The 111818-nt window shown below is 34.8% G+C and overlaps 9 protein-coding genes and 1 non-coding gene across 15 annotated transcripts; 7 read left to right on the top strand and 3 right to left on the bottom strand.

Moving 5' to 3' along the window:
- Positions 1–9178: 9178 nt before the first annotated feature.
- On the top strand, positions 9179–12899 carry LOC109015870 (PGR5-like protein 1A, chloroplastic). Of its 4 annotated transcripts, none has more exons than XM_018998315.2 (11): positions 9179–9579; positions 9694–9809; positions 9996–10092; positions 10209–10309; positions 10665–10721; positions 11135–11211; positions 11456–11507; positions 11957–12067; positions 12156–12253; positions 12411–12512; positions 12611–12899. In XM_018998315.2, exons 1-10 carry the CDS (start codon positions 9378–9380, stop codon positions 12478–12480), a joined length of 981 nt encoding a protein of 326 aa, XP_018853860.1. In that variant the 5' UTR covers positions 9179–9377; the 3' UTR covers positions 12481–12512; positions 12611–12899. The 4 variants fall into 4 exon arrangements, 3 of the variants coding, with proteins under 3 accessions (XP_018853860.1, XP_018853861.1, XP_035543616.1); XR_002000004.2 differs by having other exon boundaries at positions 9186–9579; positions 12411–12533; positions 12611–12839; XM_018998316.2 differs by having other exon boundaries at positions 9186–9579; positions 12411–12523; positions 12611–12839.
- Positions 12900–14397: 1498 nt separating this feature from the next.
- LOC108990678 (expansin-A7-like) lies at positions 14398–16174 on the top strand. The gene is made up of 3 exons (XM_018964709.2): positions 14398–14578; positions 14807–15122; positions 15862–16174. The coding sequence occupies exons 1-3, from the start codon at positions 14398–14400 to the stop codon at positions 16172–16174; spliced, it is 810 nt and encodes a 269-aa protein (XP_018820254.1).
- A 4071-nt stretch (positions 16175–20245) lies between these two features.
- LOC108990679 (expansin-A7-like) lies at positions 20246–21771 on the top strand. Its single transcript, XM_018964710.2, has 3 exons — positions 20246–20384; positions 20826–21141; positions 21356–21771. The coding sequence occupies exons 1-3, from the start codon at positions 20246–20248 to the stop codon at positions 21666–21668; spliced, it is 768 nt and encodes a 255-aa protein (XP_018820255.1). The 3' UTR covers positions 21669–21771.
- Positions 21772–22427: 656 nt separating this feature from the next.
- LOC108990680 lies at positions 22428–23987 on the top strand. Its single transcript, XM_035687740.1, has one exon. The coding sequence runs from the start codon at positions 22944–22946 to the stop codon at positions 23985–23987; it is 1044 nt and encodes a 347-aa protein (XP_035543633.1). The 5' UTR covers positions 22428–22943.
- A 3007-nt stretch (positions 23988–26994) lies between these two features.
- On the top strand, positions 26995–32055 carry LOC108990685 (protein FIZZY-RELATED 2-like). Of its 2 annotated transcripts, XM_018964717.2 has the most exons (10): positions 26995–27805; positions 27905–28027; positions 28139–28243; positions 28784–28963; positions 29229–29291; positions 29392–29586; positions 30606–30707; positions 30806–30868; positions 31077–31145; positions 31518–32055. In XM_018964717.2, the coding sequence occupies exons 1-10, from the start codon at positions 27275–27277 to the stop codon at positions 31569–31571; spliced, it is 1485 nt and encodes a 494-aa protein (XP_018820262.1). In that variant the 5' UTR covers positions 26995–27274; the 3' UTR covers positions 31572–32055. The 2 variants fall into 2 exon arrangements, 1 of the variants encoding a protein (XP_018820262.1); XR_001996036.2 differs by lacking the exon at positions 31518–32055 and having other exon boundaries at positions 29453–29586; positions 31077–31110.
- A 94-nt stretch (positions 32056–32149) lies between these two features.
- On the bottom strand, positions 32150–34198 carry LOC108990686 (protein STAY-GREEN, chloroplastic-like). The gene is made up of 4 exons (XM_018964718.2): positions 33766–34198; positions 33487–33660; positions 32876–33043; positions 32150–32786 (listed from the first exon to the last, which is right to left on the bottom strand). Exons 1-4 carry the CDS (start codon positions 33889–33891, stop codon positions 32439–32441), a joined length of 816 nt encoding a protein of 271 aa, XP_018820263.1. The 5' UTR covers positions 33892–34198; the 3' UTR covers positions 32150–32438.
- Positions 34199–40002: 5804 nt separating this feature from the next.
- Positions 40003–46304, bottom strand: LOC108990687 (agamous-like MADS-box protein AGL19). 2 transcript variants are annotated; one of them, XM_018964721.2, is made up of 7 exons: positions 45618–46304; positions 41562–41640; positions 41297–41358; positions 41087–41186; positions 40821–40862; positions 40685–40726; positions 40003–40514 (listed from the first exon to the last, which is right to left on the bottom strand). In XM_018964721.2, exons 1-7 carry the CDS (start codon positions 45797–45799, stop codon positions 40404–40406), a joined length of 618 nt encoding a protein of 205 aa, XP_018820266.1. In that variant the 5' UTR covers positions 45800–46304; the 3' UTR covers positions 40003–40403. The 2 variants fall into 2 exon arrangements, with proteins under 2 accessions (XP_018820266.1, XP_035541803.1); XM_035685910.1 differs by lacking the exons at positions 40003–40514; positions 40685–40726 and having other exon boundaries at positions 40822–40909; positions 45618–46297.
- A 20238-nt stretch (positions 46305–66542) lies between these two features.
- On the top strand, positions 66543–84475 carry LOC108990681 (ubiquitin carboxyl-terminal hydrolase MINDY-2-like). Its single transcript, XM_035687589.1, has 10 exons — positions 66543–66809; positions 73688–73806; positions 73891–73997; positions 74082–74169; positions 76375–76477; positions 76604–76658; positions 76761–76842; positions 77028–77108; positions 83352–83434; positions 83842–84475. The coding sequence occupies exons 1-10, from the start codon at positions 66656–66658 to the stop codon at positions 84275–84277; spliced, it is 1308 nt and encodes a 435-aa protein (XP_035543482.1). The 5' UTR covers positions 66543–66655; the 3' UTR covers positions 84278–84475.
- A 3345-nt stretch (positions 84476–87820) lies between these two features.
- Positions 87821–87900, bottom strand: LOC118347837. Its single transcript, XR_004800983.1, has one exon. It is a non-coding gene; the product is annotated as a small nucleolar RNA R21 (small nucleolar RNA).
- A 4843-nt stretch (positions 87901–92743) lies between these two features.
- Positions 92744–106839, top strand: LOC108990688 (ubiquitin carboxyl-terminal hydrolase MINDY-2-like). The gene is made up of 12 exons (XM_018964722.2): positions 92744–93008; positions 98781–98899; positions 98984–99090; positions 99175–99262; positions 100038–101118; positions 101245–101299; positions 101454–101535; positions 101720–101800; positions 102413–102517; positions 102597–102646; positions 103057–103174; positions 106548–106839. The coding sequence occupies exons 1-12, from the start codon at positions 92855–92857 to the stop codon at positions 106632–106634; spliced, it is 2127 nt and encodes a 708-aa protein (XP_018820267.2). The 5' UTR covers positions 92744–92854; the 3' UTR covers positions 106635–106839.
- The last annotated feature ends 4979 nt before the right edge of the window (positions 106840–111818 follow it).

Genomic DNA, 111818 nt, shown 5'->3' with positions numbered 1-111818 from the left:
TTTAGAGTGGATTGAGTTGTTTCCCAATGCATACATCACAACTCTCACTCGTGATTCCTCTGATCATGCTCCAATTTTGTTGGACACTTCAAACAATCACAAATCCAACAAATCCTTCAAATTTGAGGAATTTTGGCTTAGAGACCCTTCTATTTTCAGTACTATAAAAAAAGCCTGGTCTCAATGTTATATTGGCACTCCTTCCTTTATTTTATCAAAGAAGCTAAAGAATACCAAAAAAGCCCTTCGGGATTGGAATTTCAAAAATTTTGGTCACATTCAAACTCAAATAAAAAATATTTCTGGTATTCTTTCCTCTTTACAAGGTCAAGATCTTCCTCATTCCCCCTTGTCTTTGGAAACGGATCTTCAAACAAATCTTCATGAGCTCCTCATTAGGGAAGAAATTCTTTGGCGACAAAAATCCAGAGTGACTTGGCTTACCACTACGGATTTAAATACCAAATTTTTCCATGCATCTACTGTGATTAGACGTAGAAGGAATACTATTGACTGTTTGAAGACGGGAAGAAATCAATGGACCACTGACCCGTCTATCATCTCAACAACCATTCAAGACCATTTCCAAAAAATTTTCACCACTTCCAATCCTTCTCCGTCAGTCAACATGGATCATCTTTTTCAAAGGAAAATTACTGATGTTGAAAATGAATATCTTTGCCACATCCCTACTGATGAAGAAATTTTCCTTGTTGTAAAAGCTCTTCCCTCCTCAAAAGCCCCAGGTCCCGATGGATTTACAGGACTCTTCTATAAAAAATTCTGGGAAATTATCAAATCTGATGTCCTGGCCACTGTAAAAAATTTCTTCATTCAAGGCAATCTCTTAAAGGAACTCAATCACACAAATTTAGTTCTGATCCCCAAGGTTGAAAATCCAAATGATATCAATCAATTTAGACCTATTAGCTTATCTAATGTTTGCTATAAAATTATAGCAAAACTTTTAGCCAATAGGTTTAAATCTATTTTGCCTAGTATTATCTCTCATTTTCAATCTGCTTTCCTGCCAAATCGACTCATTCAAGAAAATACAATTTTGGCTCAAGAAATTTTCCATCTTATGAAAAAAAGGAGAACCAGAACTCGCTCTGTGGCTATCAAAATAGACATGGCAAAAGCTTTTGACTCAATGGAATGGTCATTCCTTTTGGATATTCTTCATCATCTTGGATTTCATCAAAAGTGGATTCATTGGATTAAAGAATGCATCTCTACTGTCTCTTATTCTATCATCATTAACAGAATTCCACAAGGTTTTTTTCAACCTTCTAGAGGCCTAAGACAGGGAGACCCACTTTCTCCCTTCTTATTCATTCTTGGCACTGAAGTTCTTTCGAGACTTATTATCCTTAAAGAAAATAGTGGCTGCCTTAAAGGTATAAAAATGTCTAGAGATGGACCCTTAATATCCCATCTGCTTTTCGCTGATGATCTTTTTCTTTTTGGAACATCAAACTCCCAAACTGTTCAAGCCTTTGCAGATTGTATTTCCACTTATAATTCTTGGTCTGGTCAAAACATCAATCATAGGAAATCCTCTCTTCATTTCAGTGCTAATAGTGGTCCCGACTTCATCACTGATGTTAAAAGCCACTTTGATTTTAGAATTTCACCTCCAAACACCAAATACTTGGGGTTACCCCTTGTAAATGGTGCTGAAAAAAAACAGTTCCTCAATGACCTTATTGAAAAAATCAATACTAAACTCCAAGGTTGGAAGACAAAAACTCTTTCTCAGGCGTCTAAAACTGTTCTCATTAGATCAGTGGCAAGTTCTCTTCCTTCATATGTTATGGCCACTTGCCTTTTATCTAAAAATATGGCCAGCAAAATTGATTCTCAACTAAGGAGGTTCTGGTGGGGTTTTGAAGAAAACCAAAAAAAGAAATTCATCCCTAAATCCTGGAATTCCATTTGTATACCAAAATCCATGGGCGGACTGGGATTAAAACAATCTTTCATGTTCAATTCTGCCCTTATTTCTAAGCTTGCCTGGATTTTCATAAATGGAACCTCCAGTCTTTGGAAAGAAGTTCTTTCTAAGAAATATCTGAGATCAAACTCTTTTTTTGAGATAGCCCCCAAATCAACAGACTCAAGATTTTGGCGAAGTCTTCTTCTTCAAAGAGACTTCCTAAAATCTAGCTCTTGTTACCAAATCAACAATGGAACCTCCATCAGAGTGTGGGCTGATCCTTGGATCCCCTCCCTTCCAAGCAAGAGTCCTCAAATTCACCCTCACAACACTCTTGAAAATCATTCTCTGACTGTATCGGAACTCATCCTAGAAGAGCCAAGGCGTTGGAACATCCTTCTCCTAAATACTCTCTTTTCTGAAAATACTAGCAGAGAAATCCAAAAAATTCCCTTAGCCAATCACAATTTCCATCATATCCCTGACAAGATCATCTGGATCCATCATGCCTCTGGAAAATTCTCAGTTAAATCTGCGTATGCAGCCTTGGTTAATCAGACTAATCTCCTTTCTAACAGCTCTCAGTCCATCAATTGGAAATCTCTCTGGAAAATGCAGATTCAAGATCGATTAAAACTTTTCCTTTGGAAAATCAGTCATGACATCCTCCCCACAAAAGTCAAGATTAACAATGTCATTCCACTTGATGAAGATCAAATTTGTTGCCCTCTCTGTAAAACTGAACCTGAGAACATTTCCCATCTGTTTCTTAATTGCTCTTTCTCTAGAATAATGTGGAGACATTCTAAATGGCCAATTGACTCATCCATGTTTGCAAATCATCCAATTTCTAACTGGATTAGTACAATTATTAATCCAGTGTCCAGCCTAAAAATTCCCGCAGATGAGGAACATGAATTCCAGATTTTTGCCTCTGTAGCAATGGATCAACTTTGGTTCACAAGGAATAAGTTAGAACATGAAAAGGTCTTTCCTTCAGTTTCAGAATACATGCATACTGTTCTTAAAATCTCTCAACAACATTTAAGAGCATGGTCAGAAAGAAAACAACAGACTGAGGAAAATGAAGAAAGACAAGCAGCAGATTATCATCTCATCAATTTTGATGTCGCCACAAGAAATGAAGGTTCTATTCTTGCTGCACTCTGTTGGGCAGAAAATGGTGAGCTGCTCTTTGCATTAACTGATAAAATAAGCAAGGTTAGTTCAAATGTTGGAGAAGCATCAGCAGCTTTAATGGCTGTTAAGGAAGCAGAAAAGTTGCAGTTGGAAAAAATAATCTTAGAAGGAGATTCCAAAGTCACTATTCAAGCAATCTCCAATGCATCAGAAACACAAGATTGGATCATGAGCCCTCTTATCAATGACATCAGGCACAAACTCGAGTCATTCAAAGATTGGAAGGCCAGAAAAATTCATCGATCCCAAAATCGATGTGCGCATAATCTAGCGCAATGGGCAGCAGAAGTGCAAGCCTTTGGAAATATCCCCCTAATCAAAATTCCTCCATCATTGTTACAATTTCACAGTGGGAAGGATCCTCCTAAATAGTTTGTATTTTATAATTTCCTGTTTTCTTAAGACTATTATGTATGTTTCCCTTTTCGGTTAATGAAGACTTGCTTTTAAAAAAAAAAAAAAAAAAAAAAAAAGAAAAAAAAAAAAGGTAGATTAGTCCACATTGGACTAGCTATCTTGAAGTTCAAATAATAATAAAATATTATATATATAATTTTTTTTTTTTTACAAATACAGTTGATATATTAATTAATAACTTTATTAATAAAAAAGATTATTATTTTTCAAATATTTTTTCTTTCAACCTAATTATTGAATAAATATATTTTGTCAACCATTCACCCAACAATCACATATATAAACATACAAACATTTCTTCTACTCAACATTTACATTTAGAATTGTAGTTGAATCTAACAAACATGCCAACAACTTCAAATGAACATCTCAAACTCACAAATAAAGTTGGAAAAAAAAAAAAACATGTAAGCCAAAAGGCTCACAGCAAATTTTCTGCATGGTTAACCAAAAGCAGTCACTTGAAATGTCAAATGCAAGACAAGAAACATATTATTTTGTGAAAATCTTGACACTGAAGAAGCCTAATACATATATAACCAAATTATATATGAGCTAAAATAGAAGAAAATTATCCCAAAAACAGTTTAGAAATAGAAGAAAGTTATCCCAAAAACAGCTAAAATAGAAGAATCTTCATCCCAATGCCATCTGTATGACAGTCCACAATTATCCAAAAAACAGTTCACAAATACCCAATACAGTCCACAATTCATCCCAATACAGTCCATAAATGAGCTAAAATAGTCCACAAATTATCCCAAAAACAATTAAGAAATAGCCAAAGCAGTCCACAAAGCAGTCCACAAAACAGTCCACAAATTTCCAAAGCAGTCCACAAAACAGTCCACAAAGCAGTCCACAAATTTCCAAAGCAGTCCACAAAACAGTCCACAAAGCAGTCCACAAATTTCCAAAGCAGTCCACAAAACAGTCCACAAAGCAGTCCACAAATTTCCAAAGCAGCAGTCCACAAACAGTCCACAAAGCAGTCCACAAATTTCCAAACCAATCCACTAAATACCTCAAAACAGTTCAACAATACCTCAAAACAGTCCAACAATTATCCAAAGCATCTCACAAATACCCAATACAGTCCACAATTCATCCCAATACATTGCATAAATGAGCTAAAACAGTCCACAAATTTGTACAAAAACAGTTCAGTCCACAAAACAGTCCATTAATTTGTACAAATGAGCTAAAACAGTCCACATTAGATCACTAACAGTCCATATCAGATCACTATTAATTGTAGTTGCTACCCAGCCACATGTTATCTAGCCCACATGTGGCTGGGCAGCCACTAAAAGTTCAAAAATATTGAATACTAACAACATCAGAATTTAGACATCTCCATAAGCAGTTGAAGGAGATGTAGATGTACCTCCGGAATGGGATCTCCATTCCTAAAAAATCTTGAGTTGAATACTGCCGAAATACTGCTGCTGCATGGCATTCATGCCACTTAGATCTAGCAGCATCATCTTTGCCTCAAACTTCCTCTTCTTTAGGTCAAATACCAAAGATTTTTCTATTTCTGCCTTCAACACAGAATTTCTACGCTCTTGCATGGATGTCGCTCTATCCTCGGTCATTTTAGCTAAAGCAATCTTGATCTCACCATTGTTGCCTTCCATCGACTTCCGCTTCCTCTCCTTTTCTTTCTCAGCTTTTTTGCCTGGAGGTCTCTCAGCTAGAATCTCCACGTCATCCTCGGCTATGTCCACAGCAACTTCACCAAACACTTTTTCTGGTGACCTTCTCTTTTTACCAACGGTGGAGAGATGTGCTGCTGCCATTTTGGTTGGTTTCTCAGAAGACACCAACAGTGCTCCATTGTGAAATTGGAGCCTACCATCTCTTTGTACAACATCTTTGCCTTCTCAATCTACAAAAAGTGAAGAAATATTTGTTAATTCATAAGCAAGTCTATCACAAATTGCATGAATGGTGGAAAATGGTACATACCTTGCGTTGCTCCGTGATATAACATACCTTGTCTTGCTCCATTGCACCACTCGGGTGCAATGACTCTACTTGTGCTAGAAATGCACAAAATTTATTTGTCCATTTTTGAATCGTAGACCATCGATTCATCAAAGAACCCTCATAACGGTTGGCAATGTTGGATTTTTTATATTCATGATAAAATGAGGTAATTCTTTCCCACAATTGACTAGACTTTTGATCAGTACCCCTTATCGCATCAATGCTAATGTTGAGCCAAGCTGAGACGAGGAGGTTATCCTCTTCAACAGTGAACGATGCACCTCTTTGAACTTTTTTAGATGGATGCCTTTGTTCACCGTCGTTAGGGGTTACTTGGACAACAACATTACCATGTTGCGTTGGGGCGCTATTACAACCTCCTCCTCCACTTTGCAATAGTGTAGTGAAGAAGGGGTCATCATCAAAACGTGTGTCCATCCTTGAAAATGGTTAAATTTTCAAGGAGTCAGAACATTGGCCAATATTCAAGTCGAATATTAAATATTCAGCATCATATTGTTGTATGATATGGTATCTCATAATGGAATGTTGTAGTCATATTGGCAAAAATATATACCCCAAAAATATTTTCAGCATACAAATATATACCCCACTAAATGGTTGTTTGCTGTACATTCCCTAATATAATATCATATAAACAAAAAGGTGCATATATTTTCAGCACATAGTCCATATGTGCATATATTTTCAGCATACAAAAATATATGGGGTATATATTTTCAGCATACAAATATCAAAAATCTGCATTCTAGGTAGGTTGAAAAGAGTAGCAAAAAATAAGCAAAAAAAATCAATATGCTGTATGATTCATAAAACAAAAGCAGTGGATATCATGTGGTCCAAATTCAACCAAATTCCAACAATGTTTATCCTTAAAAATTCAAGACACCCACCTTCCCAAGTACATCAATGGCTCATTCTCATCTCCTTCCACTAGTCATATTGGCAAAAGATGCGGCAAAGTACAAAAAATTAAACTTTTTTTACAAGCAAAGTATTGGCAATAGCTAGGCAGAATAGAACTTAATTGAATACAAGCAAAGTTTAAAAAAATTAGAAGGAAAAGGAAACAAATGTGGTAAAATATGGTAGGATCTAAATAGCAGTCCAGCAAAACAATCATAAAACCGAGACCCTTATAGTTTAGGTAGGCTCAGACCCTTATAGTTTTCACACATTCCCACTAGCAACATTACTTTGATGAATTCCCAAACTTCGAAAATTTTAAAACAGAAAATACCAATAACAATTTCTAGGTAGTTTGAAAATTAGCTCACTGCCTTTTCAACAGTCCACTAAAATTATTCTTATCTCCCTCTTCTATTTTCAAAGAATGCACATAGAAGAGGGAGAGAAGAATGTGAACAAATACCAATAACAATTATTCAAATTTGATTAATCAAATACTCAACATGGCTAAACATAAAACAACCACTTTAGATAGTAAAATAACATGCAGTAGCAATTTCCTGGAAAAAAAATTCAGATAGTAGAGCATTCCTAGCAACTACTACTAGAACAATTAACATGCAGTAGCAATTTCTTGGAAAAACCAAACCTGTATTTACAAATTCATGACACAAAAAGCAAGTGGTTGCCATGGATAGCCCCTTAGGTTTTGCATTCTTTTAGTATTTGAAATCAGAAAAAAAGAAAAAAAAGAAGCTACTTTAAATCTGTAAAGGAAACTGGCATTGGAAATTTGCAGTTGTGTTTTAGTTACTTCTTGGTTTAGTATGCTGGAAGTACTTTTCTGATGTATACTCAAATCCATAATTTTATGTTAAACCAAACACATGCACGCAGGCACACATATATGGAAAACTTAGTACAAAAATAGTCTCTGTTACAACTCATGAGGCTCATTGTGATACTGCTTTCCAAGAATTTTTGAAGTACTGAAATAAACAAATCTGTGTGTGACATGGAAATTTCTAACTTCCAACACATTATCTCATGATGTAACTCATAATCTACTTTCATTTTTATTCATTTGTACTTATGAGATTCTATTACTAATTTTTGGTGTAAGGAAACATCAAGGATGCAGTGGTTCCTTGGATTTCCAGCAGTGATGACAATTAAAGAATGAAAAGTGAGGGGGATTGAAAAAGTTATATCATATTGGGTTGCATGGCATATATTTTCTTACTCATTTGGGGGTTGGAGGAAGAGCCCCTTAGGCTATTATATTTCACTATCCATGCGCACACACTCTTCAAACTATTGCCTCTCACACACTCTTAAACTACAGTCACTGTTTTTCATTTGTTGAGTTACCTATTGTTTTATGATTGCCAAACCCCTTGCATTTGATAGCACCACAAGTGAGGTATTGGATTATATGGTGGTTAATTTCTGTGTTTTGAAGTTATATGAACAATCTTGTTTTTCATTTGGCAAAGTACCAATATATGCAGGAATAGGTTGATCACAAAGTGGGTAAGACTAATCACAAAGTGGGATAAGACTAATCACAATCACAGATTTGCAATAACAGAATACCAATCACAGAATACCTATCAACGCATATCAATAACCAAGAACATTGCAGCATCTTTGAATCCAATTAATAAAACCCTCAACAATCTCTAGCTATCACGGCAATATATACATCCCCAAATAAATATTGCATAAAAAGTAGAGCAAACCAGAATTACCATACCTAAACCTGGAGTGGGGATCGATTGGTTTCACGAGCATGCACACGGTCCAGTGATCAAAATGGCCTCAAACTATGGTATTCTAAGACCTAAAAATTACCTCATGTCAAAGCAAAGAAATCAGGAACATGCTTATCTTAGTGTGTGTGCGTGTGCGTGTAAACAATCGGGGATGTGAGACCCCGTGAGTAAGACAGAGTGATTGAGAAAACTTACCCGACACTTCCAGTGAGGAGAAGGCGAAGAAGACCTGCCATGTTCGGGAGGAAGAAAGAAAAGGGCGAAGAAGAGAAGAAGAGAAGAAGGAAGGGATTTCCGGGAGAGAAAGAAAAGGGAGAGAAAGAAAATCCAAAGAACCGAAGGGAGTTTCGGGAGAGAAAGAAAAGGGAAGAAGAGAAGAGAGCTTCGGCGAGAAAGAAAAGGCCGAAGAAGAGAATCCGAAAATGGAGTTTCATAGAGAACTTTCTGGAGAAAGAGAGAGCAGGAAGAAGAAGAAAGGAAAGAAGAAGATTCGGGAGAAAGGCAGAGGAAATGAAGGGTCTCGACAAGAAGAGAGAGAAAAATCGAGGGAAATATTGAGCGGGAGACAAATAAACTGATAAAATATTAATTTGGTTGATATACAGTAGCTCGCCAAGTCTGGCGAGAGGTGAAGAAATACTATAGTTAAAATGTTAAACTTTACATGTATAGTCAGTCCATTATAGATGATTTTTTCCTTATTTGCTTTTAATTTAAATTTACATTGGCAAATGGCTAGCCCATTGCCAATGCTCTAAGAAACTGATGCGTGGGCTTTCCAGCACATTCGAAAAACAATCGCCCACGTGTAACATCCTAGAAGTACTGAAGTAGATTATCCACCAATGAAGGAACTACCAAACAATGACGTGGCAGATATTGTCCGACCAAAACAGTGAACACTTCAGAAACCGAGTGACGAAGGAGCAACTCCATTTCCCTTCCACACATTCCTACGTTGCCTTATCTCTGAGCTGTGCTGTCTTTGTTTCCCTACGAACACAAACTATCCCAATGCAATATCGAACTTCTTCCCTCCCACCCGATCATACACCGTCCTTGTCCATACCCACCATCCTCGTTGCAGCTGATCTTCAGTTCCATCCTTCGACGCTCGACCTCCAATGGCTAACAAGTTAGCCATTACTGTAACATCCCCTCCTTTTCACACGGCCACATTTAAAAGGCCCTTGATTCCTGTTTCTTCATCGTTGTTTTCGTTATCTTCTTCTACAAGGGTTCGGTCGGTTCACTTCAATGGAAGGCACGCATGCTTTCGGCGCCGGGTTTTGGTGCTTAACACCAGGGCCACTGCCGACAAACAAGGTATTGTTTCATCAATTACAAGTAGCCATAGGATTAGTGAGTGAAAAATCGATGGCATTCGATACGTATTAGATTAGTAAGCACACGGATTTTCTTCTTCTTTTAATTTTCCAGACCAGGTTGAAGACAGCGAGGTTGTCGACGGTAAAATTCTGCCATATTGTAGCATAGACCAAAAAGGGAAAAAGTCAATTGGCGAACTTGAACAAGAGTTTCTTCAAGCTCTGCAAGTATGCGTACAGAATCTACTCATTTATTTTTTTTCTCTAGTATTTTGCTACTTCATACGTAACATAAAACTTATGATTAGACCACCAGTATGCCTCTACTACATAAACAAGAAATCGCCCAGGTTTCCCTTCTGTTTTTGTAATTCCTGAAGCATGCACGCTTGTTTCTGTTTTCTTGATCTCCAGGCATTCTATTATGAGGGAAAAGCTATCATGTCAAATGAGGAATTTGATAATCTCAAGGAAGAGTTAATGTGGGAAGGAAGCAGCGTTGTTATGCTAAGTACGCATTGAGCTTTATAAATGGAGCCTCAACATATATGCGTTTTTCAACTAATCTATAACTTAATCTATGATGTTAAACCTTTGATTACTTTCTTGGTTTATTTTATCATCCAGGTTCGGATGAACAGAAATTTCTTGAAGCTTCAATGGCTTATGTTGCTGGGAAACCAATTCTGACCGATGAAGAGTATGATCAATTAAAGTTGCGGCTAAAGGTTTGTGCTTGTTTGTTCCATTGTCAAATATGTGCATTTCAATGAGTAATGCAGATACAAATTACGTAAAATGATCTTTGCAACTAAAATTCTGAGGAAGGGATCAATGTTCTTGATTGGTGCATCTTTAGGAGTTGGATTATGCTGTATGAGTAATCTAATTTTTACAGGTCACAGCATGATAAATGTATGTTAATAAACGAACATAGAGAAACTGATCATAATGTCATATAGATTGTTGTGACGGTAATAAGATTCTTGACTTACTCTCTAATTTCTAAGTAGTTTAAATTTTTGAAAATTCCTGATTTGGTAGTGTGAATGATATTTAACCACAACCATAATTGTTTTTCAGATTCAAGGGAGTGATATTGTTGTCGAGGGTCCACGATGCAGTCTCCGAAGTAGAAAGGTGCATGCTGCTCTAAATGTTTCTGAATGAGCTCTTGTCTTACTAGGTCCCCAGCTCCCCCATTTTTGTTTTGCACTTGTGCATACATATGTTGACTGTCAAGAAGGTTGGGATTTGCATTTTTAGGTTCTCCTAGAATCTTGATCACTGCAGTATTTTTCCCTGTACTAGCATCACAGGATCAAATACCATCCACTCAGATGCAGTGATGTACTTATTGTCACGCCTGAATTAGTGTGACAGTTTCCAGCCTTCTCTGCAAAAATGATTTACCCTGCCATGAGTGGTTAAAGGTTATCCACAAATGGATGACATAGCCATTAGATACTTCAATTTACTTTGGTTGTTTTGTGTTGCAAAATACGCACAGCAGATCTTGGCTTAATTTGTACTGACTGAGTTTCTTCCCATAGGTTTACAGTGACCTGTCCGTTGACTATTTGAAGATGCTTCTGTTAAACGTTCCGGCAACCGTTGTTGCATTAGGATTGTAAGTAGCATGTTTTTCTTCTAATAATTTAGGTTTTAAAATCTCTGTGATGATAACCATCTTCTGCTCTATTACATGCACTTGGACCACCTTTGGGAAAACGATAACATGGACCAAAATAAAAAAGAACAAGAACATAAAGCGATCACATAACTTAGATCAGATGCATAAACGTTCTACTTAATGGCGAAGTTGTCTTATACATGTATAATGATTATTATATTTGTACTGTGTGTCCTGACAGGTTTTTCTTCCTTGACGACCTTACTGGGTTTGAGATTACATATCTACTGGAGGTAGGTAGTTGAGGTTGTCTTCTTCTTGTTTGTTTTGATGAATCTTTAAGGTCAATGGACATGATCTGTTCTAGTACTAAATAGAAAAAGAAGGGGAAAAAGAAGTCACTCACACCTTCTCATAGTTCTTTAGCCATTCCTCAGCGACCATGACTTGATAAATTTTTGCACCTCTGTCCCAAATGCAGCTAGGCCAATCAGCCAAAATTAAGTTGCAGAATAACAACACTACCACGCCAAACTGACTCGTTTTATCATCCTAGTGATTAGTGAACCACAGACTGTAAATATCAGAAATTTGAAAGAGAAAAAGAGTGATCAGAACTTCTAGCGAACTTTGAAAAGTCATATACCTTCTCCAGTAAAAATATGTAGAACTAATCAGCAACTTAAAATTCTTGGGTAAACCCATTTTTAACATATGCACTTTTGTGAATGTTGAATCTCAGCTCCCCGAGCCATTCAGTTTCATATTCACGTGGTTTGCTGCTGTGCCCCTCTTAGTTTGGCTTGCTCTCTCACTCACAAATGTGATTGTGAAAGATTTCTTGATCTTAAAGGTAGAATATTCGTTGAAATCTCTTCCCAATTTTGAAAAACCACATGGTGTTGGGTATACATTGCAACTGATGCAGTACTCTGCTATAGGGTCCATGTCCTAATTGTGGTACTGAGAATGGCTCCTTCTTTGGCACCATACTATCAATTTCCAGTGGCGGTACTACCAACACTCTCAAATGCTCAAAGTAAGTACATACATCTTCATTGACTCAAGACCTAACCGATATAATGCATGTCTGTATGTGTGTATGTACACATTGCTCCAGTTTTTTAGATACCATTTATTGTAGGCAGGTTTATATCCCATGCTTTTTGACAGTTACAAGTTCAATTTTGCCTCAGTTGTGAAACTGCGTTGGTATATGACTCAAAGACACGCTTGATTACGTTGCCAGAAGGAAGTAATGCTTGATTGGAGGCACGCACGCACGCACCCTGTCAAAGGTGTTACGCATGTATTATAGAGTAGATTCTTCTTCCCTTTTTATTTATTTTCTTCATTGTGCATGCAATTATGACATGTCGAAAGCCACTCCCTGCAGGATCAGTCCAGTTTATGCGATCCGATAGTTACTGACCTATGAAGTTTGGAGATGAAGGGTTTCACGTTATGTATATATACCCATGGTCATCTTTGTGTAGAGCAAAAAAAAAAAAGAAAAAAAAAGAGCTGTTAAATGGGTGCTTATAAATTCATTTGTAGAGTATACATGCTTGTGATGTAGTCCTTATAAATCAGTGGAAGAGAATTTGCGTAATTTTAAAGGAACATCCTCTATAATAATAATAATAATAATAATAATAATAAACATGGGTGCAAACGTTTTATAACAGTTTCTCCCGCTTTGTATAATTGAAGTCAGGTTTTCACTGGTATTTCTGAAGTTCTGCGTATTGTACTAATGTGTCGATCACAGAATATCATGATTCAGTCACTTCTAAGTTTTAAAATGTCAATTTCTAAGGGGTAATCCATTAGATAGGAAAGCTACTTGCCTCTGTTTGCATCGTTCCTTTTTTCTCCTCTTTTGCCAAGCAAAAAACTGTTCTTCACAAATATGTTAAGGAAGCTGTAAACCCCATAATCTCAAATCTATAAATTCAAAAACAAAACAATTCAACTCAACCATATTGAACGTAATATCCATTATATGGCTATGGCTATGGCTATGGCTATGGCGGCTATTACCTGGAAGCTAAGTTCACCCAATGACTTGCTGTCCTCCACTCGTCTTCTGTTTCCATAAGAAAGTGTCATCCCCACCTATTAATCAACAAAAAAGAAAAATGTGTCATCCCCACTTTAGAGAGCAAGATATGTGAGAGTTTAAAGAACAAATTGCAGTAACATTTTTTCTATGCCGATGTATTAATTGTCACCAATGGCTCAATTACACCTCATTTTATCTAATATCCCGCTCATCACAGAAGGGTGTTATGTATGCCCAAAGGCTTAATCCATTTATGTCATGGGATACTCAATATCTCGCAAATATAAAAGGTGCTTACAAAATTATTTCAGGTAGCTTAACTAGAAAAGTGTCCTAAGGTTATACTTGAGTCCTAACACCTTCAAAGGGTCAATAATGGACAAATGTCAGTATCTAAGAACCAAGTTTAGTGTTTCTTCTCCTGGCCTCTGGAGCAACCTCTTTAACCTGAAAAACTAAAATCATCTACAGGACAAATAAAACATCTAATTCAATGAAACATTTAAGGATTGGATGGAGCGTACAACATACAACAAACCAAATGGCATTGTCCTTGACCAAGTTTCGTTATTCACTGGTTGTAAGAGAAATGGTGGCATTGAAAGTTCAACTTAACCAAATGAAAAATATATTTTGAACACGCAGATAATAATAATAATAATAATAATAATAATAATAATAAACAGATGCTCGCAAAGAAACAGAGAAATGGTTACCTAGTTTAATGGAAAAAAGTACAAGAGTTTAGTTCATCATGCTTGCACGTCCCCAAGTATTAAAAAACATGTAGCCAGCCATCACAAACCGACATTAGCGGGCATGTAATTAGTTTCCCTTGGCCACTTTATATTGCGGTACCAGGGAATATTAAAAAAAAAAAAAAACACAGACATATATATATCACGTCCAATCATTTTCAAACAAAAAATTAGTGAAACATTCCTTTATCATTATTATTGTTATTATTATTTTTAAAAAAATCTTCGTGAGGGCCACGAAGTCAATCTGTTGATGTCCAATAATGCCTGTGGTTGGACGTTATATATAAGTGAGCAGATGCATGTAGCAGTAGACAACATTATACGCATATATTGTAGTAATAATATAGAGATCAAGAGATGGATCAGGCATGCATGGCTGCGACTTCCCTTGGATCGGGGATGATGATGTTTAGGTTGGTGTTGATGGCATTTATTCTGACAATCAGCATTAAGGCGACGGACGCTGTCTTCCGACCAAGCCCATGGCACCTCGCCCATGCCACCTTTTACGGTGACGAGACTGCCTCCGAGACCATGGGTACGTATATATACGTGCTTCGATCCCCTGTCATTGTGTGTGTGTATATATATATATATATATATATGCGTTGTAATTAGTAGCCTTTTATTTTTATTATTTTTGTTTTTTTTTTTCTTCCCATTTTGTTAGGACTTATTACTCTTTATTTTGTCAATTATTATTAATATGCAAAGTTGCAAACTACATGGAGCATTAATATTTAGTATTCAATTTATGGTTAAATAGGGGGAGCTTGTGGGTACGGAAACTTGTTTACCAACGGCTACGGAACAGACACAGCAGCCTTAAGCTCAACTCTGTTCAACAATGGATATGCTTGTGGTAGTTGTTATCAGATAAAATGCTATCAATCCAAATGGTGCTTTGGATGGGTACCATTCACCACAGTCACAGCTACAAACCTCTGCCCACCAAACTGGTCTCAGGACTCCAACAATGGTGGGTGGTGCAACCCACCTCGAGTCCACTTCGACATGTCCAAGCCTGCTTTCATGAAGATTGCTCAGTGGAAGGCCGGCATTGTCCCGGTCATGTACCGCAGGTACTTTTAAAGCTGGCTTGTTAAAACATCACTTATGCTAAAAATTTAAGTTAACGAGAAAAAATAGATTACTCAGTGAGTAATTTTTAATTGTGAAATTAATATTTATTTAAACGAGTTAAAGTTTAGAATTAAGATTCAACTTCAAGAATTTTACTCGTATCATATTAAATCATTATTTGTTTCGAAAGTTTAAGTCCATAAGTACGTAATATTGAAAAACTTAATAATTTATATTATATCTTAACGAGGCTTATTACAGGTCAAATATATAATATCGATGTTATCTATCGCTTATAAAACTCATGTTACATCGATGAGTAATGTTAAATACAAGTTTAAAATAGACAAATTTCATACAAGTCATTGTTAATGGATTCCATTAATAAAGAATAATTTTTTTTTTTTTTTAAGATGGGGTCTACTTTTTTACAAAAGCTTGTATGAAGCTTGTCTATTTAGAGTTTGTACAAATCATTTCTCTACATCGATATGCATAATTAGGGTTGGTTTGATTACATAAAAATATCTCATCTCATCATTATAATTTTTTCAAACTCTCAAATAAAATATAATAAATAATTTAATATTTTTAAATTATATTAAAAAATTATATTATAATAATATTTTATTCAATTTTTAACAAAATATTTCATCTCCTCTCATCTAAATTGCATAACCAAACGAGTCTGAAAAATAGTACTCGTAATTTAATTGATCTTTCACATGATTCTTGCAGGGTACCATGCCAAAGGAGAGATGGGCTTCGATTCTCTTTTCAAGGAAATGGGTATTGGCTGTTGGTGTATGTGATGAACGTTGGAGGTGGGGGAGACATTTCACAGATGTGGGTGAAAGGAAGCAGAACAAGGTGGATAAAAATGAGCCATAACTGGGGAGCTTCGTACCAAGCATTTGCTACTCTGGGAGGCCAATCTCTTTCTTTCAGGATTACTTCTTACACAACAAAGGAGACCCTATTTGCATGGAACGTTGCTCCCAGTAACTGGAATGTAGGATTGACTTACAAGGCCAATGTCAACTTTCGTTGATGTAGGAACTCTCGTTTGTAATATACAAGACTATATATATGTACCATCTTCTTTTTTTTTTTTTCTTCTGAGATCGAACATGTTTTGCCTTTCCTATTTGCCAAGGAAAAAAGGTAAATTTCGTGATAACCTGCAGGGAAATACGTATTAGGTTGGTGATGGATGATCATTTGGTCTAAACCATCAAAGAATATAACGAGAGACATCTTTACCTCCAAAATTCCAAATCATGGTGTGTTAAATTTTTGATCTTGTTCATTCTATAACTGTATGTAGCATTACTCTTTTATTAATTTGATGACGAACCAAGACCTATCACTCTTGCATTCGTAATAACTATAAGGTTAGCTGCTACCATTTACATTAAATGAAAGAAATTTATGTAAAATAATTTACAAAAGTATTAACATTTTATAAAAATACTCTCATTTTAATATTTGGTTGGGTAAAAAATTGTGAAAAAGATTGCGTGTCTATCACTATTCTTATTTCAATATTACAAATAGAGTCTTGCTAGCATGACGGTCGGCTTTGACTGTTGGGCTTATTACATGCTAGCACAAAATTATTCTTTATTTTATTTTTATCTTCTTTTTTTTTATACATTTTTTAATATATTTAATATTTTAAAAAATAAAAAATATATTAATACACTAAAAATTACTTTCTTAATTATTAAATAAAAAAAATTAAAAAAAATTAAATATATGAGCAATCAAAATGAAGGGACAAACTCATGCGATATACTAACATTTTTTATTACGAAAATCCCATTGTAGAAACACAAATTAAACAAAAATGAAAAATGGAGGCAAGCAAGAAATCCGACCATATCAACTAAACTGAGTCGTTGTCATTCAATTATATATGAAAGGAAAATGATTTATATACGTGCATGAGTCATACGTAGTATTCCATTTGAAAATAAAGAAATAAATATAGGGTTCTTATAAAATAATTTATTATTTTAATAGTATCTTATTTTTTTTAAGAGAATACGCGAGACTTAACATCTTAAAATTATATCTATCGTTACTCTATATTACTCGACTTAATATAAACTATAAAAAAAAAATCTTCTTAAGCGAGTTCGTGCACTAAACTGCGTATCGATGCTGACATGTAAAGCATTCGTTTAATGAAACGGTGTGAATTGAGGCATAAATAATTTTCGTGAAATAGAAAATTTTCTTTTCTCTCAAATTTTTTCTTTTATTTTTCTTTTCAATTAAAAAAAATCATATCGATTGGTACACCAAACTGTTTGCAGCTAGCAACGCCCAAACTATAATTGTCATTAATTAGGTCGGTCGCATAAAAGGCTTTATCATTAATTTCAAATGTTATGACTATGAGCAATACGCGACTGTAAAATGGCAATAATTGATAATAAGACTTGATCTTTACTTCATTCTCAGTCCGTTTTGATACACCGGATATGGGAGATAGAGTCGGAGGCCGAATTATAAATCAAAGTTGAGTCAGATTTTGGGATGAGAAATGCTATGCTCACCGTTGGGACTGGGAGCTCCTGCTGGCAATATTTTTTTTTTTTAGTTTTTTTTTTTTTAATTTTATGATTAAGTAAATATTTTTTAATAGTATTATAAATTTTTTTATTTAAAAAAAAATATTTAAAGATATTAAAAAATTCATGTAAAAAAATGCAAAACAATAAAAAGACACAAAATGTATTAGCGGCAGCCCCAGCAGGAGCTCTCAGCGGTGGGCGTAGTTGGGGTTCCAGCTCCAACAAAGTCGGTACACACTCTTAGGGGTGTAACCGGTCCGGTCCGGTCCGGTTTTGGACAAAATCTAGGACCGAACCGGTATGTACCGGTTTTGTATTTTTCAAAACCGATTACGCCCCGATTACCCTCCTAAACCGGTACCTCCGGTTTTACCGGTTTCCGGTCCGGTCCGGTTTTCCAGTTTTTTTCAAATATAAAAAACATATAATAAAGTGTTAATTCTTATTATAAAATGTTATTAAAAATTTAATATATATATTATGCTTAAAGTATATGATCAATTAAATTTTCATCTTTAAGATTAAATTTTTATTTTATAAATTATAACAACATTATCTTATATATAATTATATTAATAATATATGATCAAATAAATTATAAATGTTCATATTTAAGATTAACATTTTATGTTATTATTTATAAATTATAATATGAAATTTTTTCATATATGATATATAATTATATATATTATATATAAAAATTTAACATATAATTATATATTATATATATATTTTTTGTATAATATATAAAATTAATTTTTATATATATTTTTTCAACCGGTCTGGTTCGGTCCGGTCCGGTCCCGAAAACTACGGAACCGGAACCGGACCGGAACCGGCCGGTTTTCATAAAATAGGAACCGGTTCCGGACCGGACCGGTTCAAAACCGGACCAACCGGTCCGGTTCGGTCCGGTCCGGACCGGTTTTTCGGTTTCCCGGTTTAAATTTACACCCCTACACACTCTTATTAGAATACTCTATTTTCCATTCAGCTTTAAAGAATTGAGGGGACTTTCTTCTAAATAATCCTTTTAAGATTGAACTTATTTATTTCAAGATATTCACTTCTCCAAGTTCAAAGTTATTGGCAGCATTAGATTTTTTTTTAATATATATATAATTTGATTAAGAGAAAAGATATTTGTAATTTTGAATTGTGTAATTGCTACATAATCGTTTTTAAAAAAATAAATAAAATATAAAATTTACATAAAAAATTAATTTTTTGATAATAAACTCTATTCTTTTGCAAAATGATTACGTGACATTTACGTACTTCACGATTATATATAAAATTATTGTTTGACTAAAGAGTACGCTACTTGTAATTTAAAAACATTGCACATTTTTAGAACGAAATCAAATCGTATCATCATTTTTATGGTGGGAAATTATTTGATATAGAGTCAAGGACGACAAAAACAAAATTATGACGACAAAACTTTATTAATTTCTTAAATAAATACAAAAAAAATAAATTTCTTCCCAACTTCATAGTTCATGGAACAATTATATATATATTTAGAGGCATGCTGTTATATACAATCTTTTTTATATTTTGTATTAATATGATTGGTTAAATCAATTATTTTATATTTAAAAAAATAATTCACTCAATCACATCAATTGAATGTATAAATAATATACAAAAATGATTATACAGGAAAGTTTTGATATACTTAAATTGTGGGGCATGGTATTAAGTTGAATACTTTATTAATCCACCGACACCGGCCATATGGCTTTTAAAATCAAACCATAAATTTGAAAAGGAGTTTATATTTACAGCAATGCTTCATTTTATTCTTTTAATTTGACTTACACAAATTTACTTAATATTTTTGGTGAAATTCTTCCATTTCACAATCATTGAAAATTAGATTGATTAATAAAAATAAAAGAAAATATTATTTGACTTTAATTTCAAACAAAGCTGTCCGCACGTCCCAAATTTATAAAATTTCAGGCAGTTATCTAACGGTTAGTAGAACCATCGTTGTCAATCTGTACCGACCGCCCAATTAGTTTGATGCCTTTTCAATTAGACGGTGCAAGAATTTTCTTTGCCGACCATATATAAATGGAGAGCTCAACATGATTTAAAAACTCTTTTTTTTTTTATCTTAAAAAAGGAGAGTAGCTTACTAATGAAAGTTTGTTTATAAAAAAAAAAAAACAGAGCGAGAGAGTAGAAAGAGTGGGATTAGATACACAAAACATATCATTTCATTATTACATCTTTTTTAAATTCTTATATAAAAATATAATAAATAATTCATCTTTTTTAAATCTAAAATAATATTAAAAAATAATATTTAATAATATTTTATTCAATTTTTAACAAAACATCTCATCTCATCTGAACTTTCTGTCAAAACCCACCCATTCTTCACGAGGTTCACGAAGGCAATGTTGTGGAGTGTTGGAGATTATAAAACAAAGCACGTACGTAGGAGTGATGGATATAGGTAAAATTGCACATTGTCGTTGTACGTACTTGAATAACGTAATATATAATATGGGTTATTGGCTTCATTCATGGAGGTTTGGTTTCTTCTTGATGCATCCATATTGGCAATAATCAGCAAACCAACACTTGCTGTAATCTTCCAACCAAGCCCTTGGCAGCTTTCTCATGCCACCTTCAATGGTGACGAGACTGCCTCCGAGACCATGGGTATACATGTCTTCCATTCTCCTCATAATATTTATGATTATATTTTCGTTTTATATTGAGTAAGAAGAGTGATAGAACATCTGAAAAAAATAAAAAATAAAAAATTACGAAAATAAGTTTATAAACTAATGTCATTCAATATGATATGTCATATTTACATTATATTAACGTTGGTTTTACAATCTATGCGTCGCTAAATAATTCATCTTTTTAATTTAGAAAATTATTTATTATTTTTTACTTATCTATTAATCATTTAATGGCACATAAAGGGTGATGAAATGATGATTATTATAAATATAATGAATAACATTTTCTTATCATTTCCAATTTGTTGAAAATCTATTCAGATATATACATACATATATATATTTTTTGGTCCCCCCAAAAAAAAAAAAAAAAAAAACTAATTGGTTGCCGTTACTTGAATTAGGTTTACAGGGGCAGCTTGTGGGTATGGAAATTTGTTTGTAAATGGATATGGAACAGATACAGTAGCCTTGAGCTCAACTCTGTTCGACAATGGGTACGCTTGTGGGAGCTGTTACCAGATAAAGTGCTATCAATCCAAGTGGTGCTTTAGTGGGGTCCCATTCACCACAGTCACAGCTACAAACCTCTGCCCTCCAAACTGGTCTCAGGACTCTAACAATGGTGGGTGGTGCAACCCACCTCGAGTCCACTTCGACATGTCCAAGCCTGCTTTCATGAAGATTGCTCAGTGGAAGGCCGGCATTGTCCCTGTTATGTACCGCAGGTAGTTAAAGAAATTTCCCACCAAAAGAATGGATTTCACTTCTGTTTTTTTTATGCGTCCTTGTGATTTAGTTAGCAAAAGGAATGTGGGTTAGATCTGAAAATACATTTTGAATTCAAATCTTTCCCGTTAAAAAGAATATTACTTTTATGGTATATGATTCTGAATAATAGCTAAAGAATCCCAGCTGATTGGGCAATGGCTTTCATGACAGGGTACCGTGCATAAGAAGTGGAGGGCTTCGATTTTATTTCCAAGGAAACGCGTATTGGTTGCTGGTGTATGTAATGAACGTGGGAGGTGGAGGAGATATAACTCAGATGTGGGTGAAAGGAAGCAAAACAGGGTGGATAAGCATGAGCCATAACTGGGGAGCTTCGTACCAAGCTTTTGCAACTCCGGGAAGCCAATCTCTTTCTTTCAAAATCATCTCCTACTCAACAAAGGAGACTATAATTGCCTGGAATGTTGCTCCTGCAAACTGGGCTGTGGGATTGACTTACAAAACCAATGTCAACTTCCATTGATGTAAATTCTTTCACAAATGGCTCTTCTTCTTCTTGTTCTCAATACACTACTACAGTATTTTGTTAATCACTTCGTTTATGGAGAATCTCACTGTCTCCTTATGTGACTGCTCCTTTGTGTTTACCAGAGGTAAATTTTCACCTGCTGCCATCAGATCAGATACTCATGAGACATGCCAATTGCCAAGAGTATTATTATGGCTTTCTTGTCAAGTTTATCAATATTACTCGAAATGCCAACTAATGTGGTTGGTAATTTCTTTGAGGTTGTATGAAGATAAACTATCTTTTAATTAAATCATTGATAGAACTGAATGATTTAAGAAGTGACAAGAGTCCGATTTCCACCTAACTTAAAGTAAACTCAAGAGGTTGGAAAAGGAGATGTTCTAATGCATACACAATATTTTTTTGCTATTTATGTATTAAAAAAAAAAACACGAACAATAACAGTATCACATATGCCCAATTAGATGACATATATGTCTTCAGCAATATTGATCTTGTGAAGTAAGAGTCAGAGGATGTAGTAAGTGCAATGAAGCATTGATTGGCATTAAAATTCCAGACATTTTTTTAGTACTTCTTGGTTGACCCCCCATGTGAATATTTCATGTTAGGGGCGCATTAAAGGGAAAACAGATGGAATGCCATGGTGGCTAACATGATACCCACAAAGTTGTTCCAAGTGGCAGACATGTTACCAAACACAATTAGGAGCACTGGAGCCCCTATACTAGGTGAAGAATGCCCTCAATTTCTTTCTCTAAGCACGCCAAGCCCCCTTTTTCATTCCCTTTTGCTATGAAGTATCATCATCATCATCAGCCCACGCTCCAAAATCATATCTCCCATCCTTTGTCATATGACCTTAGCCCTTCTGCCACCTAAAAACTCTCATTCAAAGACAGATCAACAGAAGTTATGCTGCATTCCCACAATACAAGATCCATTTTGCTAGTTCTTCTTAACCCCACCTCTTCTAAAACAACAGGCAGTCTATTTCTTATCGATTACTGTCACAGCCACCTAACGTATACTGTCTCCTGCTCTTGACATGATACAGACACAAAACAAGAACGTTTTTCACTTATTTTTCCCTGCTCTTTAATCCATCAAAGCTTTTCTGCCATGTAAATTACCGGAAACAGTCCAAACTGTCCTCTTTGCGACCTCACCCTTGTTACATCTGCAAGAAAATAAGCTAATCTAGATTTTGTTATTACACATTTCAAGCTCTTCTTTCAATCTGCCAGCTTCAGAAAATCAGGAAAAATGGCACTGCTATGCACATCGAAGCCCGAGAGTATCAGGAACAACCGTACAGGTATTACATGTTTACATCCAACGTCTTGTAAAACAAGTTCAGATTATCATATGGGCTCCCTCTTCTCTCTCACGTTCATAGTTCTTTCGTGGGCATCATCTGCATCAATAAAATCTGAAGCTCAAGAGATCAAATCAGCTCATCTTCTCGATCTTTACATTAGAGATTACACGTTTAAGGCCTACGACCAACACTTCGGGACTGGAATATTGCACACTGTACATTTACCGTCAAACTTCTCCGGCATCAGGGTCGACATGGTGAGATTCAGATGTGGTAGTCTCCGAAGATACGGTGCACAGGTTAAGGAATTTCATCTGGGTATTGGAGTGACTGTGCATCCATGCGTGGAGAGAGTCATGATAGTTAGACAAAACTTGGGGTATAACTGGTCTTCCACATTCTATGCTAAGTATGATATCTCTGGGTACCAACTTGTTTCCCCTGTTCTAGGTCTTCTAGCTTATAATGCTGGGTCCAACATGAACCTTAGCAACCCTTTTGAGCTTGGAATTCTTGCAGGAGAAAAGCCCATCACAGTAGATTTCAGCAACACCACAAAGTTAGCCAAGATACAGGGAAATAGCCCATATTGTGCTAGTTTTGAGAGTGATGGAAAAGTCACACTAGCAAATCAGGTATCACCATATGTGTGTGTTGCAAAGAGACATGGCCATTTTGGATTGGTCATTGAGACGCCACCAGAGCAGTTAAGAACAGAGATTAGCCGGTGGAAAGTGGTGGTTGGAAGTTCAGTAGGAGCTGCATTGGGTGCTTTTCTTTTGGGTTTACTTCTGTTGGCATTGTTTGTTAAGGTAAAGAAGAAATCAAGAATGGAAGAGATGGAAAGAAGGGCCTATGAAGAAGAAGCTTTACAAGTTTCTATGGTTGGACATGTGAGAGCTCCTACAGCAGCTGTCACTCGAACATTGCCTACAATTGAGCATGAGTATGTACATCCTAACCAAGGATTTGTTCATTTGCGTTTGTGATTATTCTTTTTGTAACATTAGATGAACAAAAATTATTTTTTCATTGGATAAGAAAGAAATTCAAAATGCTTTTGTAGGAAAGAGGGAAAAATCTGTTTCTCATCCCTGCCCATTGATTATTCTTTTTTCTTCAACTTTCAAAATCAATGTTTTCTCGAATGAATTCTGCTACATACAATCACTTTAGTGTATTATTTGCTTACTCTACTAATGTGATAGGCCAAATCAATTATTTTATATTAAAAAAAAATGGCACAGCCAATCACATTGATAGAGTGCACAAAGAATAAGTAAAAATGACTTGCACTTATAATTTTTGTTGTTGAATTGGTACAAGGTTTTTCCAATTTGTCTTGATTCAATCTTTTCCAGTTCTGGGTCAAGAGTTTTGCTAATGTTCTGCCATATTCAAGTGAAAAGGTCTTGGATCCAACCAAACAAAAAGAAACACAACAATAAAAGCTAATAATTGCAGAACATTGAATAAAAGGACTTGCTTCTTTTTCTACACAAAAGCAAAGTCACATCTCATATTTGAACACAAACTTTCGCTTTTCCTTTCTGTATTCCAAATCATGTCCAGGTCAAATTATAGAGACCAATGCTTGAAGATGCAGATAGGCATCATTGAGGTTGGAAGTCAAGGGAACTAATTCTTATAACATCCCATGGTATAGAAATCTTATAAACTCCCATAGCTTCAGATAGATCATCTGCTGGGTCATGAACACGCGTCCTATTTTTGTAACAAACAAAGCAAAAAAAAATAAATAAATTAAAATAAATTTTTAAAAATAACTCTTCCAAAAATATTATTCTCAAACATATTTTTAAGAGAAATGATATTTACAGTCATAAATGTGCAAGCACAGTATAATCATTTTGAGAAAATTAAAAAAATACGAAACTCATATGAAAATAATAATAACTTCGTAATAGTAGACTTCACTCTTTTTAAAAATGATTGTGTAGTACTTACGCACTCTACGACTGTATGTAGCATTACTCAATTTTTAATTAATACCGTTATTTATCCTAAGTTCAATCAAAACATCTCCCAAAAACGCTTTTAATGAAAATATATCTTTTGTTTAAAAAAAATTCGAATTTTTATCCGAATTTGAGGATCTCAAATGGGCTCTATAGTATTTATTAATATTTTGAATAGTAGTAAATGAATACTAAATATTGTAGAACTCGTTTAATGTATTTGTCTCTCTTTCATTCAAGACTCTCAAATTCAAACAATAATTTACAAAATTCTTAATCGAACAAATTAGACCAACCCGATTTTGTATTTCATTAAATATATCGGAGCCAACCCAAACCAAATTGCATCGCCTGACCATGTAATATGACACAATCAAACAAGTTTTCTATCTTTGATCTAATTGAATATTAAATATAAAGTGCTGCTATGGTGCGGCCCAGCAGTGACAGCCGGGCGTGCCTCTTAAGTAAAATTCATTTTTTTTAGTTTTTTATTCATATTTTTTTAACATTTTTTAAAAAATATAAAAAAATATATCTTAATCACTTCTTTAATCAGTAAGTAAGTGAAAGGCTTGACATATCCAACAACTCAAATAACTCTCCTTTTCCCTTTCTCAAAATTTTCTCCTAATTATTTGCATGCTTTCTGACCATATTAATTGATTATAATATACACAAATCTACTTGATCACATTAACTTGCAATTATATTTGGACTGAAATTATCTTAATTTAGCCTCAAAAGGGATTTTTTTCCCTACGGGTTTGGGCAAGTTTACCGTCTCTCCTTTTTTTTTTTTTGGATAAATGTTGTAACTTTTCTATATCTCAAATGTAAAGATTCTTTTGAGATAGACAATGCCGAATTTAATGCAGAGGATGCATCAATATATTCAAACGCATGAAAAGTAGACTACTTAATGAATTAATTATAAATAAAAAGTTTGAATTTAATCATACTAAACGAAGCCAATACCTACCTCTAATTTGAAAATCAGGAAAATATTTTAGTCACAAAAGATTACAGAAAAGTAAATTCATATGATTTAAAGTTTTGATGTAATACATTATAATGTAAAGTTATTTTTATTATAAAATAAATCTAACAAATCTCATGAAGACTAATCAATTTGTGAATTTATTTTATATAATTTTTTTATGTACGTAACAATTCTATTTTTATAATCATAAACAAAAATGTTTTTTTTTTTTCAATTTTTTGCATTTTCTTTAACTGAAATAACATTATGTTGATGTTTGTCAAATGAGAAATGATACTTGTAGTCGTGAGTGTGCAAGCGTCGTGCAGTCAGTTTGAAAAAAAGTGAATAAATAAGAGATCCATATGAAAAGAAATTAATTTTTTAATTATAGACTTCACTCTTTTTCAAAATAACTGCACAATACTTGCACATTCCACGACTGAACGTAACATTACTCTTATCAAATATAGTTGGAACAAAAAAAAATATTAATTTTTATTAGGATAATGTTAGGAGGATCGACAATAGTGCTCCTGCATTATACTGATAAGTATAAATACATTTTTTTTTCTTTTAATTATTTTTAAATATCTTTAATTTTTTTTTTAAAAAAAAATATCATTGTATTAGTAGTTACCTTCTCAACTATAATAATAAAAATAAAAATCAATTATTTTTGACTTTGTAAGTAGCATTTTCCTTTTTATGAAAAATAATTGTAAAATGATATGTTAAGGTTGTGTTTGGATGTTGAAGTAAGTTGAATTAAGTTGAGTTGAGATAATAAAATATTGTTAAAATATTATTATTATTTTGAGATTTGAAAAAGTTGAATTGTTTATTATATTTTATATTAAAATTTAAAAAAATTATAATGATGAATTGAGATAAATTGAGATGAATTTAATAATCAAACTCGCCCTTAAGCAGCTTGATCTTGTTTTCCCCCCAAAAGTAATAGTGTTCAGAAACATAATATTTGTTACAATTAACATTAAATTATTCCTAATTTCCCATTCGCAGTGACAGCATCGCAGGACGCTCTCCCAAGATTTGCCGGGAAAGTTAACCGCAACCTGTGTGGAGGGAAAACCAGCTTGTTGCTCTGACTGTCTTGTCCAGCTTCAAATCTCATTCTCTCTCATGCACCCGACGTTCTTGAATAATAATACCTTGTTCTCTCAAAAGAAAACTCTCAAATCTCAGGGTGACTGTCTTCACGCTTCACCGTCGCAAGTTTTCCTCGTCGAAACGCGCAAAATCTCACAACGGGTCTTCTCTCTCTCTCTCTCTGTGGGAAAAGGATATCTGTATGGAAGATCCCACGGTTCAAAGATTTCCCGCTCAATCAGCTCTCGGAACCCCCATCTCATCTTCTTCGTCTTCGGGGCTGAATCTCACCCCCACTATGTCCGACGAGGACTCGGTCCGTTCGCGCTACATCGAACGCCTAATCAACGCCAACTACCAGCCATCGCCGTCGAGGACGATCTACTCGGATAGGTTCATCCCCACCCGAACGGGCTCCAATTTTGGGCTCTTTCACCTCCCAGCCCCGCGGCAGCCCAGCTCTTCCGAGGGCCGAAAGGACAGCTCCACCAGCGTCTATTCCACGCTCCTACGCACGGTACTCTTAGGTCCCGAATCTGGCGTGGTCTCGCCGGTTACACCCGAGAAGAGGAGCGACTGGACGAACTCGCCCAGCCGTAATATCTTCCGGTATAAGACGGATACCAGCCAGCCTTTGCAATCACTTTTTCCATTTGGATCTGACGATGCAATGCCTGGGGTTAATCATAGCCCGGTAAAGAGTCCCCGGAAGATCCCACAGTCTCCTTATAAGGTAAGTTCCCGGGTTTATGCGTTTGGGTTGAACTGTATTTGGATTTTTTGAATTGAGTTTGCGGTGTTTTTAACTTTTTTAACATGACGGTATTTGTAGGTTTTGGATGCGCCAGCTTTGCAAGATGACTTTTATCTGAATCTGGTGGATTGGTCCGCGCATAATGTGTTAGCAGTGGGGTTGGGAAACTGTGTTTACTTGTGGAATGCTTGTAGTAGCAAGGTGCAAGCCATTTTTTGCGTTGTTCTAAGCAATAAATTGTACTGAAACGTCACAAGTTTGAGAATTTATATGGCTTTATTTGATACTATTCGGCATGCTACCCGCCCGCAGGTAACCAAATTATGTGATTTGGGCATTGACGAAAGTGTCTGTTCGGTCGGATGGGCTCAGAGCGGTACACATCTTGCTGTTGGAACTAGACATGGAAAAGTCCAGGTCAGAGGCATGTATTTTTTTTTTGGCACCGGATATCCGATAATTCAAGAGAAAAACTGCAGTCCGACGACCCTTAGGAATAAAATTCTTTTTTTTTAACCGATCATACCCACAAAATTATGAATTTATTGTTTTCGATCTCAATCGGGAAGACAGCCTAAAAGAGGGTTTGAATATGGAACCATGGTGAAGAACATATTGATCATCAATTCTTAGGATTAGAAATATTTTAGCGAACCTGAAAACCGCAAACAATTGTTGATGCAGATGTTGATTATTTAGGATTCACTTGGGTCATCAATAAAAATCTTGCGATCTCCTTTAAATTGACTCACTGGTATGGTAGCCATTCTCAACAGTGATCTCCTCACAGGGCTTCCTAGGCCAGCTGTTCTGTGAGGACGGTTTCATAAAGTGCACTTTGTTCATACCACTCCTGGTCAATTTAAACTCTTCGTACTTATGTTATGCTTTTTTTTTTTTTTGTGTCATAATATGTGTTACATATTTAGCTTATGTGTTCGACAACCTTCTATGTAGATTTGGGATGCATCTCGCTTGAAGAGGGTAAGAGCAATGGGGGGTCATCGATTACGTGTTGGGGCCTTAGCCTGGAGTTCATCGTTTTTGTCTTCTGGTGGCCGGGACAAGACTATTTTTCAACGAGATGTACGCGCCCAGGAAGATTTTGTCAGTAAACTCTCTGGACACAAGTCAGAGGTCAGATTCTTAAACACCTTGTTCAGGTTAATGTAATTTCCTGGTGAATCACTTACTCCCCTCCCTGGTGGGGCAGGACTTCTCTCAGAGTCTGCATAATTCCATCCTGCTTTCAGATACATATTCTTTAGTTCTGTGAATGCTAAAATTGCTAAATGTATATGCTGCTGTTTCTCCATTTTGTTTATTGTCTTTGGTTCATTGATTTTTCAATTATACTCAGATATCTTTTTCCCAGCCTGAATGTCAATATTTCATGCTTTAGGTTTGTGGACTAAAGTGGTCGTATGATGATCGTGAATTAGCATCTGGCGGCAATGATAACAGAGTATGTAATTTTTTTCTTAATTTCTGATTAATTGCATTCACAGTTATTTGGTCATTCTTCTTTGAATTCTCGACTGATAGTTTATCTCACATATGTGTAGCTTTTTGTTTGGAATCAAAATTCAACTCAACCTGTACTGAAATACTGTGAGCATACAGCAGCTGTTAAAGCTATTGCATGGTCTCCCCATGTTCATGGACTTCTTGCATCAGGTGGTGGAACTGCAGACCGATGTATTCGTTTCTGGAATACAACCACAAACTCACACTTCAGCTGCATGGACACTGGAAGCCAGGTAATCTGCTTGTCATTTTTTTGTTTTTACCGTAATTTGTGTTTTTTAATGGTTCTGGTATACTCATGAAAGAGGTTAACCTTAATTCTATTACTTATCTTCTTATCTTTTCACTTTATTGTCTCAAGGATAAAGTATTAGTAAGATGAGATTTCTTTTTCTCTTTCCTCTTCCTCCTCTCTTTTTGTGTTTTTTTTTTTTTTTGGGGGGGGGGGTAATTTTCCTTATTCTTAAGCGGTTTGTGAAGTCAAAAGATATAGAAATATCAATTCTTTTAAAGAACGCTGAAATTAAGTGGTACCATTAAACCATTCTAGTACTTTCATGGATGCATTAACATGATATTGACAGATAATTTCAGAAAGCTGCCTTGCAAGCTAATATGCCTGAAGAGGGTACCTCATTAGCTACCTCCTCTCTCGGCATTTGCCTGTATGTAATGTATGTATAAGTTTCCGTTAGTAGGTGATAAGCACGGCAGTTCGTGCATCGTAATTTCATCCATTAGAACCAGTTTCTGCTTGATAATTGCTACATATTGAAAACTTCCTTTGCTGTTTTGGTAGTTAATTTATGCATGGGAAGTGGGAACCACTATTATGAGGAGAGCATCTCTGGTACCGTATTGTTCTACAATTGGACTAGTCATCCAATATGAGTTCTTGAACTAAGTGTGTCCTAAAAAAACTACTAGCTTAGTACTAGATCCTTAATAGACGATCCACTGATTTTATCTTTTTACTGTAGTTGATGTTGCTTTCAATCATAATTCCTTGTCAAGTGATGAGACCGAAAAAAAGCAGGGTCGTGTGATTACATGCATTAATGATGCATCTATGCTAGTCAAATATTTCACTCTTGTCGGTCCTAAATAGTTGTTGGACTGTTGGCAGGGCACTATCAATTATTAAATATGATAATCATTTAGGTTTATTAGGGAATTTAGTAGATCCCCTCCCCTCCCCTCCCCTCTCTCTGTCAATACTGAGATGTACTGATCTCTATTGTACATATGGCAGGTGTGCAATCTTGTGTGGTCCAAGAATGTCAATGAACTTGTCAGCACCCATGGATACTCCCAAAATCAGATAATAGTTTGGAGATATCCTGCCATGTCAAAGGTACAAAGTTTATCTGATGTGATGCAAGTGTATCTTATGAATTAGTTTTTCTTTTTCTTTTTTCTTTTTTTGGTTTACATTTTTTTCTCCTAATGCAGTTGGCAACTCTTACGGGCCATACATATCGAGTTCTCTATCTTGCCATCTCGCCTGACGGACAGGTAGTTTGTCCTTTATTCTTTTTAATAATCATTGGGATTTTCTGTTGATATTTTATAATGGTAATTTTCTAACAATATTTAATTCAACTTTCAATTTTCATCTTAACTCATCTCATCTCAATCCACTATCCAAACGGGACCTAAAAGTAATTTACCATTTGTTTATGCCTGTCATTTTTATAAATTACAATAACGTTTATTGTTTCAGACCGTTGTCACTGGAGCTGGAGATGAAACACTTAGGTTTTGGAATGTGTTCCCTTCTGCTAAATCACAGGTAAATGATTCATAATATGAATCCAAAATTTTTGTAGTTTTGATTCTGTCATTTAGGTCCGAAGTTCTCTCTTCCTCCACATGATTCAACTGCAATTGATATACATATTAGTCATTCTCAACTCCAGTTAGATACCCCCTCCCTGTACAGTTTTTTTATGGATTTAGTTCACACTCTTTGGAGTGACTCGCCAGTTATTTTGTTTAGATAAAAGCATGGGCGAGTATGTTGGTTTAGATGTTTTGCTTTTCCAGTGGAAAATAGCTGGTGCACCTTCATGAGGTTCCAATGTGAGCTAACCAAATACATGCACGGGAGAATAAACGAAGATATAAGCATAAGCAACTCATATTAATGTAACTGTTAATGCAGAACACAGACAGCGAGATTGGAGCATCATTTCTTGGAAGAACAACAATTCGGTGATGATCGTAGGCCTTCGGCTTAATGTCATCTTTGTCATGGGAAATAGTATACATATGATACTTTATACCACGGTTTAAAAATTTATCATTCTAGGAGAGACTCAAAATTGGTCTGCTTGACCCTGCTCAATGTTTCAAGAGATACTCATCACTCAAGTTGATCAGACCCCAACACACATTGGGCAGAGAATTTGCGGGGACCTAACAATTGCTAAGATGCAAGGGGTAGTGGTGGAACAGTCCTGGTTTCTTGCAAGCTGACGATTTTGGACTTCTTATTCCCACTTCACCAGGTTTTTATCTGTAGAGGAGGAGGTGTTAACCAATTATTTTAACAGCTCCCTTGTATATTTGAGAAGGAAGAATACCAGCATGCTTTGACCATACTGGTGTGGCGTATATATACACCGAATCTCAAACATAACATTTTGTACAGAATCAGAGAAAGCTAAAACTGTTTCTACATTGTCCTTTTGATTTCAGCAGTCCATTTTGCTTTCAATTTGTATTTGGGGCATCATCCAACCCTCTGTACTATTTTATTTATTTTGATATAATCCGAGCATTTGCAAGAGGGGGAAAAAACAAAAACATAGAGAGATCTTACTTGTAAATGGGGTACCATTACACTTACATGCAGATTTTGCACATATTGATATATACAAGAACTGGGTAATCTAGATGACGACGTAATGTGCCAAGTCACATCCCCAGAAAAAGGTAAACCCACACAGCACCAAATACTAATCTTCCAGTGTTCCACGGAATTTTAAAGAAGGCGTGTCATTACATTGGAGCACATATTTTCTATAAAATAAATCGAATGAAAGTGGAAGTAAAGGAATGACTAAGGGACGTCGTATCGTATTCAGCTTTGTTGGGTTTGCTGCTGACAGCTCTGTTGGGTCCCAAAACTATTTTCACTTTCACAGGGAATTGCTTCTGACCACGCGATCAAGCTCATTGGTGGAAAGCAACACTCGCAATTTTCTTGGCATGGCTCGGGTATTTTCCTGATAAGCTCCGGGTTTGCTTGCATCATTTCGTCATTGTGCACGCTACTGGTGGGCGCTGCCGCCTCCCTGATGGGGCCCCAGCATTCCACTTTGTTGAATTCTGGAATGTTTGAGTGAAAGTAAACCCAGACCAAAGCTTCCTGCAATTCCGGATAGTTGTTGAACAAATTCCCATCTCCATGGAAAAAGGCCTTCAAAACCTGTTAATACAAATCTTGCTTTCATAAGAGACTGATTCAACAAAAAATTGGAAATAAAAATTAGAGGAAATTAATAAGAGACTTTTTACCACTGGTAGTTCTTTGCAGAAGATGAAGTATCTGAACCTAGCAAACAAATCCAAGAGAAAATGGCCTCCACTTATATGACAGTGAACATGAAGAGACATCTTTCCCTTCACTTTCTTCCACTCTGCTACTACTTCATCTCTTTGTAATCTGCTGTACCACCCTTGAAACTGCAATTTTAAATCCCAATTTCCCATATTTTAGATTCTGAAATATCCAAATAAAGGGTTCAAATTACTCTTTCTTTCCTAACTATTCATTTTGGAATCATTTCCATATTAATACTAAAATATAAACCTAGTAGTACAAAGAACACAATATACAATAACAGATTAAAAAATACTCTCTAATCCTCTGCTTTCCTCTGTTTTTTTACCCTTTAAAAATATGTAATCCCCTTTTTTCAAACTTCAATTTATTTAGCAACAGATACACATCAAGCCCCTCTTATCCTTGCTAAATGAGTGATTAAATGTGTAATTCAAACCATAAAAGATCCCTTGCTTTCTCTGTTCCCCTTTCCAATTTGGAGTATTATGCAATTAGTCAAAGAATGACAAGATATATTATTTTTAGCATATGGGGGGTGTCAGAGATCAGAGTTCAGGATTACTTGAGAGTTGTTTATTGTCTGTGAGATGGCCAAAGTGAGCTTCGAAGTTATATCACTATGCGTAAGCGTGTAGGTCCTTGGAAGGTTCCCCGGGTGCTTCTTTTCATCTACTCCCAAAAACAGTACCTTCAGCTTCGAAGCTTCAAATATCGCCGGCCCAAACAATCTTGCTACCTGAGCCAATCAAACCCAAATCTTCAAAAAATAACAATAAAAATACTAAATTGCCCAAACTAGTATCATTAAATTTACTTAAAAAAGGCATGAAAGGATAGTTACAGGAACGATAGCAAAGTTCTTCTTCTTGGGTCTTTTTCCACAAGGAAAGAGGGAGCTTTGTTGCTCTAAGAGTGAAGAGTGTTTGAGCCTTGATGGGAGCACAGGAGCTGCAGTCAAAGTTCCCATCTTTCTTTCTCTATTGAGCTGCAGTCAAAGCTTAGACCTCCTCCCTGAAGCTCCAACCTTCTCGGGCACCCAAATATAGAAACTTTCGTGCAATATCGTTTTATAAACACGATTCTTTTAGAAGGTAGGAACTCCCAAATCCCAGGAGCTCAAAACGTTTTTATTTCGCTTTTGCTTTTGCTTTTGCTTTTGCTTTTACTTTGGGATTCTTTAGCTTGGAGTTTTTGCTTTGCTTGTTAGCTCAGCATCTTTGAAAATTTGGGAACATTTTGTGGGGATTATAGGAGAAGGGAGAAGACGTGTCAGTTTGTTTTTGGAGCTTGGTTGTCACCTTCGCCTTCAGTTGAGGTTGGATCTGAAAAGACGTACACCGCGTGATAACCGCAGATGTCCCGGTTAGCCTCTAGCTCACTCCAACATTCTTAGGGACATGTTTCCAATATTCTTAAATGAATTGTCGTGTAATTAAATAAGGAATAATTTCTTTCCATTATTTTTTAGACAATTCTACTACAGGTACCCGTTGCGGAATCGTTGACGTGGCCACGTCAACTTTATTAAATTATTTAAAAAAAAAAAATCGATTTCAGACATTGTTTGCATCTCAGCTAACCCATATGCGCCACTGCGCAAAAGAAATTGCGACAACTTGTCGTCTTCGTGCTGTCGACTGAGCATTGGCCATCAACTTAATCTTCTTTGTGTCGTCGAACCCATTTGAGCATTGGCCATCAACTTGTCGTCTTCATGTCGTCGAAACTGTGCTAGAAGAAACTATGAGAACTTGTTGACTGAGCATTGGCCATCAACTTAATCCTCTTCATGCCGTCGAACCCATCTGAGCATTGGCCGTTGACGGAGAGGAAATTGCACCGAGTAGCATGTTTCTGGGAAAAAGAAGAGAGAAGATAAAATAGAAAACAAGAAAGGTACATCGCCCAAAAAATAAAATAAAAAATAAAAAAGTGCATTAGCCACTTCTGCCGAGAGCTCCAGCCACGGCCCACGATGTTTCCACTTTCTTCTTCTTCGTTCAATCAGCAAAAGCGGTCTATCCCCCCCGAGCTCAGCCTTCGCCACACCTCCTTCTCCAAAATCCCCATATCCATAGGTAATCCGAAACCCCACCAGGCTCATGGTCCCAACTATCTCTCATTTCTCTCTCCCTTTATTTATTTAATTCATTTTATACTTGTCCATTCCCTACATCATGATTCAATTCAATCTATCTACGAACCAAAAAAATCTGAAACCCAGTCAATTAGTCTCGCAATCGAAACATAAATTTCAGTACCTTTGAGATTTTCTTTCTAAATTTTTCTCTTGCTACTGGCCCTATTAATCTTTTGAAGTTCTAGGCGTCAAGATTTCTTGGGAAGCTTGCTGTATTTTGTGGCGTTCCACGGGTTCCATTGCTGTGTTCCTTGCGAGAAGAAAATGTGGGGTTCCATAAATTTCAGAAGCCAGAAATCAAAACGGTGTAAACGCACCGTTTCACTAGTGTCTACGTGGCATCTCGGGTACGCGGGGGTTCCCCCACCCCGGGTGCAAGTAGACTTTTTGTTTTTTAGACCTTTTGGCTTCTACGGAAACGCCGGAAACTTGCATGTTTGGACATAGTTTTTATAATTTTTTAAATTATAAAAGAATTTATAATTTTATTAACAAACATTATTTAAATATAAAATATTTTTTAATTTTTAATTTTTAACTTTTTCATTATCTAATCATTATTTAAACAAAAAAATCAATACAATTTTTACGAACTCTAAAGTAAAAATTATATTTAAATAATTTCTTAATTTTATAATATTTTTATTTAAATTTTTTTCTTATTTTTTAAAAACTTAACAAAATATTGTCATTCAAATTATTTAACAACTATGCATTAATCTTTGAGTTTTGCTACTTATCATCTAACACATCACACACTACACTTATTTTTATTTATTTTTATATTTTTGATTTTATTTCTCTTAAATTAATGAAATTATTCTACTCATCAACTATATATTATATATTTTATAAGAAAATAAAAAAATAAAAAAATTATGTGTGATATATGAGCAATGCTAGATACAGTCCCTATTTGGGGACTGCAATACAAGCCTAAGCAATTTTATCTTTAATTTTTTTAAAAATTACAAAACTATCCCTCCTGAAATGATGATTTTTCTTATTTAATAAAGGGCCTGCACATGCAGTCCTTAAGTGAGGACTGCAAATAGAATTTCTCGTGATATATATAGATATGATTATTAGAATTTTTCTTAATCTCGTAAATTTAAGTGTATTGATATATTTTTTATTTTTTTAAAATTTTTAATATATTAAAAAAATATTAAAAGAAAATTTAAAAAATATATAAAAAAAGTAATTAGCAATATAAACGAGCAGTGCTATTCAGGAGTCAGAGTAGCACCACTCTAGCATTTGAAAGGATTAGGATCAATGTTTTGAATACCGTACCGGTCAAGGCACTTAAATGAAATATTTCGATACCGATATCATTTCGAGATAGTCGATATATGAATAAATTATATATAAATTATATTTTAAGATAATAGTCTATATATGAATAAATTATATATAAATACATATATATAAATTATAAATAAACTAGTTTGAATTGAGAGTAAAAAAATAAGCTTGTAGTTTGAAAAAATGAAAAACAAAATGAAGGCCGAAATATAGGCCGGTACAGGCTGAGATTGAGGCCGGTACGACCTGTATCAGCTAGTATTTAGGCCGATACAAAACATATATGGTACCTGTACCGGCCTAGTGGCCGGTAAGAAAAATTTCGATCGTACCGGCCGGTACGGTACGAAATTGAAAACAGTGATTAGGATAGCAAAGTCCTCCTAACTCATCTTATATGATTATATTTTATTTTAATATTTAAACATCACAAATATAAATACTTTTTAATTTCAACTTTTTAATTTTTTCATCTAATCATTACTTAATTATTATAAATTTTCCAAACTTCCAAACAAAATAAAAAAAAAACAAATTTTTCAAATTTTAAAACAAAATAATATTTTAATTTTATAATATTTTTATTCAACTTTTTTCCTCTCATTTTGTAAAATCTCATAAAACATATTAATTCAAATCAATTTACTACTATTCACAGATCATCTCATCTCATCTCATCTTACTATTCAAATGTGGGGATGAAAAATGACAGATGCAGTGAAACTAAACCGACCACTTTTATTCATGTTTAAAGTCGGCCGGTTAAGGGGGAGAAAATCAGCGATGTCAATTTCGGCATGATTTCGATCAATCTTCAGTGTCCCGTCGACATCGCAATGAGAGAGAGATTGATGGCGCTATGTGAGAGAGGAGAGAGAGGGATGCACGGCAAACGGCGGAGCGCTGTGCTACTGCATGAGAGAGAAGAGAGAGAAGAGAGAGAGTTTAATAGATGAGAATCGGGAGAAGAAGAATAAGAATAAGGGATAGGGCTAATAACCATAAATCCAAATGACGTTGTTTGATGTATTAAACTAAATGACATCGTTTCATTTTTTTTTTTCCAAACGGTATGTGTAAAACGATACATAAGATATATATATATATATATATATTATATCGGTCAATTCAGTGATTTGAACCTGATTCAAATGGGACCGAATTGGCCGGCGTCAGTTTCATCAATTTCCTACCGTTGGCTGACCGGTTGTCCGTCAGTTTTAACCAGTTCCGGACTCCGACAATTAGTTCATGTCGGCAACGGCCGATTCCATCAGTTTATGTACAGCCCTATCCAAATGAGATCTTAGGCCTGGTTTGGATATTGAGATGCTTACATCTCATCCTATCTCATCTCAATATCCAAACACTACAAATACAAACAGTCTTCAATTTCAAATTTTTAATTTTTTTATCTAATCACTACCTAATTATTATAACTTTTCTAATTTTTCAAACAAAACAAGAAAAACATTTTAGGTTTTTCAAATCACAAAAAAAAATTATATTCTAACAATATTTAAACTTTATAATATTTTTATTTAACTTTTTCTCTCTCATTTTCTAAAATCCCTTAAAATATTTTAATTTAAGAGTCCTGCTAGCGTTTCGCCCAACTTTGACCGCTGGATGTGCCCGCTAGCACAAAATCATTTTTTATTTTATTTTTATCTTATTTTATTTTTTATATTTTTTAATACATTTAAATATTTTAAAAAAGTAAAAAATATACCAATATACTAAAAATCACTTTCTTAATTATTAAGCAAAAAAATTCACAGACCCATCGTTTAAGTCAAAAGTGATTTGACTTAAAACTACCAATAACTTTTCTGTTTTGTCTCATTCTCTTTTTCTCTAAAATTCACAAACCCATCGTTTTCACTAGGTGGAGGGGGTTCAGAGCTTAGGCTTCGACCACCTCCTCCCCTAGCCTGCCTTAGAAGCTTTTTAATTTTTATGCTTTCTTGTTTGTCTTTTTTTCCTAGTTTTTTCCTTAGTTTTCTCTCCTTAGCATCGATCATCGTCGATCTATTGCTTTCCCTAATTTTATTTATAAGTTACCGTGTAAAATATATGAGTTTTTATATTTTTAAGTCAGTGGGTAAATCATACATTTTATACTGTTGACATGGCAATACTTGATTTATAAGAGATTTAAATTTTTTATTTATCTTCTAAATCAAATCTTTTCATGGCAATAATATGAAGAATGTGCTTTATACACCCTTACAAATAAAAGTTTTCAAAATATATTATTTATATTGTGTATGAGATAAATTTATAAAATTCAAATTTATAATTGTTTTCTCACAATCAAATTATTAATTATTTACTATCATTCTTTCATCATTTCATTTCATGATGTGATATTAAATAATTAGAAATTATTTATTATATTTTACTTATATACATATTATTTAATGTCACATCAATAAATGTTGAGAGGATGATGATAAATAAATCTTTCCTTTTATTAATATCATAATTAGAGTCAGTTTTCCCTTTCTTTGAAGGCCATGTTTGGATAGCACCTTTTTTGTAAAAAAAAAAAAAAAAAAAAAACTTTTCCTGTTGTAAAATTGATATATGAATTTTAAAAAATTCACAATTAATAATTTTGTTAATCTTTGATTAGAAAATTAACTTCTTGTTTAAAATTTAGTAAAAAAATTATGAGATATAATCCGAATAAAGAATTTAGGTAAAGGGACGCTTGGACACATGGATGATATGCGTCGTACCAATCCACCTTGTATCGTCTTACCTTACGTATAAGGGTTTCTTTCCTAGCTGCATACATACAAATCTCTCCGCATCTTTAGGGCTGGTCGATGCAAAAGAACTCAAGATGTCACTATTAAGAGAGTTTGGTGAAAATATATGACCTCAAACCGGAGTTAGGCAGTTTGGAAGACTAATTTTTTCCCGCAAGACATGATTTTAGAAAATAGAAAGTGTGTACGTTGAAGTCTGAAAGAGTGAAAAGAAAACTCCAAAACCGTCTCTATGGTAACAGAGCAGTTAGATGCAAGAACAAGAATCTTTGCCTCCTACTACAACAAAAACAAGACTTACACGCTTTGAAATGTTGAATTATTGAATCATGCAAAATGTCAAGATCGTCAATTCTTTGATTATATATAAATTAAGACTTTTCAAAACAATTGTTGATCTCGCAAAATTAAGTTAATAAATTAATATTTATCAATCATCCAATTACCATTTTGAAAAGAAAAATTATATTCTCAAGTCGGTGAGTAGAACACACTAAGTAAAATACTTACATTTACGAATTATGTGCTCTATAAACCCGGCTTGAGAATAAAATATCTCTTTCGAACAAAAAAAAACCAGATCAAAGCAAATTGACAGGAGATGCATGCTCTTTTCGAACTAATTAATAATATACGCCTAGAAACTTATATATGGTGTTTATATGCTGTTAAAGTCATAGATATCATGAACAAATGGTTGGCTTGTTGTGGGGACTGAAAGAGATCATGTACAATTTTGGCCAAACAAGAAATACATGGTCAGAGCACGTAAATTAATTAAGAGAAATGTATATATATTGTAATGTTGATCCACAAGTAGCTAGCTACGTAGAGTAATGTCGATCATCAAAGCCTTATCAATTGGTGCAAGCAGCCATGTTTCATGTTTTTAACCAATCCAATATATGTAAGAATTTATGTATCTCCATTGCACTGGAAAGGAAGAAATACATCAACTTAGCGCAAACTGTAGAGTATTTAGGTCATTACACTTGAAAGAAGAATAATATAATTACACTTGTGAGACGAACGAATTAACTCGACAAGTAACATGTGGATACCGTCCATTCAAGCAGCAAAATGGATGAGGTACTTGCCGAAAACAGACATATTGTACTCTCATCTTATCATACGATCGATGTCATGTTAATTAAAATTACTACTTAGTAATTTTAATTAAATGACGTCATGATCCGTATTTCAGGAGTACCTAATAATTTTCCAACGATCTATACATGACTACAACATGATCGATCATTTGGGTGGTCCTATGAACAATTCTGTTTCCACATCCACATGACTTCTTCCGTGGAGAACTTCCGGCAGCAGCTGCTTGCTTGACAGGTTACGGGATGGCATGCCATACTGCACAAATTAAGTTTAAGTACTGGTCTTAGTTATTGTTGATAACCAAATCCTTATACGGCTTCTCAGAAATATTAATTGGAGCTAGAACTGCTAAAGATGCCCACAAAAAGTGAAGTTCTAGCTAGCAAGGGGAAATGGGAGGAAACAAAGGATCAATTAAATATTACCTTCTCACGTAACTTTGCATTCTCTTGCAGTTGGCGTCTCTCCTGAATAAAGCCAAAACAAGAAACGCGTCAAACATGACAATCAGCAATTCCTGGAGATCCAAACACACATGAGATATATAGTAGTTTTCTTTACCTCTTCCCTTAGCTTCTCAATCTGCTCCCTAAATAATTGATTCTGAGAATATTCGCAGGATTGCTTTATGGTGTTAGTAACGTACTCAGCTAGATGTAACAAAGCAAGTTTCAATAAGCTAAAAGACTGATCCGGACGTGAGCCAGGATAGTGTTAGATAATTTAACTTGAAATGATAAATTTACCCTTTCTTTCAAGTTTGACCTTTTGGGACAAACGAGGATTCGACAGTTATTAGTTAAAGCTATTCTTAGAATTAGATTTACCTTCCTTGCCCTAACTTTACTAAGGCTTCGCTCCAGCTGGTTTTCGACTTGCTGTAGTTCATCAATTGAACATAATTCCAAGCTATCTCCCAGAAGTCTTCTGCAGTATTCAAATTTCAAAAGCATATATAAACATGAGATGAACGGAACTGTGAACGAAAGAAACTAAAAAACGATCTTTAATGCTGATTATCAAATTAGGCCTCAAACCGCTTAGATGTTTCAAGAAGCTCAATTTTCTTTGTCAGGCTAGAACTGTCTTCCTTCAAATGCTGCATGCAAAACCAAACACTAAAACTTCGTTACTCTCTGAAAAGCTCAAGCAATTTAAAGAAGAGAGTAATATATATATGGACCTTTCTCAAAATTGGAAACAAGATTGTTTTTCACGATTATGAACAAGTACAAGGATTTATATATTGGGTCGGAAGCATGCACAATGCAGTAATTTCCTATAATTATCAAATGCACAAACCTGCAAATTTTCTTGAGCTTTGCTGCTAATCCCTTGGTCCTTGGTTCTCTTCTGATACCGCTCTATCGTCTTGCTTATGCTGAAGCGTCTCCAGTTCAGAAGAAGATGAGAATTCATGTAAAGCATGCATTTGAACAAGTTTCATCAGTAGATGACAATATTCCATATTCTAACTTTCAATTATATATGCACAGCTCTAATATCTTTCCACCCAGTAACACATGATGTCAGAAACACAAATAGACAAGTTTATAATCTTCCTCATGTCAATCTTAACGTTTGCATATGCTAGTTGAGAGGCATGCTTTCTTTTAGCCAAACTAATTCTTTTTTCAGTTAGTTAACACCATGTACAACTGCACAATTACTTATTCTCACCCAGCTGTCTTTAGCCTCTATGATGGCAAAGTATAATTTAGCCTTGATAATATATAAAATGAATCACATGCCGTGGCTAGCTACAATGTTGCTTAAAAGTACTGAAAGAGCACTAATACAAGAATTACAACTAACAAATAAGATCAGGCACTAAAATCAAATGTCCTAGAAATATATACTTATTCCAAAGTTTTGAGGTGAATAAATCCTAGTTTACTATCTCTATTATCATTATAAACATTGCACCAAATTGGGAGAAAGAATGAAAGGAATTGCACATAAGAGTAGAAATTAACATTGATGAATACAGGGAAAACAAGCATGAAACATCATTTATATATCATTCTAGAAAGTGCAGCATTACTTTTTATGTTAATATCGAAATCAAGTCAATAATCAGTAAAAACAATAAATTTACTTTCACAGTGATCTCACATGACCATTTCTTGAATTATTACCACGTGTGAACATTACAACGACATGTCAAACACAATGCTGGCTATTCCTTCTAATTAAGTAAAAGCAGCACTTAAGTTTGAGGGGGGCCAATATCTTCAAAACGCTTCTTTCTAATTAATGCTCTAGGACTAAATATCCATCTTGAAAATCTCCAAAGTTAGTCTTTTAATGCTTGACATGATGCTATCAATTTGCTTCTACAAGAACATGACCAACATGATGATGACAAATATCATCCCGCTGTTGGATGCAATTAGAACAAGCCCTAGTGGCGGTTTTAAAGTGCTAGCTATATGACATGACCTAGTGGATTCAACATTGGTAGAATTACTGTGAATCAATGCAATGTCATGATATTAAAGGTGTAATTAACCGAACCTTTAAGAATTGACTCGAGTGGTAAAGGTCTTGGTGCATGGTATGTTCTCTCCGGGTCTAAGGTTCGAATCCATTTGGGTGCAAATAATTCCTATGAGTTATCGGATTGAGAGATTTTTAACTTAAATTATCCGAGGTGTACTTGCAGGAAACTCCTTGTCAAGAGCTTGTGCATACCTGGGATTAGTCGGGACACGGTTCTCGGACACCCGATATCAATAAAAAAAACTAACCGACTGACTGATTACAGGAATGGCCATAATGAAATTCGTGGTGTTCCATGATAAGAAAACTAAAAATAAAACTAATTAAAGGAACTGATGCAACCAGCTGGTCACTTTGATCAAGGATTGCACAATTTAAACTTAAAACAGTCAATCTAGTTTCATGAACTGAAAGGAAATTTAACCATGAAGATTAGCTAATTCCCACATTAATGGTCAAGATTAAGTATTTTTTAATTAGGTAAATAAAACCTACATGCATGGTAATTAGTCTAGAAGGCTAAATTATGCAGAGAGGATGAATATGATAGCAAATATGAAATAAAGCAATGCTTAATGTTGAAATGAGATTATCTGTCATTGTTACTATATTAATACGATTCTCCTTTTCCACCATACTTGCAATATTGCTTGATTAGTTATAATGAAAGTTAATTCGAAAAAAAAAAGATAGGTAACACAAAAGATTATGATGATGGACAAGTTGAAAAACCCGTGGACAAGCTTGTTCAAACTCATGTCACAACCATCAAAAAAAATTTTTTTTTTTAATCATTGCGAAGGAAATTAGGCATTCTTCCAATTAACTTCTAGTTGTATCCATGGTTCATTCAGTTTGTACTTTTGTATAGCAGAAATTGTATGCTATAAATTAGTGTTTTCTTGTAAAGGGGGTGGCTTATGTTGCTCAAAATGCATTTTGACAACACTGTAAATGTAATTTGATGTAGATTAGGAAAGCTCAACGTTTCATGTAATATTGACACTATCATAAAGATTTTTTTTCAAAGCTCTCAACTTTTGAAATCCAGCTTTGCAAAAACTAGGTTGCATTCATGTGTTACATCCTAAAACTCCGGCCAATTTTCCTCCTTTCAAAACGAGACTCCAACAATAAAAGTTTTGCAACCATACACCTCATAACAGAAGAAAAGAGAATGAGGAAATAATAAATCAGCACCTCATGAGTATGAAGCAAGAAGCTAATGACATATATTTTACGCACAGCACTTTAGTCTCAGTCTCGACCTAGAATATTGGAAGTGAACATAGCTTTCCTTATATTTACAATGCATGAAGTGTCTAACCACAACGAATAACCAACCCGATCCTTGGGAAGTACTACTGAAAGGGCATTGAATTGAAGTGGAAGTGAGGTGTGTGAGCTGCTTGCTCGATCGTTTGCTAGTAGGGATTCCTCATAAAGGAGGATTATCATCTAGTTCCCATTAAATCCCAACCTAAATCTTCTCTTTCATAATCAAGCATGCAATTTCATGAAAAAACAAGCATAAGGTTAATTAGAAGTACAAAAGGCTTGAAATAAGGCGAGAGATTCTTATAATTAAGGCTTGAAATGAAGAAACCCACCAATTAAGTTTTTTTTTTTATGTCTAAATGTATTAATTACGCAACATAAAAATTGGAGATCACCCTTATGCCCACTTGTACCGAACAAAAATACGACCCCTTTTATTATAAATAGGATTTAATCACTAATCTTAACTAAAGTATTTAGACAATAATCAAACAAGTACATTAAAACACCGGCCGGCATAAAATTTACTTAAACGTAAAGGTATATTGTCGGAGAAAGCGGTCCAATACTTTTCAGAGATGATTTGATTTACATGAATAGAAGGGATGAAAATTACAAATAATAAAAGGTAATACTAGTGTAAGAACATGAAGTGGTAGATCGAATATCTTTTTCAGAAGTCAGAAGACCGGCCTCTCAAAAAATCAACAAGATTCCAAGTTTATTGTCGGTCATATAGTACCCATTTTCATGATTTATACAAACAAATTAATCAGATTAGCCACAGAATTGGCAGGCAGGACCCATGCCATTTTCATGATTTATATAAAATATATAATGAAAATAAAATATGCCATTACTAAGTACTGTTCCATAATACTGGCACTCATGACTTCATAACGATTTGGTACTGATAGCTAGATCATGATAAATTAGACGTTCATGATCAAGGGATCTCATGTATCTCATGAAAATAAACCGAAGCTTGAAAAAAAAAAAAAAAAAGGATCCTAATTTCTTGCCCACTTTAATTACATTTAATTAAAACAGAACTTTAGAGATGAAAGACTCTCGGGACATGGAATGTTAGAGGATGTATGAGATCGAAAGTTAGAGTACTACTACGTAATTTGGAAGATCGAGACAATGAACAAAACAGTAGGCAGTGTGGTACTACTCTCCGACTGATCCGGGAAAAGAAAAAGGAAAATTAGTACAAAGAGATCAGATATTTTAAAGTATAGAGCATGTGTTCATACGGTACTTAACCTCGTGGTATAAATAGACGTAGATGTGGGTACGTACAAACAGGTATTTATTTGTATTATTGCTGCCATAACTGTACCTTTATCCATCTAATCTATTTAATATTACTAAAACTGAAAATAAAAACATAAGACTTTTCAAAGAGCCTTGTTATTTGACACAAATAATGTAAGTTTTGAAGAACGGTTTGAGAGGATTCAATCGCTCGAGATGAAACATCCAGATCCATGGATTTATAATCTGCTTAATGTTGAAGATGAACAGAAATAAGCTATGGTTTTTCTTGCAAGCAACAATCAAAATTAAACATACCTAGCGCTCGAAAATTCATAGAGCTTTCCTCGCGGAGAGAAAACGATCAGTGCAACTTCAGCATCACATAAAACTGATAGCTCAAAGGCCTTCTTAAGCAGCCCATTTCTTCGCTTTGAGAAGGTTACTTGCCTGCTTGCTGCATTTTCTATGCGCTTCATTTGGGTTTTCCCCCTCACCATTTCCTGCCCCCCCAGACAGAAAGGCCAATTCCCAGGAGAAAAACCAGAAAACAAAAACAAAAACCCAGAAATTATGTGGTAGGATGTTATGGAAATCTGAACTGGGAATGAATCGACAGAGGATCTAAAATCAAAGATTACAAGCTACTATGCCAAAACCGGATACGGTTTCCAAAAATAGAAAGAGGTTGAGGAAATCTAGGCAAAAAAGGAACAAAAAAGACTATAAATCAGTGGAAGATCTCAAGGAGCCAAGAAAGAGCGAGAAAATCTCAGAAACCCTAGGAAATTTTTCAGAGGGCAAGAAATCATGAGACTGATTGATTGATTTGATCACCATGGTCCATACTTGTCTTTTATTCTGAACTACAAGGACCTGCTACAACCCTAGAATATATAAATAGATGGTATAGAAAGACTCGTAAGTCAAGAACCTGATCTCTTTCTTTTTTGGGTAAAACCCAAGGAAAGAAAATATAGATACCACCCAAAAAAAGGAAACAGGAATATATGTGAAAACATGTGAACCCCCTCCTCATCCAAAGAAGGAACTTCTTTTGGAGGCATGGAAATCTTGGTGCCATCCCATGCCTGGACGCAACGTGGACAGACTTGAACGACGACTTCTCGTTCCGGTGACAGATCCAGTGGCAGAGAGTTATGGAAAGGGAAGGACAGCGAACATTCTTGTCGGTTGCCAGTTAAAACCGGACAGGTTGGAACCAAAAGTTGCAGGTAAATTTGGAGCACTTGACTTTGGCCCTTGGGGGGTGGGGTGGTTCTGTTGTAATAAAGAAATGGTAAGTCGTTTGTCCGTACGAATTGTGGGGAAATTTTCCGTACAATGGGACAGGAACTGAACCAATACTGAGCTGCCAACTCATCAGGGTGGGTAAATGGCGCGATGTTATCAAACTTTGTCGCGTGGCTAAAAGCATTAGAATTGATTTATGCATATGCATATCCAAAATTACCTCTTTTACATATCTATTTTGTCATTTAAATAAAATTTTCACATTAATTTATGCATATTTGAAATAAAATAATAATAAAATATTATTATTTTATTATTATTACTTTTTTGTTAAAATCTATTTTTTTACATATATTTTACAATTAACATCCACTACATACATTTGACATTAATAATACAAATATAATAATAAAAAATATAATTTTTTAATAATAATATATTAAAAATATAATAAAATGAACAAATATATATATAATATATTATAATAATAAAATGAATGTGCAAGTGAATGTTTTTTTTGTTGTTGAAGGAGTGAGAAAATGAAAGGATTGTGTGAGAGGGAGTGGGAGGAGAGAGAATTAATTATTAAAATATAATTTGTAGGGTGAATAGTTGTTATCTAAATTTAGATAACTGTTCATAGGTAGCCAAATTTATAGATATGCATAAGTCAATGTGGATGATTTTAGGGTTATATTATCCAAATATGACTTTAGATATAGATATGCATAGACCAATACCAATGCTCTAACTCCTGCAATACTGGTCGAGGACTTCTGCAGTGGTATTAGTGCACTCGGATTATCGTTAAAAGGATTTTTTTCTTTCAATGAATTGAAGAGAAATTTAATTTTTTTATTATTTTATTTATATATATTTTTATATTAAAATAGTTATTTTTTTATTATATAATAATAAAATAATATAAGATAAATTTAATTTTAATTATTCACATTAAATCTTCACATTAAATTATATATTTATTCATTATTAATAATGAATAACTAATAATTTTAAAAATATTTAATTTTTTAATATATTCTTATTAAATTAATATATCACTAACTTAAATTAATATATCAATTGTGATAAAACATGTGATAGAAAGAAAGGGAGAAAAAATTAATTAATAAAATATATATTTGATATATGCACAATAACTTTTAAATTTAAAATTTTTTTTAAAAGTCATTGTAGCATATTTTGTTTTCTAATAATTAAATACTCAATAAATTTAATTTTTAATAAATCTAACGAGAGTGCTCTTAATGATATTTATGGCAATGCAAGTTTGATTCATGTTCTTGTCGCACTACATTTTAATTTTTTTAAATGATTCAAAAAGTGATTATTAATATATTTATATATATATTTAAAAATGTATAAAAGAAAAAGAAAAAAAATACAAATATATTAGAGATACGGCCAGCAGCTGCAACCGAGTAGCAGGATCCTTATTTTTTTTTTATGGTTTCCATGTTTTAATTTAATCTTTTCCAAGAATTTAAATATAATGAAAATTTTCAGTTATCAAATACTAATAAATAATCATTTAATTACCTTAACCATTAAGATAGGTAAAAATAGATGACAAAATTTAATCCTAAATAATATAGTTTTTTTTTTAAGAGAAATTGTCATCATTTATTCATAAAAAAAAATTTATATCCATGACTAGATATATTCTGGGATGTCCTCATATTAAATATGACATCATAAATCAAAATTATGTATTTGGAACTCCACTAATACACAATTTTCTTTTGTGATTGGTCTGATCTTTACTATTGCTAATACTATATACAAATGTCTAAGAGACAATACTCTCTGCCTAAATAAAGACTCAACATTACCCTTCATAGAAAGAGATGACTCAACCTCTACAGACAAACGTCCGAGAGATGAACTCTTTTTTTTTATTATTATTTTAATTAACAATAAGGAAATTAAAAAGGAAATCAGTGAAATAAATATGAAAAGAGCTGCCGGAATCGATTAGGTGCGTGTGTCAAGAAGAGCTGTCGGAAGAGGTGGCGGCGCGTGAGAACCACGCGCTATGATTTTCACAAAACTACCACTTTTCACCAAACGATTTTAGACCTGTAAATCTATTTGTGCCGCGCGTGTCTCTCGAGAGTTATCAAAAAGTTATAAATTTATTTTTTTCTTCGGTGAAGAAAGGAAAATAAAACTAAGTAAAAAAAATCTTAATAAATAAGATGAGTAAATGGAAGAAAGAGATGGAGGAGGAGGAAGCCGATGCCTCCTCTCCCTCTGGCAAAAATTAGATCTAGAACTTTTGATTCGCTAGGGGTTTTCAACACAATCCTAAAGAATAATTAGATCTTAATAGACGATGCTGGATTAGTATTTTATTATTATTAATGTTGTGTGCATTAGTAATTAAGAAAAGGAAACTGTCACTTTTTCAATTTTTAGTTGAAAAGAAAAATAATCTATCCATTTTTCCAATATAAGGTTTTTTTTTAAAGAATGATATCTCCATCTTATTAAATTTTTAATATAAAAATAATACATTAAATACAAAAAGAAACAATTTAGTCGCAAATTGAGGTGTAATCGGTCCGATTTTTCAGTAATTATATATATATATATATATTAGTATATAATACTATAGTAATAATATATAGTTATTTATATAGGATTTTTAAATTTAATGTTATATTAATTAGTAATTTAACATATAATGCAAAATTATTTTATATATAATTATATATAAAAATCATATAAAAATATTTTATATAATATAAAAAATTAAAAAATATATATATGAGCAAGTCTGATCCAATGCTAGAAAAAGGAAAATTAGAATCAGACCGATTTCGACCTGTTTTGAAAAAACTGAAACTATTACTGAAAGTATGGACCGAACCGATTTAGAACCAGACACCGGTTCATCGATTTTTTTTCACCCCCAATCAAGTTGCAAAAATATCCCACAAAAATAAATATACAAACTAACATAATTTAATTTGGTATATTAGATTGTAAAATTATTTTTATTGTAAAGTATATCTAACATATCATATGAAATCATGTTAGTTTATAAGTTTACTTTTGTAGAATCTTTTTGTTGGGTTGCATGTGTAGTCTAGTTTGTGAGTAGAAAATGCGCAAATAGAGAGTTCGCTCTATCTTGGCCTGAGCGAAGCTCAACTCGCAAGTTCGCTTGAGGTTCACTCGACAGTGGGCTCAAGTCAAGGTCAGACAGATTGTTCACTCAAGATTCGCGCGACAGTGGGCTCAAGCGAAGCATGAATCCTAATGTTCGCTCGAGCCAATGATCTATTGATTGTTCGCTCGAGGCTCGACACCCGCTCAAGCGAAAAACCTATTTCACAAATCACTTACTGGAGTTGTGGCAAGCCGGGCCATGTCAAGAGAGACTGTCGGAATCAAGAAAGTGCTGATGATGAGCGCGGTGGCTGAAGAAATACAGGACACTCTAATTCTTGCAGTGCAGAATCCGATTGACGATTGGTTGTTGGATTTACGGGTTTCATTCCATAGCACCTCACATCGAGAGGTCATGTAGAACTATGTTACTGGTGATTTTGGGAAGACATATATGGGTGATAGAGAGGCACTGGATGTAGTGAGAGTGAGCGATGTGCGCATCACACTTTCGAACAAGAGTGTGTGGATTTTACAGCAAGTCAAACATGTTCTCTATCTAAAGAAAAGCATGATTTCTATGAGACAACTTGATGACAATGATCATGCAGTAGCATTTTCTAAAAGAACATGGAAGATTACTAAGGGTGCGTTGGTCTTGGCAGGTGGAAAGAGATCTAATATTTTGTATTTGACATTAGGGTCTAGTGATGTGTACAAAAATACAGAAGTGCAAAAAAGTAGGCTTGGTCGTGTGAATAAGATGGGGAAGGAAAATAGAGTCAATTTTGTTGTTCCTTCTGTAAGCTTAGGGAAGTTGGCTAAGGTTACTAAGGTCTATTCGAGATCGGATACTCCCAATGTAGTGAGAGTTGTGAATTGCCCAATAGATGTGCTAACTAAGGGCAATGCACGTGAGAGACAGAAATCTGGTCCCACTTCAGTGCATCTTCTAGCTTGAAGACGATAACTGTGAGCTGTAGAGGTGATAGAGTTTGTGATAGAAACAATGACAGACATGTGAAAAACCAATCTCCAAGTGGGAGATTGTTGGGTTACATATAGAGCCTAGTTTGTGAGCAGAAAAGGAGCAGTCAAAGAGTTCGCTCGACTGTCGTTCGATCTTGACTCAAATGAAGCTCAACCTGTGAGTTCGTTTGAAGTACGTTCGACAGTGGGCTCGAGCAAAGGTCGGGCAGATTGTTCGCACAAGGTTCCCGAGACAGTGGGCTCGAGCAAAGCACTAACCCTAGTGTTCGCTTAAGCAACGCTTGACAGACCTCTCAAACAGCACTCGACAAACCGTTTGAGCCAATGTTCTATTGACTATTCGCTCGAGTCATGCTCGACACCTGCTCAAGTGAAGAATCCGAATTTTTTTGTTTATGGTTTTTAGCACCGTTTTCACTATATATTTGTAATATTTGTTCTTTTGTGAGTATGTTAAGCAAATTAGAGTGGAAAAAAATAATTGTGAGAGCATATTGAGAGAGTGAAAAAGTTATAGAAAGTGAGAGTTGAGATCATACGAGTATGAGTCGTATTCTTGTAACTCACAATGTGTGATTATAATCTCATTTAAAATAAAAAACATGTAGTTATGTGATCATAAACACATGTCAAACTATATTAATTTTCTATCGTGAAATTATTTGCTTTTAATTTCTTTCTTGTTGCGATCCACAACACTCTTTATAGTTATAATAATTCTCAAATATAAAAAAAAGAAAAAACCTCAGATTAAAAAAAAAAAATAGCGAAAGAGTAAAGAACTACGATTTCAAGCACAGTATCGCCCGAGAAAAGGAAAAAAGCTACGATAAAAATTAACTCTGATATTATTTATTTACGAATTCTAAAAAACCATGCAATGATCAGAAATATCCCGTGCGTACCTTTTTTGTACGGCTTTCGCATTCTTATGTTGAGATCACATGTATCCTAAATCATTAAGGCTTTCTTTTGGATTATCAATTCATCTCAATTTATCTCAACTCATCATTATAATTTTTTTAAATTTTAACATAAAATATAATAAATAATTTAATTTTTTCAAATTATAAAATAATAATAATATTAAAAAATAATATTCTAACAATATTTTATCATCTCAATTCAATTCAACTCAACTCACTTCAATATCCAAACTCAACCTAAATATAAATTCAATGGGTGGGACTACTATGCCGGCTCATCTTTACCGCGTACTGCATAGATGTTTTTTTTTAATATTTTTTTTTACATTTAAATATTTTTAAAAAATAAAAAAATATATTAATACATTTAAAATTATTTTTTAATTATTAAATAAAAAAAATTAACTAGCAGTCAAACAAAGTGAGTAAAGTAATGTTTTCCAAATTCAAGATCCTTGACCAAATTCAGGAGCATACTTGTTTGGATAAACACGACGTTTTATCCTTTCAAAGACCCTTTATTGGGAAATTGAAGATCTTATGAAGATTTGCTCTCTATTGATGGAGAAGGACCACCAGCAAGCAATATGGCCAACAGTTTCAGCACTGACTGTCAGTCCTTGACCAAATTCAAGTCACCCAAAATAGTGGTCCCTCATTCCTTTTCCTTGCATAGATCTAACCCAAAATGCCACATGAAACAAAGTGCCGCATTCAACATAGATGATAATTCTTACAAGGTAGGAGATATCTTTCCCAGTTCACAAGGGATCATGAAAGATACGTCAAGTCTATGTTCGTCTATAAATAACTTATGAGAGATAACAAACATTTTATTTTATCTTTATATATACTTATTTTCATATTGCGTTACTGACTTAAACATCGGAATTTTCCTAGAGCAATCAATGTCGTCTCTGTATTGTTGCATATCTAATGGTGGGATGGCAGTAAACATTTGCACTTTCCAAAGTTGCAGCAGGGATCCTTACAAGAAAAGATGCTAATTATTAATAAAGGAAAATTTTATACACCATACTACCATCTCATTGTCATCAAATTAAGTATGATGTGATATATTTATTATTATTAAATGATCATTTATTGTATATTTATTTATCATTTAATAGTGATAAATATGTCACATACTACTTAGTATGATCAAAATAAGATGAGAGTGTAGTGTATAGCATTACTCATTAATAAAACATTGAGTTCCATAGACTCATGAGAGGTAACAAATATTTCACTTCATCTTTACATACACTTATTCTCATATTGTGTTATTGACTTAAGTATCGGAGTCTCTTTAGGGCAATTAGTGCCGCCTCTGTATTGTTGCATATCTAATGGTGGGATGGCAGCAAACATCTACACTTTCCAAATTTGCAGCTGGGATTCTTACGGGCAAGATGCTAATTATTAATAAAACATTTGAGTTCCATAGACTTAGAGCAAGCTCAATAGTTTGTATAATAATTTATAAAAGTGGAACCTCCCAAAACGTACAGCCAATGGGGTAATGCTCCCAAATGAAACACGAGATAGATACAAAAGGCCACTTCCTATGATTTTATTAAATACTAAAAAGTTAGAAGGAGAATATTACCAAATTGATCTTATGTGATAATCCAAAAGGCTTGAAGATTCATTCAACCCTTTGAGCTCTTTTTGGAGCCCACTTGGCATTATATAAACGACAGAAAGATTAAAAAAAAAAAAAGAGAAGATTTTGATGAAATAAATAAACCCAATGAAACTTAATTGGAGTTATCGGTGGGTTTGGTAATGACTATAATATGTAACGCTGTGGATGCTGATGGAGATGTGCCATTAAAGTTCTTAATTCTAGGGTTTTCTTTTCTTTTATTTTTTATTTATTTTTTAGATGAACATGCAGTCATTGGAAATCTATCCATTGTATGTTTTAAATTATTCTTTATTTTCTTATAAAAAAAAATTATTCTTTATTTTATCATTGAGTTATACATGAGAAATACTAGATCTACACATAAATTTTATAAAAATAGTTTATAAATTAACATGATTTAATGTGATTTATCAAATTGTAAAATTATTTTTTTATTATAAAATAAATTTAACGTATTACATTAAACTATATCAATATCAGAGTGTAAACTTTTTGTGTAAAATTTATATATAGACTTAGGAAAATGATAGAATTACTACCCTCTTACTACTTATTTACTACTTTTCTTATATTTAATTTTTTTTATAATTTTTTATTTTACTTAATAATAGTTAAGGAAGTGATAATTAATAAATTTATATATTTTTTTAATTTTTTTCTTAATGATTAAGGATGTTAAAAAAATACTTAAAATAAAATAATAAAAAAATAAATACACTACAAGTAGTAGATGGGTAGTAGATAGATAGTAAGCCTATCACTACCCATAGACTTAACAGTTATTGTACTATATTTGATTGCATAAGCATAAAAGAACCATCTTACGGACGTTAAAGAACAAAGACATTACATTATTATAAATATTTTATACTGTATTTGACATTGCTATATGCATATTCGATAACTCATAGTTATATATTATACTCTAATCCCTTATTAATTAATATATATATATATATATTTCCTTATATTTAAAAGTATCTATCGTCCAATGAACAATAATGAACAATCCTATTATTTTACGCTTTTATTCTTCGTCCCTCTCTACATCCTCACATAAATATTCTTTCCAAAATACCACAAAATCAACACAATAGATCACAAAATCACCACAACATATCACAAAATTACAACAAGCACATACCAAATTCACCGTAAATCATCTCAAAATGACCGTAGGATGATCACAAACTCACCGTAAATCATCCTAATTCTACAAAATCACAAAATGTATAAATTTACAAAATCACAAAATGGGAGAGGTAAAGGTTAGGCGGGGCATGGAGGAGCAGGGGAGGTGCCGCGGAAGGCTGATGGTGGCGTTGTGGGCTGTAGGCGGCGGATCTAGGCTGTTGTGGTGGTGCAGTGGCTTGGGCTTGGCTAACGGCGGCGTTACGGGGAGAAACATGTGCGTGTAGAGGTGCTGCGTGGTGGGGCTAGGGAGGAGCTATGGGCGTTGCGTCTGGGAGTCGTGTTGTGGGGAAGAGGTGGCTGTCAAAGCTCGTGGTAGGAGTTGCTCGCGGTGGCTGAAGGGAAATCAAAGGGAGAGGAAGAGAGGACTGTAGGCTTTGGCCTGTTGCAGAGAGAGAGAGAGAGAGAGAGAGAGAGAGAGAGGTCTATAGGGAGAAGATCGGCGTGGGGAAGGTCGCCGGTGATTGGGCTTGGTGGTGACGCGGCAATGGAGGCTAGCGGTGTTGGCAGGAGCCGAGGAGAAGAGAGATCGAGAGGAAGAGGGAGAGGGGCATGTGGCTGGAGGGAGGGAGGGAGGAGGGAGCAAGAGGGAAGAGGGAAAAGTTAGGGTTTGAGCCTTTAAATCCTAACTCTTCATCTTGAGTCTCTAGATTTGATCTAGGTAGATCAAATCATACATTTAAATAAACTCACTTAAAATAGATAATTAAAAAATAAATATCATATCATACATTTAAAATCAATTTTAATTTATAAAATATTAATATTTTATCATTAAATAAATGATGAAGTTTTGCTAAATATTTTTAAGAAAATAAAACCATATGAATAATTAGAGTTTTTAAAATAATTTAAATCTCATAATATTTTTAATTAACTAAAATCATTTAGATAAAATAATTTTCTACAACTATAATATTTTTGGGGCTTCCAAAATATAAGAGGCTTACTTTAATGATGAAAGAACGCAGGGGCGGAACTAGGATTTGATATTTGGGGGGGCGATTGACAAAGTGTGGGATATGTGTGAGTATGAGTAATATGTATTTTTTACACGTGACTATATAAAAAATAATAATCATACGTCATAAAATTGCATACAAAAAATACATGTCTATAAATCATCTTATAAGATAATTTTCCTTAAGATTTTCATAGTTTGCTAGAGACCATTACAAAAGGAAAGGAAAATGAAATATCAATTTAGGATTTTCCCTTCAAATTAAGCTCGACGACGATCTTTCATGGAATAAAATTCATCCATTATCATCTCTGAAGTGAAATTCTTTGCAATTTCTTTCTCAATATAAACTAGCAAATGATCTGCAAGAAAATCATCTTCCATTCGAGTACGCAATCTAGTTTTGATAAGTTTTATGGCAGAAAATGCTCGCTCAGTAGTAGCAGTAGAAACATGAAGAGTTAATACTAGACGAATTAACCTGTTAATCAAATAATAAATATTTGACTTTTCTGAAATTGCTAGTCCTCTGCATAGCTCAGATAATGTAGACATATTTTGAAAATTTAGATGCGTCAGCACATCAAGCTCATAATGCTGCAATTGAATTCTCAAAAGGAATTTTTCTTGCTCAGTAAAATCCTGTGGATAAAACTTCTCAACTAATTTGCATATATCATCAATTTTAAATGATTTGTATGCACCTTTAGGGTTCAAAGCAGCACTAAGAATGAGAAGTTCCATTGTATGGTTGTTAAATCTATTATTCAATTCTTGTAACTAGAAGTCTATTATAGCAGTAAATATATCAATCCTAAAATGATGCTCCATTGACTTGTCAACTTGATGATGAGATTTGCCTCTTGCTCTTGTATATTGGCCATTCATATCAGGAATATCAATTTGGCATTTTTCACAAAATGATATAACATCAGTAAGCAAAGACTCCCGCACATTATCTCTCAGATTTTGAATGAGTACTTTTGTGGTTGAAACTAGGCTCATGGCAAATTTATTCGCGAATCACATTTCGCACTTTATTTGCAAATATATGCAAAATTTCCTTTTGAATTTTGGGTGATGTATATTTGGTATTTTGTGGAGCATTTTCCATGACAACTCCATTAACTTGATCATTATAACTTGCCAAAATTTTTATCAGTTCAATGAAGCTACCTTAATTTTTTGAGTCAGAGCTTTCATCATGACCTCTAAAGGCACAAGCTTGGAATGTAAGCCATCGAACACTTTCTATCGAAGTTTTGAGCCTCAACCGATTATTCTTCATATCTTGTGATACTTGTTTTTCAACTAACTTGTCAATATGTCTTGACTGATTCATTAGATCCTCACAATATTTTACAGCATTTTTATGTGGTGAATTTGGATCTCTCCACACATGTCATATTAAAGGACAATTCATTTTATCATTCACTTTTTTCCAATTGTCAAAACCTTTAATGGTAAATGCATCTAATCCTGGACGGCCTGTTGATTTCTTAGAAAAAATGTAGCATGGAAGACAAAATATAGCATTCTTCGATGGTGAGTACTCCAACCAATTTGAATATCTTTGAAACCAAGAAAATTGAAATCGACGACGTTGATTGCCTATTCCTGAAAATAGATATTCTGAAAGTTTAGGTTGATATGGACCAGCTTTAAGATAGGCACATCGAATCTCATCTTGTAGGTTAGTAGGAAATTCTCATATTTGTGGACGTAATCCTGGATCACGTTCCAAAGAGGTAGCATCCATCTTTTCAGGTTGGATTCTTGAAGTTTTAGAGGGACGCTCGTCAGTGATAGAAACATCACGCTTCGTTGTTACTGAGCTCTCTAAATGTATATTACTCTCCGAATTGTCCACGTCTTTCTTTTTAAAAAAGAATCAATTGTTCTTGGCTTGCTCATATTTTTCTATACTTTAAAAAAAATTTATAGATTAAGAATAAACCTGTGAAATACCTAATAAGTAATGATATAAAATTGTTAGATTTTTTTGTATAGTTAGTATTTATTAAAGTGAACAAAAAAAAAAAAAAACTAGATGCAAATGTTTTATCAGGCTATCAACAATAGAATAATCATCAAGCTGGTAGAATGGAAAAATTCATAAAGTACCTTTTAGAAGTCTGTGACGGCGTGACCCTCTCTCAAAGATCTTAAAGTACCTTTTATGAGCATTTGATCCCTGAAATAAACTCATAGAAAAGATGCCGACAAATTAGATAACACTACTTAAAAGTTTATGAGTAACCTACACGAAATAACAAACTTATTTTTTTTCAATTTTCAGCATTTCATACCAATCAAAATAAAAATTTCAATTATATATTTAAAAAAAAAAAGTACATAGAACACTCATGAGTTACTATTACTATTATTCACTAGAAAGATTATTATTTCTAGCAATTAAAAAAGTCAAATCCCAATTATTATTTAAAAAAAAAGCACCTGAAGTGTTTTTCTTTTCTTTTCTTTTACTGTGCTCTCCTCTTAAATTCTTCGGCTCCATGTTTAATCTCCAATCATTTTGGCTGAATACTCAACATTCAATGGGGAAGCTTTCCACATCAATTATAAATGATACACACAAGTTTATATATAGCAAAACCGATAGTCAATACTGCCTTTGTTTCGCAGAGGCATGGCAAAGGCAGCTTATTAATTTGTAAGATACAGAGAATACAGAGTAGAAACTTGCAACTTTTGTTTAGAAAATTGCATGCGTCTCGTAATGGCTTATATACAGGATCCTAATGAGTCTTTTAGCCTCTTAATATAATAATATTCAAAAGTCGAACTCGAAGGATTAATACTCGAAAGTCGAACTCGAAGGACAAACTATGAAGGGCCAAGGCACTGAGTTGCAAAACCCATTTTTCTAAAAAAAAAAAAAAACCAAACAAAACTGGATAGTTTGAACTTACTTCGGTGAAGTCAAGAACTAGAAGAGAAGCACTGCAGATGAAAGGTGAAGCACTCAAGAGGTGAAGCTCACAGTCACTGCAAATGCGGAAAAGTTGAGATTTGAGAGAAACTTTCCAAGTTCAACCTCACTGCAGATGCAGATGCGAAAAGGCGAAGCAACAAAGCTCACTAATATTTGATGGTCAAATAAACAAAAATGAAACTTGCAGGTCCGTAGGAAATGAGCCTTGATGAGAAAGTAAAAAGTTCCATATTTCCAAGATATGATCATGCATGCATGCCCAGACTTGACTCTTGAGTTGCCCGTTGGTATTTTCACCTCTCTCCTCTCTCTGTGATATGTTATCTGCTTGTAAGAATTCACTTCTCGAGATTTATGTTTTATCGATAAGCAGCAAAGATTTATGTGTAAGGTAAAATGAAGTGAAAAGTTATGTGAGTATTGGAATTTGGGAGGATAGTTTTAATAAAAATTTTGAAAGCCTGAGTATTGGGGGGCGATTTTAATTATATAAAGAAATATTATATTTATTTACATATGATATTAATGTTTTAAAAAATTTTTGGGAGGGGGGTAGCCCCCCAACCTTATAGCTAGTTCCGCCCCTAAAAGAACGTGAGGGTAGGAACATGGAGAGTGGATTTGCTTCATACGAGCTCGCTACATCTTCTTCATAGTTGGAGATAACATGATATGCATGCATTGATATCTATCGTCAAATATGGTTAATTTGTAGAGTTGAAACTTTCATGCAAAGCTTTTAACACGTGATTGTAATTGATCTTTCACATACAGATGATCAACCCAAAGGAAATGTAGAGAAATTCATAGAAATTCTGCGGTTGGAACAAACTCTTCTTATTAAAGTAGAGAAATATGAAAATTCATATATGCTTTCTTGTATTAGGTTTTTATGCTCCTGTGCATTAGGCTATTTACTAATCTATCTTATGTACTCTTTCAATCTTGATGATTGTGAACTAACAACTAAGTCAATTATTCAAAATTTTATACTGCATGTAAGGATCAGTCACACTTTATTTGCTGTTTGGACATATTATTTTTAAAAATTTTATTTTTTCTTCCAATCAAGTAAACGTGGAAAACGTGATTTGCACGTTAAACCGCTACTAGTATGTATGTGTGTGTGTATATATATATACATATACTAGTAAGGGCAACGTGCGTTGCACGTATGTCCTGATGAAAAATATAAGGAGAAAATAAAAATATTAAGAACTAGTAAATGGAAATGTGAGAAATGTAATATAAAGAAAAATTGAACAAAACGTAAAAAAAAAAAAAAAAAAAAAAAAGGTGAAGAAATAAAGATAAACTTTATATACAAGTCAATGTTATATTTACGTATATAATTACAACAGTGAAAACGTTAAGAAGAATAGATTTTCAATGTTTATGATATAGCTTGATACATAGGATGGGCGGAGAGCACGTTGAATTTATTCTGACGTAGCTTTCCATATTGATTCATTTCTGCACGCAAGTATATAATCTATTCTTTTTCTGAAACTATACTTGCGATATTTGCTAAATATGATTGGTGTTCATGTAATAATGAGAAAATATAAAAACATAATGCATTAAATTTTTTTAAATAAATTTATGATTATACATTTTACCTCGCCTGTGTGTTTGAATAGATCAACAGTTGTAGAATTCAATATTTCTCCTGTCATCAATCAGAAGACAACAACGATTATAAATCCAGTATCGTCCTTTACTTCCAGATAGACTCAACAGCTAAAATTAACGAGAATATTAATATTGTCTAAATTTAACAATCATTATACCATATTTATCATGTAAAAAACAATCACTTCAAATGATGAGATAAAATACTTACCGTGGTTGTGCAATGCTCATGCTTTTGTAATTATAGCACATAAATTTTTCATTATGATCATATCCAATGGCCTTATTACAATTTGCACAGGACATATAATAGAACTGCTAGTGCAAATTGATTAATGAAATTTTTTCTTTAACTGAGAATGTTGGTTTCTGCATCAAAAAGGCAAGAAGAAATATATAATATGAATGCAATAGTATATTAAATTTAAATAGAAATAAATAATTTTTATTGATATAAATAGGAAATAAAATGAAGAAAGTATTTTTTAGTAACAGATAGTTATGAATAAATCCAATCGCTCAATATTAAAATAGATGCAATTATGATGTCAGAACATAAATCTCTTTGACAAAGTGTTGAAGTTTCGGCAATATTGTTGAAAGTAGAAAGTGTTATATATTCACTAAAGAGGAAGGATCATTGTGAACTTTAGTTTGAGAAGAATTAACATTCGAAGATGATCCAATCTATCTTATACAAATGATTTCATCGTTGTTTGAATGAAAATAGAGAGTATGCTGAGACTGTGTTTGTGTTTGAATTTTAATATTTGGAGTTTTTTTGAACTTAGCATATCTCCTTTTTTTTTTCGGCGGATGTCTTCCTTCTTCTTTTCGGATTGAGCAGCATACCAATTTATTCTTGTTGGATATTCTTCACGTTCTTCAAGATTTATTTATAGAAGTAATTAGATAAAAATTAAAATAATTAGTGTTAATAATGTTTAAATCTATTTCTATTTTTAATAATATCGTCTTACCAATCGGCAAAAAGTTATAGAAGGTTATAACTTCTGTGTTGATTTCAGAATGCAATCTAAAAAAGATTTGAAAATATATCAAAGATGTAAGTAAATATGTATATACAAAGAGAGATGATATATAACAAATATTATAAGCATTTATAGCTAAAGTAGAAAAAGGAGTCAATTAATTCCAAATAATAATTTCATATAGATTATATTAAATGAACCAAATGAAATAGCACACTTTAGAATATGACAAATCTATTAAGACAAATTAATATGATCAGAAAAGGAAATATTCATATAAAACATATAATGTCAACAATTTATTTCAGCTACAAGTGCATTTATGTAAGGATAAAAAATTTGAATAACATTTTCTAATGATATAGAAGAGAACATACCAGAAAGTAGAGGACAAGTAAAATAACAGCGGGAATAAAGGAAATTGACAATAGCCAGCTTGAAGAATGGTAATTGAAGAACGCAAGAAGCAAATCTGTAAATTAAAAAAAAAATTACAAACATTAGATCTATATTAATAATTATAGTCAATTTCATATATCATATATTTATTAGTTCGAAATAAATATATAATGTGTTAAATTTAAACTTAGAAAGTACATTACTAAGTGTTAAATAATTTTATCATATAATTTTAATATAAATCTTCATCAGTTATAAATACAAGAAACAATTTGAACAAATTTTAATACATTACAAATTTTCAAAGTTCTCAAATGTTGTTATTAATTTTGGATTAGATATTAAAGTACGAATTAAAGGAAAAAATGTAGAAAATAAATAAAATTTATTTTTTTTAAGATTTTATTTTGTTATAACAATTTTATGGGCAGTTGATATATTAATTTAGAAAAACATTTATCAAACTATAAGGTAATAGTTAGGTTGGAAATTATTTTTAACACCTATGTATTTTTTGAAATAAGCCCAAATTCTCACGTGAAAAACCGAGTCCCTAACACTTAAGCCCCCACACGACGTCGTTTGAAGCAAGAGAAAATCCAAGTTTTTTTTTCGCTCCTTTATTTATTTCGTTCTCTATGCCGGCGCCCCCATTCTTTTCTACAAAACTCTCTCACCAATCTTCCAGAGTTTTCCTTCCTATTCTATCTATTTTTCGTTTTCACTCCTGTGTCGTAGTCTCACCATTAGACTACAAATTGTTACTTCTTCTCTCAACTAGATCAACACCAAGAAGGTCTCTCCTCACTTCTTCCTACATATCCGAGTCCATGTATATTTTTTTTAGGTCGGTTTATTTTTGATTTTTTTTTCTCTATAGATCTGAACAGATCTTCATATATTTATAGCCATTGTGTTCAAATCTGCTTACGGCTGCGAGTGAGAAAAGTAGGAGAGATTGAGATAGAGCTGCTACTACTTGAAGGAGGGCTTCTATCCGGCCTGGTCCATGACTACTAACGGTAGCAAATCGCGCGAGGCGAAGAGAGAGGACTTGTGTTGTGTGCAGTATAAAAGGAAACAAAATGTAATTTTGGAATACAAGTAAGGGCAAAATTGGAAATGAAATTGTTAGACGAAAAACTTTTCACCCAACATTCGCATTTAGATATATAATAATAATAAATAGGTAGATACATTCACATCGTTAAAAGCTGTAAAATAAGATTTCCACTTACACAAACATGCTTATATTTTACACCTCCACACTTTCAGGCTTAATAATCACATATAAAAAAAATTACAATCACAAACATGTAATTTGCAAACATCTCTTACCACCTCTAGAAGACGAAGAAATAAACCAAGCGATCTGAGACAAAAATTGTAACTCTGCAGAACAGATGAAATAGAAAGGAATCAGAGTTTATATACTAACAGATACCAGTCAAACTTCTTGAAATGTTGAATAAAATGTTTAGATATGTCAGAGTTCATAAATATGTGCAAGAAAAAAAGAATCTGGACCAAAACTTTACAGACGTAATAGAAAAAAAAAATTAGACTTGAAAAATAAAGGAAAGAAGAACAAATATATAGTGCATGAAGTTTGAATAAAAAAATTGAAAGATTTATAGTCACCGTCTACAGTTCCTCAGATCGGTAAGAACAAAACACGAGGAGGGTAAAAAATTAAAATCTAGAGCATGGCAAGGAATATATGCAGTATTCATCATTTCTGTTGGACGACAAAGACTATAAATACAAAAAAAAACAATTTCGATCAAAGAGGAACACTAAAGAAAAAAACGTCAGATATTAAAAAACATGCACAGAATAAAACAATAGCGACAAGAAATGTTCTTCTTGTAGCAATGAGAGAAGAGAAAAAGTGCAGACAAAAAGGAAAGAGAGGAGAGAGAGAGAGAGAGAGAGAGAGAGAGAGAGAGAGGTGAGAGAGGGGGAGAGAGAGAGAGAGAGAGAGAGAGAGGGAAGAATAATTTGGAAGGAGGCGGAATGCGGAAGGCAAATTCATAAGGATGTATTTATAAGGTTGGTTGTAGAGTTGGGGCTTTTTCCTTATGAAAACGGCAGCGTTTTGGGTCCGGATTGGGCTTCACATATGTGTCATTTATGTTAATAATAGTGTAATGAAAATACTATTTACCCATATGATTTATGATCAGGACCAAATAACACATGAGCTAAACTCACAAATATTCATGGGTCTGAGATCAATGCTAGCCAACTTATTAGACACAATTTACTCGAAGGAATAACTCCAACTTATTAGGCATGATTTACATTGATTCACTGAAGAAAACCAACAAAGGGTATCTAATGTTATACAAATCGAGAAGGGCTGGACGCGACGATGAGCTTGGGTGGATATTGATGACGGTGAGACTGGGGTCGATGGCCACGAATCCAGAGAGAGAGAGAGAGAGAGAGGAGGTGGTGGGAGAAAGAGAGAGACGGAAATCAGAGTGGATGAGTTCGGGGTGGCTTACCGAGAGGTGTCATTATGGTGGCAACTAAGGAAGAAGAAGAATCAATGCGTGGCATTGGTTGGATTGGAGGAGATGGGCAGCGTCGGCAACAGGAAAGAGGAAAAAAGTCCAAAATTGAAGGAAGAAGAATAAGGTCTCGTTTGTTTTCAGAAAACATCTCATCTCATCATTACAATTTTCTCAACTTCCAATACAAAATAAAATAAACAATTCAACTTTTTCAAATCCCAAAATAATAATAATATTAAAAAATATATTTTAATAATACTTTATTCAACTTTTTAACTTTAATCTCATCTCATATCATCTCATTTTTGAAAACAAATGAGCCCTAAAATGTCGTGCGGCGCATTCAGAGAAAAAAAGAAAGGGAAGAAAACTTAGGGTTTCCATTACACGTACATATGCTGGGCTCAATTCACGTACACTCAGCCCAATAAAATACACTCAAACCCCCAACTCACCAGCTAGGCCCACAGAAATTAATACACTACAAACCACTACAAAGGCTCATAGAAAGAGTAGGATATTTAACACTTAGTTAAATTATTATATGATTAAATTGTTATGATACTAATAAATTGTTATATTATAAAATTATAACAATTATAATCATAAGATTAAATTATTTAACACTTATTATAAAGAATTATATGATTAAATTATTTAACACTTATTTAACAATTATTATTATATGATTGAAAAGTATAGAAAATATATATATATATATATATATATAAAGAAACAAAAGAAAAAAAAAAGGATATTACGCAACTTTTATTTGCAATCTCACAAATTGTATTCTTATTATATAGTTATTTTTGTTGGTGACAGTTAGATAGCCACTTATTATAATTAAATTTAAATAATAAAAAATGTAACAGATTATATTCTAATATGTTAGTGTAGCTTTATTTAACAAACAACAATGTATTATTGAAATGATTATGTGATCTTATATAATATATTTCTTTACAACAGACGTTTTGGTTTTGTCACTTTGTGCTTGTCTTCGTGTTCTTGTCTTCGTGTTCATTGTTTGACTCTATTTTTACTGATCTTTTATTTGCCCCTATCTCCAGGTATATTTTATTATTGTTTATACAAATAGATGTTGTTATTTATATTTTATAATATTTAGTGCATTTATTTCTACAAGGCATCTTGCAAATATATGGAATTGTGATTATTAATTAGAATTGCTCAATATTTGTTGTATCTGTATTAAGATTTTTAATTGTGAATAGTTCAATATTATATTAAATAATTTGGTTTTAATATTAAGCATATTTTATTGATTAGATGATATTTATTTATGCTTTAAATATAGATAATTGTACTATTATTTATTGTTTAGAATCTTGTTTATGTGTTTTGTATGTTTGCGTGTTTGTATTTACTTTTATATACCTATGATATATGTGGTATGTTATTTGTTTACTTGTTAAGATTTTTCAAATTTTCACTGTAATAGTTTTCTCTACTATTTTCCATTTGGAAAGGTAAAAGTTATAACAGGATAACAAAATTCCAATGAAAAAATACAAAATGACAGCAACTCCTCCAGAAAGAATAGTGCCTAAGATGGTTATAAGGTCATCTAAGACCTCCATCTTGAAACACCTCGAGACAATTGACCAAACTATCACATAGATACTCGACAATATAGATAATTTCAAACGTCATCACAACCGAGATAATGATTGGAATCTAGAGAAAAGAGTGAAACTCAAAACTTAAGATATTTTGTCGTATTTACTTTTTGAAGAATAATGTTTTGATAAATCTTGTGTTTGTGTTTTAGATTTTAGACTATGCATATGCTTAAATTTTATTACATCAATCATTTTATTACATATTATGTAAAAATTGAAACAAAACAATTGAATATTAAAAAAATGAGAATGTTTTATGTTATAGTGGCAAAAAAATAAATACTTCACAATCAACGTAAACATTTTTTCTTATATTTTGGAGTTAAAATTTTTACATTATAATTAGAATATATTAATTGTTAATATCAAGAAATAATAATTTATTTACTATTTTTAAATATTAAGTTTATTTAGAAAGGTATACTAATAGCACATCAATTTCAATAGTTGGTTTTAGATTTGGAATAGAAAATTGTGTACCTGTAATTGTAATCGTGAAAATTCTTATGTTATAGTTATAGATATTCTGCAGATAATATATGTGATATTTTTTTTTTATCATCAATGAGAAAATCTGTAATTGTAATTGTGAAAATTCTTATGTTATAGTCATAGATATTCTGCAGATAATATATGTGATATTTTTTTTTATCATCAATGAGAAAATCTTAAAACATAGACAAAACTATTATATTTCATAATCATATACATTAATCTATTTTTTATTATTACATATTGTTACAAAAAAATTCTTATTTTAAAAAATATGTTTTATATTTTTGTAACTGTGCACACGTGCAATGCACGTGTTTGCCCTTTACTAATATGTGTGTGTATATATATATATGAGTAATGCTGGACATCAGCCTACATCCGCAGCACACTCTTTAAAATTTTTTTTTTTTCTTCAACTCAATACGGTGTATTGAGGATGTTAAGCTGCAGCAAATATTTTTCCTATATATTCTGAGAAAAAAAAAAGGAAATTAAAAAACGCTTGGGGCGTCACACAAATTCATTGTTCTTTTACGGAGCAGAAAGTGAAACCGAGACCGTGAACTGAGGTTCTTGAACGACTCCGTAGCTAAAAAAACACTCGCGGAAATGGCGTCGGCTTCTACATCATCAGAAGAACAGCAGCGGCAGGAACAGCAAGTGAAGGACTGCGTTCACAGGACCAAGCTTATTCAATTCTTGGGACGCACCACCCCTATCGTTCTTCAAAACGACAATGGCCCCTGCCCTCTTCTTGCCATCTGTAATTCATCCATCTCTCTCTCTCTCTCTAGACATATACATGTATGATATGTATTCTTTTCTTTTCTTTCTTGACTTCTCTAGGGTTCCTTTTTTTTTCGTCTTTTCTCGTTTTATTTCTTCGGTTGGTTTGGTTCCCGTGAAACGGGAGGAGTTTCAGATTTGATTTTTGTTTCGGTTTCGAGTAAGCGGATAATTTCGTGACAATCAATGGGAAATGGCCTTGCTCCCGGTAGTTAGGCGGTTTCCGAAATGGAAGTTTTGAATATAGATTTTCTTTCTGTTTTCCTACGAGTTCAGAGCGATCAAACATGAAAGGCAATGATTAATTGGATATTCAAATGCAATTAATTTATGATACTTTGTGGTTTCTTGCGGAATATTCTGTATTGAGAATCAAGATTTGATCAATTTATTTATCACACCTTGATTTACTTTCTGATTAAAGATTGGGGTTGGGCAAATAGGTTTGCTTTTACTTTTAGGGGTTTTATTTCGAGTTCTATTAGATGTTCCTTTGCTTTCTGGGAAAGTGAGATGTTGGCCAAATAGTTGCACTAGGAATTGTTGGACATGAAGTTTTTGCACTGGGAATAGTATAGTTTGGTGTTTGTACTTCTTTTTCCCCCTACTTAGCTCTATCGAGTTACCTTACGGAGGGCCAGTACGGGTGCTACCCATACCCCCAGTCTGGGGGGTGCCCCTATCCCGGCCCCCGGCCCCTCATGGACGGGGGGTGCCTCTGTCTGATTGCCAGGGGGCGGATTGGCCCCTTATAAATACAAATCAGAAATTCCAAAATCCAAACAAACTTACAAATCCTTACTGATCTTACAAAAATTCCAATAAAATCGCACAAAACAATGGAAACATTATAGATCTTACAAATCCAAACAAAGACCAAAAACTAAACTTACAACCAAACAAAATTAGTCTTGCAGATCAGAAATAATCAACAAATCGAACAAAAAAACTAATCGATCAAATCAAACAACAGACCCACGGGCCATGACCGTAGTCATGGGTCATACAGATCTATGCACAGATCTTTAGAGATTTGTGGGCAGATCTATATGGCCCATGGTCGTGACTCCGGTCATCAAACTTGAAGACCCGCCATGGTGTCACGGACTCTTGTGTAACACACGGTCGCAGCCGCCCACCGTTACCCATGACAACGAAGTTATGATTCACGAGGGGAAGTTCTCTAAGGGCAGGTTTGGGGGCTAAAACAAAACACAAAATTCTCATCTCATCTCATCTCATCATTACACCTTTTTCAAATCCCTATACAAAATATAATAAACAATTCAACTTTTTCAAATCCCAATACACATTTTTCAAATCCCAAAACAATAATAATATTAAAACTTAATATTTTAAACTTCAAAACAAAACACAAAATTCTCATCTCACCCCCCAAACCTACCCTAAGTCTCTCATCTCTGCAGGCTTAGAGGAGGAGAAGAAAAGGGGAAGAGGGAGAAGAATAGAAATGAGAGAGAAGTCGAGGTCGAGTATGGTGGCCGTGGGCTGTGGCCAGTGGCACTGCCAGGAGAGGAGCAGAGAAGAGGAGGGAGGGCCTAAGAGGGGAGGGGGGGCGGGGGGAAGGGAGGTGGCTGGGACTAGGAGTCGAATGAGAGAAATGAGAAGAGAGAGAGAGAGAAAATATCATATTTATACACGTAGAGGTAGGGTTTTGTAACCCTGAAATGAAACGACGCCATTTTGGGGATACCCAAAACGATGTCGCTTCATTGTAAACATTTTTTTAATATATATATATATATATGCATTTGCTGCAGGGATGGGGTAAACCCCGGGCTGGCTTGGGCCCAGCCCGCCCGGGTGCCGCCCCCACATGGGTTCACCATGCAGGTGGATGCCCCGCAGCCCACATGGGACAAGCGGGGGCCCCAATTCTAAAATTTCTTTCTGATTTTGTGTGTCATGGAAATTTGGGAGTTATTAATTCTAAAATCTTCCATCAATTTTTTTTGGTTTGGTTAGAATTGGAAATGACATATATATTTTCGCTTTTCTTTCTACGTTTCATCTATAGTCTTTCTTTTTTCTATAATCTGAATGTTGGATGGGAAACATGGAAAAATAAAGGAAAATGAGTCTTCCAATGATTGTTTATTGTTATTTTGGAGTCAAAGTGAAAAATAGTTGCATGTTGTTTGGGGGCTTCTTTTTAGTGTAATAGTAAGTAGAAAAAAGTAACTACTTATTACAATTATTTTTGGCAACCAAATGATGGAATTATCATAATAAATAGTTTCATTTTAGGATTTGTTTGGGAATGTAATGCCCCATATTATAGTTAAGCTGCATCTTGGGTGGGACACTTATATTGTCAAGTCCCAAATTAGTAGAACTAGGCCTTATGATGATTCTAAGGAGTTTCAATTGTAAACTTAATTGGTTCTTTTGGAGTATGAGTGCATATGCGACTTATGTTTTCCTTGAGTTGTTATGAACAGTATCAGAGTTTATGTAGTAACACAATGTGGTGCTGGGGCACTGCATTGTGACTTTAGCATCTTTGCTTCTTTCATCACCTGTCTAGCTCACTTCTCTTGTCCCAAAGAGAAAGCTTTAGTCACAAGAGATTCCACAAAAGTAAACCCACAAATTGAAGTAATTTGATGTGGTATGTTAGATTGTAAAACTACTATGCATAACTCATTAAACTTGTATTTCCCTTTCTTTAATGGCCAGCGTCCCTTAACCTTTGTGCGCAGGGTTGTGCACCAGTTCTAGTGCCTGTGGCCATAGGGAAACCGCTTAAGTTATCATAAAATACTATGGTGGATCATGTTTAGGTTTGTGGCTTGCATTGGTTTCATGCATCTCTTATGGCCATTCTTACCACGATGCATGTAAAACGCATAATAACATGACATTGAAACTCAAATACATCATAAATTGATACATAAGAAGGGGCTTTCACTAAAAGGCCATACATTCATAATACTTTAAAAACATCATTTACCATACATGTGAGAGTATTATCATGCTACTTACCTCTTTGCTTCTATCGATAACAAACACATCAATAATCACCTTCTTGAAGTTTCTGAAAAAGGGTTGGACTTGATAAGGTGAGGCTAATTTTTAAATCTCCTGAAATTGCAGCAACTTTCCTAGGGTGTCTTTGCAGCAGTTATAAAAAAAACAAGGATGGACCTCAAGAAAACAAGGCTGATTGGTATTTGCAGCTTGTACTTCTAGCAGGGCTGTAACTGACTCCTACTGGTGCAAGAATTCTTCTAAAACAACCTAAGTGGAGATAGCCTTCATCTAGAGGGTTTCTTGGCACCTAATGCAGTTCTAACTTCTCCAAAAAGGGCTGGTTTCCAATTATCACGAGTTTAACAGCAAAAAATCAAATGGGCTTTGGCTAGAAAATACTTGGTCTTATTGTAACGCTCCAATGGAAGGCCCAAATCACATGACATGTACTCTAAAAGGACTAGTCAATGATACAATTAAAACCCAATTGAAAACTTATAAAGAGCAAGAACTTCTCCTTCCCAAGCAATATGGGATCACATACACCACCTACCCATTATCCATATCATATGGGGTATCACAATCTACTTTCCTTAAATTCCCGACATCCTCGTCGGGCCTGTCCATTGTAGGTGGTACGGCTCAAGTCCCACATTTCTGGTTAGGATAGTCTCTGATATCATTTGCAACCCTCCAATGGAAGGCCCAAATCACATGACCTATACTCCAAAAGGACTAGTCAATGATACAATTAGAGCCCCATTGAAACCTTATAAAGAGCAAGAACTTCTCATTTCCAATCAATGTGGGCAATAACTTCTCCTTTAGGGTGCATATTACGTCTAGTACCTGGTGCCATTATCTAACAACACCATTCATGCAATGAGCAAGTAATAATTCAATCATGTAATCAAGCAAAACATGACAATAAACATCAAACATAATAATGAATAACCTCTTTTGACTTTGAGCTAGCCATGAGTCATCCTAGGTGTTTCCTATCCTAGAATTCTTTCTTTTAAAAAGTCTATAGAATCTTTCAATCTGGCTCTGATACCAATTGTAACACCCCGTTCCCATAGAATAGAGATGCTATTAACATTTATAACATGATACCCGGTAAAGAGATTCATATCCTGAATTACCTCGTTTGTTGAAAAGCATAAAAAACTGAAATGAACATAATTGTTTTGAAACTGAACGTAAAGTGAAAGAACATAAACCAATCCTACGAATGACATAAAGGAATTATAGTTCGTGTGAATATCATTTATTTCTTCCTAAGTCTTTGTACTAGATCTATTCTTGGCCATCCAACTCTGCGTCATCATAATCACCATCTGTAAAAACTAGACATAGAAGAAAATAAGAAGACAAACAAAAATGAGTCGAATACTCAGTAAGTAACACATCATACTGTAAAATATAATCTGGCCTAGCATGGACTTAATTTCTGAAGACTCTTCATAACATACATACAGCATCACAGATTCACAATCATACACGTAACATAACTGAGTCCGTGTTTCACTTAACTGAATAACATGGAGTGAAACACGCTTGAGTCCGTGTTTCACTTTACTTGTGGGTAACCACGCTTGAGTCCGTGGTACTGTCTTAAAACTTCTTATCTTTCTTAATGCATGAGAATTCATTAGGCTTAATGAACTTTCTTAACATGGCATATTCTTGTTCATGACATAACATAACATGACATAGCATAACATGGCATTTTCTTGTACATGGCATAGTATAACATGATCTGATCATTTTATGACATTTGATGGCATACACGATCTAAGTACTACATGGACATGACATACATAATCTAGCATACATAATCTAAGTATTACATGAACATGGCTTGCATAATCTGGCTATTCTATTACATGGCATACTTGACTTGAATTACTACATGAACATCTCATGGCTTTCATATGATTTTAGTAACATTCAATCAATCAAACAAATTCATTCATTCAAGCATAATCTCATATTTCATCAAGATCATGAAAGGAATCTAACCTTGACTTGTCTCTTAGCGTAGCGTAGATAACCATCATAAGCACATCATATTTTCATACATAACAATAATATTCACAGTACGCATGCATTTATATGATCATACTATTTATCTCTTAGCATTGCTTCCTTACTTCCAAGTGGTAGCGCGTTACCTATACGAGGTACACGACGTTACTAATCTTCTAGGAAAAAGTGTCCTAACATCCTTCCCACTTGAGCACATATCATAAACTTTAAATCTAATAAAATATCTAGTGATATACAGAATTCATTGATTAATCTCACTATTTTATGGCTACTAAAACAATAATATCATATCTAGTCCTTTAAATATAAAATAGTAGGAAATATCTACATATTATGCTATTTTATAAAATAGCAATGTAATGATTTCGCAACCCAGGGTTAATAATATTGTAGGCCCACATTAGAAAACAGTCTATTTAAATAATATACCAGTTTCTGTAAAATTGGGTCCATCTTATAACATGGCCTGTGTAGATAATAGGCCCTCTTATAGTTTTATAAGGCTCCTGGCCAAAAGGCTTAAGGCCCATGGCCCACTCTAACATCAGTAATGTAAAAGCCCTAAGGGCTGAGAAAGAAAGGCTCCTGAGAGGAGCATTGTGCGATGGAAGGGCAACTCACCGAGAGGAGAAAGCTGTTGCGCGGTGGCTCAGGGTGGCTGGAAGTGACCAGCAGCGCAACTGAGGGAGTCCCTATGGTGGTGAGACACTGAGAGAGGGAGAGAGAGAGAGAGAGTTTAGAGAGAGATGAAAATGAAAACTTAAACCACCGAGAGGGAGGGGGGGGGGGGAGTGCGACGGCAGTGGCTTACTTGAGGGAGTGGGTGCGACGGGGCTAGGTTGGCCGGCAGTTTCTGGTGCCGTGGGTGGTGCTCCAATATCCTAGGGTGGTTGGCGGTGGCTAGGCAGAGACTAAGGCTTATGCGAAAAGTGAGTTCTTCCCTTAGGTATTTTTTGTGTGTGTTTAAAACAGAGGGTTTTTACATGGGATTTTATAGACAACGGGGAGGGGAGTGGCGTGAGTTCTCAGTAGGTATGCTAGGGTTTGAAGTTGGCTACACTTGGAAAATTATTCCTACAAGGATATGGATTCTGAGAGGATTTTGAAGAGTCGAGTTGTAGTTTCAAACTAGGAAACTAATCTAATATAGAAACTAATGGATGACCATACAAAGGTTTTGATAGGGAAAGAAATCACTAATTTAATCTATCAGTTAGCATATTTCCTAATATGATAATAAAAGTAAAATAAATACAAAAATAAAAAATAATATAATGCTAGTTTTAAGCCCTAAATTTGAACCTGTATGTTACACTTCCATCCATATATGGACCTAATGGGCCGAATCCATTTTGAATCTAGGTCCATAAATTCATATCCAATCATATCTCCTTGATACTAGATCCTCATATATACGAGCTAATGGGCCCAATAAAATAATCTTCCTTCTAGCCTTAATAAAATTGGGCCTGTGGCCCAAACTTATAAAATCTTTACCCAAACCTTATTCTGGTTGGCTTCTGTTATTGTCCTCAACAGGGCTAGTTTTCATGATTTTCTTGTATTCATACCTAGCTCATAACTTGTTACTAGGGGTGTTCTCTTTGTATCTTCCTGTGTACTTGGGCTTCGCCTATTTACTCGATTTAATAAAATTTTATTGTCTATAAAAAACTACCATTTTTTTCTCTTTAACTTGGGGGTAGGGGTTGGGTTGCCCTAGCTTTTATGCCAGTAAAGGTTCAACGGTTCGTGGGTCTTGTCAGTATTTACTGGGAAATGGATGGTTTACCCTTGGGGTTGCTGCAGGTAATGTTCTTCTGCTTAGGAATAACTTGAATTTGAGTCCGGATACAGTCGAAGTCTCACAGAAGAAATTGCTCGAACTGGTTGCTGAAAGACTAACTGATTCCAACAGTAATCTCAATGTAAGTTCTTTATTTGTTTGTCACTTATGAGCCTGCTATTTGCTGGGTAAATTCAATTAACTGTTTTTTCTTATTTTGTTGCAGGATAAGGATGCAGGCTATGTTGAAAATCAACAACAGAACATTTCTGATGCAATTGATCTGCTTCCTCGACTTGCAACTGGCATTGATGTAAATATAAAATTCAGAAGGTTTGAAATTTCTTATTCTTCTAGGGATCATTTATTGGTGTTTTCTTTACATTGTTCTGATAAAAAGTTTCGTGATACCTGCAGTTTGCATGATTTTGAGTTTACTCCAGAGTGTGCCATTTTTGATCTACTGGACATTTCATTATGTCATGGTTGGATAGTTGATCCACAGGTTTGCAGTTCTCTGGCATCAGACATACTATTTAGTATAATTTACTTGGAGACATTTCAAGTTTTTTTTCAAATGGAATAATATTTTCGGTTTCTTGTGTTCAATGAGATATGATCTGGGATTTCTACAATTTTGTTCATGCCATACATTTGCAGTTTGTCCTTATCCAGTATATTCAACTTTAAGGGTACGTTTGGGTGTTGAAAAGTGTTGAGAAGTGTTGAGAATGTTTGTGAATAGTTATGAGTAGAGATTGAAATGAGTTTGTGGGTCCCATTGAGAGTATTTTGAGTTGTTTGGATGTGTGAAGTATGTTGAGTTGTTGACTTTTGAGTAGGTAGTTGAAAAATGTGTGGGTCCCATAAATATTATAGTGATTTTATTTTTAGTAATAAATATTATAATGATTTTATTATAGTGATTTTTTAATATTAATAAATATTGTAGTGATTTTATTTTACTTTATATATAATAATAATAAATATTATAATGATTTTATTTTTAATTTATATATAATTGTGATAAATATTATAATGATTTTATTTATAAATATATAATAGTTATAAATATTATAGTAATGTTATTTTTTATTTATATATTATAGTGATTTTATTTTTTATTTATATTATTAGTTATAAATATTTTTTATTTATATATTATAGTGATTTTATTTTTTATTTATATATAATAATGATAAATATTTTTTATTTATATATTATAGTGATTTTATTTTTTATTTATATATTATAGTGATTTTATTTTTTATTTATATATAATAGTGATAAATATTTTTTATTTATATATTATAGTGATTTTATTTTTTATTTATATATAATAGTGATAAATATTTTTTATTTATATATTATAGTGATTTTTTATTATTTATATATTATAATGATTTTTTTATTAATATTTAATAGTGATAAATATTATAGTGATTTTATTTTTTATTTATATATAATAGTGATAAATATTTTTTATTTATATATTATAGTGATTTTATTTTTTATTTATATATTATAGTGATTTTATTTATTTATATTATAGAGATTTTATTTTTTATTTATATATAATAGTGATAAATATTTTTTATTTATATATTATAATGATTTTATTTATTATTTATATATTATAGTGATTTTATTTTTTATTTATATATTATAGTGATTTTATTTTTTATTTATATATTATAGAGATTTTATTTTTTATTTATATATAATAGTGATAAATATTTTTTATTTATATATTATAGTGATTTTTTATAATTTATATATTATAATAATTTTATTATTTATATTTAATAGTGATAAATATTATAGTGATTTTATTTTTTATTTATATATTATAGTGATTTTATTGTTTATTTATATATTATAGTGATTTTTTTTATTTATATATTATAATGATTTTTTTTATATATTTAATAGTGATAAATATTATAGTGATTTTATTTTTTATGTATATATAATAATGATAAGTATTATAAAATGTTTGTGAATAGTTATGAGTAGAGATTGAAGTGGGTTTGTGGGTCCCATTGAGAGTATTTTAAGTTGTTTGGCATGTGAAGTATTTTCAAAAGTACGAAAATACTTGGAAAGTGTTGAGGTACCTCCGTTACCCAAACACAGCCTAAGCCTCTCATGGGTTGTTTTTGAACTTCCAAGTTGCCAATGACTTGTTCATAGCATATTTCCTTCAGTAGATTCTCTCTCAAGCTCTTAAAATTTAGCAAGGAATTTACACACACACACACATATATATATATATATATATATAAATTAGCCAGGAATTCTTGGGGGTTAAATAGGTATTCTCTCGTGCTTCCCTCTTTTCTGTTTTATTGTTTTTGTTCTCTGGCTGTCATAAAAACTACAGTTTTGGGCCAATGGTCTTTGGGCTAAATGGCATCCCCACCCATGCAAACAAAGAGTGGAGGATATAGGGTTGCTGGATGTCTTAATTTACATTTAACTATTAAAAAAGTTATTACTGCTGTTGGGCACCTTGCAATTGGTTGACTTGGTATAATAATTTATTGCTGTTGGAAGTTGGAATATGCAGTTATTTAAAGGCTACATATTTGATGGTCGAAATTTGCTATCAGTTGGCTACAATAAGCAACTAATCTGCCCAGGTGTTGAATGGTCTGATAGTGTTGGTTCAAGCCTTTTGGTTTGATAATAGAACTTCTGTGTTTTCCAGGACACTGGTACTGCTAATGCCATTGGGTCAAAGTCATACAATGCTTTAACGGGAGAGCTTGTGGCCCTTGAAACACAATATATGGAGGGGCTATCACAAAAAGGTTAGTTGTGTATCAAAGAAGTTGATATGTGCTGTGTGTGACATGTTGGTTTCTATTAATTAACCAATTAATATGAGCTCAAATTTATATAAAAGAACGTCTTCTTTGCTTTCTGATTGGCTATAGGTGAGCTTATCCGGAATTTTTTGAAAAACAATGCTAGCCAGTTGACCATTAATGGGTATGTTATTTATTGTTCATCTCATAGCTCCTAATTCCTATTTTAATCCACATGTTTTGCGCTTTGAAGTTCACAATATGATTGCTTTCAATACTTTTGCAGCCTTTTCTGCTTACGAGATGGTCTTAAAGAGAGTGAACTTTGTGTATTTTTTCGTAATAATCACTTCAGCACCATGTTTAAGGTCAGTAAGAGCTGGTATGTTCTTTTATAAGGGTTAATTACTGATTTTTCTGCATATGAACTTCTGACTGCATTTTTTAATGGTGAACATTTGAGGAAAACATATACAATTTTGTAAGCTTCAAGTTCCACTGTCCCTGAAAACATCAATTCTCTGATAATACCCAAATCCTCTTATCATTGCAGTTTCATGGTGAACTTTATCTTCTAGCTACAGACCAAGGTTACATAAATCAGCCTGATTTGGTGTGGGAAAAATTAAATGAGGTAAACTGCTTACTCTGTGATCTTGTTTACTGGTTCACATTATCAATTATTATCAATTTTTCAACATTTAGTTGCTGCTTTAATCCTAGCAGAAATCTGATTGAAGTGTTGATTCTTGACACTTACTTTCTTTGTGAAGTCAAAGGTGTTAAATTCTTTAGTGAAAATGCCAAAACTAAGTTAGTTTGTCTGTTTTGTTTTCTACTTCCATTTATATTCTCCGGAATGGTTTTAATGCATAGGCTATGGTTCTTTGTGTCAAGTTTGGTCTGAATACCTCTTTCCATTGTTTTCCTTCATTTATATAGAAAAAGGTTACAACTGAGCACTGATTCTAGTGCTTAATTGCTGCTGGTCTTACTATACACGTTAGCTGCTATTTACACGTTAAGTCTATTTACTGTACACGAAGAGTCTATTTACTGTATACGTTATCTATTTATCTGCTATGCTATCTAGATATAGAAAGCATCTCTGTAAAAGTATTTTTGTAACATCCCCTTTCAAATTGATGCTGGTGGATCAAGAAACATCAATTTGTCAACCAAGAACTGATACCGGTGTCAAGAAAGAGCTTTAGTGAATATGTCTGCAGTTTGACGTTCAGTGAAAATGTAAGGGAGTGTAATCACATGTTTGTCAAAGGATTCACGTATAGAATGACAATTGATCTCAATATGTTTCGTACGCTCATGGAAGACAAAATTAGCAGCGATCTAAATAGCACTGGTATTATCAGCATGAATATGAGTGGGATGTAGATGAGGAAAACCAAGTTCACCCAATAAACCACGAAGCCATGTGATCTCAGAGCATGTGGAAGACATAGCACGATACTCAGGCTCAGTAGAGGACTTGGAAACTCTGTCTTGCTTCTTACTCTTCCAAGAAATGAGTGCATTGCCTAAGAACATGCACCAGCCAGTAACAGAGCGACGAATATCTGCACATCCGGCCCAATCAGCATCACTATACCCCACCGACTGTAAGGAAGATTCTTTAGGAAAGAACAACCTGCGTGTTGAGGTGCCCTTTAAATATCGGATAATGCGACGGACAACGGCTAAATGAAGATGTCAGGGAGCCTGCATAAATTGATTAACTTGCTGTACAACAAAAGAAGTGTTAGGACGAGTAATCGTCAAGTAGTTCAAATTCCCAACAAGTTGCCGATACAATGATGGATCTGATAGAAACTCCCATTCTTCCTGACGAAGTTTAAGATTTACCTCTAAGGGAGTAAAAACAGAGTTACCCGATTGGAGACCACCCAATGAAATAACGTCCTGTGTGTATTTGTGCTGGTGTAACAACAAACCAATTGGAGTAAGCTGTATCTCAAGGCCAATAAAATACTGTAGGGACCAAGATCTTTCATGTGAAAAGAGGCCTTGAGATGCTTTTGTAATTGCTTAATTAACTCAGTATCGGAGCTAGTGATCACAATGTCATTGACATATACGAGAAGCAATACGATTCCTGCAGAAGTCTTGCGAAGAAAAAGAGAGAAATCAAACTAACTCTGAGTAAAATGAAAAGCAAGCAGGTTAGAGTGAAATTTTTCAAACCATATACGTGGAGCCTGTTTCAGTCCATACAATGATCGGCGTAGCTGATAAACCTCTGAGGAAGGTGTAGCAAACATGCCGGGAGGTAGGGACATATAGATTTCTTCCTTCAAATTCCCATGTAGAAAAGCATTCTTCACATCCATTTACATGAGAGACCACCCTTGCGACGCGGCAAGTGCCAAGATAGGCCGCACAATAGTCATTTTGGCAACAGGTGCAAATGTTTCTTCATAATCAATACCATACTCCTGTCGGTTCCCAAGAACCACGAGACGGGCCTTATATCTGTCCAGTGAGCCATCAGCTAGAAACTTGATTGGGTATACCCATTTACAACCAATAGGTTTGACATCAGAGGAACAAATTATAAGGTCCCAAGTATGATTGTCTTGAAGAGCTTGGATTTCCTCTTGCATGGCCTGCTGCCAACATGCTTGGGTGGATGCCTGGGTATAAGAGTGAGTAACAGAAATAGTGTCGAGAGTGGCAGTAAGCAAGATGTTAGGAAAACCATACCTATCTGGTGGATGTGTAATCTGGGTGGACTGTCGAGGTATAGGAACCGCTGAATCAGATGACGGATCAGTGTCTGGAAGGGCATTGAAGAAGGGGGAAGATGTCGATGATACACCACACCTGGTTGAAATCGCTTAATAGAAGAAGACACATCATCAAAAGCGAGAAGAAGAGTAATAGGAGGATTAGAAATAACTTGAGACTAAAAGAAATATTGATTTTCGAAGAATATCACATTCCGTGAGATTCGGGATTTATTTGCATGAGCAGCAAATAACAAACAATCCTTTATGAGTAGGACTATATCCCATAAAGGCACACGTGATAGACTGTGTAGCAAGCTTGTGACGCTCAACAGGTGGCAGATGAACAAAACAAACACACCCAAATGTATGAAATGATTGATACTTAGGAGATATGCCAAATAATCGAAAATATGAAGAATCATAATCTAGAGTAATAGTAGGCAAACTATTTATCAAATAGACAACAGTAGATAAAGCTTCTACCCAGAACTTAGAAGGTACAGAAGAATCAATCAACAAAGTACGAACGACATATAAGAGATGACGATTTTTACGCTCAACAACTCCATTTTGTTGAGGAGTACAAAGACAAGAACGCTGGAAAATTATCCCCTTTTGCTAAAGAGAAGTTTGAAAAGAATGAGACATGTACTCTCACCCTGAGTTGGAGCGTAAAGTTTTAATACAAGTACTGAATTGTGTCTCAACAAGTGCAACAAATTTTTTAAAGATAGAAAATACGTTAGCTTTTGAACAGAGAAAATATATCTAGGTGAATTGACTATAATCATCAATAAACGTCACAAAATAACGATACTGACCATGAAAAATAACAGGACTCACACCCCAAACATCAGTACGCACGATCTCAAAACAGTTAGAAGCACGACTACCATGCGCAGGAAAATGTAAAGTTTTACTTTTACCAAGACAACAAGTAGCACAATCAAAAGATACAGGAGAATAAGAAAATGAATCTTTATTGCCCAAAAAACCATGTTTCAGAAGATGGGTCAAGACAACAGAATTAGGATGACCTAATTTCTTATGCCAGACTTCACTAGTATTGGCAGTAACCGTACAAGCAAGAGAAACAACATTAGGAATAGAAAACTGTAATGGAAATAAATGTCCTATTTTAGGCTCCTTCGCGATCACCGTCCCCGACACCTGATCCTGCACAAGACAACCACCACGAGAAAAGTGAATATCACAACTATTATCTACCAATTGTCCAACAGAAATCAAATTGGTAGACAATCCAGGAGAGACAAAAACATCGCGAAATGAAGAGCCCAAAATACCAACAGCAGTAATAGGAAGACTACTGCCATCAACAATTTGAATATTTTGCGTGCCTCTATATTTACGAACACCATGGAGACCCATCGTATTACCAGTCATATGATTAGAAGCGCCCGAATCAACAATCCAAGAAGTTGAGTTAGTACTCGTACCTTGCAGGCCTAATGCCGTAAAAGTAGACACAATCATCTGTTGGACCATTGCTGGTGTGAGAACAGATGAATCAAGGCTTATAGTAGGCAGTGCAGAAGATGAAGAAGACTGTATAGCAGCCTGAAAAGTTTGGGATTGTCGATTCTGAGGCCGCACGCGATAGTCTTTGATGAGATGTCCCTCTTTCTTGCAGTAGTTACAAACTTTCTTCGAACAGTTGCGAGCAATGTGACCGAACTCCTTGCAACTAAAACACTGCAACTTGTTTCTCCCTCTCCCTTGTGCTGCATAGGCGACATTCACAGCCTCAGAAAAGACCTTCTCAGAAGTCATACCCATCTGAGTAGATAATCCTTGTTCTTCACGCAATAAATCTCCCAAGCAAATATCTAATGAAGGAACTGGATTATGGTTCAATAAACTGGCTCGAACAAGCTCAAATTCAGGTCGAAGCTTCATCAAAAATTGATCGCTTTGACTCTCAGCATGAATCACTTAAAGAGTTGCGAGGGCCGCAGTGGGAACCTTAGCATGAACAATAGCATAATACTCGCTCCAAATATTAATAAAACTAGAATAAAATTGCTCAATGGTCAAATTACCTTTAGTGTAATTGCTAATTTCCAATTCCAATTGGAATTTTCGAGCGCTGTGGTCTTGGTGATAAATACGATGCAGATAGGCCCATATAGCTTAAGCCGTAGTGAAACACCGAAGAGTAGTGACAAGATGGGGCTTAATCGTTCCCAATAGCCAAGAGATCACCTTAGCATCCTTGACCTCCCATTGGGCAAATTCCTTTTCATCAGTAGGAACTCGAACAAAACTATCAATATGATTTGATAATTCTTTTCCTTTCAAGAACATTTTAAATTGAAATTCCCACGTAGGAAAATTCTTTCTAGTAAAACGAACAATAGTATTTTCAATAGACATGATGAAAAACACTTAGAGAAATATGCTCAAGTAATCAATCTAATAAGCGGCAAGCCTGTGATACCCCTCATATGATATGAATATGAGTAGGTGGTGTATGAGATCCCACATTGCTTGGGAATGAGAAGTTCTTGCTCTTTATAAGGTTCTAATGGGGCTCTAATTGTATCATTGACTAGTCCTTTTGGAGCATAGGCCATGTGGTTTGGGCATTCCATTGTGGTGTTACAAATGGTATCAGAGTCTATCACAACCAGAAATGTGGGACTTGAGCCGTGCCACCTACAATGGACAGGCTCGACAAGGACGTCGGGAATTTAAGGGGGGTAGATTGTGATATCCCCCCATATGATATAGATATGAGTAGGTGGTGTATGAGATCCCACATTGCTTGGGAAGGAGAAGTTCTTGCTCTTTATAAGGTTCTAATGGAGCTTTAATTGTATCATTGACTAGTCATTTTGGAGCATAGGCCATATGGTTTGGGCCTTCCATTGGGGCGTTACAAAGCCTAACTTAAATTAGGTCCAAATCCAAATTATAAGAGGCCCAAACACGTAAACCAGATCACCCGTACATAGAAAGTTTACGTAATAAGGAGAAGCCCCACCCGTAAAACAAAAACACAAAGGAATTGAAGCCCACGTGAAAAACCCACGAAACACAAAAAAAAAAACACAGACCTGCCCAGACTCCAGAGTACTTCTGAAAATAGAGATCACCGAGACCTAGCCAACCTCCACACGGAGAGTGCCGTTTGCCACAGAAATGGTCGACTGCCTTACAGCTGCCCAGAAACTTTCGGACTGCCCCAAAGACCTCCACAGAAATTGCCGATAATCACCAAAGGAGACACCCACACGTTTTCAGCCACCAGAAACTACCCAAAAACTGCCGACAATCACCAAATTGCACTGCCCAGAACAGAATCACGGCAAACAACCACACAGAACCTGCCGAAAGCCTTAAAGCCACCAAGGTGACGAGCCCACAAGTCGAAACTCACCAGACGTATGAGAAACACTCACCACAAATTTAGAAACGTACCAACGTGTGAAAACAGAAAAGGAAAGCAATTCCTACTGTTGCAACTTAGAAACTCTCAAGGATAAAGACCATAGAGAAACGATAATCAGAGTAAGCTCTGATACCATGTCAAGTTTGGTTTGACTACCTCTTTCCATTGTTTTCCTTCATTTATATAGAAAAGGGTTACAACCGAGCACTGATTCCAGTGCTGCTGCTGGTCTTACTATACACGTTAGTTGCTATTTACACGTTAAGTCTATTTACTGTACATGAAGAGTCTATTTACTGTACACGTTATCTATTTATCTGCTATGCTATCTAGATATAGAAAGCATCTCTGTAAAAGTATCTCTGTAACACTTTGTAGGGTTGAAAAAGTATTGGACATATGTATGTTTGTATGCAAATCTTTTTATGTATAAATGCATGACAATGGCTACCATTATGCACCTGTATTGGTAGAAATAGAAGCAATCAATGTAATATTTTTCATAGTGGTATCCTAGAATGAGCTTTAAATCCAAATGTGGGTTTGCTTTTCCTTTTTCCAATTTCTTCTTTGTTTTTAAATGTGATGTTTCCAACTGATAATCAACTGGTGTCTTTTAAGCCTGAAAAGTCTAATCATTCTAATATTAGTATCTAGTTAGGTGTTACATTGAAGTTTGGTATCCTAATTATAATTACTCCCATGCTTTTCATTTCAGGTCAATGGGGATACTCTGTTCATGACGGGTAACTTTAAGGAGTTCAGAGCAGAAAGTCGTGCAAATGACACATTGGATGGAAAGTAATTATCTCAACTTTGTTACTGGTGCATACTTTATTTCTTAATTTCTTGTTTGAGAACAGATACCATGCATGATCTCTAGATCCAGTCAATTCTGTATCGCAATCTGCTTCTATCTGTTTTGTGCAACAAGTGTCCTCCGTTTTTATTATTGCAGAATGGGATATTTAATTGTTGTTGTTAAATTACTTTTCGGAAAAAATGCCGATGCTAAAGTCAATATAATCAGAAAAGTGTGAACTTTGAAGGGCCAACGTTTAAAAATCAGCCTTGTTTTCCTTTTTATGCATTTGAATGATTGTTTTTAAGAATTTGTCCAAGTCTTTTTCATTCTTCCTTTTCCTAATTCTTGAGTATGCTTGTGGGTTTCCAATTTGTAATAAAGTGTTTGTAATTTGTTCTGGCAGTTCTCGTAATTCACAGCAGTCTGGCTGTTCTGATCTACAATTGGCAATTGCTCTACAACAAGAGGAGTCTGAACAACAGCCTCATCGTCGTAATTCACAGCAGTCTGGCAATTCTGATCTACAATTGGCAATTGCTCTACAACAAGAGGAGTCTGAACAACAGCCTCAACGTCGTAATTCACAGCGGTCTGGCAATTCTGATCTACAATTGGCAATTGCTCTGCAACAAGAGGAGTCTGAACAACAGCCTCAACGTCGTAATTCACAGCAATTTGGCTGTTCTGATCTACAATTGGCAATTGCTTTGCAACAACAAGAGTCTGAACAACAACCTCGGCGTCGTAATTCACAGCAGTCTGGCAATTCTGATCTACAATTGGCAATTGCTCTGCAACAACAGGAGTCTGAACAACAGCCTCACCGTCCTAGTTCATAGCATGTCATCCATTAGAGGAAATTCTCAACACACTCCTCAATACTTGTAAACTCTGAAGGAGCCTACTAGAAATATACTTGTAAACTCTGAGTAGAGTAACTTTTGTAACTCACGATGTGTGATTATAATCTCTTTTAAAATAAAAATTTTGTAGCTCTGTGAACATAAGCACGTTATTGAATTACATTAATTTTTGTATCATGTGATTATTTGCTTTTAATTTATTTGTCGTCCTGTTCCAACTCTTTATAGTTAATAGCAATTCTCAAATATAAAAAAAGAAACCTCATATTATAAATAAATAAATAAATAATTATTATTAAAAATAAAAAATAAAAAATTAGCTGAAGAGTAAAGAATTACGATTTCAAGCACAGTATCCTGCCCGAGAAAAGGAAAAAAGCTACGATAAAAAGCAACTCTGATATTATTTATGTACGAGTTCTAAAAATCCATGCGATTATCGGATCACATATATCCTAAACCATTAAAATATAAATTCAAGATGTCCTATGAAAACAGTAAAGGAGTGCCCGAAGCAAGGCAAAATTATAAGCAGCCGGCCCGTTTGGTTACGTGTTCGGACGAGAGGAGTTGAAATATTTTATTAAAAATTGTATAAAATATTAATAAAATATTTTTTTAATATTATTTTTATTTTAAAATTTAAAAAAATTAAATTATTTATTATATTTTATGTGTAAATTTAAAATTTTTTTAATGATTATATGAAATGAGATAATATAAGATGATTTTGTATAACCAAATCAGTCCAAATGTAGTGAAAAAAAAGTCACGAGAAATTAAGTTAAAAAAAAAAAAATTTATTTACTCTAATAAAGCGCACAAATTTTCAAAAAATATGATTAAATATATAATTCACATGAAAAATATTTTTTTTAATAATAGATTATATTTTTTTTAAAAATAATTACATAAAGCTTACAAACCTAGACTGTATCTAATATTAATAATAATAATAAAAAAAAAAGCTACAATGATACCATTATTGGTGCTTGCATCATGTGTATTTGGTTAGCGTGCAGTACCGATCGATTAGTTCGAGGTCTTTTTTCGACGATCAACACTCATCACTTCAAACCCAAAGGGGATTATTGAACGTCATTTGACAACACCCAAATTGCCCAATGTGGAAGATCAGGAGCATACTTGTTTGGATAAACACGACGTTTTATCCTTTCAAAGACCCTTTATTGGGAAATTGAAGATCTTATGAAGATTTTGCTCTCGTTTGATGGAGAAGGACCACCAGCAAGCAATATGGCCAACAGTTTCAGCACTGACTGTCAGTCCTTAACCAAATTTCAGTCACCCAAAATAGTGGTCCCTCATTCATTTTCCTTGCATAGATCTAACCCAAAATGCTTATAACTTTCCCTCCTTCCTCACCTGTGCTCTGGACTCGCCAAACCAAAAAGGCGAGTATATAAAAGTAACACTTGAGATGGGTTAGCTGAGCAAAGGATAGGTGACCAGATATTGTGAAAGTTGGGGCTTGATTAAAAGGCCTTTTAAGCTTTAAATGAATTGAACGCCTACTTTCCAGTTTCTACCCTAAGCACAGCCCCATGGAACAAAGTGCCACATTCAACATAGATGGTACTGTGTCATCTCAGGAAAAAATATATATTAGCACAATACTTCTATATGCAATAGCCGGTGCGAAACCGGCCACATCAACTGATATTTATTTAATTTTTTTTAAAAAAGGGGCAAATGAATGAAATGTGCAAAAAGGGAGGGAATCGGAACAAAAGAAGCCCGAAGCTCCTTGCTCGAGCTGAACCCCCAGTGACCCATCCCATCCTGGGAAGGATTTCGTCTGTCATCGTTGCCGCTGTGGACTGAAGAACCGGTTGTTGCGGTCGCCATTCGTCACATATTTCGTATCTGAGCCGGCATCGACATGGGTCTGCTCTTGATTTCGCCGTCTGCTTCTTCCACTGCATAACGACAGAGTATTTGTTTCGCTTGTTTTAGATTTGATTTTCTGTTGTTCTTCACACATTCTCAACGAAATATATAGAAGAATTGTTATTACAGCAGATCAACAGCCTTTGATTTTATGGATTTGATCTTACAAAGCTAACGTTAATATCTACTAATAAGCATTGCTATTTGTTCAACGAAATATATAGAAGAATTGAGGCGAGTTCAGAACCATTGTAGTTTTTCACTTCTTTTATTTGATCTGAGTTTTTGCTCTTATCTGTAAATAAAGGGTTTTTCAAAAAATACTGAGAAACAGGAGAAATCCAGCAAGATAATGAGAATCTCTTTATATTTTCATTCCATTTAATACTCCTTCTTAAGTTTCCTGAAGTCCTTCATTATTCTGGTCTTTTCAAAAGCCATACTTATTACCTCAAAATTAACCATGCAACTCATTCTACCATGTCATGGCATTGTTATCTTTTCATTTATGGGCAGAGACATTGTTCTACTAGATTGAAGTTCAGTCCTTGTGATTAAATAACATCATATTCCTTATTGAACCATTGCCCAACCGTAAGCTTCCTACAATATCCAATTATCCCTTGCACAACCAAACCTAACCCAAATTATGCAAATTCCTTTTTAAGAACTAAAGTCTTCAATTTCCTCTTGAGAAAGAGGCTACCCAATAATTTATCCAAAATTCTTTTATTTCTCATTCAAAATTCGATCATAATGGCGGAAACTCGCAAGAAATAAATAACTTAACATTTAACATATATGAAAATCACCTCTTAAATGCTTCATCTAACACACACACACACACACATCTATGTATGAATGCATGTATTCACATATGTGTGCATGGAAGCATGGAGAAGCTTAAATCAAATTCTCAATGACAATTCAAAGAATTTCAATGGTGCATACAATGATATCAATTTAAAAGAATGAAAAAGAAAACTGCAAGTCATACCATTTTAACTCATAAAGCATTTGCTCAGGACTCACGTTACAGTATATAATGATAAATTAGAAAACATCAATCCAAACAAATTATTCTATTTTCTATCATCTTCCTAAGATTACTTGTCTCTCGAGCACTATGAGATTAATATTTGCAACAGAGAGAATAAAATATAGAAATAAAACCACATGGAAGTCTTGAGCATAGAGTGAAAATTTAAGGAACGCAAAAACTGATAGAATTTAATTGAGGCAATCAACTAGGTCAACTTTTTTAAGGAAATGCATGTTTCAAAGTAAAAAAATATTGAGAAATATAGTGGAAGATTTCTTCAACTCACCAACTTTGCTAAAATTATCCTCCAAAGCCTTCGATCTGGACTGGTAGTCGTCAACTTGCTTCTTTGCACAACTTAAGAAGTCAAAGAAATCTGATTTAACCTACAATAACGAGAGCATAATCACCACAAGAGCAAATTCCATCCTAGAAGTCATGGAACCGATTCATATCCTTTACAATAATATCTCGATCCATTAAAATTTTCTAAATAAATAAATAAAATATCCATGCTGTAAGAAATTGATTTTTCTTTTATCGATGACCTCTACAATTCCAATACACATCCCTCATAATCCATTGCTTATCAAATAGAAATTCAGTCCACTACTTCTAATTTTTCTTATGATTCTTCATAGGGATTCAAAGTGAAGTTCTTAATCGGTGCTCAAAAATAGAAAAGAAAATATAACAATCAGAGAACTAACCTGATTTTGAAACTCGGCCCGATTGATGATTATGCCAAATTTTTCGAGGTTAGGGTTAGGGTTAGGGCTAGGGCTAGGGCTTCACATTTTAGGTTAGGGTTAGGGCTTCACATTTCAGATCTAGTGTTTGAAGAGGCCAGGGCTTCATGTCTTCGGTGATGTGGCTTCATGGTTCGGTGAAGACGACAGGGCTCCGTGGAAGACGACATGGCTCCATGGTTCGTGGTTCGGTGCAGAAGACCAAGTGGTTCTTTGTGGGTTTGAGGGCTCGTGGTCGGCTTTGTGGGAGAAGAATTGGGAATCAATGGGAGAAGATACTAGATTGAGCGGGAGAAATTTCATTTTTGTTGTGAAATGTGCATATGAGGGAAACAAGTACGAGTTTCGCTGCTAGATTTCAAAACGGACACGTCGTCGTTTTCTAACGTACCACGTAGGACGGTTTCGCACCGGTTCCCCAAACAGGTTGCAAGCAAAATTTTTGATATTAGCATGCTTCTTTCATGAGCCTGAATTAGTTCGGATTTTCCTACAAATTTTACATTTGAAGTTTGAAGTACTTGCATATCAATGGTGGGATGGTAGTAAACATCTGCAGTTTTGTAACAACCTGATCGTAAGATTATGCCGTAAGATAAGTTTTATGTATTTTTCATATAACTATAAATATTATATTATTATTATTATTTTTCATATATTATTATTATTATTATTATTATTATTATTGGATTTTACATTTATTAATTTTAACATGATTATTATTATATTATTATTGATATTTTATGCATGACCCGATTTTTTTGTGCAATAGCCACATCTAGTTGAATAAATTTCCTAATGGAAATCAACTCCCAACTCCAAAAGTCGTACTCCCAAAACCCGAGTCCCACACCCGTTTGCTTTAAACTGTGAAAACTAATTCAGTTGATGAGCAGTTTCTCCACTTCGCACGTCTCCACTCTCATGCTCATGCACGTCTCTTTTCCTCTAAGTTTCCTTTTGATTCATCACCTATATATATATATATATATATATTACGCTTATCACTTCTGGATGGAAAGAAAACTCCAAGTCGCAAACCTACCTTGAAGCCTTCCCCTCCATGTACACTCAACCCCTTTGCCCAGAGCACACCGACTCCACCGTCGACAACCTTAAGGACGACGAACCCACTCTTCGGACAACACAATAAGCCTCACCATGCACCACACAAACTCATCATGGTGAGCCTCTGTTTTCCACTTCCGAAACTGAGTAGTTGAGCCACTTGCTTCGTCAGAGTCCACCACAGAAGACGTCAGAGTGCCGCCACCACTTCAGATCACGCCGGTGCCAGCTCATGGACCATCACTGCCCAAGAACCCAGCTTAGCCACGCTGCGGCCTCTTGCAACTGTAGACGAGCACCTTGAAGCAGCCAGTCCAAGTTGTTTTCACTAGCCACCTCAAGGACGTCGGAGCACCCCTCAGACGACACAAAAATCACTGGCCGATTATACCCCATCGAGCTCACTCCTTTCCGATAAACTCACTGCAGTCCACCACCCTCCTCTCTCTCTCGGTTGCGTTTCGGCATGATAGAACCCTCTCTCCCTCTCTCGGCGTCGCACCACCAATAGGACCTTCCAGATGCGCCGCCGTGACCCTGCTAGCCGCCAGAGCCACCGTGTCGTGCAGCCCTCTCGATGAGCCACTGCCTCGTACGTCTCCCTCCCACTCCTCCAAGCCTCTATTGCTCTTTATGTTTTAAATTGTGTTTTATTCTAGATTTTAATTGGTGCAGGTGTTAAATGAGATTGCCCTTTTTAATCTAGTATTTTGAAGGAGTGTTTTAAGTATAATTACATTTATAGCCGTACGTTTAAGTATATGTTAATTATGAATATTATTACGTCATTTTATTTGAAGTTGAGTTTAATTTTATTAAATAAATATATTAGTCATAAGCTCTTTTTTATAATAAAGTGTTTAAAGAACTTGAAATATATTTTAAGGTATACCATTGGACCTAATATTTTAGTTAATATTTCCTTTGTCTATTTAGTCGGATTTTTAAATAAAATTATTATGTTATATTTTAAATAGAAAAATTAAGGAATATGTTAAGAATATGTAAATGATATTTACTAGATTTCTTATAAGATAAATAATTATGTTAATTATGGAAAAATAAATCTATTTTAAGAATTGGGATTTTTATGACTTATTTTAAAATAGCCCAGGTATTCTACTAAATTATAATATGTTATTATTATTTAGTAATTTAAAATATCAGGATTTATTGATTATGGTGTTAAACAAAAGACTTATTCGACTATCTTCTAGATTTTGAATTTAATTAAGTAGGATATTAGTACATGTTGTTCCTAGATAGATTTAGTGATAATTAATATTGTGTATAGGTGACGAGCTACAAAGTGAGATTCAAGAAGAAGCACAACGAGGTAAGTAATTTGATTACAAATTAGGATCATCACAATTCAGCTTATATATAAGTATTATTCAAACCAGTTCATTGACAACCATTATTTATGCACCACTCATGTCATATGCAAACATGTCATACAACATAGCATACGATCATATCATTCTGCATCATGTTCAAATTCAGGAATTATAATTATGTATGTATTATGTCATGCATCTCATGTGTATAAGACACATAAGCTATCTTAAGTTCAAGTGTAAGATAAGATAAGATAAGATCAGTTAATCAGATGATCATTTAGATGCATGGTACCAATGCAGTTCAGTTTCAGGATGGATGTGCAAGCCATGGACTCAAGTATGGTCCACCATAGTATGCCAGAATACTATCAGCGGCTCCCCTTGCTGCAGCGGGATGTGGGGTCGGTGCACAACCTCGCACACAGGGTTAAGTGTGTTGGCCAGTCAGTTAATTCAGATCAGTTAGTTAATTCAGATAAATCAGTCATGCATAACATAAGTATTAGTATGAACAGTCATGAATTTTAAGCTCTCAGAATGAAAACTTATATGAAAACCTTATGTTTATTTCGTTTATATTGTGATGGATTTTTTACCGAGTTTTCGACTCATTTTAGTTTGTTTTCATATTTTTAACCACCCAGGTGAGGATGATGAATACGAGCGAGCATGCCAGGATTAGAAGGAACAGTTGATTTAGTTTCAGACATTCTAAAATAAAATTACTTTTGTGATATAAATTTTATTCAGTTTATTCTTTTAATATTTTTGGAAGATATTTTATTAGACGATTTTTTTACAAAATAAATCATAATTTCAGTTATTAAATATGAGATATATTTCTGGGTTTATTTTATGAAATACACGTGACACTCCTAGCTTACGGGAATGAGGTGTTACAAGTTTCCAAATGGAGGGGATATTTAGATCCCCCTAGCTGGCCAGACCCACGACTAAGAAGTAGGCCCAAAACTTTAGCCTAAGGTTAAGATGACCACGTATGAAGAGCCCGTAACTATAGTCACGTGACAGATAACTCTCAAAGAGTTGGAGATCTAACTTACAGTTGTATGTAATTATTTTAGGGAAGATAACTCCTACAAAGTAGAAGATATCCTCCCCGGTTCACAAGGGATCATGAAGGATACGTCAAGTCCATGTCCGTCTATAAATAACTCAGGAGAGGTAACAAACATTTCACTTCATTTTTACATATATTTATTCTCATATTGTGTTACTAACTTAAGCATCGGAGTCTCTCTAAGGCAACTAGTGCCGCCTCTGTATTGTGGCATATCTAATGGTGGGATGGCAGTAAACATGTACACTTTCCAAATTTGCAGCTGGGATTCTTACAGGCAAGATGCTAATTATTAATAAAACATTTGAGCTCCATAGACTTAGAGCAAGCTCCATAGTTTGTATAATAATTTATAAAAGTGGGACCTTCCAAAACGTACAGCCAATGGGGTAATGCTCCCAAATCAAACACGAGATGGATACAAAAGGCCACTTCCTATGATTTTATTAAATACTAAAAAGTTAGAAGGAGAATATTACCAAATTGATCTTATGTGATAATCCAAAAAGCTTGAAGATTCATTCAACCCTTTGAGTTCTTTTTGGAGCCCACTTGGCATTATATAAACGACAGAAAGATTAAAAAAGGAGAAGATTTTGATGAAATAAATAAACCCAATGAAACTTAGTTGGAGTTATCGGTGGGTTTGGTAATGACTATAATATGTAACGCTGTGGATACTGATGGAGATGTGCCATTAAAGTTCTTAATTCTAGGGTTTTCTTTTCTTTTATTTTTTATTTTTTATTTTGGATGAACATGCAGTCATTGGAAATCTATCCATTGTATGTTTTAAATTATTCTTTATTTTCTTATAAAAAAAATTATTCTTTATTTTATCATTGAGTTATACATGAGAAATACTAGATCTACACATAAATTTTATATAAAATAGTTTATAAATTAACATGATTTAATGTGATTTATCAAATTGTAAAATTATTTTTTTATTATAAAATAGATTTAACGTATTACATTAAGTTATATCAATATCAGAGTGAAAACTTTTTGTGTAAAATTTATATATAGACTTAATATTTATTGTACTATATTTGATTGCATAAGCATAAAAGAACCATCTTACGGACGTTAAAGAACAAAGACATTACATTATTATAAATATTTTATACTATATTTGACATTGCTATATGCATATTCGATAACACATAGTTATATATTTATACTCTAATCCCTTATTAATTAATATATATATATACATATATTCTGAGAAAAAAAAAAGAAATTAAAAAACGCTTGGGTCGTCACACAAATTCATTGTTCGTCTACATAGCAGAAAGTGAAACCGAGAGCGTGAACTGGAGGTTCTTGAACGACTCCGTAGCTAAAAAAACACTCGCGGAAATGGCGTCGGCTTCTCCATCATCCGAAGAACAGCAGCGGCAGGAACAGCAAGTGAAGGACTGCGTTCACAGGACCAAGCTCATTCAATTCTTGGGACGCACCACCCCTATCGTTCTTCAAAACGACAATGGCCCCTGCCCTCTTCTTGCCATCTGTAATTCATCCATCTCTCTCTCTCTCTAGACATATACTAGATATATACATGTATAGTATGTATTCTTTTCTTTTCTTTCTTGACTTCTCTTCTTTTATTTTTCGTCTTTTCTCGTTTTATTTCTTCGGTTGGTTTGGTTCCCGTGAAACGGGAGGAGGAGTTTCAGATTTGATTTTTGTTTCGGTTTCGAGTAAGCGGAGAATTTCGTGACAATCAATGGGAAATGACCTTGCTCCCGGTAGTTAGGCGGTTTTCGAAATGGAAGTTTTGGATTTAGATTTTCCTTCTGTTTTCCTACGATTTCAGAGCGATCAAACGTGAAAGGCAATGATTAATTGGATATTCAAATGCAATTACTTTATGTTACTTTGTGGTTTCTTGCGGAATATTCTGTATTGAGAATCAAGATTTGATCAATTTAATTGTCATACCTTGATTTACTTTCTGATTAAAGATTGGGGTTGGGCAATTAGGTTTGCTTTTACTTTTAGGGGTTTTATTTTGAGTTCTATTAGATGTTCCTTTGCTTTCCGGGAAAGTGTGATGTTGGCCAAATAGTTGTACTAGGAATTGTTGGACGTGAAGTTTTTGCACTGGGAATAGTATAGTTTGGTGTTTGTACTTCTTTTTTCCCCCACTTAACTCTATCGAGTTACCTTATGGAGGGCCAGTAGGGGTGCTACCCATACCCACCGTCCGGGGGGTGCTCCTGTCCCGCCTCCCAGCCCCGCATGGAAAGGGGGTGCCCCCGTCTGGATGCCAGGGGGTGGATTGGCTCCTCAATCCGTCCGCCACCCCCTCTTACAAATACAAATCAGAAATTCCAAAATCCAAACAAACTCACAAATCCTTACCGATCTTATAGAAATTCCAATAAAATCGCACAAAACAATGAAAACATTATAGATCTTACAAATCCAAACAAAAACTAAAAACTAAACCTACAACCAAACAAAATTAATCTTTCAGATCAGAAATAATCAACAAATTGAACAAAAAAACTAATCGATCAAATCAAACAACAGACCCACGGGCCATGACCATAGTCATGGGTCATACAGATCTATGCACAGATCTTTAGAGATTTGTGGGCAGATCTATATGGCCCATGGTCGTGACTTCGGTCATCAAACTTGAAGACCCGCCACGGCGTCACGGACTCTTGTGTCACACACGGTTGTAGCCGCCTGCCACTACCCATGACAATGAATCTATGATTCACGAAGGGAAGTTCTTTGAGTCTCTCATCTCTGCAGGCTTAGAGGAGGAGAAGAAAAGGGGAAGGTGGAGAAGAATAGAAATGAGAGAGAAGTCGAGGTCGAGTATGGTGGCCGTGGGCTGTGGCCAGTGGCACTGCCAGGAGAGGAGCAGACAAGAGGAGGGAGGGCCTGAGAGGGGAGGGGGGAGGGGGGTGGCTGGGACTGGGAGTCGAATGAGCGGAATGAGGAGAGAGAAAATATCATATTTATACACGTAGAGGTAAGGTTTTGTAACCTTGAAATGAAATGACGCCATTTTGGGGATTGTTAGGGACCTCGGTCAAGTCCCTAAACACTATGATCTCCATGCCTAGGATCTCCTTGAGATGACTGAAAGCCTGTTCCTCTCTTGCTTGATTCTCGAACAATGGTGGCCAAGATGAACACTTTGGCATGGTGATGTTAGGGGTTTAGGCTTGAATTGGTGAATGGGATGATGGAAAGGTTTGATGAAGTGTATGGCTACAATGGTGGAAAGAGGCGCACGACAATGGAGGTCAATTAGGGTTGGCGCCACTTAGGGTTTAGGTTTAGGGTTTGGAAGATGGATGATGGACGGCTAGGGTTTGGGTTTAGTGTTTTGGAGTTGGGCGGCTAGGGTTGGTCGAGTATGGCTAGTGAGAGATTTTAGGAAAGTTTCCTAAAATCTTGGAAGTCAATGGGGAATGGATATGGTCGGCTATAGGGAATAAGATGGTCAATTAGGGTTCCTAGAATGTAGGAACAATAATATGGCAAGTGTGATGGACGGCTAGGTCAAATTCAGATAAGGCAAGTGTTGCCGAAATTTGAATTTGAATTCAATTGGGAAGAGTGTTTTGGCTAGGGCAAAAGATTATGCAAATGAGTTATGGAAAGTTGGCTAACACAAGTATTAGTCGACTTCTAGGGTTTAATGGATTCAGAAGAGCAAAAATATGATGAACACCAAGAACACAATGAAGAACACTCAAGAACAAAAACATAAAATACTTAAGAACTTGAATGAACAAATGAATAACAATAACAATTCAACTATTGATTCACGAATTGCATAATAGTTGAATAAACCTCATATATTGATAAACACAACTTGGATTCACGAATTGCACAAAGCTGCAAGAACAAATAAATGAATCACACTTATTCAAAGAATTGCAAAGTGTGATTCTCTCTTTGAGATTCACGAATTTCACCCAAAAAGCCCAAGTGCAAAGGCACCGTTTATGATCTCTCAAACAATAATCCTCCCTTTAGGGTATTTGCCAAAAGATTCCCAAGTAATGGAAAGATGTCATATTTATAAGCAAAACAAGTTGGAAACTCCCAATAGGTCCCTTGAAAATAATTAATTAATTAAATAAGTAAAAGGAATAAACATAGTGGCATGGACCAAGCTAGTCGTGGCATGCATGAGCCCATGGTGGGCTAGGTTGGTGCATGGTGGTCTTCGGGCTGGTCCATGGCTAAGTGGTGCGACATGGCTTGCTGATGATGAGCCATGTGTGCGCGTTGCATGGCCCAAGCTGGTGGCCTAGGTGTTGGTTGCATGGCCCAAGCTGGTAGCTCGGGTGTTGAGGCTGCAAGGCATGGGTTGGAGCTATGCGCTGGATGGCATGCCTGCTCTGCAAGACATGGGCTGGGGCCGTGCTCTGGATGGCATGCCGTAAGGCATGCCACTAACCTCGCTAGCGTGCGGTAGGGGCTGTGCTGTGGCCTTGCGGCACATGGATGCACGCAGGGCCACGCGGCCCATCAACGTGCGCATGAGCCTGCGCACTAGAACTTGCATGCGCGCGTGGCGCTCTGTTGCGTGCAATGCCGTGTGCATGGGCGCGCGACTCAGTGTTGTGCGCATGAGTGCGTAGCGCATTGCCGCACGCATGGACAGATGCTCACTAACCTTGCTGGCCGGCATGCTGGGTGCCCCGTGTGTGCCATCGCTCGGGCCAAGGCATGCATGCATGTTGGGCGCCTCGTGCTTGTCACCCCACGAGCCAATGCATGCTTGTGGGCTAGCCAAGACGCATGTCCCCACCAAGACTAGGGCATGTGCGGCATCTCTAAAGGCAACTCGACGTGGGGGTCTAACAGGGATACCCAAAACGACGTCGCTTCATTATAAACATTTTTTTAATATATATATATGTACTTATAAAATATATAGATATATATGTGTATGCGCGGGTGGGATGTGGTAAACCCCGGGCTGGCTTGGGCCCAGCCTGGGTGCCGCCCCCACATGGTTTCACCATGCAGGCGGATGCACCGCAGTCTGCATGGGACATGGGATGGGCAAGGGCCCCAATTCTAAATTTCTTTTTGATTTTGTGTTATGGAAATTTGGGAGTTATTAATTCTAAAATCTTCCATCATTTTTTTTTTGGTTTGGTTAGAATTGGAAATAACATTTATATTTTTGCTTTTCTCTCTACGTTTCATCTATAGTCTTTCTTTTTTCTATAATCTGAATGTTGGATGGGAAACATGGAAAAATAAAGGAAAATGAGTCTTCCAATGATAGTTTATTGTTATTTTGGTTTCAAAGTGAAAAATAGCTGCATATTGTTTAGGGGCTTCTTGTTAGTCTAATATTAAGTAGAAAAAAGTAACTACTTATTACAATTTTTCTTGGCAACCAAATGATGGAATTATCATAATAAATAGTTTCATTTTAGGATTTTTGGGAATGTAATGCCCCATATTATAGTTAAGCTGCATCTTGGGTGGGACACTTATATTGTCAAGTCCCAAATTAGTAGAACTAGGCCTTATGATGATTCTAAGGAGTTTCAATTGTAAACTTGATTGGTTCTTTTGGAGTATGAGTGCATATGTGACTTATGTTTTCCTTGAGTTGTTATGAACGGTATTAGAGTTGACGTAGTAACACAATGTGGTGCTAGGGCACTGCATTGTGACTTTAGCATCTTTGCTTCTCTCATCACCTGTCTAGCTCACTTCTCTTTTCCCGAAGAGAAAATGTTTTAGTCATTCCACAAAAATAAACCCACAAATTTAAGTGACTTGATGTGGCATGTCAGATTGTAAAACTACTATGCATAACTCATTAAACTTGTATTTCCCTTTCTTTAATTGCCATCATCCCTTAACCTCTGTGCGGAGGGTTGTGCACCGGTTCCAGTGGGTTCCAGTGCCTGTGGCCATAGGGAAACTGCTTAACTTATCATAAAATACTATGGTGGACCATGCTTAGGTCCGTGGTTTGCACATCCACCTATAATTGCATTGGTTTCATGCATCTCTTATGGCCATTCTTAAAGCTTCTTTCATAACTTGTCTTTTATCTTTCTTACCATGATGCATGTAAAACACATATTAACATGACATTGAAACTCAATTTCATCATAAGTTGGTACATAAGGGGCTTTCACTAAAGGGCCATACATTCATAATAATTTAAAAACATCATTTACCATACATGTGAGAGTATGATCATGCTACTTACCCCTTTGCTTCTATCGATAACAAACGCATCAATAATCCTTCTTGAAGTTGCTGAAAAAGGGTTGGACTTGATAAGGTGAGGCTAGTTTTTAAATCTCCTGGAATTGCAGCAACTTTCCTAGGGTGTCTTTACAGCAGTTATAAAAAAAACAAGGATGGACCTCAAGAAAACAAGGCTGATTGGTATTTGCAGTTTGTACTTCTAGCATGGCTGTAACTGACTCCTATTGGTGCAAGAATTCTTCTAAAACAACCTAAGTGGAGATACCTTCATCTAGAGGGTTTCTTGGCACCTAATGCAGTTCTAACTTCTCCAAAAAGGGCTGGTTTCCAATTATCAAGAATTTAGCAGCAAAAAATCAAATGGGCTTTGGCTAGAAAATACTTGGTCTTATCCATCCATATATGGACCTAATGGGTTGAATCCATTTTGAATTAGGTCCATAAATTCATATCCAATCATATCTCCTCGATACTAGATCCTCATATATACGAGCTAATGGGCCCAATAAAATAATCTTCCTTCTAGCCTTAATAAAATTGGGCCTGTGGCCCAAACTTATAAAATCTTTACCCAAACTTATAAAATTTGGGTCTGGGTAGTTACATGTTCAGAACTTTAAAGATTGGGAATGCCCTATGGATGATCTTAGATGTTTCTTCTTCCACACCTTATTCTGGTGGGCTTCTGTTATTGTCCTCAACAGGGCTAGTTTTATGATTTTCTTGTATTCATACCTAGCTCATAACTTGTTACTAGTGGTGTTCTCTTTCCTGTGTACTTGGGCTTCGCCTAATTACTTTTTTTTTTTTTATACAAGAAAGATTTTATTAATATGAAAATGGGCATAGCCCAAGTACACAAGTAGTACAGCTCAATGGGCTTTGCCTATTTACTTGATTTAATAAAATTTTATTGTCTATTAAAAAACTACCATTTTTTTCTCTTTAACTTGGGGGTAGGGGTTGGGTTGCCCTTGCTTTTATGCCGGTAATGGTTCAATGGTTCGTGGGTCTTGTCAGTATTTACTGGGAAATGGATGGTTTACCCTTGGGGTTGCTGCAGGTAATGTTCTTCTGCTTAGGAATAACTTGAATTTGAGTCCGGATACAGTCGAAGTCTCACAGGAGAAATTGCTTGCACTGGTTGCTGAAAGACTAATTGATTCCAACAGTAATCTCAATGTAAGTTCTTTATTTGTTTGTCACTTATGAGCCTCCTATTTGCTGGGTAAATTCAATTAACTGTTTTTTCTTGTCGTGTTGCAGAATAAGGATGCAGGCTATGTTGAAAATCAACAACAGAACATTTCTGATGCAATTGATCTGCTTCCTCGACTTGCAACTGGCATTGATGTAAATATAAAATTCAGGAGGTTCGAAATTTTTTATTCTTCTAGGGATCATTTATTGGTGTTTTCTTTACATTGTTCTGATAAAAAGTTTCGTGATACCTGCAGGATGGATGATTTTGAGTTTACTCCAGAGTGTGCCATTTTTGATCTACTGGACATTCCATTATATCATGGTTGGATAGTTGATCCACAGGTTTGCACTTCTCTGGCATCAGACATGCTATTTAGTATAATTTACTTGGAGACATTTCAAGTTTTTTCTTCAAATGGAATAATATTGTCGGTTTCTTGTGTTCAATGAGATATGATCTGGGATTTCTACAATTTTGTTCATGCCATACATTTGCAGTTTGTCCTTATCCAGTATATTCAACTTTAAGCCTCTCATGGGTTGTTTTTGAACTTCCATGTTGCCAATGACTTGTCCATAGCATATTTCCTTCAGTAGATTCTCTCTCGAGCTCTTAAAATTTAGCAAGGAATTTACACACACACACACACACACACACACACACACACACACACATATATATATATATATAAATTAGCCAAGAATTCTTGGGGGTTAAATAGGTATTCTCTCGTGCTTCCCTCTTTTCTGTTTTATTGTTTTTGTTCTCTGGCTGTCATAAAAACTACAGTTTTGGGCCAATGGTCTTTGGGCTAAATGGCATCCCCACCCATGCAAACAAAGAGTGGAGGATATAGGGTTGCTGGATGTCTTAATTTGCATTTAACTATTAAAAAAGTTATTACTGCTGTTGGGCACCTTGCAATTGGTAGACTTGGTATAATAATTTATTGGTTTTGGAAGTTGGAATATGCAGTTATTTAAAGGCTACATATTTGATGGTCGAAATTTGCTATCAGTTGGCTACAATAAGCAACTAATCTGCCCAGATGTTGAATGGTCTGATAGTGTTGGTTCAAGCCTTTTGGTTTGATAATAGAACTTCTGATTTTTCCAGGACACTGGTACTGCTAATGCCATTGGGTCAAAGTCATACAATGCTTTAACGGGAGAGCTTGTGGCCCTTGAAACACAAAATATGGAGGGGCTATCAGAAAGCAATCCTGAAGAAGATTGTGTTGATTTTGTTGCTGCAACGACTGCAACCCTAGGTGTTCCTTCTCCATGCCTTTCGAAAACTACATCATTTGATGATTCTCCACACTCACTCCCTGATCACCAGAAAGCAAGAAAAGGAGACCTTGAAGAAGAAGCAGAGCTTTTGAGAGCCCTGGAGCTGTCTCAGGCTGCAAAGCCAACTTCAGTGGGTGATACTCTTGTAGACAATATTAATGGGGGGACTGACTCTGTTATTTCATATGGAAGTGTGGACGTTTTGCCTGTAGATTCTGTAGATAGTTTAGAGAGGCACATTGGTGTTGAAGACAACAATTTGCCTAAACTGGAACAATCTATTTTAGATGATTGCAATGCAAAAAGCAATGGCAGTGATCTTATATCTGCAAAAAATAATACAGGGAAAGAAGCAGCTACTTCTTTCTTGAAGACTGATGTGGGTAATTACCTTGATCAGTCAACTTATGTGGAGTCTGAAGAACGTAGCCTTCACATTGATGTGGCTGAGATTAGTGGTGTTGACACATTACTCCAGAGTGGAAGTGCCCCTTCCCTTTCTCCTGGAAGAGAAACTGCATCTTTGGAAAATAGCGATATTGGTATTTCTAGAGGGGGCGAAGAAGTTAAGCAATCCTCTTTCACAACCCATGTTCTTGAACCTGCAGATAAGCTAGGTGATTGTAGCACAAAAGAATTATCATACTTATCTTCACCAAATGCCAATTCAGATTTATCTAGGGGCAGGATTCAGCACATAGATGCTGCCCAACCTTTGACTTCCAGTGTTGATGGCAGTGAGCCCATATATGAAGGAGAGGAATGTATATTGGATTCAAGAAACACAGTTCTTGAGGAACGGGAGCCTGTGTATGAGGGTGAGGTGGTTCTTGCTAAACAAGCTGACAAAAGCACTGTAGATGCCCATAGTTCAAGGTCTAAAGATGAAATCACTCCACAAGAAGGTTAGTGGTGTATCAAAGAAGTTGATATGTGCTGTGTGTGACATGTTTGTTTCTATTAATTAACCAATTAATATGAGCTCAAATTTATTTAAAAGAACGTCTTCTTTGCTTTCTGATTGGCTATAGGTGAGCTTATCCGGAATTTTTTGAAAAACAATGCTAGCCAGTTGACCATTAATGGGTATGTTATTTATTGTTCATCTCTATTTATCAAAAAAAAAAAAAAAATTATTTATTGTTCATCTCATAGCTCCTAATTCCTATTTTAATCCACATGTTTTGCCATGGTGGATGCTGTGAAGTTCACAATATGATTGCTTTCAATACTTTTGCAGCCTTTTCTGCTTACGAGATGGTCTTAAAGAACGTGAACTTTGTGTATTTTTCCGTAATAATCACTTCAGCACCATGTTTAAGGTCAGTAAGAGCTGGTATGTTCTTTTATAAGGGTTAATTACTGATTTTTCTGCTTATGAACTTCTGGCTGCATTTTTTAATGGTGAACATTTGAGGAAAACATATACAATTTTGTAAGCTTCAAGTTCCACTGTCCCTGAAAACATCAATTCTCAGATAATACCCAAATCTTCTATCATTGCAGTTTGATGGTGAACTTTATCTTCTAGCTACAGACCAAGGTTACATAAATCAGCCTGATTTGGTGTGGGAAAAATTAAATGAGGTAAACTGCTTACTTTGTGATCTTGTTTACTGGGTCACATTATCAATTATTATCAATTTTTCAACGTTTAGTTGCTGCTTTAATCCTAGTAGAAATCTGATTGAAGTGTTGATTCTTGACGCTTACTTTCTTTGTGAAGTCAAAGGTGTTAAGTCCTTTAGCGAAAATGACAAAACTAAGTTTGTTTGTCTGTTTTGTTTTCTTCCGCTAATTTTCTCCGAAAAGGTTTTAATGCCATAGGCTATGGTTCTTTTTAGGGTTGAAAAAGTATTGGACATATGTATGTTTGTATGCAAATCCTTTTAGTTTTTGTGTATAAATGCATGACAATGGCTACCATTATCATGGATATTGCGCCTGTATTGGTAGAAATAGAAGCAATCAATGTGATATTTTTCATAGTGGTATCTAGAATGAGCTTTAAATCCAAATGTGGGTTTGTTTTTCCTTTTTCCAATTTCTTCTTTGTTTGTAAATGTGATGTTTCCAACTGATAATCAACTGGTGTCTTTAAGTCTGTGAACTCTAATCATTCTAATATTAATATCTAGTTAGGTGTTACATTGAAGTTTGGTATCCTAATTATAATTCCTCCCATGCTTTTCATTTCAGGTCAATGGGGATACTCTGTTCATGATGGGTAACTTTAAGGAATTCAGAGCAGAAAGTCGTGCAAATGACACATGGGATGAACATAATGCTATGGCCAGCACTGCTGTGTGTATTTTTGTGTTGTTTAGACCTAAGCTCATCAGCAGTTGCTTCCATGATACTAATTTGAATTTATGTACCTTAGGACTATCTTGCCAGCATCAATAGCTCAGCACAAGTGGGTTTGGATGGAAAGTAATTATCTCAACTTTGTTACTGGTGCATACTTGATTTCTTAATTTCTTGTTTGAGAACAGATACCATGCATGTCTCTAGATCCAGTCAATTCTGTATCACAGTCTGCTTCTATCTGTTTTGTGCAATAAATGTCCTCCGTTTTTATTATTTCAGAATGGGATATTTAATTGTTGTTGTTAAATTACTTTTCAGAAAAAATGCCGATGCTTAAGTCAATATAATCAGGAAAGTGTGAACTTTGAAGGCCAACATTTAAAAATCAGCCTTGTTTTCCTTTTTATGCTTTCGAATGATTGTTTTTAAGAATTTGTCCAAGTCTTTTTCATTTTTCCTTTTCCTAATTCTTGAGTATGGCATGCTCGTGGGCTTCCAATTTGTAATAAAATGTTTGTAATTTGTTGTGGCAGTTCTGATCTACAATTGGCAATTGCTCTGCAACAACAGGAGTTTGAACAGCAGCCACAGCGTCCTAATTCACAGCAGTCATCCATCAGTGGAAGTTCGAGTCTGATCATTGGTCCCCAGGTAGAATTTCTTGTTTCATTGTGTAAATTACACTGGATTTATTTAAATTAGTTTTATCAGTAAATAAAAATTTTATTAAAATAAGCGAAGCCAAGTACATGGGACATATACAAGAACAACACCTATGCATGGCTTAAATTAGTTTTTTTTTTTTTATAAGTAACAATTTATTAATACCAATAGGCATAGCCAAGTACACTGGACGTATACAAGAGAAACATTCTTAATTTGGTATATTCTTATATATACCTCCGGTGTACTTGGGCTATGCCTATCTTTATCAATACAACTACTTATTACTTATAAAAAAAAATGTATATAAGAGAAACACCTAGTTGGGATGCAGAAAAAGATACGAAGAAAAAAAGAACATAAAGCCCATCTAGAAAAAAGATCCTAACAAAGCCCAAACCCAAGCCCAAAGATGCGCCTACCCCAAGCTCTCACCAAACCACCACCAGTGCAGCAATGCCTATCCCACCAAACCAGGTTTTGCCCATACACCAAGTGGCTGTAAAATCCCCAACACACTCCTCAATATTTGTAAACTCCGAAGGAGCCTACTAGAAATATACAATTGGTTCTATCTTCCCTCTGATCCTCCCTCGACTTGGACTACCTCCCTTAGCGTCATAGTTGATTGCCCAAGTAAGACTCTTTAACTCTCTACTCTTCTTAGATCTTGATTTTGTTTCAAGAATGTGACCCACTTCTTTTGCATTGAGTAGTGCTGTGAATTGATCCTCAAATCCTCCGCGTGTAATCCCCACACATTGTTGTATCTCATTTACCTTTTCCAAAACCCAATCCGATGATTAGTCGGGTATACTGTTAATCAGTGGAAGAGAGACCAGGGGGACAACATCTTCCATAAACTCAGCTCCCAATTGTAGGTCAGGCCCTAAATATTCCTCCTCGCAAGGCACCAATGACAGCCCCATCCTTTCCTCCACACCAGTTCCTAAATCTTGAACCATCTCCTCCACAACGCCATTGATGTTGTCACCTCCTTGGCTAGAGCTATGTGTTGATCCACAAGGTGCCTGAAGAGGTACCAAGGAATGGGTTCCCTCCGTCATGGGTGGTGGAGCCATGGGCGCCATTTGAAGTTTTGGGTTAGCGGAAAGCCTAGAATCTCCCCCAAGACTCGGCAATACCTCAGGTTCCGTTGTGGGTGCCGTCTTTTTGACGAAGAGAACTTTGAGAGGGGGTTCTCCACTCATTAGCGAACTCACCCTTGGTGGGGGCAGCCCGTTTCGGCCGTCTCTACGCCAATACCTGACGTAGAACCCACTTTGAATATAGATGACCCGCTTCTCCTTTTGACCCGCCACACTCTCTTGGGTCTGGATATTGAAATTGGGCCAAACCCAACTTTCTTTTTTCCTTTATGTAATTTTATAGGATTCGGCCCATCTCTTAACACGTCAAGCCCGCTCTTTTGTGTAAATGACTTGTGATTCAACTCCCCCTGATTGGACCTTACCACCTCTTAACACGCCTAACCCATCCTGTTTTGTTGATAACATAGCAATCACTGCCTCCAACTCGGCAAGCGGGTTTTGCATCTCTTTCATGTACAGTGCATGCCCTTGGGAAGACCATAACCATCCCTTGTTTCGTAAGAAACGGTTCTTGAGCTTTTAAATTAGTTTTTAATCTGGGGAAACTTGATAACTAACTATCATCAGTTCTTTGCTAGTGGTCTGGGTTGTATCAGTTTGTCAGGCCTTAACAAGTGTAGTGATAGGCTAGTTCAAGTTGTTTTAAAGTTAAATTAGGGTTTTGAGTAAAAAAGATAAGAAGAAGAATACTGCTTCTGCTAAAGAGTAAGCCTGACTTATAAAAAAAAGTAATCTTTGATGACCCAGTTATGATGCCCATAATTTTTTTTGTACGATGGAAAAGTAAATTTTTAGTGGAAAGTTGCAATCCTTAAGTTTGATATGGGTTTCTTCTTAAATATGATTTCCAATTGATTTTTTCATGTGTCTGATGCCATTGGAGATGTAGGGCTGTTTCTCCTCATTTTATGCTAATTCTGGTCTAATAGAAAATCACAATATTCTTTCTATATGAATTGACTTCTTGTGATTTGGGGTTTTAGTGGTCAGAGTGTTCTGTTAAGATCAAATACTAGAGCAAGGTATAGTTGCTAGTGTTGGACTATGTCAGCACGTGTGTTTGTGCTCGTTGACTCATTTTGCATCTTCCTTCTCAAACACGATTTTATTGTTTAGAAGGACTGGTATTATTTGACTTGTCCAGTTGAATGGTTTTGTGAGCATGATGGGTTAAACTGAGTTTGGACTTTGTTTCAATTATTGTGAGCGCAAATGGAAGGAATTCTATTGTTTTTGGCCAAGACGTATTTTTTTAAAATTTCTTTATATATTTTGTAGTATTTGTGGACAATGGCACGAGTGTCATGTGTCATGGATATGGGGTGTTAGACAAGGCTCCCCCAAAATCTAAACATTGGTTATCAACTTATCACTTTGTTTTGGGGGGTATGTAGCACACCCTAAGAGTAATTACATGTAAACTATGTATAGTTTCCTGACAAGATATCCAAAGTATCCTTCGTTTTATGCACAGTTAAAGGGAATGGAGGTGAATCCTTCTTTAAATTTTCAGACGAGCATCATATCCTGGTGGACATGTTGTGTCATTTCTTATGCATTTGTCATGCAAATCTTTCATCAGGATAAATAAATCATAGGCTATATTGCATCTCTATGTTGATTAAAGATTACACATATACCATAAATATTGCAGTTTGTTGTTAGTTTGCTGATTAATTATGAAATCAAATTATGCATCTAGGCTTTTTTTTTTTCTTTTTTTTTTTCCCCTACAATTAAGAATATTAAACTTAGTGTTGCTAGGCGTTATCTGCAGCTTCAGTAGTCATGTTGTGTTAGCAACACAAAATATCTTGTTGGATCCTAAATCACTTTCTGATAAGCAATTCATTGCTAGATATATTTTCCTCTCTTTTATTTTTTGTGAGGGTGGGGTAAGGGGGAATATAGTTTCTACACTTTAACTGGTAACATTTTATACTTAGCACCCAAACTACCAAACTAACACATTGCACTCTCAAAATCAGATAAGATCCAGATTATGGGAAGTTCATGCACTCATTATTTTGTGGCACAAATCTGTGATAGAACACTAATCCTGAGATGGTGAAGAAGAAACGAAACATTTGAAATTTAGAGAATTTTTTTTGCCATCACGTATTTGCATCTTGTTTCACGGATATCATTCCCTGCAATCAACCAGAGCATGATTGCTATGCTCAACATAGATTTACCCTCATGACTGCAAGCTACATAGATGGATTGCCTTGACTAATGGCTTTTGGCAGGTGCCAAGAACGACTGGCAGGGACTCGGACTCGTCCTCGTCCTCCAGACCTGAAGCAAAGTCAAAAGAGAAGTGTACTGTGATGTGATGTGAAATTTGAATGCAGGTAGTTTGGAAGTTTCTTGTAAATGGTGGGTGGGGTGTGTGTGTTTTGCCCCTTTGTATTCCATGGTATTACTCAACTGTATTCATCCTACACGTGATTTGAGATAAAGTTTTGTACTGTAAATAATGCAAGCATATAGTAGTAGCACATGGCTAGGCCCTCCAATCTTAAAACCTTTTGCCCTTTTCTTTTTGTGCCTGCTCAAGCATTTTCATTTTTCTTTTCGAAATAATAAGCAGAGATTAAGACAGCTCTCCCCTCGACTAACTCGAAAAGATTCAAGATAATGCTTTGTCCTTTGATAGCTCTGGCTTGTTCGAGATTTGTGTTGGGTAGGATATGTGGAGGACCACTTTAGGCCACATGTCCCACCCCAAAAAGCTTGTCTATGTGCAAAACTCTGTATACTGTCATGTCATATTTGTATCAGTAATCCTAATAATGATCATAGGAAACATCTATGTGATGCCCACGTGTGAAAGCTTACCATACTGTGTATCATCAAATTAGATAGACGTTTACGTGGCATGATGTGTAGACAAAAGCAGTTGGGCTTTATTTATATAATCTTGACAGGCTATTAGCCGTTTGATTTATCGGCCTTTCCATCAATCCTTTCGAAAGTTCTGTATCAATCATGTCTTGCAATCTTCATGTCAACGAGGACGGGCTAGGCCCGACCTTAAACTACTTTTGTGTGTGGGTGTGTTAAATCGAGAAAATCTGATTGGGTGGTTCACTTTAAAGTATGCAAGATCACGCATCCACGACCTTTCATAGCTTGGGGCGTCCCTCTCGGATTGAACCTCGTGAAGAACAGTCGTTTTACCTCGTGAGGAACACTCGATTTTTGAATAAGCCGAATCACTGCGATGAAATGAGGCCACCTTATTCCTTTTTACTAGTGATGAAACGTCGCAGTTGGGTAAAGTCAGCCGGCTCTTACGTGTCAGAATCTGGTTTGTCCATGGGGACAACAGTCCCCGCCACGACAATTGTCCTTCATGTTGTGTCGAAATTCTATGTTGGCACTTGGCATGTTGTGTTGTGTTATGTTGTGGCCGCCCTCCTAATAAAGTATTTGCAGGCCCTGATTACTGAAATACCAAATCAACCTAACCTTTGTTTCTTGTAGGACCTACAACCAAGAAAACCCCCCCCCCCCAAAGAACGGTACAGATCCCTCACACGTCACATCGTACTCACCACCGACAACCAGCCCACCATTATTGTTCCATTCTTATATATATCAGCATTATTATCCATCACAAATATTATAATAAAATTAAGACAATTGGGGTTCTAAATATTCATTTTCTATATTTAATGGTAATTAGCAAGTTGTTTGAGTTTGTAGTGTCTGTTGTTAAGAGAAATCCTTTACTTATAAAAGAATTATATAAAAGTAAATTTAAATATAAATTAATGTGATATGTTAGATTGTAAAATTATTTTTATCGTAAAGTATATATAATAGATCACATAAAATTATTTCAATTTATAAATTTACTTTTATATAATCTTTTTACGTTTATATTTAAATTGCTAGATGTGTATGTATGCATGTCAAACTTTTAGATTGCGCGCGTTTAAAGGATTTATTGTATTGTGAGAACGATGACAAAAAAATAAAAGAAAATAAGAACAATCAATCACATGATATAAAAATTAACATGGTTTGACAACGTGCCTACGTCTACAGAGCTGCAGAGGATTTTATTATGTCGATGAATGACAAAATATACTTTGAGACAAAATTTTACTATTCACAATGATTATACTGTTCATTAAGTACACATGTATAGGATCATATGAAGAAGCTCTAATTTTATAATTTTTGAGTTATTCGTTTGAGCAGAGTATCGAGCATACCTCGAGCGAATTCTCTATCTAAGATTCACTTGATTGACCTGTCACGCGAATTCTCTTCCTATCGACCTAATCCAGTGCTCTATGACCCAAGCCTCATTGAAATTTCACCAAAAAAATCGTGACAAAATCTTGGCAGGTCGAGTCATAAAATCGAATAGCGACAACAACAATTTATACTCCACAAAACCAACATATTGGAATTTTTATTTTTTCTAAAAGAAAAAACATAATCCGTTTCACAAAAAAGAAAAGAAAAAAAAAAAAAAAAGAGGAAAAGATAAAAACATAATCATCAAAGAAGAGAAGAAAAAGGAAAACGAAAGGTCAGGATTGTGGGCCTCATGAGAGGGACAAGGCGGGGATGATCTCTAAGTTTCTCGTAGTGGGGAGTGTGGGACCACTACTGCTATCTTGTTTTTATTTATATTTTATTGATATTTGTGTTTTGTTTTAGTTTAATCTGCGGGGACCATCCTACAATACGAAGGTCGTAATCAGAGGGTCGAGAATATGACAAGGCTACAGCTGTGACGGTGACCCCACTGCGACTTCCCCGCCATCAACGACGTTGGAACGTCACTTTTCTCTGCAGATTCACGCCGTTGGCTTTTTCAGCACGCCATCGTCCGGCTCGCCTCCCCCCCACACTAAATTCACGACCTAATAAAACAGTACTAATTACATTCTTGGAAACTACTACGCTTGTTTTTCTTTTCTGGATAACTAGCTAGGGACCTACAACCGCAAAAATACATCAATGTTAATGTTAATATATCTTGGAATCTTAAACTTTTTATATTAGCTTCAACTTTTTAGTAAAATTCTATAATCCGAAATACTTATTTTTTATATATATAATCTCATCTCATCTATAAAAATAAATGAAGTCTCAATCGTTTGTATTGAAATCGATCTTCAAAGTTGGAAAGTATATCTTTTAAGATGATCACAATCCTTTCGATTATATATATATAGGTATGATGATCTACGTACGTACACATCTAAGAAATTGAAAAATTTCTCGTCCCAAGACCCATGCTATATATATATATATGAAAACAGATTAATGAAAATAATATAACGTGCATGCCTGGTTTCTAATAATTCAAAGAAAACCCAATGTTAAATATGATATATTATAGTACCGATCCCTGTAAAGTTTTGTCAATTCCATTGTGCGGGGCTCTACGTGAAACTTGCCTCCTCGAGGCTTTTTCTTTTATATATAATTAAACGACGGTTCTTCAATTTTTAATGACATATAATAGGGTGTGAAATACCGATCGCTCAAAATGTGGATGCATGCACTACATGTTGAGCTCTCATGTATAGCTGAGACAAAACGATCTTATAACATGCATTAAGAGAAGCTTTGACATTACTACTACTACGTACCGGCCGGGTATGGATCTTGTCCCTCTCCTTTGGCTTTACTTACAAGATCATGTCGTTTTATAACTTTATAAAGAGATGTCGATCCAAGAATGTTTTCTTTTTACTTTACAAAACAAAAGACAAAGGAGCTCAGAAGTACTGTAGTACTATATGGAATTCATGTACTATATATGAAACCTAGCAGATGAATGCATATGATTACTCATGGGAAAGCTCAAACTTGAAAATGAATTGGTCTGATTCATTGTCCATGATCATGTAGGGAATCATAAAAAGAAAAGCGGTCCCTAATTACTTTGTGACTTCTATTTCCTTTTACTTTAGCTAGATCATGTTATTCTCTGGCCATCATATATATACCCATTTTGGTGTTATTTTCAGTCCTTATTGTGAGTGAACACTAGTTTTCTCAGGAAGAATATATATATAAAATGATATCATAATTTTCACTACTAGTAGTACTAGCTAGGCAGTTAAGCACGAGTTCATATAATTACGACCTAATGGCATATTTATTAATAATTACTGCATGTTAGCCTATTAATGAAGAAAGAAAAAGGAAATTAAAGAGAAGAGATTGAAGCTGATATATATATATATATATATATATATATATATATATATATATATATATATAATAAGTAATGCTAGAGAGAAGTCACTATAGCAGTGTATACTTTATACTCATTACGTGGCTGCTTCTAGTTGATTGTTCTCAACACTCACTTGGGGAGATGTGTGGTCTACATAATATCACATCATGTATGTAAAATAGATGCTCCTAATAATAACTTCTATTTATATTTATTCTAAATATAATTACCAAAAATTTACGGCCAAAAACAGGACATTGCTTCGATCGATGCTCGTCCAAGGACGTACATTAAAGTTTAAACTATAAATAGATATAATGTTTCCTTGCTCCCAACGCATCAATTAATCCACGTACGTACTTGACTCCAAAAACAAATTATAACTCATACAAAAAAAAAAAAAAAATAAATAAATAAATTAAAGGTAAGATCACTAGCTTAATTATGTACATATATATATAAATAATTTCCAATATTTCATGTTTTTGCTCAGCTGCTTCGAGTATTATTAGGGCATGCAAGCCCATGCAAAAATCCTCCCCTTCGATCTCATGTAGTACTACTTTCTTATAAACGTACGTATGATGTTCCATAATTAGTACTTAATCAACTATTTCTTTGTAAAATCGAATACTCAAAAAAAAAAATTATATTGGATGAACATGATGACATTAATAATAAACAATATGAAGGATAAAGTCGATCGAGACGATATATATAAATTCTAATGGAATCGATCGGATTAAATATTTATACATACATACACGTACATACATACAGACGTACGTACATGATCATGATGTACATGATGATCAGTACATGCATGTATGTAATCTTAAAGAAACATAGTAGAACAATTCCTGATCCGACGGCTAGGGGTATCCCCAGCTCAGAAGGGGATGGTTCATGAATATGATCTGGCCTGGTAGTTGGCTAGCTAGAGATGAGCCCACAAGCAATGCCTGCATACCACGTAATTAATTAAACTCATCTCTATATGATAGTTGTTGGGTTGTCATTTGTATTTTAACGAACTACTACATGCGTAATATACACACAAATATTTATATATATTTAAATTTATTTATATATTTCTGTGTTTTCACTAAAACCCAAGTGATCAGCTTGAATAATGAAAGGCATAATACACCAGTCGAGGAGGTTGAACAGTGACACCTCAACTTCAGCCGACTTTCTTTATCGATTAATTTTTTTTTTTTAAAAAAAAAAAAATTAGGGTTTGCTCATTTTCTTTGATTAGTGGAGCAGCCCATTTGGTTGGAAATATAAACTAAACCCTTTATCT

Source organism: Juglans regia, chromosome 2, assembly GCF_001411555.2.
Source record: "Juglans regia cultivar Chandler chromosome 2, Walnut 2.0, whole genome shotgun sequence".
NCBI classification, from domain to species: Eukaryota; Viridiplantae; Streptophyta; class Magnoliopsida; order Fagales; family Juglandaceae; genus Juglans; species Juglans regia.
This window is presented reverse-complemented; position numbering and strand designations above follow the sequence as displayed.

Coding starts and splice junctions, on each gene's coding strand:
- LOC109015870 (XM_018998315.2), top strand. CDS start 9,378: ATGGCTAACAAGTTAGCCATTACTGTAACATCCCCTCCTTTTCACACG. Junction 9,810..9,995: donor AGTTTCTTCAAGCTCTGCAA/GTATGCGTACAG, acceptor CTTGATCTCCAG/GCATTCTATTATGAGGGAAA. Junction 10,093..10,208: donor AAGCAGCGTTGTTATGCTAA/GTACGCATTGAG, acceptor TTTATCATCCAG/GTTCGGATGAACAGAAATTT.
- LOC108990678 (XM_018964709.2), top strand. CDS start 14,398: ATGGATCAGGCATGCATGGCTGCGACTTCCCTTGGATCGGGGATGATG. Junction 14,579..14,806: donor GACTGCCTCCGAGACCATGG/GTACGTATATAT, acceptor ATGGTTAAATAG/GGGGAGCTTGTGGGTACGGA. Junction 15,123..15,861: donor GTCCCGGTCATGTACCGCAG/GTACTTTTAAAG, acceptor TGATTCTTGCAG/GGTACCATGCCAAAGGAGAG.
- LOC108990679 (XM_018964710.2), top strand. CDS start 20,246: ATGGAGGTTTGGTTTCTTCTTGATGCATCCATATTGGCAATAATCAGC. Junction 20,385..20,825: donor GACTGCCTCCGAGACCATGG/GTATACATGTCT, acceptor TTAGGTTTACAG/GGGCAGCTTGTGGGTATGGA. Junction 21,142..21,355: donor GTCCCTGTTATGTACCGCAG/GTAGTTAAAGAA, acceptor CTTTCATGACAG/GGTACCGTGCATAAGAAGTG.
- LOC108990680 (XM_035687740.1), top strand. CDS start 22,944: ATGGCACTGCTATGCACATCGAAGCCCGAGAGTATCAGGAACAACCGT.
- LOC108990685 (XM_018964717.2), top strand. CDS start 27,275: ATGGAAGATCCCACGGTTCAAAGATTTCCCGCTCAATCAGCTCTCGGA. Junction 28,028..28,138: donor GGAATGCTTGTAGTAGCAAG/GTGCAAGCCATT, acceptor ACCCGCCCGCAG/GTAACCAAATTATGTGATTT. Junction 29,292..29,391: donor CTGGCGGCAATGATAACAGA/GTATGTAATTTT, acceptor ACATATGTGTAG/CTTTTTGTTTGGAATCAAAA.
- LOC108990686 (XM_018964718.2), bottom strand. CDS start 33,891: ATGGGAACTTTGACTGCAGCTCCTGTGCTCCCATCAAGGCTCAAACAC. Junction 33,044..33,486: donor AGACAATAAACAACTCTCAA/GTAATCCTGAAC, acceptor TTAAAATTGCAG/TTTCAAGGGTGGTACAGCAG. Junction 32,787..32,875: donor TCTGCAAAGAACTACCAGTG/GTAAAAAGTCTC, acceptor TTGTATTAACAG/GTTTTGAAGGCCTTTTTCCA.
- LOC108990687 (XM_018964721.2), bottom strand. CDS start 45,799: ATGGTGAGGGGGAAAACCCAAATGAAGCGCATAGAAAATGCAGCAAGC. Junction 41,187..41,296: donor CTTCTTGAAACATCTAAGCG/GTTTGAGGCCTA, acceptor TGAATACTGCAG/AAGACTTCTGGGAGATAGCT. Junction 40,515..40,684: donor ATGCAAAGTTACGTGAGAAG/GTAATATTTAAT, acceptor TAATTTGTGCAG/TATGGCATGCCATCCCGTAA.
- LOC108990681 (XM_035687589.1), top strand. CDS start 66,656: ATGGCGTCGGCTTCTACATCATCAGAAGAACAGCAGCGGCAGGAACAG. Junction 74,170..76,374: donor GTTGGATAGTTGATCCACAG/GTTTGCAGTTCT, acceptor TGTGTTTTCCAG/GACACTGGTACTGCTAATGC. Junction 77,109..83,351: donor TGTGGGAAAAATTAAATGAG/GTAAACTGCTTA, acceptor TTTTCATTTCAG/GTCAATGGGGATACTCTGTT.
- LOC108990688 (XM_018964722.2), top strand. CDS start 92,855: ATGGCGTCGGCTTCTCCATCATCCGAAGAACAGCAGCGGCAGGAACAG. Junction 101,300..101,453: donor AGCCAGTTGACCATTAATGG/GTATGTTATTTA, acceptor ATACTTTTGCAG/CCTTTTCTGCTTACGAGATG. Junction 103,175..106,547: donor GTCTGATCATTGGTCCCCAG/GTAGAATTTCTT, acceptor GGCTTTTGGCAG/GTGCCAAGAACGACTGGCAG.